General features: G+C 38.9%; 1 protein-coding gene across 1 annotated transcript; it reads right to left on the reverse strand.

Annotated features, from left to right (window-relative positions):
• Positions 1-5648: 5648 nt before the first annotated feature.
• LOC122124475 (disks large-associated protein 1-like) lies at positions 5649-98422 on the reverse strand. The gene is made up of 2 exons (XM_042699196.1): positions 97426-98422; positions 5649-5867 (listed from the first exon to the last, which is right to left on the reverse strand). The coding sequence occupies exons 1-2, from the start codon at positions 98398-98400 to the stop codon at positions 5649-5651; spliced, it is 1194 nt and encodes a 397-aa protein (XP_042555130.1). The 5' UTR covers positions 98401-98422.
• Between the last annotated feature and the right edge of the window lie 45757 nt (positions 98423-144179).

Consider the following 144179-nt stretch of genomic DNA (forward strand, 5'->3'; position numbering starts at 1 on the left):
CAGGAATGCTCAGGGAAACAGATCCAAAATACATTTAATAAAATACAAGGTACTCTACAAAGCAAGATGCATTATACTTATAAAATGACACGTTGAATGGCAACTCCTTTGTACAATGATTTAAAGATAATAAAATAGAATTTTAAAAAGAAAAAACAAAACTGATATGGGAGAGTGAATATGACCTAAGCACTCATATGGATATAAAATAGAATAATTGCATTTATTAAAGTGTTTGAAAAGTAGGGAGAGAAGATAAACAAGAAGAAAAGGGGGTAAATTTGATCAAAGTGTATTTTCTGAATGTGTAGAACTAACAGACAATCATTTAATATACACTAATAATATTATTATATTAATATATAATATAATATAATATTATAATATATTAATATACACTAACAAAACGCTTCAGAATGGTTACATATGGTCCCTCGAAAAAAGTTCACATGAAGAATCACTCTCCTTGCCCAGTTATTTCAAAGATAATAAGCTTTACTATTTAAATACATTCCTGACATGGAAAGTATGCTGTTTTTCAGTGTTCTTGATGCACAGCATCAAGTAACTTATAACCTTACTACTTTCATCTTTTCTGCTTTTTCATATTTCTGTCTCTGAATATTTCATTTTGGAATATAATGTAAACACAGTAATATGTATTTGTTGTCAAAAATTTGGAGTTTTGAGTTTTGCCTTGTATTTTGTTTGGTGTTGCCTAATTTTCCTAGCACTGACCATGTGGTTCTAAAATAGTGTGCAAAATAATGTCATTTTATTGCTGGAATTCTAAAAGAGTGTACGGCCAATATCCATTTTTGTGCACTTTAAAACCTAGTGCATAGTATGTGCACATAGTATGTGCATAGTATGTGCATACCTACAGGTGTGTATGTCTGTGTCTGTGTAAACTTGTTCAAGGTAATCTGGCACTTTAATCAAGTTATTTGGCTTAGCAAAATGTAAGTTTCGTGAGGACTTAGTTTTTTTCTAATTTCAATCCTCTCCACTATTGAAGGTTTCTTTTTATCATCAGGAAAAAAAGGTTAATCTCTTTGTGCTAATTTAATTTGGTCTCAGTGTAAGTTAGCATGTGTACTTTGGCCTAAAATGGAACTTTAAATGTCAATACTATTTTGCAATTAGATGCATTATGTACAAAAAAAAATCGTCTGAGATTCCTCAAGTTTGTTCAGTTTGGACTCAGTTCAGTGCTGGACAATTTACATGTAATGCTCTTGTTTTCCCTATTTTAAAATCAAATGGGAAACATTGTCTTGCAAAAATGTGTCTAAGGTTATTGCCTTACATTAAGAAAAACTGTCATCTGAGTTCAAAAGTTTTCTAAGAGTTAATTCAAAATGTGATTAAAAAATCAATAAGGAGATAAGGAAATGGAAGGGAAGAGAAATATTAGTGAGGAAAGTCTTGGAAAAGGGAATTAAAGGAAGCAAAAATGGTTTCTTTTGGATGAGAAAGGATTTGGGAAGTAAGAATTGTCTTAAATATTTGTTGCAAAATGGAAAAAGGTAGACATTAAGACAAACCCCAGAAAGTTCCAGTAGGTAGCAGATGGTATATCTTAAATTTTTTTTTGTCAGTCCTGGGGCTTAAATTCTGGGCTTGGGTGCTGTCCCTGCGCTCTTCAGCTCAAGGCAAGTGCTCTACCGCTTGAGCCACAGTGCCACTTCCGGTTTTCTAGTGTTTATTGGAGATAAGAGTCTCACGGACTTTCCTGCCTGTGCTGGCTTTGAACCTGGATCCTCAGATCTCAGCCTCCTGAGTAGCTAGGATTACAGGCATGAGCCACTGGTGCCCAGCTGTCTTAAATTTTTATAAGGTAAAGCTTATTATGAAATATTAGTAAAACTGGCATGTAATGAGCTGTGATTTAAATAAGGTCAAGATTAATACATTGATGTAAAATCAGCATCTTATTCTCTGAAAGTAATTGTGCCTTATTAATTTAGTCAAGTTTTAATATTTGTTTTCCAGGTATGCAAGTCACCTTGGATACAGAGCCGACAATGGTTTCAATCTTAAGTTGTATCCTAAAGTGCTATGTTTGTATCCTAAAGTGCTATGTTCAGTTAATCAGTTGCTGTTTGAAAACCTACTGAGTTCGGTCATTTACAGAGTGCAGATTTCACCTGCAGTATTTAGCCTGACCCACAGGAAAATAGCTCTGGCAAATATTTGTTGGTAATTCTTGACAAGGTGCAGGTAAGTTGTTTTTATTATTTCTATTGGTCTCCTTGTTGCTTTAACTGGAAATCAAAAGAGGTTTTGTGACAAAGACTCATTTAATCTGAGGATTGCAGTTCCAGGCCAGCCCAGACAGAAAACTCCCTCTGAGACTCCATCTCTCAACTAACTAGCAAAGAGGCAGGCTGGAAGCATGGTTCAAGAGACTATTATCTCTAACTAAGCAGCCAAATGCTGGAAGTGGTGCTGTGGCTCAAAGTGGTAGAGTGCTAGCCTTGTGCAGAAACGCTCAAGGACAGTGCCCAGGCCTTGAGTTCCAACCCCATGACTGACAAAAGAGATGGGAACTGGGATATCATCCCAGAAATGGCACCTAGACCCCTAGGACCAGGCCAGTTATGACAACAAAGAATCATGGAGAGGAGTAAGACGAGATGATGACTCCTCCAGTTACTTATGCCTGCCCTTTCAAAATTAACCAGAGCCAGGAGATCAAGAAAAATAGTTAATAATCTTGCCTATCTAATGTCCATAGCTGTCTATTTTGTAACTGGACAGGAATTTACATTTTTGCTTTTGTTACCTATTTGTATTTATAGTAAGTCTTAGATTCAGGACAGTTACGCTGGGCAGCCTCTTTGGTGCCATCCATCTCTATATTCCAGACATCTACCAAGGCCTCCTGTAGAGCCCCCAACTAGCCAAGTTATCCATTTTTTTACATTAATTTTTTTATTTTATTGTAAAGATGCTATACAGAGGGGTAACAGTAACGTGAATAAGGCAATGAGTACATTTCTTGTTGAGCATTGTTAACCCCTCCTCCAATTTTTAATTTTCTACCCTAAACCCTTCCTTTTACCACTTGTGTGCTCTCTAATATTTTTTCTTATTGCTCAGCAATAAGATTGCTCAGCAAGATTTTGTTCACATTTCATCTGAAGACCCACATGGGTGTTCACCAAGGAACAGTCATTGCTGCTTTCTCCCCAACCAGATCAGACATCTCAGCCTTCTACCCAGCTAGCAGTAAGTAGACATAGAGAGTCTTCATCCCTTTCATAATGATCAAAAAGGCCCGGAATGTTAGGTGTGTCCTAGTCTCTGTGCGAATCTGCACATTGATTTCCCCCTCCCTGTTTTCCATGCAGGAGGTCTCTGCCCAGTACCTGTGTTATCTAGGTAACTGGCACAGTTGTAGGTCATTACCTCTCCCTTCTCTGAGGTCACATCCTGGATCGCCTCATTGGGACTGAGGGAGGTTCCTAGGCTCTGGGGTCACATCAGCATCCAGTGTAGCCACACCCTCTCCCCTGTTTGTCCCTTCTGCCACTGTGCCTCTCCAACATGCACTCGGGGCGGGGTTAGGAATAATTTACTCTTTCTTGCCTGAAGACCATGTGGTAAACTCTTTCCCGTAACCTAATTAAAATCTAACAACATGTATTTCCATCATTTGTGGAATCAGGCTGAGCACTGGTGGCTGATGCTTATAATCCTACCTACTCAGGAGTTAGTGAACAGAAGTCCAACTTGATCAATGTTCACAAGACTCCCAACTCAGTCAACAGCTGTATGCGATAGTGTGGTCCTGTCATCTCAGCTACAGTAGAAAGTATACTAGGAAGACTGTAGTCCAGGCTGGCCCAGGCAAATCTGAGATCGAATCCCAATAACAACTAGAGCAAACAAGAGCTGGAGGTGTGACTCAAGCATAGAGCATTTGTCTAGCAAGCACAAAGCCCTAAGTTCAAATCCTAGTACTGCCAAAAATAAAAAGTAAAAGTAAAAAAAAAAAGAATCAAAGGCACTTTTTTTTTCTTTTTGTTGGATGTAGGGCTTGAACTCTAGGCCTGGATGCTGTCCCTTATCTCTTCAGCTCAAGGCAAGTGTTCTACCGCTTGAGCTACAGCACCACTTCTGGTTTTCTGGTGATTTATTGGAGATAAGAGTCTTATGGACTTTCCTGCTGGGGCTGGCTTTGAACCTCAATCCTCAGATCTCAGCCTCCTGATTAGCTTGGATAATAGCTGTGTGCCACTGGCGCCCAGCAAATGAGTTTTTTTTTTTTTTTGTTGTTGTTGTTGTTGTTGGTCGTGAGGCTTGAACTTTGGGCCTGGGCTCTGTCCCTGACCTCTTCAGCTCAAGGCAAGTACACTAGCACTTGAGCCAAAGCATCAAAGGTACTTTATAAATAGTAATTGTAATATATAGAATTCCAAATGGAATTCTATCTGTAGATCTACATTCCAAGGCTCTGATTTACTCTCTATAAATAAGATATATATATATTTTTGGGTCCGGTCGTGGGGCCTGAGCTCTGGGCCTGGGCACTGTCCCTCAGCTCTTCAGCTCAAGGCTAGCGCTCTACCACTTGAGCCACAGCGCCACTTCTGGCTTTTTTCTTATGTAGTGCTGAAGAATCGAACCCAGGGCCTCAGGCATGCAAGGCAAGCACTCTACCACTGAGCCACCTTCCCAGCCCCTCTATGAATAATATTTAAGTGAGGCCTTGTTTAAGATAATGAGCTTTGGTCATTTCCTTTGCAATGTTTCTCTGTTCACAAACAGCCCAAATGAAGGTAAATACTGCAAGAATCCTATACATCCATCCCAGGGGACCACACAGAGGCAGGCAGGAACAGGAGGAAAGATTATTACAAGGTTTATTAGAGGAGCCATATTTGCCCTGGAGAGAGAGAGCACATGGTGACTTGCGCTATCTAGGTAGCACAGGGTCTCAGGGTAGGAAGTGAGGTAGATGAGAGTTCCGGTGGGTCTGGGTGGAAAGAGGGAGGGGCCAACTGTATGGCGAGAACTCCAGGGCCGGGAGGAGTTCAGGCCTGGGTGGAGCTGAGGACCAAAGCTGAGCACAATGCTTCCAAGTGCTACTTATAAATTCATTTTGCTAAACAAACAACTCTTCCCACTTTTAATATCTCACCAAGTAATACACCTGGAGCCCTCAGATTTAAACATATAGGTCGAGAACATTCACCTGTCACTCAATTTCCAAACAGGATCACATTCTATAAATGGCTTTAAGATAATCATACTATTATGTTACTCAATTATCCACACATTCCAAGTGTTTCTCAGAGAATATTTCTTCTGCATCTTAACTGGCTAAACAAATGTTCCAAAGTTGGGATACAGGGATCTTCTCATTGACCTGAAATCTCTTTATTTTCAGAAATCATTCTATATTGTTTCAACCTTGCTTCCTGGGATCGAGGGGGTTCAGCTCAGGGTCAGTGCAGAGTCGAACTATGAGCCCTCATCTACACAGGTCCACTTCAATGTCAAAATCAATAAGAGCACTGGAACTCAGATGCTGCTCCATCTGTGGGCTGTGTCCAGCCTAAGTATCTTGAGGAGTCACCTGGTCTGACAATGAATGATAACTCAGGAGCTGCGTAGGAGAAGCATGGTGTTTGGACTACTTACTTGAGTGTGGTGAGCTCTGTGAGGGATGGCTGAGTAGCTTTGAGATAACTTTCTCTTCGTGCAGCCACTTTAGGAGAAGGCTTGGGACTTGTGTCTGAGTCCCCACTGTCTTCATCTCCCATGGCCTTGATGTAGCTACCACTTCGCATCCTTCGGCATGGAATTTCATCATCTTTACCTCGAGGTGTGTATCCTGACCATTCATCTTGAGGAACCTGGTCAGAGAGAAAACAAGTCATTCCTTGTTTGTGAAATCCTACATCTCTCTCCTGGCCTTTTTTGTTCTGTTTTGCTGTTTGTTTTGGCTGTAACTAATAGAGATCATTATCTAAAACTTTAGATGCTAACCTTTCATTGATAGGGCTTAACTGTAATGCGTTTGAAAATATACTGAAGACATGCAAATCCTTGACACAACACATTTATAAAAAGCATCCTAGGCATTAAGGGAAATGAGAATCATTGGCTCTGATTCATTTCCTACTTCTCCATTTTCTCACACTGGTAATAGCTGAGTCAGGCATAGATAGCCATGGGAGAAGAGAGCAGATTTCTTTGAGCTGTTCTCGATCATTATTTAAGATTCAGAATCTTTCTGATTTATCTATACCTTTCCTGATCTTTTTTGTCTCTACTGTCTCAGAGCCAGCCTCTTTGTTTCTGAAGCCAGGGCTCTACTCGATACCAGATGCTTTTGCTGATTAATCCCTTATTCTTTCTGTATTCTCTTTAATATGTATTCAGCATCATAGATATGCTTAAAACATTCTGAAGGTTTCCAATGATGTCTTCCTGAAAGGTGGTGCAGTTTTGTTTATTTTGTGCCAGTCCTGGGGCTTGAACATAAGGCCTTGGAGTTGTCCCTGAGCTTTTGTGCTCAAGGCTAGCACTTGAGCAACAGCTCTACTTCTGGTTTTTGGGTGCTTAACTGGAGATGAGGGTTTCCTAGATTTTCCTGCCAGGGCCTGCTTTTGAACCACAGTCCTCAGATCTCAGCCTCTTGAGTAGCTAGGGTGTGAGCCACCAGTGCCTGGCTGGTTGTAGTTTTAAAATCTGCATGTTTTCTGGCTCCTATATATGTGTACACACACATACATACACATGTGCACACACACACACATACACACGTACAAGCATGCATCCCTTGCACACACTGACAGAAAACACACTTCTGAGAGCAACTCCTCTGTTCAAATTCTGATTGGTCTGCTGACCCAGTGTAGCTATTGATCCAAATCATTTTCCCCGCTCTGGGTCTGCTGGATCCTCCTCTAAGTCCCTAATTATGGGGACAGCACAAGTAGCAGCTATCAGAGCATGGCGTTCCTTCTTTTCACAGTCATGTCTTTCAAGTTGAGCTGGCATTACATCATGCTTTTGAAAGTGCTGACATTCTCATCAATTATGACATTCTTATGATAGTCTCTTCAATTCCCTTTAGATTTTCCTCTCCAGCATGAATTCAACCTTACACCCATATGATCTCACTTTGCTTCTATTTGGTGAAAGGAATGCATAATGACCACCCTGTTCATCTGTCAAGAAGTAACAAGGGCCTATAATGCTTGTAACCCGGCACAGTTTAATTAAAAGAGAGGGAGAAAAGCCTGGTAAGAGGGGCAGGCAGTGACAAGGTTGATTCTTGCCCTTAACATGCCTGGAACAGAGATAAGAAGACAAAGGATGAATAAATTTGGGAATTCACATGCTGGCAAGTTGAAGAGATAGTGCCACAAATGAAATACGAATTAAAGGGAAACAGAAACAGGAGTTAGCAGTAATGGCAATGGAGAGGAATATTCAAGAAGGGATATTGGAGCTGGACAGAAGAGAAAATTATATTTAATATTCTGATACTAATTATTTATTGGGTATCTATTAAGTTCATACAATGTTTTGTGTGTGTGTGTGTGTGTGTGTGTGTGTGTATTTGTGTCCTGGGTCATGAACTAAGGGCTTTTGTACTGTCCCTGAGTTTTTTTAAGCTCAAGACTAGCGTTCAACCACTTGAGCCACAGCTCCACTCCCAGACGTTTTTCTTCTTCTTTTTAAGATACTAAGAGCCTCACGGATTTTCCTGATTGGCTGGCTGGCTGGCTTTGAACCACAATCCTCCGATCTCAGCCTCTTGAATAGCCAGGATTACAGGGGTGAGTCACTGGTGCTGCCTAGTGTTTTATTCTTAGCAATTAAGTATGGTAAGAAATTTACTTATGGGGAATTATTTAATCAATACACAGCAAACATGAGCTTTTTTTGGCATCAATCAGAGAGCTGAAGTAATTTGCCGATCTATATAGTGTATGAATCTGACATGTAAAGAAGAAAATTGTCCACAATGATTCAGATCACATTAGGCAGAAAGTTCTAAATTGCATGAAGTGAGAATAGATGTTCCACTATAAAAATCATTCTCCTTTCCCCCTTAAATTTCTATGTAATTTGCAGGTTTATACTTAGAAGCATCAGAGATGTTACTATCCATGGACTTCAAAGCAGCAGTTTGTTGGTTCTTATTTTGAAAGGTACTTGACAGAACTACAGTATGCACAGGTCTATTTAACTTAACAAATTCTCACATTGTGTTTCTTGTGTGCATGCACTGTTAGAAATGCTTTATAAATACTAACTTGTTGGATCCAAACAACTAACGGGTGGAATATCACCCTTTATAATAATAATTATATATAATGTAATAATAATTGTTATGGTTACCATCATTTTCAAATGAGCAGACTCAGGTTATTGAACTCACCCTAAGTGACAGGCCTGAGGATCAGAGTTTCAATGAGGCAGATCCTGTGCCTTGCCCTGACCATGATTATCAATAACCTACTTCCCGGTGTGTCTTTCTCTCTCTCTGTTTCTGTCTCTCTGATAATAAAGTTTGGATTCAGAGAATCCTACTTACATAGCAAGTGCTTTACCACTTGAACCACACTCTCAGTCCTTTTGCTTTTAGTTAGTTTTCTGTTTTAAGAAAGGGTCTCCCACATTTTCCAAGTCTCTCCTCAAACCATGATCCTTCTGTCTCTGCCTCCTAAGTGACAGGATTGCAGGAGTACACATCACACCTTGTTTGAGAGCCTTTTGTTCTAAGCTATGCTTTGTGAAACCTGAAGAATTGAACAAATATAGTCCTTGACATCTCCATAATACATCACATTAAATATATTTCTAATTTATTAATTGTAGGGTTTTCAAAAATCTATGTATTTATTTTTTTTAGCTCCCAAGCATCAAAATCACCATAGCAACAGGACTTCTTGGAAACTATAAATGTTAATGACAGTTCAGTTTTCGTTTGGTTGGTAAGTGACTCACTGCATAGATATGATTATGTTTAGAACCTCATTATTGGCTTAGCAATTAGATGGTAACAATTAACTTGGTACGGGTAGGGTCTTGGATGATGCATCCAACACTTGCCCTTTCTCAGTGCTGAAGTTTATAATATTGCTCAGGGAATATGTCAGAGACTAATGACGAACTGATTAGCTAATATTACTTACAGGGAAAATGCAGCAAATTTCTGTTTAGGTGCTTTGCAAGGGTGGCTTTTGGCAGGAACTTGAGCTTTTACTAGAAATGTCTATAGCTGTTGCTAAGGGAACCAGCAGAGAAGTATTTAATCTGTATTCCTTTCAATGAAGCATCCTTTTCAAGAGATAGCAGCTAAGACTCCACGCTGACGTGCCTTCCATTGGTGTGGAATATAAGTATCAACATATTACTCAACTATCTAAAGGCAACATTCAATAAGCTTACAGGGAAATCAGTTCTGCGAAAAAGTGCAAGCATACAGACAATCAAGAACTTGGAGAAGTGAAACATCGGTGCTGCATTAGAGAGGCCAGTAAAATTGCTAGATTTGAGACAGTTTCTTTTTTTAAGTATCTTAAAGTTTAAAGCCAAGGTTAGACAATGCTGAAGTGCAAGTTTTTAAGGCAAGCATACCTTTGTAAGGGGCCCAAAGAGTTCAATACTATGCCCTTTGGATCATGAGGGGGCTGATGCTATGGCCACCTAGTCAAAGGTTACAGTGCCTTTCCACTTCAGTTTCACCAAGGAAAATGATTTAGGGAAATCTAAAGAAAAGGTAAACTTGCAGCTTCCTGAGAAAGACTTCATTGCTATTGGTGATGGTGGCTTAAGAAATTGAAGTCTGGTAAGAAAGGAAGCCGGAACAGAAAGAAAAGAGCACAGGTGTTTGTAACACAAGGCTCATGGGATGCAGGTCTGAGCCATTTTAGGAGGTGGCTGACCCAGTCACATGAAAGAAATAGTAACAAGCCAGGTGCAGAGGTGCATGCTTATAATCCTAGCTAGTTGGGAGGTAGGACAATAGCGAGTTTGAAGCTTACCCCAGGCAAAATTAGTAGACACCTTACCTCAAAAAACAAATAAAGGGGCTGGGAAGGTGGCTCAGTGGTAGAGCGCTTGCCTTGCATGCTCGAGGCCCTGGTTTCGATTCCTCAGCACCACATAAGCAAAAAGAAAAAAGCCGGAAGTGGCGCTGTGGCTCCAGTGGTAGAGCGCTAGCCTTGAGCTGAAGAGCTGAGGGACAGTGCCCAGGCCCAGAGTTCAGGCCCCACGACTGGACCCAAAAAAAAAAAAAAAACCAAATAAAAACAAAAGGAGTGGGGTGTGGCTCAAAAGCTAGAGTTCTATCCTGAGTTTTATCTGGAGTACAGAAAAAAAAGAGCAATCTGTGATATCTTAAGTTTTACAGTAGAAGTATTCATGTACTGCTTTGTTGAATGGTTGCATGACAACTTGTTTGTACAACTACTTAAAGATAAAATAAAAAAAACATAAAAAAGATTATTTATTTTGTAATACTTATATCTCAATACTAACAGTCCAACAGACAACTTTAAAAATATTTATTTTTGGTGGTAGTGAGGTTTGAACTCAGGGCCTCACACTTGGTTTCTATCTCTTGAGCTATCCCTCAGTCCTTTTTACTTTAGTTTGTTTTCAGAGAGGGTCTTAGGAAAATGGATCTTCCCGTTTCTGCCTCCCAAGTAGTTGGAATTATAGCTACAAATCCTGCCTCAAGAGCGCTATTTTTGATAAGATGAAGAACAGTAGGCATTATTTATTATAGTCAGTCTCAACCTAAGTCGCAAGGTGTTATTTGGAAGACCAAAAAAACATACCTGTGACCAAAGACCTACAGTCACCCTTTAATTACCTGCAGCCTGCCTGCTTGCTTGCTTGCCTGTCTGCCTACCTACCTTCCTCCCTCCCTCTTTCCCTTCCTTCTTTTATTTTTTCATCTTTCTCTTTCTTTCTGTCTCTTTTGTGTGCTAGTGCTGGTGCTTGAACTCAGGGTCTGGGCTCTGTTCCTTAGCTTTTTCTTGGTACCAGTCCTGGGGATTGAACTCGGGACCTGGGCACTGTCCCTGAGCTTTTCTGATCAAGGCTAGCACTCACCACTTGAGCCACAGCTCCACTTAAAGCTTTTTTGTTAGTTAATTGGAGAGAAGAGAATCATGAGCTTTCCTACCTGAGCTGGTGTCATACTTCTCAAATCTCAGCCTCCTGAGTAACTAGGATTACAGGCGTGAGCTGCAGGTGCCCAGCCTGTCCCTTAGCTTTTTCACACAAGGCTAGTGCTCTACCATATCTGGCTTTTTTCCTGGTTAACTTTTCTTCCCAACTTTTCTTCCCAAGCTGGCTTTAAACTTTCATACTCAGATCTCAGCCTCTTTAGTAGCTAAGATTACAGATGAGAGCCACAGCACTTGGTAAGGTTGTTTCCTTATAGCTGAAGTATTGTTAGACACTGAATGGTGGTTCATTCAAATGAAGACTACATTCCATTTAGTCATAAAACAAGACAAAACAGAACACCTAATGGGGCATGCTTAACAGTCTCTCTCTTGCTTTTTGACAACCCCCCCCCCCCAACCCCTTATTCAGTTTCTTCTGCAAGTACTTTTGATTGTTTATCTGCTAGTAGTGAATAATTCAAACGTTGATATCATTTAGGGAACTTACATTCTAGGAAAGCTGGAAGAGTAGACAAACACGAAATAAACGAAGAAGTTAATTTCAGAAAGTATAAATGCTTTGAGGAAAATACATGAGATGATGGCTCCCTTGGTTTATTCCCCAGAGTTGATGCTCTGAGGAGGGAATGTCTCTGAGGAGATCTGATGACCAAAGCAGCCTGCCCAGGGAAGACCTAGGGGTGGAGCTTCCAGCCAGAAGACTCAGCAAGTGCAAAAGTCTTTAGAGTAAGCTTGGTGTAATCAATGCCTATGAATGAAAATGCCAGTTTGACCAGAGGGCATTGAGCAGAAGGGAAGTTATATAAGGGGAGATTAAGAGATCAGGGCAGGCCTCATCTATTTTGCAAGTTCATGTCAAATTGTATTTCAAACTTGGGCTGGGTAGGTGGCTCAGTGGTCGAGTGCTTGCCTTGCATGCATGAGGCTCTGGGTTCGATTCCTCAGCACCACATAAGCAGGAAAAGCCAGAAGTGGTGCTGTGGCTCAGGTGGTGGAGCACTATCCTTGAGTTGAAGAGCTAAGGGACAGAGCCCAGGCCCAGAGTTCAGGCCCCACAAGTGACAAAAAAAATATTTTCTTTCAAACTTGGACTCAGTTACTTCAAAGTTCCTTCTAACTCTCCATCCTAAGCTTACTGTCTCCGTTATGAAATCTGTAGCATGTGCCATCTACATAAGGAGTCAGTAAACTATAGCTTGCAATCTAAATCTGGACCACTGTCTGGTTTTTATAAATAAAGTTTTATTGATACATATCCATGGTCTTTCATTGTCTATGGCTGGCTTTAACCTACAAGGGCAGAGCTGTGTGGTTGTGATAGAAATGGTCTGGCGTACAGAAAATACCTGCCAGCCTCTGCCTGATGCCCATGCTCATTTTGAGTACTTATCTGCATCACTACTAGTTCTCATCTGTAAGCTTACTGGAGACAGGAAAAGTTGAATTGCTGAAGCACTGGGTTCTACAATTCCACAAGCCAGTTTCACATTCATGCTGGACAACTTAGGTAATGACTGCCTCTTATTCCTGCATAGAACCACCTCCATAGAACCACCTGCATACTAAATGAAGCAATGCCCACAGCTGTGTAGGGTGTGCTTGGTAAAGGTGTGTTTTCTGGCAGTTCCATACTCTTCAGAGCACTTGGCTCCCGTATTGAGCCCACAGATAACTCCTTAATTATGGATCACCATAGCTCTTCACAAAGACTCTGATGACAGCTTTCAGTTTTCTTTGGTAATGTAAGGGTGACAAAACTCAAATATTCTTAAGCAAAAATAGAAATGCCTAGTCCTGTCATGTCTCCCCTCCATGAATGATCCATCTTGTGGACCTTCCTCTTATTCTAGAGCACTGAGGGGAGAACCAGCCCCTTCAGGCCATCTTGGACAAGACCAGTTGTCTGAATTTCCCCAATACCAACCTCTGCTTCACAAAGCAGAAATCCAAGGGGAAAAAGAAACCCCTATGGGAATTATCCTTTTTTTTGGGGGGGGGGGTCCAGTCGTGGGGCCTGACCTCTGGGCCTGGGCGCTGTCCCTCAGCTCTTCAGCTTAAGGCTAGCGCTCTACCACTTGAGCCACAGAGCCCCTTCCAGCTTTTTTTCCTGCTTTATTCTGAACTGCATGGTGGCTCTGTTCTGTTCAGCTCAGAGTCACTGAGCTGGGAAGGGCAGGCTAGCAAAGGTCACAGGCAAGTTTCTCATTGTCTATTTCTAGAGCCTCAGTGGTGTTAGAAACATAATAGGTTTCTGGGTAAATGTGGCACAAAATAAATGAATGAATGAGCTCCTAAACCAGCTTTGCTTCTAATCATCATGTGATCTTGGATAAATCACTTCACTTCTGTGATTTAGTTTTTCCCTCTGTAAAGTGGAATGCTAACATATCTATAATGGATAAAGATAAAATATGAATACAGTTTATAAACACTAAAACACAAAATTGTGAGCTTAAAGGTTGGAAATGCGTTATCTTTTATTTTTAATTTTTTTCCTCCCACAAGCTGGGGTTTGAACTTAGGTTCTTTTTTTTTTTTTTTTTTTTGGGTCCGGTCATGGGGCCTGAATTCTGGGTCTGGGCGCTGTCCCTCAGCTCTTCAGCTCAAGGCTAGCGCTCTACCACTTGAGCCACAGTGTCACTTCCAGTTTTTTTTCTTTTTGCTTATGTGGTGTTGGGGAATCGAACCCAGGGCCTCACGCATGCAAGGCAAGCGCTCTACCACTGAGCCACCTTCCCAGCCCCTGAACTTAGGTTCTTATGTTGGCCAAGCTGGTGCTCCATCAATTCAGCCTCAGTCTTTTTTGCTTCGCTATTTTTCAAATATGGTCTTGCGTTTATGCATCAGTCAGCCTGGACATAAACTATAAAGGTATCTTTTAATGTTTATTATAAAAGAACTCTTCTATTTACATTTCCCATGTAGCTGGGACGATAGAACTAAATGACCACACCCACATTTTATTGATTGAGATGGGGATCCCAAGAGCTTTTTGCCTAGGCTCACTCTGAACCACGATCCTCTCAATTTCCACCTTCTGAAGCTAGGAGCCACTCTATTGAAACTGGATTACCTTTATTTTTGTATGGTACTAGAGTTTTGAACTCAGGGCTTTGCATTTGCTAGACAAACACTTTACCAACTGAGACCTAACTCCAAGCCGTTTTTGTGCTGATAATTTTTTTTGGGGGCGTCTGGTGGTGGGGCCTGAACTCTGGGCCTGAGCGCTGTCCCTCAGCTCTTCAGCTCAAGGCTAGCGCTCTACCACTTGAGCCACAGCGCCACTTCTGGCGCTTATGTGGTGCTTTCTTTTTGCTTATGTGGTGCTTAGGAATCGAACCCAGTGCCTCAGGCATGCAAGGCAAGCGCTCTACCACTGAGCCACCTTCCCAGCCCTGTGCTGGTAATTTTTGAGATAGAATCTTACTTTCTGTTCAGGCATGTGCCTGTACTTCAATACAGTCATATTTGGTTTCCATCATTGCTGGGATGATAGGTACACACTTCCATATTCAGTTTCTTTTATTGACATGGAGTCTCATGGACTTTTCTGCCTGAGGCTAGCCTGGAGCCATGATCCTCCCAATTTCAGCCTTCTACAAAGCTAGTATGACAGGCATGTATCTCTGCACCTAGCTATTGATTAAGAGTCTCACAAACTTTGCCCTGAATCTCCAGCCTCCCTTCTTGGCCTGCTAAGTAGTTAGGATTACAGGCATGATCCATTGGCATTCAAAGAAACCTGGCTACTTTTAAAGCATGGCCTATAATAGATATTAGGGGAGTGAAAAATAGAAGCATTTCAGAAGGCTATAGCATAAGAAATAAATGCATATAGACTACATGACAGTCAACTGGGAAGAACATGACTGTAGGTCCTACATTGACCTACAGGCACATAAAGTTATTTTTATTTATCTGCCTCGTGTGTCCTTTGGAGGTGGATTGGTGCTGCTCTTTTTTTTCCTCTCTTAGGTTTTTCCCAATCTCAGCTGAAAGGGGATCAGTTCTGGGAGGCCTGTGAGCTGTGGCTCAGAGCCAGGGGTCTTTAAAATACTTCCCTTATAGGGAAGCTTGAAAGGTTTCATGATTCAAGGTAATAACTTCTGAAACACTTCGCTAATTATTTTTTAAATCCCTTATCTCCACTTAGTTAATAAAGTTCTTCCCATTTGGAATAAACAAACTAATCCTAGTTTTACCCTTCTGCTTTCTTCTAAGATAAAACACCCCATTGTTTGAACTCTAAAATGTAATTCAAATCTCACAGTTTTTTGGTACCATTAAGATACACTATCAATTAAGTGGGGGTACACCATAGATTACATGGTGCATGTATAGATGCTAAAATGTGAATAATAAAGATCTCAGAATCAATTAAAGACTCTTTAAAAATATGTATGGAAAGCAGGACAAGATGCTGAACAAGGGATGTCCCTTAACATGATAAATACAGAACTTGGTGGCCATCCTCAGTGGCCAATCAGCTTTCATTTGTGCTGCGATTTTGCAAAAACCCTGTATGTTCATCTAATGTTCCATGATGCTTACAGCTGTTCTGAACAACGAGGAGAGTAAATATTATAACATTAGCTTGTCAAATAAAGAAGCTGAGATCCAAAGATGTTAGTAACTAGTGCAGCATAGCACTATACCCAGGCTGGGGTCTACTGTTCACCGTCCTGGAATCCTTTTCTTCTCCATGCCTGCAGATGGCTTTTGGAGAATAATTCTTATTTTCTACAGAGCACATATTTCAGATAAGTAAACAACTTTTTGAGGTTTTTTTCTCCCTAAAGTTTATGCCTAAAAAATAAATGAATCCATGAATACTGGTTCAAATATGAGTTCAAATTAAAATGACAAAAATGACTTTACAAGTAGCTCTAATTCCACCCCTCCCCCTTTGGATGGGACTGCTGGTACCACAATGTGACTAATAGATGCAATCAGACATTCTTTGCCAGTGATGGTCCAATGGCTGAGATGAAGGCGTGTGTGCTTGTGACTCCCCCAGAGTGGATCATCTCAGGATGGAAAGTCGGAATGGTGAGGTTTGGAGAATGAAAATGCGTGAGATTTTGGGAAATCTGAGAGCCACAAAAAGAATGAAGACACTTAGAAAGCCTGGATGGCTGAAATGGTTCCCATGTCTTGAAAATACACAAGGGCAGAGGCCAGTGCCATTCTGCATTGCAGACATGTAGGTGGACAGGGGATGAAGTGGCAGAAGCAGAATTCATCAGGAGCCAGGGAATCGAGAAGTCACTTAGGCATTTAGCTGACTCTTTAGCAAGGAGGGATAGTGATTGGAATGGTATCAGTAACAACTTTATAGTTGCAAGTTGATCTCTGAGCAACATCTCCTTAAGGGCAGGATATTTCAATAGGAGCCAGCATTTCAACAGGTGCTTAAGCATTGGCTGGGGTGGGTGGGTGGCAACCTATTCGGTCCTTTCTGAGCTTGTTGAGGAAGGGTCAATAGCAAGGAAAAAAAAATCTACACTTGTGGAAGGAGAACTGAGGATTTAACACTTAGGGAATTACCTGATAATTCTGGAATACCCTCAAAGGGACGGTAGAAGTGCCTATGTTCCTTACTTTGATCCTTTTCAGCAGTCCCATGAAACAGACACTGCTATTTCTGTTTTACTGCTGTAAAACTGAGACTCACAGAAAGGAGAGATGACTGTCCCAAGGTCATCATAACTCACAAGAGTCTGATCTGTCTGACACCAAAGCTTTTAATAACAACACTCTGTCTCTGATGAATCCCCAATCACTGAGTGGATAAGTAAACTAAAACCGAGAAGGAAAAAGGAAAGAACTGTGGACTGCATGCTTCCATTTAACGGTGCTTAGAAAATAAAAATGTACTATTGAGGCAATCATATAATTATGTTACTGATTTCCTAGCAATCCCCAAAGAGGGCTTCAGATAATAAACGCTTGAAATGTTTACGAACAAAAGAGTGTTTGTTTTAGTCTTTTGGCTCCTTTATCTGCTGTTACTGTTTTAAATAAAGGGATGGCTTGAGGGGAATGGGAAAACTTGAATGACAGAGACACCTTCCAGGATGGCTTTGGGGCCCTTTGGGAAGAGCACCCCGAGTATGGTTTAAGGTTCCTTAGAAGGCTTTGCTGTGAAGTTCAAGTTCCTGTCTACTGCTGTTTGCAGACATGGTGGTCATGTGCTGGCCTTCTAAGCACTTTTAGTGGGCTCTCAGATTCCCTACTCACTCGGCTCCTTTGCATCTTCTTTCCAGCTGGGAGAATTGTTTTTCTGCTCCACACAGCTTTCACCTTGACAAATGCGACTTGGCTTAAGTGTCCCTGTAGCCTTTTTAGCTTGCTCTTCTCATAGCAATCACAGAATAAAGAAAAAGAAAAGGAAAGAAGGCAGGAATAGGAAAATTACACATGACACGATATGCAGATCCCTAGGTATGATTGTCCTTTTCCCAAACAAGAGATCTCCCTGGCAACCGCCCTTCCTTCACTCCCTTAGAAGCCAGAAGCTGGTGTAAAACTTCATTTGTTTCAGATTGTTCCAAATTACCTTTTCAGGACAAGCAGAACTACCTACCTGTAAAATAGGGGTTTTACCTTTTGTTATAGTTCACTCCACATGGTTTTAAAATGCTCTTGAAAGAAAAGAGCTTTGTAAACAGTGATATGAACTGGTGATGTGATCATCAACTGACCCAAATGTGATTATTCTTACCTATGAACATTATACCAATCTGCAGGGGGAACTAGCCCTGCAGAAGTTTCTGAGCGGGGGGGGGGGGGGGGGGGGAATATAACTAAAGCATTTTCTCAAACATTGTCTCTGAACTCAAAGGAATTTACAAGTTTTAAGCGAATCAGGCGAATTTGGAGGATGGATGAAAGAAAAGAGCAAAAATAGCTTTCAAGTACATCAAGCTGAGTCCTGTATTAAATCACAGTTCTGAATTACCTACTGGGTTTGGAGTGTGATCCCATAATTCTCTTCCCTGGGGAAATGCCATTTAGTAGGAGCAGAAAGTCTGTGTGTTATATGTGGGGTAAGGGACTGAGGCCACTAAGAAACATGGCAGAGGGTATACCAAAAGATAGGAGGCTTCCATAGGAAGGCAACGCAGTGCCAGCTAATGTCAAAGATGACACTGTTCATTGGGAAGATGCCTTTATGATCACGTTAAGAAATAGTAGACTGTGTAGGCTAGACACTTGTGGGTTTTGATATCTTGGTTTTACTTCTGGCTCTTATAGTCATGGCCAATGGTTATGCATCGAGGATCCTTTCCTTGCCCACTGGAGGCCCTTGTGTTTGAGAAAGAGGTACAGGAGCTGAACTAAGCCAATTGCACATCCCATTAACCAGGTTATCCACTATCAGTTGGTGATGCTCCAGAGATATGTGCGTTAGCTAAACCTGTTCAATGTTCAATCTGTGAGGATCTTGGGATGGGATGCTATTTTACAAAACCTAACACATAAGTATTATATCGCATAGCACACAAAAAAATTTCACAATGTTACTAACGTCGTTGCAAAGAGGAGAATGTTGGGACTTTGTGGCATTGAACAATGTGCTAAGGAATATAGCTAGTACATGGTAATGGGAATTGAAATGCAGATTTGTCTCACTCAAATTTTTATGCTGTTTTCTATACACTGTGCTTTTGTCAAGAGTTTAAAAACACAGTTGGTGCCAGTAGCTCATGCTTATAATCCTAGCTACTCAGGAGGCTGAGATCTGGAGGATTGTAGTTCCAAGCCAGCCTAGTCAGAAGGGTCTGCAAAACTCCATCTCCAGTTAACCATCTAAAAGGTAGGCTGGAGGTGGTAGACCACCAGCTGAGTGAGCAAGCTGAGAGAAGATAAGATCCTGAGTCCAAACCTCAGGAAAACCAACCAAACAATACAAAATCCTTAGTTACAATAATTTTCCATTACGAATAAAATTGAAGCATTAAGTTACTGAAAGATATAATGCTACAACACTTTGAAGATTATAAGTCAGTATTAGATGCTTAGAAGAACCAAAAAGTTTAAAGTAATGGCCACAGACAGTAGTCTCCACCCAGTGGTTATAGTCAGCTGCAAAATTTGGTGAAATATAATACAACATCTCAAAAGAGTACAAGATAAAAATACAGAGGTTTAGGTAAATGGTCAATCTATTTATCTCCATTGGCTATGTAAGAGATAAGCAAATTTGGAGCCCAGGCTTGGTTTTTGATGCTGTTGTTCCTTTTTTGTGCATGTTGGAGGTGTATCTATCTGATGGCTTAGAGTTGTTAATGGATCCATTGATTATATCTTTATATTCTACTTCATCTCATGTGGTTTGTGGCTAGACTTTCTAGTTCCAAAAACTGAGTTCCCAGAGGCAAACTAGAATGATGTATCTGGTGTTTAGAAACAGAGAAAGAGGTAGAGGATTCTTGCTCTTCCTTCTAAGGTCCACAGAAATGGAACTATCATCCATGGAAACGAATCTGCAACATTGCTTAAAATCTTCACAAATTTCCCAACCCATAATCTGTGCTATACACATCCAAATTATTTGTCCAATTGTATGAGCATGATTCTATTTTGTTTCATTTTTCCCCATTTTTTGTTTAGTTTTTGGAGTCTCATGAATTTTCCTGCTCAAGCTGGCTTTGAATGGTGATCCTCCAGATCTCAGGCTCCTGAAGAGCTAGGATTATAAGTACCACAAATGCCTGGCTGAACCTGTCTCTTTAAAACATAAAGTTGCGATAAAGAAAGAATGAGAAAATAATAGAGCTATTATATGAGTATAAATCTTTTCTCTTAGATCTCAGAGTTTGATCATTTTATTAAAAATAGTATAACAGGCCTGGAAGGAGAATTCATAAGACTCTTAACTCCAATTAACCACCAATAAAGCTGCTGTGGCTCAAGAGGTAGAATGCTAGCCTTGAGCAAAATAGCCTAGGACAGCATCCGGTATGAGGACTGGCATAAAAGAAAGAAAGAAAAAAGATACAGAAAGTTTTAGCAAATCAGTCATCTCAAATATTATCATATTAGTAGTTGATTTGAACGTTATGAATTTTGAAATACATTCCACAAAATAGTTTTCTTTTAGTTCCTCTATTAATTGTAGATGAGGTTACAAAGTATTATGAATTATTGATTTAACTCTTTGGCATCTGCAAGCAAACAAATCAAAGCAAATGGGGATGACTATTTAAGAAGATGTCCATCTTCCACATTTGATTATTGTCATTTAATTATTGCTGCCTCTTGAGGCTCTCTGGATATTCCATTCTCAGTGCCCTCCATAATGCCTGCAAATGTACAATATTCAAATGGCTCACAATAGAATCCCTTCTTCCCTGAGCCCATCCACCCTTCATCTGTAAAACCATAAGATGACATCTAAATCTTGGTATGGAGAAAGAGTAAAACATTGGTATCCTTAGGCACATGAGTGATACAAAATTTCACTTTCACAATCATCATTCAAGGCAGGTGCCTCTTGAGGATCTTAACTTTCAGCTGTGTTTCAACTTACTCTCTGCAAGCAGCAGAAACAGGACTTGTCACGCAGCAGATGCACATGTGAGTAGGATGTACTCAATGGCTATCTGAATCAGTGTTTCTAAGCTAGCTCAAGCCACACTGAAAGGAAAGATCCCAAGTGCAGTGCTCCTTACAGTGTCCCTCATAAGGTTTGCTCTAAATTCAACTTCTTCTATTTGTTACCAGGTTTATTGAACTCATTGTGAGTGCTACATTAGGTACTGGAGATAGAGAGCAACATGAAAACAGAAAGGAATATCTGCCCTGATGGGGAAGGTGGAAGACATTAACCAAGTAAGGAACATGCATGTTGGATGTATATGTGCACTGGAGAAAAAAGGAGTCAGGGAAGGGACAAAGGGAAGGAGACAAAGAGACTATGGAGAAAGGGAAGCTTGCAGGAAATGCAGTGTTAACTGCCCTCATTGGAGGGCACTGGAGGGAAAGGACTACTGAATAAAGATCAGACAGGCTGGGAGAGTGGCTCCCATGTCTGCAGGAAGAGTACTCAAGGCTAGAGGAAGAGCAGATGGTCCCAAGGCCAGGCCTTGTATACCTGGTGACAGGTGGAAGCCATGCAGACAGAATGCACTAAGAAGAGATAGAATTGGAGTGCAGTGATAGTAGAAGGGGCTGAAACTCATTTCAGGTGTACCTTTCAGATAGTTGTAAAGACTATGGTTTTCACTCAGGGTGAGGTGGAAATAAAAAGGTGGTTTTGATTCCAGACAGATACATACTAGTTTAAGAAAATAAGGTTACTGCAGAGCATAGTGACACAGACCTGTAATATTATCAACTTGGGAAGTAGAGGCAGGAAGATCACAAGTTCAAGGACAAGGTAGCAAAATCCTATTTCAAAAACAAAGTAAGAAGTTGGGCGATAGTGGGTCATGTCTCTGTAATCCTAGCTACTCAAGAGATTGAGTCCTGAAGGATGGTAATTCAAAGCCTGGCCAGACAGAAAATCTTCAAGACTCCATCTCCAATTAATCAGCAAAAAACCAGGTTGGAAGCATGGCTCAAGTGATAGAGCACTGATTAGGAACAAATAAGTCAAGTGAGCACTGATTAGACTTTTGAGTTCAAGCCCTGGTATGGGCAATAAACACAAAAAACAAAATGATGTCACAAAAGGATAGAGGCATATCTTAAATGGTATAGATTATTTGCCTAACAATTATGAGGGTGTTAAGTTCAATTTCCACTGTGAAAAAGGAAGAGGAAAAAAGGAGGAGGAGAAAGGAAAGAAGAAAGAAGAGGAAGATGAAAAGCAAGAAGAAGAAAAGGAAGAGGAGGAGTTCTTACATTACTGAATTGAGAATAACTAAATCAAGAGAAGACAGAGGCTCATGCAAGAATCCAGGACTGGAATCAAAGAGGAAGCACCAAGTGGTTGTGGTGGAGGTGGGGAGAGGAGAGTGCTAATAGGTTTCTTAATAATGATACAGACACATAGGTTGGAAGAGAAGATTCCAGGATGATTCCAAGGCTTTGGCCTGGTTAATGGGTGGAATTCCCATTAGCTGAGATGAAGAGGTTCAAGATAGGAGCAGACTGTGGAAAGAGGTTTAAAATTGGAGTTCAGTTGGGCTATACTAAATTTGAGATGCCCGTGGGACATTTAAGCAGAGATGTTGAGTAGGAAGCTGGGCCCCCTCCTCTCTCTCTCTCTCTCTCTCTCTCTCTCTCTCTCTCTCTCTCTCTCTCTCTGGAAGGTCAGGCAATTTGACCTAAAAAGAATCCATTGCTCATGCCTATGGCACTTCAGGCTCTGAGAATGAAGGAGGCCACCTAGAGAATGAATGCTGATAAATGAATTGTAGAAGACCTGTGTCCATCCAGCTTTGTTCCTGTCTTGGGAGAAGAGAACCAAGGTGCAGCCAGTAAAGTCTGTGAGGAGGATCAACAGTGCTTGCTGTCCTGGAGGCCCAGTGAAGAAAAGTTTGATGCAGGAAGAAGTGATGAATTACCTTATTCATTGCTCCTTAGTTGTTTTTTTTTTTTTTGTCAGTTGTGGGGCTTAAACTCTGGGCCTGGGTGCTGTCCCTGAACGTTTTTTCCCCAAGGCTAGCACTCTGTCACTTTGAGCCACAGCTCCACTTCTGGCTTTTTCTGTGGTTAGAGATAAAAATCTCATGGACTCTCCTGCCCAGGCTGGCTTCAAACCTCGGCTTCAAACCTCGACTCTCAGATCTCAGCCTCCTGAGTAGCTAGGACAACAGATGTGAGTCACCAGTGCCAGCACCTCCTTAGTCTTAATTCCATGAGACACAAGACTGGAGAACATTAATTTTACCATTTTACCCTTTCATGATTAGCTGCTTTATATAAATGATTCTGATGTTTGTTTTCTCAGCAAGAAGTGAACTTGCTGAAGAGCCAGGCTTTTGTTTTCTTGCTTTCCTCCCTCTCTCTTTGGAGGTGGCTTTTAAACTGTTTTTGACTGTTTCACACAAAAAAATATCCATTTTACCTTGGCAACCTTCTCTATACATATAGACAAATAAAAGAAGGAAGGAAATACTTAACCTTTTGGCTTGCCAAATGCTCAATCTTCTTGACTATTCTCTTCTTTTGTATTCTATTTAATTGAAAATGTTGTTCCTGACCCATTAAATTGATTTTAGTAAGCACTAATTGGTTGTGACTTGGAGATTGAAAAACACTGCTTTTTAGAGCATCAGGTATAGAACTGGGCTACATTCATTATTAATCAGAAAGACAATGTTATTCATCTTTTCATTCCCCCAAAATACATTCTGGAAAAATTAATACTTAGTACATGATTGTTTAATGGATAGTTTTGAGACCTGAAAGTGAACTTCTTAAACTGAGCTCTTTGAAACTTTTGTTACCTTCACTTTATTGATTGTACTTGTGAAGAAAAACATTCTCTAAAATCCTTTCATCTTTAAATGAAGACACACTTAAGTGATTACATATATATACATATATACATGTATATATGTATACATATACATGTATATATGTATATATATATGTGTGTGTACATATATACATGTATATATGTATATATATGTGTGTGTGTATATATATATATACACACACACACACACACATATACTCTTTCTAAGCAGTCTAGGTTGGCCTCAGACATGAATTCCTCTAGCCTCAGCCTCTTAAATGCTGTAATTCTAGCCATGTTTTATCACATCAGCTCTGGGTGTCTTTCTTGTGTAGTAACAAGTCAGAGAAAGATTTAGTGTTCAGAGATGACCACCCCAATGGATTAAGTTCACCCACTGTGGTGTTATTACACATATATAGCAAGAGGAGGCAGCTTAGTGTTTGAATGCTCTTCAAATCCTCATATATTTACTTTCTGGTGTGAATATACAAATGAACAAACAATATGATTCAGAATCTAGAAAGAAAGAGGCTTTCTGACATCTTAGAAGAATCCTGTTTTTTTAAAATTTTTAATTTGATTCAACATGAAACATCTATCACTTAGGAAGAGAATCCAAAATCTGAAAGTAATAGACTGAAACAGAAACAATGAATAGTAACATGCCTTAGAATGTCAGATGTCCAACCAAAGAAATGACGTGGAATTTAACCTAGACAGTTCCTTTAAGGGATCTTTAACACAAAAACCTGGCACATAGCAATGGATGTTACCTGCATTTAAAGTCTTCTACATAGAAAATAAAATGGGTCCCTCAGGTCTTCAGCTCAAGGTTAGTGCTCTAACACTTGAGACACAGTGCCACTTCCGGTTTTCTGAGTGGTTTAGTGGAGATAAGAGTCTCATGGATGTTCTTGCCTGGGCTGTCTTTGAACCACGATCCTCAGATCTCAGCCTCCTAAGTAGCTAGGATTACAGGTGTGAGCCACCGGTGCCCGACCTGTGCAGTTCTTACCTAGGGGGACTGACACAGGAGGGAAGCAGCTGTATATTTTGGAATCCACCTGCATTCAAGACTGATTTTGCATAGACCAGACATGATTTTGGTCTAGTTAAATGAACAACTTCTAAGGAACATTCTTTTTATTTTTTTTTTGCCAGTTGTGGGACCTGAACTCTGGGCCTGGGCGCTGTCCCTCAGCTCTTCAGCTCAGGGCTAATGCTCTACCATTTGAGCCACACCGCCACTTCTGGCTTTTTCTGCTAATGCGGTGCTGAGGAATTGAACCCAGGGCCTCATGCATGAGCCACCTTCCCAGCGCCTAAGGAACATTCTTACTAAATAAAATAATATACAGAACACATGTACTCTGGTTTGTTAGGGATTTTTTTTTTGGAATTCAGAAAGTTCTATTTGCAAGTAGAAATCATACTGAAACCCCTCATGGGACGTTTTAATTCATGATGGGACAGAAACATAATGGAATTTATAATAAAGAGAAGATGCCTTGAGCTTTGGGTGAAAATATCAGTGAACTTGGGCAGGGGGGAGGGGCTATCCACAGGTTTTTATGAAGGAAAGGATGAATCAGCCAGGCTTCTAAGAACAGAATAGGAAATCAGGATTATTTTAAGGTATTGGCAGATATGACAACTCAGGCTGGAGGTAATGCAGCAACCTTTGGGAACAATCTAATCAGGGAAACATCAGTTTTCCTCATAAGGCCTTTCAACTGATAGGGTAAGGCCCACTCACATTATAACTTTGTGCAAAGTCAATAAATGCAAGAAACACCCAAATTAAGGTGTGATTCACTAGCTAGGTCACGTAGCATAGCCTTGTGTAGCCAACATAGTACTAATTTCTCACAGATGAGAACCCAAATGGAAGTTTCTGGAGCAGAAGGCCATGTTTAGAGGTGGACAGAGCCATTGCTCTGATAGATTTTCAGATCTCCTTAAGTTGTGTGAGCTCATGTACATTTTGAGAGGAGTTGTGATTGGAGCCAAAAACCTGAGTTCATGTCAGGGTCCCTTCTTAGCTGCTCAGGAGGTCCATGAGGGCCACCAGCAAGTGGGCCTGTGCTGTCATTCCTTTGCACCCAGCACCCAGCACCCAGAACAGGGCTTGGCATTCAATTTCCTTAAAAGTTTTCTTTGAGAGCAAGAGACTCACTTGTGGAATTTTCATTTCTAGCTGACAGATGAATAGGAAAACTCATAGTTACCTGAAATGTTGTACCAGATGACAAATATGAATTTTAGAAACCGATCTTTAAGGCATGCTATATGCCTTACCAAGAATTTAGCTGAGTATCAGTAGTGCATGACTATAATTCTAGCTATTCAGGAGGTTGAGATTTGAAGATCTTGGTTGAAAGCCAGACAGGGAAGAAAAGCTCATGAGCCTCCATCTTTGAAACAAACTGCAAAAGCCAGGCTGGAGGCCTTGCTCAAGTGGTAAAGCATTAGCTAGCCATGAGAAACACACACACACACACACACACACACGCACACACACCCCGAAACAAAAGATGAATATATCAGTGAGTTGATAGAGGGAAATTGAGTATCAATATAAGAAAGACGAAAGATGAGTTTGAGACCTGGCATCAATGACAAAGAATTTTATAATTCTATGCTTTCACAAAATAAAGTATTAACATTAAAAAATTAAGATTTCTGAGCAGTGATAGATACTCAGGAGGCTGAGAGCTGAGGACTGTAGTTCAAAGCTAGCTGGGGCAAGAAAGTCTGTGAGGTTCTCATCTACAATTACTCACCAAAAAGTTGGAAGTGGAGCTGTGACTCAAAAGATAGGACATTAGCCTGGAGCAAAAAAGTTCAAGGACAGCACCCTGGTCCTAAGTTCAAGCCTCAGGACTCTCTCTCTCTCTCTCTCTTTCTCTTTCTCTCCTTCCCTCCCTCCCTCCACAGACACACACAGACACACATAGACAAAAAATAAGATTTGCTTTGACAACCTGTACATGCACTTATGACTCTTCATATACTCACTGTAAATAACATTTATCACCTAGTTTTTAGGCTATTTGCATACAAAGGAGTCTCATTTACCATCCTATAAGCAACTTGAAGTAAGGACTATGTTTTCATCTGTAGCGAGCAAATTAATACCTATAATCCTAATTCCAAACAGAGTGTTTTCCTTCCAGGAAAGTGAAACAGGTTCTGTTGGGGATCACAAGTACCAGTGGGCCAGCCAATGGAGAGGGTGAGTATGGTAGAATTACTTCATAAGCATGAATGAAAATAGAACAATGAAACCTCTTAGAATTTTAAGAAGCAATCCAGGCATAGATGGCTCAGGTTTATAATCCTAGCTACTCAGAAGGCTGAGAGCTAATGATCACTGTTCAAAGCCAGCACAGGCAGGAAAGTCTGTATGACTCTCAGCTCCAATTAACCCCAGAAAACTGAAAGTGGTGCTGTAGCTCAAAGTGGTAGAGTGCTAGCCTTGAGCAAAAGAACTAAGAGACAGTGCCTAGGCCCTGAGTTCGAGCTCCAGGACTGGTACACATAACGTGAAAGAAACTAGGCATCAGATGTGGGCAAGTAGGAAGGAATTCAACAGAATGTTCTCTCATGCACAAAGGAGCTGGCAGCCAGTGGCCACATGTGTGTATATGTGGGCACAGAGAGGTGGATGCATGGCCAGCATCAAAAGAGCAGCTATGGCAGTTGGGTGTTTCTGTGAAGATCTTCAGGGAACCAAGACCACATCCCACAGCAGACTCGGCTCTACCAGGTCAAAGGAGCCTGGATCATGGATCACTGGATCACAGCAGGCCCACTCAAGCTGAAAACAGAAACGCTCATCTTACCCTAATTACTCCCAAGCACATTTTATGGGTCGGTAACCCATTACTTAAAGATAATAATGTAAAGAGAGATTAAATAGGATAACAAAATAAAGTGCTTATCAATTAAAAAAAAAAGCGCTTTACAGAAGAGGCTTCCAAGATGGTTTGCAGATGCTCCATGTGCTGTTTCTCTGAGCATTGACATCCTTAGCAGCAGCTTAATGATTGTAGGAGGGTTGCCAATATAGAACCCTAAATATATCGATCAATTCCTCAAGCCCCATTTTCCTTGCCGTATTCACATGATACCTGTGGCAAATTTTCAACTCATTGACAGTGGACAAACTAACATCCAGACTGTAAATCACACCCTTTGTCGCTAAGAGGGGGCAGGAGTGGGGAGAATTCAGGTCCTTTTGGCCATTTTGCAATTCATCCCACTGCAATGAGTTACCTAAGTATTAAACTCTACAAAATGAAAACAAAAAACCAACCAATATCTATGAATACCTGCACACTTTTTCAAACTGTTTTGATCTCTCTGTATGGCTCCACAGAGATGTCGACTATGTTTAGAAGAAAGAATTCTCGCATATCTCAGCCTTCAGGAACTTAGATGTTGTGTCAAATACATTAATAGAGAACACAAATGCCATGGGTCTGTACAACTATGTTGTACATCTTGGTTTTTATCTAGACATGCTGACCTTCCCATGGCTAAATATGACAGGCAGGGGTCAGTGATCCAGGCCTACTCAGGAGGTTGAGCTCTGAGGATTGCAGTTTGACGCCAGCCCAGTCAGAAAGTCCATAGACTTTTATCTCCAATTAACTACCAAAATATGGGAAGTGAAGATGTGGCTCAAGTGGTACAGTGACAGCTTTGAGGGTGGAGAGATAGGGAAGAATGCTCAGGAAATAAGTTCAAGCCCCAGTACTGGCACTAACAAGCAAACAAAACTATAATGAAGGAAGAAGACCTTACTCAAGATAATAAATGATCATCTCTGGGGGTGGAACTAAACAGAACCCTTGCTAATGTCAGGCACACCCAATTATTCCTTCTGTCTTCAAATAGCCTCTGGATTTCAGTCTTCAATACTTTCTCATCCTTTCTCACAGACCCACAGGGCACTTTGTATTGAACGAAAATGGTTTTCCTCTCAGAGACATTGTGAATTACCTACAGAGAGTAACAATGCAGATGCATTTCATTCAAAAAAGGCTGTTTTTTTTTTTAAAAAAAAATCATTTTTCTCCATTTTGTTGATAGGTCAAGCTGATCTGACGGGAGGTGTCTGTGCACTCTGAGCTCCGTGTGCTGGCTTCATGCAATCCACAGCAGTGGAAAATGGGCACTTCACCTCCTACTCAAGTCAGCAATTGCTTGTTTAGAGTGAAAAAAAGATCCTGAATTAATAGAATAAGATCAAATTAAACTTCATGTATGATATCCTATTTGACAAAAAGGAATCCCTTTCCTTTTCCTTGTAGCAGAGTTGGACAAATAGCCAATTTAGGGGACTGGGGTTATAGGTCAGTGGTAAATCCCTTGCCTACCATGTGTGAAGCCCTCTATTTGATTTTCCAGTACTCATTCACACACACACACACACACACACACAAACACGTATACACAGTTGGAACGTCACAGATAACCTTTTTCTTTTGTTTGAGAGAGATAATTCTTTAATATTTCAATTATCTTTAATTAGTTCTACAAAGGAGTTGCCATTCACCAAAGCAGTTTATGAAAACAGGGCATTTTGATCACCCCTTCTAACATTCTCACCCACCCCTCCCAAAACACCCTTTTCCTTAATTATCTTATTTTTAGGTTAATTATTTTGCCTTTTAACAAAGCAGTTTTGTAAAAATTGTATTGTAAAGATATGGTACAAAGGCGTTACAGTTACATGAGCAAGGTAATGAGTCCATTTTCTATTTAGCATTGTTACCCCTTCCTTTGTTTTTCCCCTACTATCCCTTTCCTCCCCACCTCCCCAACTCCGTCTGTGCCCCCCCCCAAGTTGTCAAGTTCGTTTTCAACATAGTGTCTTGTACCTCTTGTTGTTACAATGGGTCATCCTGTATCCTTATTTCAGCATTTTGTTGTTTCCCTTCCCCTCCCCAGATTAGAAAAATGTATATACAAGATGCAGGACACCAGAATCAAATACAGTGACAACAGGGGTTATACCCTGGAGGGAGGAACATACAAAAGAAACAAAAAAAAGCACATAGTACATGATAAGTACGGTTAAAAACAACAGCAAGAAAGATAAAACCTCTTGTGCCCTTATCTTGGGGTTCATTTCGTAACAAAGCAGTCTTTGTGTACAATTCATCTTGATCTGTGGTCATCTCTTCAAAATCCCTGACCCCCTCTTTCTTAAATTAGAAAAAAATGAAGGCAGTCAGATTTCCTGATGTGACTGGCATTATGTGGATCGGAAAGCCATGGTGGGGATGGGAGGGGCAAAAATGGGAGACAGGAGGAGCGAAATTACGTGTCCCCTCTCCAGGTTATGAGGCACAGGAGGTTAAGCCACTATTCTCCCTGTACTTCCACTTGCCTGGCAATTTCTGTTCTTCAGTCCAATCCAAGGCTGCTCCCAGATATAAAATTTGACCTGGTTTCAATTGTACTAAATACATGAGGTGCAGAGGCAGGAACAGCTCACAAGACTTTCTCATGAACAGTTTTCTAAGTAACAACTAACTTTTTCTGCCCAGTTATATTGTGGGCATAATTTTCTTAAAATTTTTTATGAATGGATATACTTATTTCTTTTGTTTTGATTTACTGAGTATCTCTTCTTTTGTTATTGTATTACAGGGTAAGCAAAGGAGACATAAAAGTTTTATGTGGGAGGCATTTGAGGATCATGAAATATTTAAGTCAGCAGTTTCTAAGCACACGTGATAAATAAAAGCACAAGGAAATTGGGACAGCTTGCCCAATTCTCTTGTGGAACATTATCATAGACTCAGCTAGGAGGATTTAATTCAGATAACATGCTACTAACTTTATGAAGATATTTGAATATGTAGGTTAAAAATTCTATTACTACATTAACTTATTAATTACCAATGAAAAATTTACAATCTATATTTCTAAAGAAGTTGATGATACAAAGCAAACACCGACTAAAGGCTGAATATGGAGTAATGATTTCTGCAATTTATCTAGACAATAAATTCATATACATAATTATTTACAAAGCTGATTCATCATAGATTCATTTGTAAAAGCAAACACTGACAGAGTGTATTTTTTTTTTTTTTTTACTATTTTTTCCTTATATGATGGTAAGATAGGTAAATGTGGTCTGCATGAGGTCAGGGTATTTGTTCTGTTAGACCTTGTGTCCCTAGAGCCTGCAAGTGTGCCTAGCACATAGTAAAATGGGCACAAAGCATTTGCTAAGTGGATGAACACTTCCAGCTAATGAAATAGTTCTTAGCTATTGAAGAGAATGAGGGGGACCTAGATATAGTAACATGGAAAGATGGTCAATATACACTATTAAGTAAGAAAGGCTAACGACTGTACAGTATAATGTGATATCACCTTGCTAAAATAGAAGAGTATATATATATATATATATATATATATATATATATATATTTGTGTGTTGGAATATATAGAGAATATGGGGGGAAATGGTAGGTTACCTTTGGAAAGCAGTAATGGGACATGAGGTGGAGGCTCTTGCTTTGAACTCTATATCATCTTCTAGTATTTGGTCTTTTCATACTTAGCATACAACAGTTTTTTGGTGGTATTAGGGTTTAAACTCAGGGCCTCATTTTTTCTCACAAGGCATTTCCCCCCTTGAATAGTGCTCATAGTACTTATTGCTTTAGGTTTTTTGTGTATTGTCCTGCAATTCTCCTGTAATATCATTGGCATAGCTTGTTTGACAGATGAATGACATCATGTCTGGTTTATTAGTTGAGATGGGGTCTCATCAACTTTCTGCTTAAAATGGCCTCCAATCACGATCCTCTCAACCTGTGCCTCTTCAAGTAGCTGGCATTACAAGAATGAAACCTTTGCTTGGCCTGTACTTTCACTAAAAATATAATGTCTGTGGAAAAAAAATGAACCTACGACCACTGTAGAAATGGTTCTTTTATAGTTTGAGGTGTTTTCATTTTTTTAAATGTTGTCTCAATCTAAAGACATAGCCCCAGACAGGCTTTTTGTTGGGAAGGGATGCAAGCTGGGCTATAGAACAAGAAATTGGAATAATGAATCTTAAATGAATCATCATTAGAGAATATATTTTACTTCCCTGTTGCTTCAACTTTAGCTAGAATTTTACACTGAAAGTTAAAAAAATTATATGTAGCTGTATGTAAAACTCCATATGTTCTATGGTAATCAGTACCACTTATTTTCGATGATAAAATAGCTTATTTAAACTTTGAATTTTGCCATCGGGTTTAGACGATTCAGCTGTTTATCCAGCAGCACTCTCCTTAAAAATAGATGAGATGACATTTAAGGGTGCTTAAAAAAATATCTGTTGGAGAAAGAAGCAGAACTCTAATGTCATTGATCATTTCTATTATGTAAGCATGGCTTCATATTCTCATTTCAAACATATCACAAATAAATTTTTTTGGCCAGGTATAATGGATCATGCCTGTAACTCTGTATACAGGGGAAGGAGGTGGATATTGGAAGAATTGATGTTTGAGAGCACCCAGAGCAAAAAGTTTGTGAGATCCATTCTCAGACAATAAAAAGGTGGGTGAAGTGGCACATGCCTGTTATGCCCACTTTGTAAAAGGTAGAAATAGGAGAATCATGAGTTAGGCTACCCCAAGGGAAAATGAGACCTTATTTGAAAAAATAACTAATATAAGAAGAGCTGGAAATATGTCTCAGAATGCCTGCCTAGCAACCATGAAGTCCAGGGTTCAAACCCTAGCAGGAATAGCTTTTTTAGAACCAATCACAATCATTGGAAAGATCACTGGAGATTTACTATTTGGTGATTGTAATTGATTAATGTAATGGAAATAGGGTTGGAAAAACTTTCTGGTAATTACATATGGAGACTTTGCCTTCACTCTTACTTGCATACTTTTCTTCTACCATTCTTTATGAAGTATTTAGCAAGTGTCTGCTCTAGGAAATGCCTTGTAGGTACAAAAAGGAATGTAAAGATGATGTTCTGTCTAGGCCTGTTTAAAAACATTTGTACAAATCTGTCAAATATAAGAAAAAAAGAACATTAATTAAGCCTCAAACCTGTTGTTCATATGATTCTGTAGGGTCCGGGGTAAGGATTAAATAAGTTGAGATGAAAGTCCACTATCACCTCAAATATCAAACTGTGAACTATTGCCAATTAAAACGAAACACATTTGGGTAAATGCCCAAAAGTGGGATTGCCGGGTCATAAGGGAGCTCTATGTGGAGTCTTTTGAGGAACCTCAATACTGCTTTCCAAAGTGAACAAGTTTACACTCCCACCAACAATGCAGTAAGGTTCCCTTCTGTCTGCATCCTCTCCAGTATCTGTTGTTATTAGAGTTCTTGATTATAGCTATTCTAACTGGGGTGAGGTGGTATCTCAATGTTGTTTTGATTTGCATTTCTTTTATGGCTAGGGAGGTTGAACATTTTTTCATGTGTCTATTGGCCATCCTTCTTTCCTCTTCAGAGAAGTTTCTCTTTAAGTCTTTAGCCCATTTATTTATTGGGCAGTTTCTTTGAAGATTTGTTTTGGGGGGCTTTAATTTTTTAAGTTCCAGGTATATTTTAGATATGAGACCCTTGTCTGTACCCAGCAAACCTACTTTTGGGCAATTACCCAAATGATCACAAACAAGACCACACTAAAGCTACCAGCACGACTATGTTTATTGTAGCATTATTTACCATAGCTAAGATATGGAACCAACCCAGATGCCCCTCAGTAGATGAGTGGATCAAGAAAATGTGGTATATATACACAATGGAATTCTATGCCTCCATCAGAAAGAATGACAGTGACCCATTTGTTAGGAAATGGAAAGACTTGGAAAAAATTATATTAAGTGAAGTAAGCCAGGCCCAAAGAAACATAGGTCCCATGGTTTCCCTTATTTGCAATAACTAGTATATGTCTGAGTCAAGCAGAAAAGGTCAGATAAGTTGATGTTAGTGGAATGAGCCCCAAGGTAAGTATTCAAATGTTTTTTTTTCCTTTCATACAATTGTTTCTATCATATATATAAGATGATTTCTATGTTGCTTTGCATGTCCCTCCCCCACAATATAACCCATACTTTCACTGTATTTGATGTTGGTATAATTTGTGGAGGGGAAGGGAAAAAAATGAATTGTTTAACTAGGGATACAGGCGAACCTATTGCAACAATGAGATGTACGAGTCCTTATGACGAAAAACGAATTTAAAAACTTTGGTGGGGGGTGGGGGGAGGATCGGGTGGGAGGAGGGGAGGAGTATGGGAAGGGATGGGAAAGGAAAACAATGAGGAGGCAACAATGCTTGATAAGAAATGTACTTGTTATCTTGCCCATGTAATTGTAACTCCTCTGTATGGTATTCTCACAATAAATGATAATAATAAAAAAAAATGGAAACACAAAAATCAGTGTTGCAATCTTGGTAGCCCTGCTGAAGGCAGATAGTGAGGATCAGGAGGAAATGAAAGCCAAGACATCTAACACTTTCCACCCAGAACAGTGTGCGTAACTCCGCATTGTATGGACTTTATTAAAAAGTACAGCTTAGGAGGAAATTGCTTTTATGGGGTCATATGAAAGAGGAAATCAGATCTAGATACTTCACTGGGCCACAGTTCTATCTTCAGTTTTACAGGGGTTTTCTCTGAGTGCTCACGAAAGGCCGTAGGGTCAGATTCCCTTTCTTCCCTCCTCAGAGTCCTCACAGCACATGAGTGGATTCGCCCACTGAGGAGAAGCTTCACTTCCCCCACTTCTCTTCGAAGACTTGAATATGTGGCTTGTTCCAAATTAGATTTGCCACCTGCTCCTGTCTAAGGTGGCCTGCTGATCTGAGGCCATCACAATGGGCTGCTAGGTTAAGAGGAGAATGCCTTTTCAATCTATTCCTTGGGAATCCACCTGGCAAAGGCAGGCCCTCCATAGGACATATTGTTTCATTATTACTGTTTCCCTTTCCTTAGATTCTACCAATGCTCTTAATGGCCTGGGGACCCCATTGCTAAGAAGGTTTGTGCTTTCTTTTGAGTGGCATGGTCTAGTTCTCAGCACTCTGTGGCATTTTGTAAATGTGATAAATAGTAATGATAAACAGCGATGCAGGTTCTTGGGTGCCTGGGGTTGGCTACAGGCAAACTCAGAAAGAAGAGGAAAAATAAAAGCAATTTCTAACACAACAGCAAGACTTTGCCTCTCATTAGACCCAACTGCTATATGTGAAAAGTTTGGTAATAAAATGACACAGGAATTTTCTGTGGTGGAGCCAAGTATGCAGAATCGGTTTTCAAGATCTGTTTTCTGTCTTCCTTCCAATTCAGGGTGCTATGATGTAACAGGATTTTGGGATCCAAGCATATGCTGTTTTCTTTTTCTTCTGCTTCTTTCATGTTTAAACCTAATTTTGATGAATTATCTCTTTCCTCATTAATTTATAATGTTTATCTATTCTCTATAAACATATATGTACTTGTTAATTTTAACTTTACTTTTTGAGGAAAGATAATATTTAAGCATATTTCCATCTTACAACTCTTTCCTGTATTAATTTTGTGAGCTTTATGACACAGGTATGAATATTTAAGTTTTGACAAACAATGGAGATTATAATTTGTTTTGTTTACTTTTTTGTTTCTTTTTCTTTCTTTTTTGGCAGTACAGGGGTTTGAACTCAGGGTCTTGTGGTTGCCAGGCAGGAACTTTATCACTGATCCATGCCAATGTTTTCTTTTTTCACATTATTGTTCCTTTGATATGTATACAAATACATCCTCCTCCTTTTTATAAATAAAACTTGGAAAAATTCTGAACTGCCTAAACCATTAGACGTAATTAATGATTTCATTTTCATTTTGAGTACTTTCAGGAAAATATCCCAGACTATAAAAGTCATTGACTGGGCTAAGCAAGCATCAAACATCCTTTCGTACTAGCATATGTCTAATGCATAAGGTAATTTGCATTCCAAAGGCGAACATGATATGATTTCTCACTACTTATTTTTTTGTAATAAAAAGATAATGGTTGCATCCATGTATAGACTTTGCAGTGAATATGACAAATTTCTGTTTTCTAAGAAAAATTGTGCATCTGGTGCTACCTTCTCTTTCAATTTCTTGCATCTGGTAGGTTAGATACAAAGATTTATTTGCTTCAGAAGCTGAACAAGGATTCATGAACTTTTATTTTTTTCTACATCTTATGATAACTGTTCTCACAGGATACAATTAACCAATCATTTCCTGTATTATTCATTCATATAAATGGATATGTATTATGAGTCAAAGACTCTGGAGTGAAAGACATAAATGCTTATAGGCTGATCTTCTTCAGGGATCTTTGTGGCTATTGAAAGGAGGGGTGGAAGTACTCAGAGGAAAGAGCAAAAAGCACTCGAGTGTGGATACAGTCAAATATGGAAATGGCTAGAAAATTCACTTGTTGACAATGTTAGTATTCGTATTTAGATAGTTCAAGGAAACTGTAATTGACTTGAGACTTCAATGATAGGCAGGCAGGCTTTACCAGCTAGATAGGGCAAGAGAGGGCTTTCTTTCTAGGAGAAGGGACAGTATGTGGAGCCATAAGTGTATGTGAGAGATACTTACTTGTATACAATATATGGAGAACTCACATGAAACAAATTCACTGCCCACCTTGAGTATGTCAGTGTAAGGTCTAGAAAGGGATTAAATCGAAAGTATCCACACTTGTGTTAATAATAGTCTTGACTTGGAGTAAAGACATGGGAGATCATTTTCAGAATTCCTTTTCTTGATCTATCTTTTTGTATCATGAATGGGTCCTGAGAGCAATAGAATGTGACACCTTTTGTTTCTGGACACATGTTTCTAAGACCCATGCTGGCTGGTCATGGAAATTTCCTAAATAAGTCTTCCTTTTTTTTTTTTTTTAATTTAATTTAATTTTATTTGTGAACATACTGTACAGAGGAGTTACAGTTACATGGGCAGGATAATGCGTACATTTCTTACCAAGCATTGCAGCCTCCTCCTTTGTTTACCCTTCACATCCCTTCCCAGCCTCCCCCCTCCCCCCCAATCCCAATCCTTCTCCTTCCCCCCCTTCCCCCCCCCCCCCCCCCGCACTAACGTTGTAAAGCTCGTTTTGGACATGACAACTTGTACTTCTCATTGTTGCAACAGGTCCACCTGTATCCTTAAACAACTGGTTCTTCCCCATCTCCTCCACAAGTTATACTGACATCAAATATAGTGAAAGCAGGGGTTATACTGTGGGGGAGGGACATACAAAGCAACAAAGAGATAATCTTATAAATGTGTTAGAAACACATGCATGAAAGAAAAAAACATTAAAATACACATCTAAGGGTTCATTTTCCTGACATCACATTATCTGACCTTTTCCGCTTGACTCATACATATACTAGATATTACAAATAAGGGAAACCATGGGACCTACGTTTCTTTGGGCCTGGCTTACTTCAAAATAAGTCTTCCTTTTGAATTAATCCCCATTTTTTGAACAAGACATTCTGCCATCTGCTCAGCCACCCTACTCTGTCCTGTTCTGCCCTCATTTGCTATTCATTGGCTTTCTTCTCCAAAAGAACTCACTTGTACCAAAGCCCCACAAATTGCTTCACCCTTCCATACTACCTTTCCGGATGTCCTCTAAATCAAGCAGTGGGACACCTCCTTCCACATATTCAGGCATGCATTGAACACCTATAGGATCTCTCCACCCCATACTACAGCCTTTGTCCTATCATCTTTTTTATATTAATGCTCAGCTCCTCTTTATCAGCTCATTGAGAGAATCATCTTTCCTGTATCAAAATATCACCAACTATGTTCATTTCCTCTGATGGCTACATAGAGTCACCCCAAGCTGAGTGGCTTAAAGACAACTCACATTTATTCTCCCACAGTTATGGAGGTCAGAAGCCCCAAGTAGATCCAATAAGCTGAAAATGAGCAGGGCTAAGCCTCCTCTGGAGTTTCCGTAGGGAGAATCTACCTCCTTGGCTTTTCTGCTGTCAACCTCTACAATCATCTCTGGTGGGCCCTTCCTTCATCTCTGCTTTTATGGTCACATGACTTTCTTCTGTGCTCAAGCATCCTCATAAGGAAGCACGATTGCATTTAGGGCTCACCCAGATAATCCAGGATAATCTCTGACCTAAGGATACTTAATGTAGTCACATGTACATCTAAGACAAGACTCAGTATCATGAGATTAGATATGGCCACAGTTGGTGACATTATTCTATTCACTACCACCCACTCCATCGCCAGCAATTGAGAAGTCTGTGGCAGGCATTATTTCATGAGATGGACACTACTGTTATTTCCATGTCACTGTTGAGGAAACTGAGGCAGGGAAGGCTAAGTTACCTGTTCAGGACACAGAGAAATCTTAGAGGAATCCAATCTAGTTCCAGCCAACTTAAAAGCTTCTACTTATACAGTTCTGCATTGTCTCTCATACTTTCCAACTATGTACATCTGAGTGTTGGTTTGACTCATGACTCCAAAGACTATAATGGTCAACAAAAATTGTAAAAATTTCCTAGAAGTTTTGTACCTTTCCCTCTCTGTGCTGTACTTGGAAAGAGTTCTTCCACAGACAGCAATACTAGTTATGTGACTGGGTGGCAACAAAGAGGAATTTGCTTCCCCATGAAAGAACACTGGAAGCCCCTATGTAGGCTGACATCAGTCTAAGGATGAGGAACATGAAGGAACAACTGAGCTTGGGTAAAAGTGCAATGGAAAGAGTAATCACAGAAAATGCCCCAGAAAATGATTCCCATTGAAAACGACAACAGAAACAAAACTGAAATGGAAGGCCCAGCTACTTTCACTGTAGAGAATGTAGGAAAGACTGAAAACTCCTGTAGACATAGGCTGCTGTTGGTGAGAGGATAAGAATAAATACTACAGCACAATGAAAAATACTTTGAGGTTAGAAATAGTCCACACTGATGGAGATCAGAAAGCAAATGAACAGTAGCAGATACTTGAAAATTAAGGATTTTTCTATTATTACTATACATTATAGAGAATATTTCCTCTCCTTTGAACTAGGCAAGGGGCCATGTACCAGAGAGAGCTAGAGCTAGCCCCTGGAATCACACAGATCAAGAGGCCCATCCTTAATATCAGTGTCACTTAGGATAACCTGAGCTCACTTCTCTCACTGACAGAAACAGGAAGACGAAGACCAAAGAATCTGGGTGAACTATCTTGGTAGGAACGATAAGATAAAGAATCTCTGCATTCAGTCTCTGTAACCACATAAGATAAAAGATAATAAAGCTTAATAAGGAGTGCAGCTAGGAATTTGTGTGTGGACCATAGTGATGAGTAAGAGACTGGATTCATAACTTCTGGGGACTGACAGGCTAGAACAATCAAACAAGTAAAAGTTTTATAAACAGAGCACAACAAGGAAATGAGGGCTGCTGTGAGAACATATTAGCAAAGGTACCTAACTGCAACTTGGCCAGTCAGAGAGGGCTTTCTGGAGGAAGTGTTATCTTAGTGAGATGGGAAGGTTGAGAAAGGAGGAAAGGAATTTGAGGTGAGTGGATAGAAGACAGAAGAGAAGGCAACTCATGAAAAACCCTTGGGGTCAAGGATCATTGCAACAATGATACCCACAAGACTATACTGGAAATGAACTTTACAACTTTGGGTAGGGGGAGTGAGGGAGGTGGGGGAGGGAAGGGATACTGGGAGAACAACAAAGGAGGGGGTAACAATGCTCGACAAGAAATGTACTCATTGCCTCACTCATGTAACTGTAACCCCTCTGTACAGTATCTTCACAATAAAAAAAAAACAACCTTGGGGAAGAGCATAGGGCATCTATGCTGAACACAATGGCTGAACTGCAGCACAGACAGAGAAAGAGTAAGGAAATAAGGTTGTCCTCAGTTATAGCACGTCCTGCAAGTCATGTTAAGGAGTTTATACTTTTTCTTGAGGATAAAGAAGAACCATTGATTGCTCTCTCTCTGTCTCTCTCTGTCTCTGTCTCTGTCTCTCTCTCTCTCTCTAAGATATGAGTGGTCTTGCTGGGAGCTACTCAGGAGGCTGAGAGCTGAGATCATGGTTTGAAGCCAGCTGGGACAGAAAAGTTTGTGAGACTCTTACCTCTAGTTAATCAGCAAAAAGCAGGAAGTGGAGATGTGGCTCCACCTTTGCACTGAGCAAAAGAGCCAAGTGAAGCCCTGACTTCAAGCCCAGGACTGAACTCCCTCTCCCCACCAAAAAGAGCCATGGTCTTGCCAGACTCAAACTTACTGATCCTCCTCCAGCAGCCTCTCGAATGGGGGGATAGCAGCCTGCTCTACCCCACACAGAAAAACTGAACACATTTTAAGAAGAGTTAATGATCTGTCTGCATTTTAGAGAGATCCTTATGGCTATAGCATGCAGCTTGAACTGGACTAAAAGACAACTAAAGGCAAGAAGATCAGGTAGGAGCTATTTATAGCAATCTAGGAAACAAATGGTAAATATTTACCTGGGAGAATGAAAGGGGAATGGAGAGAAAACAGGAATAAGATGTATGGAATCTGGTGTTTTTTTCTTCTCCTTTATCATTCAATCTGTATGAACGCCATAAAGACATGATATGAGAGGGAGGCAGAGGAAAGTATTAAGACTGTTTCCCACATTTCTGGTTAGTATTAAAAATTAACTAATTAATCGAGCTACTAGGGTTTGTATTTTGGGGCTAGGCAGAGTCTGTACCACTACAGCCACTCACCAAGCCACAATCTCTATGTCTCTGGAATGAAACAAAAGTTAGATAGTGGTACCATTTACAGAAATAGGAAACACAGATAAAAGAAATCCATGCAACTGGATGTGGGGGTACAAGCCTGTAATCCAGCTGCTTGAGAAGCAGGAAGATCTCAAGTTTGAGGCTAGATGGGGCACAGTTAAGACCCTATGGAAGACAAAGGAGGAGGCAACAATGCTCAATAGGAAATGCACTCATTACCTTGCTCATGTAACTCTAACCCCTCTGCATAGCATTTTTACAATAACAAAAAAAACGTACAAAAAAATAAGACCCTTTGTGAAAAACAAACAGTGCAGGGTTATTTGTGATAGGTTTTGAGTAAAGCCTTTACTTTTGTGTCCCAGATCTGCTTGGGTTCCCCAGCCTGTGAGCGTGAATGAGGTCACAATGAGTAATAATATCCAAATTCAGTGATATAATTCAGTCCTCTCTCATCCACGTTCCTCCTCCAGTTAATTCTGATTTTGACCAAGAATGGGCTTCACATAGTCTTGGGAACAAGTCTGTTGGATGCCTGGTGCCAGCTGTCTAGCTGTGGTGCCAAGAGCCTTTTATGATGGTGACCATCTGTACCAATGCTGCCACCTGAGTCACTGCTGTCCTTAGTTGGTAGCTACTCTCTGGTCCTTGCTGTGGTGTGTGTGTGTGTGTGTGTGTGTGTGTGTGTGCGTGCGTGCATGTGTGGAGAAGGTGGTGGTTCTGCTTTCTCTGTATTTTCCCCATTTCTTCATTAACAGTAGTTAATGTATGTATGTGTAAATAACAAATGACTTTCATTTGATGTTGCCAAAAATACTTTAAAGGGCTGATAGATAATTGGCCAATTGCAGAAAAAGATGAAGAGCATGATGCTGACCATATAGCCTTGAACACCTTTGTGGAGTCAATTTTAGGTGTCAACAGTGGATAAGAAACCATGTTTGTATAAGAAGTCTTTTCATTGTATGCATAATAGGAAACAGAAATTCACAACTTGGTGTTTAAAGACTTGTTTTCTAGATTTTTTTTTTGTCCCTGAGAGCTTCAAGATTGATAGAGGGCATCCAGAGGTTCTGGATAACAGGAAAAAATACCAGAATCAAAGAAACAAAAAAAGTAAATGGGCATTGCCAAGGAATGTCTGGAGAGATGAAGTGTGAGAGGAAAAGGGGAAAAGAGTAAAATACAATGAACACCTTACAAATTCACAACAGTGCACCATGCCTGAGCTTTCAGCAGCTGCAGACAGAATAAACACCGTGAAATTGAACATATTTTAAACCTTGAAGTATGAATAGGTACCATATGTCTGTCTTGTTGTTCTTCAGAATTAACTGTGACTGACTAAAATTCCACAATCCTAAATCCTGTACATTTAGTAAATTAGTGATATTTTAAGAGAAATGTTTAAATTATGAGGGTGGGTCATGGATGATCTTTGAATTAAATCATTACTAGTAGAAAAATGTAAAAAAACATGACATGGTGACCAATTCAAAGGAGAGAATAAAAGTTCTTCTTTACTCATAATGTCTAATTGTGATGTTTAAAGACTTTCCTGACACAAAACACCTGAAATCCACAGCTCATTTCCCATACACAAAAACAGAACACAAAGATGAGGCTGAAGGAATAGAGGAAACACTTCCTCTCTCTCCACTCCACAATTTCCCTATTTTGGCTGTTTTTGACTAGACCTTCAGAAATATCTTTTGAGGTCACCTACTTTGAGAGACTAGCGTCTCTGATTTCAGGTGACACAGCTGTGTTCCCAGAATGCCTGGAAACACAAATCTTAATTATATTTTCCATTTAATTATTTTTATAGAACAGATTATGATTTCTTCTTCATCTTGCTAAGCAATTGCTAGTTTCAGGGACTGGTGCTATGATCTGAATAAAATCAAGCTCTCTAGCTTAAACATAGAAAAGCTATGTCATGGAAAGTAAAACCAGCCTTGAAATGGGCTCATTACATCTTGGGTTGTTTTTTGTTTTTTGTTTTTTTATGTTGTTGTTTTTTGAGATACAGTAGCCAAAGTAGTGAAAAAGAGTCTCGGAAAGATCTGTAGCTTCTAATTCCATGAGTTTAGTTCCCAAGGATATTTTCCACATGGATCAAAATCCTTGCAACCATGGTAGATTTTTAAAAAGTAGTAAGAAAAACTCATATTACCAATACGCTATTTTAAAAATACAACTTTGTAAAATAAAACGTACCTAAATTGAAGCTGTAAAATAATCTTAGCAATTGAAAATTACTACCTTTTCTAGAATAACATGTACTTAGAAATGAAGTGATTCAGAAACTAACATGATGTATATAGCCTGCTTTTTTAGAGCACATTTCAACATCAATGTATAGTACATCATGATAAATATCTTCAGCAATCAGTGCTTTAATAATTTTAACATACCCTTGCTGTTTCTAAATATTCTGCTGCTCAACTAAATCCACTCCGTATGAGACATGATAAAAATATTATTATATGGATGCATTGTCTCTAAAAAGCTGTTTCTCCCTCAGCCCCTCTGGTACCATAAACAACCTCATCAAAGGAAAAAAGAGTGCATTGAGGGTACTTGTTACAAATGTTCATCCCAAATTCACAGACACCATGAAATACAAAATTAACTCCAGCATGTTAATAGAAAAATTAGAAACACAGAAACCGAGCACAAATAAAAACTATTTCTTTACCTTTCCACCATCCAGAGTTGCTATATTAGCTTACCTTATTAGCTGATATGCCAAAGAGAATGTCCTTATGGAAAATTAAGTTCATTATTCATCTCAGCTGTGATTTGGTAGAGTGCAGCTGAGAGCACTTAGCTTCTATGATTTGCCGATGCAAAGTGGATGAGTGAGGCACTAAACACAGGACTGGCAGGGTGGAGGGAGAGGCATTGGAGATAGGCTCATAACTCTCGCCTCGCAACTTCACATTTTCATTCATATGAAGATGAAATTAAGTCTTCTCATTACCGAAGTGATTACCTTAGTGCAGATTGTTAAGCCTGTGCGATTGTGCATAGCAGGGCAGTGACAGTTACGCACTCAGTCTCAGCAAAACTGCATTGCTCCCTTTCATCTTGGTGGATTGTTGGGCTATTGATTCACCTTACAACCCATATTCTGTGAAAGGGATGTTCACGGACAGGGAGAGGGAGCGGTACCTGCAATTTGCTAAACACAGATGCCTGATTATCTGGACTTGCAGTGGAAAGAGTTTTGAGTCTTGAAGATAAATGTGCACACACAAACTGGCTAGAACCTTCACATAGCAAATAAACAGAGATTTTGGGGATCCTAAAGTAAAATTACAGTAGTTAGCCATTCTCAGGAAATCAGTATTTAAAAAGGGTGATATTGATAAATACATATTGTATTCATAAACTGCTTTGTTAAATGGCAACTCCTTTGTACAACTCCTTCAAGATGATAAAGAATTTTTAAAAAGAAGAAAATGAACTTGTGTGTGTGCGTATGTGTGTGTGTGTGTGTGTGTGTGCATGCGTGCGTACCAGTACTGAGGTTTGAACTCAGGGCCGAGATGCTGTCCCTTTTTCACTCAAGGCTGACATTCTACCACTTGAGCCATACCTCCGCTCTTGGCTTTTTGGTGGTTAATTGGAGATAAGAGGCTCACAGACTTTCTTGCTTGGCTTACTTCAAACCACGATCCTCAGATCTCAGCCTCCTGAGTAGCTAGGATTAAAGAAGTGAGCTACCAGTGTCCAACAAGTCACATTTCTTTTATTCATTAATTTTCTTTTTTAAAAATTATCTTTAAGTAGTTGTACAAAGAAGTTCCTATTCTGCCAAACAGTATATGAGTACAAAGTGTCTGACAACATTGTCACCCATCTCTCCTAACCCATCCCCCCTTCTCTCACTTTTTTTCTTTAATTGAGATTAGGTGATTACATAAAATTCACACATTTCACAGAATTGTGGAATAGTGATACTTAGAGTTACAAACACATTTTAACCTTCACAAGGCAAATTGTCATCATCATGGTCTATACAGTTTGTGAATTCTATGAGCTTTGACAATACAAGTTATTTTTTCCACATCAGGTGATGTTTGCATTTCTGTCCTTTTGCTTAGTGTGGGCTGTTCCCTCTTATTTTGTTCCTCCTCCTGGCTTCCCTCTGTTGTGTGCATATATCTACCATATATATGGTCAAGAACATGGAGTCATTTAGCAATGATATGACAAAATGGGTGGCTGTCCTTTGTTTCTTGAGTTCTGTTACTTTGCCAAATCTTCTTGTATTTTGGCTTTAGCATCCACATATCAGGGAGATCTTCAGATCTCAGCCTCCTGAGTAGCTAGGATTACAGAAGTGAGCCACCACTGTCCAACAAGCCACATTTCTTTTATTCATTAATTTCTTTAAAAGACTTAAACAAATTTTAAAAATCCTTGGGAAATATTTTTCTGGGGAAGGCAGTACCGGGGTTTAAATTCAGTGCCTTATACAGACACTGTTCCATTGAGCCATGTATAAAGCCTTTGAGAAATAGTTTATCCTTAAAAACATTAACTTTCATAGAGAAACCTTCCAGAAAATAAAGTGTGTGTCTCATCTCTAGATGGAGCAAGGGAACTATTGCATCTGGTTATCCTAGGTGTGTCTTACTTCATAAAGACTTGAATGAGTAGTGTTTATTAAAACCTAGCATTTTCTTTCTTTCCTTCCTTCCTTCCTTTCCTTCCTTTCCCCCCCTTCCTTCTTTTTCTTTTTCTTTTCTGTTACCAGGGTTTGTACTTAGGCCTTCTTACTTGCTCAGCTTTACTATCTGAGCCATGCCTCCAGCCTTGTGCGCTGGTTATTTTGGAGATGGTGTTCAAAGATTTTTCTACCAGACTGGTCTCAAATCACAATCCTCCAGATCTCAGCCTCCTGAACAGTTAGGACTATAGATGAGAGCCGTCAGAGACCAGAAAATAAAAATCGAGCTTTCAAAATGGAAATCTCCAATCACCTCAGCAAGACTAGTTCTAAGTTATCAATAGATGAAGACAAAATGAGTAATGCAATTTTAACTTAGAGCATATTTAAAAATATTTCTTGTTCTTGTTGCTACATAAAATCAAATCTGAAAATTCTCCTTTCCAGAACTAATAAGGATATGGCTGATTTTAATGAGAAATAATTTTTAAAGGCATAATTAAATTAACGATTTGCCTCAAAATGTTTGGTATGGTATATAAGACTTGGAAATTACACTCTTGGGAATATACCAGGAGAAATAAAAATAAATATCTACAGGAAAAATTGGTATACATATTTACAATTCATAGCACCATGATTCACAACAGCCCAAAGTAGAAACAGCCCTATTGTTTGTCAACAATATTACGAGTATTACTTGGCATGAAAAACAAATGAAAGATGGGAGATGTAGTTCACATGGCACAGTGCTTGTTTAGCAAGTGTGAGACCCTGAGTTTAATCCACAGGAACACATGTGCACAAAAAGGAAGAAAGTACTGATGTATGCTATATATTGATCAATGAATCTTGAAAACAGTATGAAAATTACAGTATGCCCATGAGGAAGGACCTCATATTTTATTATTCTATTTATAATATAGTATCCAGAATAGGATGAATGTATAGCAGAAGCAGGTAGAATAGTAGCTGCTTTGATCTTGGGGTAGGAATTACTGAGAAGTCACAGCTAATATGTACAGAGATGCTTTTATCTTATACTGTTGTGATGACTGTACAATCCTGTTAATGTATCAAAACTACTGAATTCTCTGCTTTAAGTGAACTCTACCAGGCATCAGTGGCTCATGCCTGTAATCTTAACTACTTAGGAGGCTGAGAGCTGAGGATCATGGTTTGAAGCCAGCTCAAGTAGAAAAGTATATGAGACTCGGTTCTCCAAGTAATGACCAAAATGCTAGAAGTGGAGCTGTGGCTCAAGTGGTGAAGTGGTAGCCTTAAGGAAAAAAAAAAAAAAAAGCTTAGTGACAGTGTCCAAACCCTGAGTTCAAGCCCTAGGACTGGCATTAAAAACAAACAAAAGGTAAATTTTATGCTTTGACACTGAAATCTCAGTAGTATGATTGGGCTTTTAATTAAGAAAGAATACAGGTGAGTGACAGATGTCTGTACTAACTGTACCAAGAGGACTAAGCCCAGAATGAGATAAGGTTTATAAAAAAAGAAAATTAAAGAACTTTACAAAAACATGTCTTAGAACAAATGGAAGAAAAAAAGGCAAATTCAAGGGTTTGGTCCAGATGGTTTAATGTGAGCAGATGACAATAAAAGAAGAAGAGGAAGAGGAGGAGGCACCACGGGGAGGTGGTAGGGGGAAGGACAAAAATATCAAGTTCTGAAACTTTAATCTTTCTATATTTTAAAAGTCTTTTTTTATTGTCAAGGTGATGTACGGAGGGGTTTCAGTTACATAAGCCAGGTGATGAGTACATTTCTTGTAAACCTTTTTACCCCTTCCCTCATTTGTCTCCTACTTTCCCTCCCCCAACATCCCCAAGTTGTACAGACCATTTCCAACATATTATTTTGTGTATATTGTTGATGCCTTGGTTCCCCCTTGTCCTCTGTCTCACCATTCTGTTGTTCCCCTTCCCCTTTTAATTCAAATAAATGAATATACAATACCAGGGTGCCAAAATCAAACACACTAACAACAGAGGATATACCATTGGGTTGACTCTCTCTGTTTTCGTTGTTTGATTATTTTATGAGACAGGATCTCACTATGAAATGCTTCCAAGTGCTGGTCTTTCAGGCTTGTACCAACACTCACCTCCATGTCTTAGAGTTCATTTTGTCTAGCATCATCTTATATAGTCATATATATATACATATACCTACATACATATATATATACACACACACACACACATATATATATAGAGAGAGAGAGAGAGAGCTATTGAGCTATTCTGCTCATCTGCTCATCCTAGATGTATAGTAATTATTGCAAATAAGGGAAGCCATGGGACCTATGTTTCTTTGGGTCTGTCTTACTTCACTTAATCTATTATCATTATTTTTAACCAAATGACATCTTCACATGGGAAAGAACAGCAGAAGCAAGGTGGAGAGACATTTGAACTATAGGAAACTCTATGTAGATAATATGCAAATTAGTAATCTCTTCCTGAAACTCCCATATGAACTTCAAGTATTAGATAGCTTCTTTCTTCCTCTTCTTCCTCCTCCTCCTCTTCTTCTTCCTTCTCCCCCTCCTTCCCCCCTCCTCCTCCTCTTCTTCCTTCTTATCTTCTTCCTTCTTTTCCCCCTCTTTTTTCTTCCTCCTCCTCCTTCTTTGGTGCTAGTCCTGGGGCTTGAATTCAGAGCTTCTTTTGCTTAAGGCTAGCACTCTACCAATTGAGGCACAGAGCTACTTCCAGCATTTTTTTTGTGATTAATTAGAGATAAGAGTCTCACATGTTTCTGCCCCAGCTGGTTTTGAACCATGATCCTCAGATCTCAACCTCCCGAGTAGCTAGGATTACAGGCATGAACCACTGGTGCCTGGTGACAGCTTTATTTGGACTTCCAAACTATACATACATAGCAATTTCAAGCTCAAACTCTTTTTGCTTTTACCTTTACTCTCAGAGTAAATATTCTAAGTTGCTTCAGAGTTCCCTATTTCTGTGAATGGAGCCACCATCTTTCAGTCAGAGACAACTAACCCATGGGCACTATTTTCCTTCCACATCCCCAACTTCTGAAGATCTGGAATTTCTCATCTATATCCACTTGCCTCAATGCCCCTGTTTTATCATCTTGAGTCAGGTTACCATTTTCTCTTATCAGAAAAACTACATTTGTCTTTGCATAAGTGTTCCTTTCTCATTGCTCTCTTTTCACACCATATAAACAGATGTTTCCAAAATTAAATTAAAAAAAAATAAACAGATGTTTCCAGAAGGCAAAGTAAATATCCGCTTACCCCACTCTTTCCACACACAGAGAGGATTATAAAAGTTTAAATTTTAAATAGGACATGCAGGATCTTCAATGACAGATTCCTACTTTCATTTATAGCCTCGTTTCCTGCAATTGGCCATTCTAGATTCAATTCTGATCTTTCTAGTATTTCCTTTGTATATACTGTCCTGCTGCTTGAGACATGAGTCCCTGAACTCATCAAACGTATGCTGGTTTTTATTTGCACCTCATCATAGTCTTTTTCTCTAAGGGGATGCATTGTTGAACGTTATGTCAATATGCTCTTACATAGTCTTTATAGGTACTGAGCAAAGTGGGCATGTCGGAGGGCTTTCGTTATGAGCAGAAAGTTCCCAAAGCATATCACCAATACACTCTTGGCATCTTTGAAGAAGACTTTCTTGGGTTGACTCTCTCTGTTTTTGTTATTATTTAATTATTTATGAGACAAGGTCTCACTATGAAATGTTTTATTGTTTCTCACCCTCTCAAGCACTGGTCTTTCAGGCTTGCACCAACACACACCTGGCTTGGGCTGAGTATTTTGGTTGCCTTCTCTGTTGGTCATCTTTCTGACAAGACAACTAAGAGACTGTGCTGTTGATAGTAAATACGTTGGACTGAGGAACCCAGTAGTCTGATTTTAGGTGTCAGAGATTGCTACAAAATACCAGATGCCCATTTATTAGTATCCAAAGTGCCTTAGTCCTGGGAAGTGGTGCTGTGGCTCAAACAGTAGAGCGCTCGCCTTGAGCTGAAGAGCGCAGGGACATCGCCCAAGCCCAGAGTTCAAGCCCCACAACCAACCACAAAAAACAGAAACAAAAACAAATTCAAAGTGCCTTAGTCCTGAAGGAAAGTGAATTCAGGTACAATTTCTGTGAGGGACAGTTGAAAAGGGACAGTTCTATAAGTTATAATGATTTCAGGTCTTCTATAGGGTCAGTGCTGTTTCCAAGACCTTTACTTTTTAATGAAGTTTCAGAATTTTATTGTACAGTTTATATGGAAATACATTAACCGAAACAGCCAATAGAGTCTTAAGGACAATCAGTTCTTGAAGTACAATGACTAAATGTGGCATTGACTCAAGAAAGAAAAATCCTTTAGTTAGTCTTAGTGGTCTTATACAAAGGAAAATAGGTATATTTCTATGTATGTGACTTTGCAGTTGCAAATTAAATTGTTTTTTAAAAGAAAAAAAAAAGAAAGAGGGACAGTTCTGATTGCAGACTTTACCTTGAAGGAAAACCAAAGAAAAGCTTCTACATACTTCAGGAGCTCTTACCATGGTGGCAAATTTGCTTCTATTTATGTGATTGATTTGAGTAATTTTTTTTTTTTTTGGTCGGTCATGGGGCTTGAACTCTGGGCCTGGGCGCTGTCCCTCAGCTCTTCAGCTCAAGGCAAGCGCTCTACCACTTGAGCCACAGCACCACTTCCGGTTTTCTGGTGGTTTATTGGAGATAGGAGTCTCACGGTCTCTCCTGCCCGGGCTGGCTTTGAACCACGATCCTCAGATCTCAGCCTCCTGAGTAGCTAGGATTACAGGCGTGAGCCACCAGCGCCCGGCAATCTCATCATTGGTCACTAGAGATCAAGGAACAGAAGCTACGACTGTTTCTCTTCCCTCTCCTCTCCTCTCCTCTCCTCTCCTCTCCTCTCTTCTCCTCTCCTCTCCTCTCTTCTCCTCTCCCTCCTCTCCCTCCTCTCCCTTCCCCACCCCTTCCCTTCCTCCCTCCCTCCCTCCCTCCCCCCCTTCTTTGGTGTTGGTCCTGGGGTTTGATCTCAGGGCCTGGGTGTTGTCCCTGAGCTTTTTTGTTCAGGCTGGCACTCTACTACTTGAACCACAGTTCCACTTCTGGCTTTTTTGGTAATTAAAGATAAGAATGCTACAAACTTTCTTGCTGAGGCTGGCTTCAAATTATTATCCTTAGATCTCAGCCTCCTGAATTGCTAGGATTACAAGCGTGAGCCACCAACACGTGGCTGGCTGTGACTTCTCTTAATCATCACTGAATCCTCTGTCTCCTCACAGGGAGTAAACATATTTAGTATATAATTTTTTTTTGAGTGAATGAAGAGCATACTAAGACCATACCATCTAATAATTAATTTAAAGCCTGTGTTCTCCATCAGGCTTCAGTAATAGTGTTCTTTTTGTTCCTGGTGTGCTTTATTATTTTTACTTTTTATTGTTATATTAGTTATACAGGGAGGATTTCATTGTTATACTTCCACATGTTTACAATACATTCCAAACACACTCACCTTTCCTGTCCTTCCTATCCTCCTTTCTCAAAACAATTTCAACAGGTTTCATTATTCTATTTTCATACTTGCAAACAATTTATTTTGACTGCTTTTATCCTTCTTGTTCTTTCAATCCCCTTCTTGCTAGTACCCACCACCCAACAGAATCTGTTTCTCCTTCCCTACCCCCTCATCTTGTTCTTGTTCATATATCTAGCCCTTTGATATCTTTCTCTGGTCAACTTCACTATGATGTCACTACATCATAAAGATCCACTATTGGTCAGACACACACGTGCTTAGAAAGTTAGTATATAAGATACTGGTTTAAAGTAATCCAAGATTCATTGGATTGATAATTTAATTTTCCCAATAAAGGTATTTTTCTTTTTAAAGGGATCACCTAAATATTTCAGCTTGTGTTTTTGTGCCCAGAGACATTCTCACTCGATGGGCTTTTTCTTAGAAGGCAGAATTTAGAATTGCTTAAGAATTTTAAAGATTGGTAAAAGAAACGCTGGCAGCTAACGCATGGAGATGGTCAAGACTTTGAAACCTTAAGAAAGATGCTATATAGATGCACCAGTGTGAAGGGCTTGACTGTATAACTTGGCACATCCCTGGAGCAGGGTGTTCAATGGGAGGTCTTTGCATGACAAAAGAAGCAGCCCACATTTACTAAGAAGTGTGCTAACCAGACTGTATATGTATATTTACTTTTAAGGATAAACATGGTTTATTCACTGTAAACATACACACCGAACCTCCTTAACCAAATGATCTTCATAACAAAAAAATAAACAGGAAGAGAATATTTGTTTCTTAATGGTAGTGGGAATTTTCCCATGCCTTTTGGAATCCATTACAAAGAAAATGGAAAGAAATACCCATAAATTACATTTTCATTGAAACCAACAGAAAAAAAATCCCCAAACAACTTTAGAGTCAGGCAGAAAGCCGAAGACTAAAGTCATAATAATGTGTTAAGTGAACAGGGGTCAGGGTTACCTAGATATAGCTGAACCTAGATATAGCTGAACTCAGTAGCCACCATTGCAGAGGCTTCGGGCTAAGAGGTAAAAGCTGGAAAGACCTCTGGGGTTGATGTAGCTGAAGAAAGGTGAAAATATTTGAAAGTGCCCTGTGTAATTCATGTCCCATATGTCAGGTAATCTGTGAAGTAACCCATAAAGTAACTAAGGAGGGACAGAAATCACCAGGTTAGATGTATGATTTGAAGTAAGTTTAGATATGATTATCAGATATATGATTACATAGCTTTTTCATATTATAAGTAAATAACAAATAACTTCATATTTTAACTAACTTCATATTATAAATAACTAATAATTTAATATAGTAATATCAAAGAAGTTCTTTTTTTCCAGGGCTGAGGACTGAACCTAGGGCCTTGCACATGCTGGGCGGGCGCCCTTCCACGGGGCTAAACCCCTAGCCCCTAAAGAAGTTCTTACTAGAAAACTATTGCCTATCACGCCCCCCCCCCCCCCACCACAAGAGTCCTCTGCCAATTCTCTAGAAAATACAACTTATGCAAGTAAGAGTAACAAAAAGGTAAGATGTTGCTGATATTATTAGAAATAAGGAAAAGAGTTGTTAAAATTTTCTCCTACATAACAACAACCCTCCTCAAAATGTTGTCACAAAGATTCAATGTATAACCTGAAATCTGACTACAGCCATTAAGGAAGATCACACAGTAGAAGAGTTCTGGTTTTTTTCCTTTTAATAATTTTATTGTTACTACTAATGTGTTGTACAGAGAGGCTACCATAAGTCAGGTAATGAGTATATTTCTGTTTGCACAATGTCACCTTCTCCTTTGCTTCTCTCCAGTTTTGCCCTCTCATCCCTGCCCATAAGTTACATAGGTCATTTCCCACAGAGCGTATAGAATAGTCTGATTGCATTTGTTCACCCTAGAAGGAGTTCTTTGCAAGAAAAAGAAGAAGAAAGAAAGACAAGGGGACACTTCTAGGAGATTGCTGAAGGATATGGATCAAGAGTTGGCAGAATTGAAAGAAAGTGAAGTAAAGTAGAAAAACAAACAATATTAGGGAGAAAATATATTAAAGATTACCAAAGGAGATCCAACATCCTCATAACAGTAAAACCTTTGTAAAAAAGCTAACAAAGGCAACAAAAGAATGGAATAATTATATTAAAATGTATTTCAGAAAGTAAGTAAAAGAAACAAAAGAACCTTCTATGTACTTAATTTATTTAAAAGATAGGTATTGTATAAGTGAATAGGCATTCAGAATGGTTAACCCAAAAGTATCCCAGAAAAGGTTTAAAAAGAATGCTTCAAGCACTCAGGAAAGGGGACATTGGTTGAATGAATGCAAATGAAGGTGATGCTAACTTATCCCTGAACATATTTAATTTCTATGCATAGTGCAATAGCATCTATTAGATACCAGCAAAAGAAGGCAAAAGGTGAAGGATGTTCTGCATTAGTCCTACCCTTCTGCAGGTTTTGTGACACCTTTGATGTAAGCATTTGGGTAGTAATTCTCAAGCGCACACATGAATGCAGTAGAAAAACCATGACAGAAACCTAGTTCAAAATATTTCAGAGGATGTTTACTGTCATATTCCTGAATTTAAAAGAGAATATCTTGCCAGGGACTGGTGGCCCATATTTATAATCTTCAAGAGGCTGAAATGCAGAAAATCAAGGATTGAGACCAACCCAGGCAGAAAAGTTGCCAAGACTCCCTCTCCAAAATAAACAGCAAAAAGCCAGGCTGGAGGCATGGATAAAGTGGTAGTAAGCTGAATGAGAGCATGAGGCCCTGAGTTCAAGATCTGGTATTGATACTGAGGAGAGAGAGGAGTGAGAAAAGAGTAGAAAGAAGAAAGAGAAGAGAGGGTAGAGAGAGAGAGTATCTAAGCGATAGAACAAATTGCTACTGGCTAGGGATAGATTTTAACAATATTATAAATAGCTTTTTCTTATTTTTAATGTTATATTTTTTGTTAAATCGTGAGTTACTTGAAAATTTGAAATAACTTTTTCTGCGTATATTTGGATAGTGATGTTTTTTCTTAGTGTGTTAATTATGAATCCTTTTCAATATTAAATCTTCCTTTCATTACTAAATAAAAGCCATTAGGCCATGTTATTTTTACATAATTTGTAATTATTTAATTTTATTGCTAAGTTTATAAAGAATTTGTGCATTAGTTTCATGGAAGAAACCACATGAAAACTTTAATTCTTTGTATTTTCCTTGTCTCATGTAAGACTACGAAATCCCAATATGAACTAGACATTATTTTTTGTAATCTCTAAAAGAATTTTTTCTGTTTTAATTAATTCATTTTTATTATTGTTAAGTAGTTCTATAAAGTCCAAAACAATTTTTGTGGGTCAGAGACATTTTGTTCCTTGAAAGTTTCATAAGACTTAACTCTGCCAGGAGGCAGAAGTAGAGGACCTTGAGTTCTAGGCCAGCCTGGGCTAACTAAAAGACTCTGTGGCAACAACCAAAAACCAACCAAACCACCAAAACAACAACTATCATCACTGAACTTGGTCAGGTCTTTCTCTTTTTTCTTCAAAATAAGTTTTAAACTAATACATTCATTTCTTAAGTTGATATGGATATGTTTGAGGTTTCTGTTGAGTTTTGAACAATTATTTTTCTAGAAAAGTATGTGTGTGTGTGTGTGTGTGTGTGTGTGTGTGTGTGTGTGTGTGTGTGGTCCCTAGGACTTGAACTCAGGGGCTTAGCACTGTCTCTGAGGGTTTTTTTTTTTTTTTTCATTTGGTGCTTAATTGGAGATAAGATTTTCAAAAACCTTCCTGCCCAGGCTGGCTTAGAACTGCGATCCTCAGATCTCAGCATTCTGAGTAGCTAGTATTACAGGTGTGAGCTACCAGTGCCTAATCAATATATGTTTCTCCAGTTCATTTCTATTCTTTTCACGTTATAGATTTATTTTCTACTGTACATATCTATAGCCCCCCTTTTTTCTATAGCCCCTTTAAAATAATATTTACTTCATTCTTTATTTTTCTCCCATGTTGGTGAGTTAATAAACTCACCAGAGGTTTTCCCGTATTATTAGTCTTTTCAAAAACAAGCATTAGGGGCTGTGAAGGTGGCTCAGTGGTAGAGTGCTTGCCTTGCATGCACGAGGCCCTGGGTTCGATTCCTCAACACCACATAAGCAAAAAGAAAGAAGTGTGGCTCATGTGGTAGAGCGCTAGCCTTCCTTGAGCTGAAGAGCTGAGGGACAGCACCCAGGCTCAGAGTTCAGGCCCCACAACCGACAAAAAAAAAGAAGAAGCATTGATACAAAATTTGTAACTATAATGATCTTGGATTGATTTCTGTTATCTTCGTGATGTCATCATGTATTTTACAAAATTTCCTCACTCCATATATTAACTTTATTAATCCCTCTCCAACAATAATACCTACAACAGAAAGGCAGTTTTAACAAATCAGAGAAATGTGGAGTAGATAGAAGATTCTAGATAGATAGACGGTGGAATGCCTTTTCCTACGTGGTACATGAATCTATAGGGGTGTGCATACACCTTCCTTTTGGATTGTATTCTGCACATCTTTTAGAATCATCTTCAATGATGACTTATTAGACAAAATGATGAGATTTACAATATAATACATCTTGGGAAGATAGTGACTGAATTTTTAAGTTCAATATTCTCCAATATGGACAGTAAATACATCCTTTCTAGCAGTCTAAATTGTACTTTTAGGTGGGTGAATTAGAACAACTTCTTTCTCAAGATTCAGTGGCCATTTGATCAAAATTCATACTTATAAATAACTAAGCACAGGATAACTACTACTATAAATACCAAGTTTTAATAATAAACAACTAACCTCAGAATAGCTTGTACTGTAAGTGGCACTCCCCAGATATGGGTATTGCTCAACTGTACCACAGTAAGTAGCGGGCCTGGGCTGGAAAGATGTTCTCACATCTGCATGGTAACACTTAAAAAAGATAAAAAATAATATTTCCATCATATGAAGCCACCCAAGTGTTCAGCACAGGCTAGGGAAACATGTCCATGTGATTTGATGTGACAAAATCTAAATATGAGGCAAGGCTGCTGGACATGCTAGCATGCTGTTGTGCATCCAAAGGTTTCTCTGAACACTGGCGTTTTGCAGGTGGTTGAAATAGTGATCACACAGCTGTCCTGTGAGCTCTGAGGATCTGCTCTCCTTAGAGGCATAATTTGGCAGTGGAGATACTGAAAGTACTGCATGGCATTAAAGCAGTTCTTGAATTGTTGATGCAAGTTGGTCCACAGAACATGGAACAGTGAGACTTTTTTGGGTTTTAGTGTGGTTTTAGTTAACCATTCATCAGATTGTCAGTGGGAAGGGTAATGGCACATATTTTACACTGTTCTATAGTGAAGTAAGGGGGAGGCAGTTTTGGACTCCCATTAGAGAGGAATCTTCCAAAAGATTGTCAATGGTGGAAGAGCCATAGATGAAAATCCAGACAATTTTTTATCAAGTTCATTTGCCACTGTGTAGAAAGCTTTGACGTGATATGACCATTGGTCAAGCTACAATAATTCTAGATTTTTTTTTCTGGAATTAAAAATTGGACACTTACTAAGAGATTCTGAAGGGAGAAATATTTAGGTTGGCTACTAAGTGAGAGGAAAAGATAAGTTGATGTTAGGCGATATGAACCCCAAGATGAGAACTCAAATGTTTTTTCTTTCTTATGATTGTTTCTAACATATTTATAAGATGATTTCTTCGTTGCTTTGTATGTCCCTCCCCCACAGTATAACCCCTGTCATCACTGTATTTGATTTTGGTATAATCTGTGGAGGGGAAGGAAAAAAAACAAATTGTTTAAATAGGGATACAGGTGGACCCATTGCAACAATGAGATGTACAAGACGTTATGTCGAAAAACAAACTTTACAACTTTGGAGGGGAGAGGATGGAGATGGGGGGAAGCTGGGAGGGCAGGGATGGTAACGGGAAACAAAGGAGGAGGCAACAATGCTTGATAAGAAATGTGCTATTACCTTGCTCATGTAATTGTAACCCCTCTATACGGTATTTTCACAATTTAAAAAAACATTATTTTTTTTAAAAAGAAAAAGAAATGTGAAAATATCAGAAAAAGAGCAAACAAACCCATAAACAATTGGAGAAAGAAAATTGAAACAGAAACTAACATTCTGAGCCCAGGGCTAAAAAGACAGTGAGACATTATTAGACAATTGTCAGTCAAAATAAGGTTGGATGCAGGCCACTGAAGAAATGGCCCCATTTTTTTTTTTTTTTTTTGTTAATTAGATGAGAGAATTGTGATTGCTAAAATTAAGCCGAGATTGAGGAAGTCTAGTTTAGTGAGGTCAACAAAAATAGTCGGTTGGAAATTTAGCCATTTGAATCTGAAGAAATCTATGCCTGTTAAATTGTTTATAACACAAAGAAGAAGATGGATTTCTGCATAATGTTGTACATTCTAAGACATCATCAATAGAGTAAAAGTGTGCATGCTGAATTACACAACAGCCCAGACATTTGTGTTGTCACCAATCTGAAAAGAGTAGAAAGAGCAAACTATGTCTCTGCTTAACAAGTAGGCAAAATTGGAATATTTAAATTATTTTAATATACTGAGATTTACTTGCATTCTTCCTTCAGATTGAAGGATGGTATACAATATTTGGGATTAATAGTAAGAAAACAAGTTTTAGCCTTTTACTGTAAAAGATATTTATGACAAAAAGATATTTATGGCAATCCTCATGACAAGGAAAAAAACTGTAAAAGAAATATCAGATATCAAATGATTGAGAAATGGATATTTGTCAAAATTTATTTTTATATTGTAGTAGATATTAATATTTTGTGTTTCAAAAGTTATACATATTTTAATAATAACTTTTTTAAAAAAACAATAAACTTTTGTATAAAATGATTTGTGTGTGTGTGTGTGTGTGTGTGTGTGTGTGTGTGTGTGCTTTCCTGGGTTGAACTCAGGGCCTGAGCACCGTCCTTGAGCTTTTTTTGCTCAAGGCTGGTGCTCTATCACTTGACCCACAGCTCCACTTACTGAGCTTTGTTGCTCAAAGCTAGTGTTATACCACTTGAGCCACAGCTTCCCTTCCAGATTTTTGGTGGTTAATTGGAGGTAAGAGTCTCAAGTACTTTTTTGACCTAGCTGGTTTCAAACTTCAATCCTCAAAGCTCAGCCTCAGAGAAGCAAAGATTACAGGTATGATCTACTTGCTCTTGGCTAAAATGATTTTTATCTTATCATTTAAGGGAAATTACTGTAACAACTTAATAGCTACATTTTAGTTGTCAAGTCTGTTGGTAGAAATTTCATTCCTTGTCTGATATACAACTCTGGTAGTTGTCCAGCTTGAGCTTCCTACTTCTTGAAACCTTCTCTCTGCTGCTATACTCTTTCGGTTTTCTCCTTTCTTTTCTTTTCTTTTTAATTATATTTTTATTCTCTTTAAGTAGTTGTAAAAAGTGGTTTCCTCCTTTCTTTTTGACTCTGCAGTTACTCTTCTTTATTTCTTGTTGGTGCAGCTCAGGAAATTGGCCTGTGCTGCCTTCTCTTCTGACTTTACGCCTGCCTCTTGTGATTTTACTCTTAAACTTTCTCCAACTCCTAGGTTCTAACTTTCTTTTATTATTATTTAAAATTTTTTATTGTAAAGGTGATGTACAGAGGGGTTACAGTTACATAAGTCACATAATGAGTACATTTCTTTTTGAACAGTGTCATCCCCTCCCTTGTTTACTCCCAGTTTTTCCCCTCCTGACCTCCTTCCCCTACAAGTTAGAGTTCATTTCCAACATAGTGTCCAGTGAGTATCACTGCTGAATTAGTTCATTCTTTCTCCCACCATTTCTGTGTTTCCCCTTCCCCTCCCCCAAACAGATAAACTTACATACAAGACAAAAAGCACAGAAGTAAAAAAAAAGGGGGGGGGGATAAAAACCCCACATAAAAGCAAAATCACAAAAAAAAACCCTCATTTTCATTTCTTGGAGTTCATTTGAATAAACATCATTTATATGATCATATGCACACAGCTATTGAGCCATTGTGATCCTATCCTGAGAATATTCTCCTTTAGTCTCACTGTGTGAATGTTTAGACTTCCATTTATTATGACCATGTGTGTTTTTTGTCTTTTACCATCCATTGTGCTTACTTGTAGATTTTTAGGCACATTCTAATGACTACAAATGAGGGAAAACATGCAACCTAGGTTTGTTTGGGTCTGGCTTACTTCACTTAATATAATTTTTTCTAGTCTTTCCATTTCCTTATGAATGGGGCAATATCATTCTTTCTGATTGAAGCATTGAATTCCATTGTGTATATAATACCACATTTTCTTGATCCCTTTGCCCACTGAGGGGCATCGGGGTTTATTCCATATCTGGTCTATGGTAAACAGTGCTGTAGTGAACATGGTTTTGCTGAAGCTTTAGTGTGGTCTTGTTTGTGGTCAATTGGATAAATGCCCAGGAGTAGAATTGCTGGGTTATAGGGAAACTCTATGTTCAAATAGATTTCTTCAGTCCTGGTATCTTCAGGAACTCCAGCAATTTTCTCATCTCTCCTTTTCTCCTCTCTCACATTCAATTCTTGATAAGCTTGGCATTTTTAGATATCTTCTCTTGCCAGAATAACCTTTAATTATCACTATTTTTAAAATTAATTATCACTATTTTTATTTGCTTCTACACTAGCCTGCACTTTTCTGTCTGGTTTACTGTGATAACTTTCTCAAAATGTTTGAGTTAAGTGAACACTTGCCTATGGGACATCTTCAATTGGATGTTCTACAGCCACTTCAGAGCCAGTATATCTAGAATGAGACCATCTTTTCTATCCAAACTTGACCTTTTGTCCATACTATTTATCTGATTTGAGGTACTAGTGGACCCCCAGGTCTTCAGACCATAAGTTGATTATCATTTCTATGTTTTTCCTTCCTGATACCTCAGAGATCCAACCTTCAACTCTAGGCAGTTCTGTATTTTAAAGGATTTTCCTATTTGAAAACCCTTACCACTAGTACAAGACTATGATCCTGTCTTCTCAGGAAGCAAATATTGGAAAGATGTTGGTATGAGGCCAGCCCAGACAAAAAGCTCCTACCCCAACAAATAAGCCAGGGGCAATGGTGTATGCCTGTGGATCTCAGCTATAAAGGAAACATAAGTAGAGGGCCATGGTCTGAAAATAAGTAAGGTGACCCATTGCAACAATGAGCTGTACAAGTCGTTATGTCGAAAAACGAACCTTACAACTTTGGTGGGGAGTGGGGGGAGGACCGGGTAAGGGGGGGGGGAGTATGGGAAGGGATGAGAAGGGAAAAGAAAGAGGAGGCAACAATGCTTGATAAGAAATGTACTCGTTATCTTGCCCATGTAATTGTAACTCCTCTGTACGGTATTCTCACAATAAAAAAAAAATTTTAAAAAGGGCTAGAAGTTGTGGCTCAAGTGGTAGAGTGCTTGCTTAGCAAATATGGCCAACAAAATCCCCCCACAAATATTACAACTGGGACCCCTTCTGCCTTAGTTTAATAAGAACTCTTTGGGGCAAGAGTTCTGCCTGTTTTTAATAGAGTGCTTCAGGTATACTTAGTATTCACAAGTGTCTGTATTAAAATTTATAACATATAAAGGAGGCATAATATGTCAAATACTTTATGGAAAATGAGAAAAATACATGCCCACATGTACATGTATACAGGATATATGTGCACAGGATGCAGTCTGCTATGATAAACCAGGGTAGGTTGAGAATGTAAGCTTACCACCTGAGCAGCCTAGCTTAGTCTAGCCACTTCTCTCTTCGATTGTGGGAGCTGGAGTTTGCTGCTGCCACCAGCAACCAGGTAGAGGATCATGTGCATATCTTAGTCTGGGAAGAGTCAGACCCAGTCTATGGAGCTCATGTCACATTCACACCAGTTGAAAAGTGATAAGCCAGTCAATAGTAAACCAGAGACTGTCTGTACTTCAACTTCAACTGGTAGATATGAAAGATTTCAACTAATATGAAGAAGGAGGATTTATTATAGTGTGAAGAGGCAGATTAAAAACTTAAAAAAGAAGCCACAACGCATAACTCATAAAGAAGGGTATAGATCTAACAATCACAATGCAGTTTAGAGTATTCTTCTGCTCTAAAAATCTCCATGTAGGCTTACTTATCTCATAGGAGACACGTGCCATCCAGATGACACCACATTAGCTCTTCAACCTGAAAAAGAAAAGCTATGGATTGTTTACACTTCAAGGAGACAGACCAACAAAATGCATGCGCTTTAGAGGGTTTTCTTTTTTCTTTTTCTTTTTGTCAGTCATGGGGCTTGAACTCTGGGCCTGGGCGCTGTCCCTCAGCTCTTCAGCTCAAGGCTAGCGCTCTACCACTTGAGTGACAGCGACACTTCCGGTTTTCTGGTGGTTTATTGGGGATAAAAGTTTCACGGACTTTCTTGCCCGGGCTGGCTTTGAACCGCAGTCCTCAGATCTGAGCCTCCTGAGTAGCTAGGATTACAGGCTTGAGCCACCGGTGCCCAGCCTTCAGAGGGTTTTCATGCACGGAGGTCATAGGTGCACTTTAGATAGGAAGAGACTTTAGAGCAGGTGGCAATATTGAATACAATCTGAAAAGTTAATCAAAAGTAAAAGCGGAATGGCATTTAATAATGTCTGGCTGCAGTGTATATAAAAAAGTACATATTCTGTATGTGCTTTCACTTGAAGTTCAAACCTGGGGTTTGAACCAGGTCTCTCAACTTGCTAGACAGATGCAATACCACAGAGCTATGCCTCCAGCCCTGATTCTTGCTCTGACTTCCTGGGTCTGATCCACTTATGTCAGGCTTTCTGGTAGCTAGGATATCAAATTTCCACTACCATACCTAGCTCTCCTCTTAGAAGGCATTTTGCAAACATATTTTTGCCTGGGCTGGCCTTGAACTGTGATCCCAATAATTTCAGCCTCCCAAGTAGCTAGGATTACAAGTGAGAGCTACCAGAGCCAAGCTTGGATGATGATTTTATGCATTTTTCATAGCAAGACTTTAAGACTCACTTCAGACTTCTGACCTCCAGAACTGTAATATGATAAATTTGTGGTGCTGTACAATGGACTATTATTCAAGAATGAAATCTTGAACTTTGCAGCAAAATGGATGAAAGTGGAAGACATTATGTGAAGTGAGATAAACTAGACCAGAAAGACAAGTACTGTACTACCACTTTTTCCAGGTACTGGTGGCTCATGTCTGTAATACTACTCAACAGGCTGAGATCTGAAGATCATGGTTCAAAGTCATCCAGCCATGAAAGCCCATGAGAATCTTATCTCCAGTTAACTACCAACAAACGGTAAATGGAACTGTGACTCAAAATGGAAGAATACTATCTTTGAGCATAAAAGCTCAGGGACAGAACTCAGGCCCTGACTTTAAGCCCTAGGATCAGTTACACATACATAACACACAAAGACTAATAAAGAAAAAGAAAGACAAATACCACAAGGTCTCCCTTATATGTGGAAGCTCAGAAAAGTGGACCTAAATGCAGAAGCGTGCTTACTGGAAGTATGGAATGATAGACTGAGTGAGGATGGTGCCACAGAGAGGTTGCACCTGAGCAGTGCATGTGGTTGTGTTGAAATTTCAGAATGAATACCATTAGGATATGAAATTAATTCATGATAATAAAAATGAAATACTGAAATTAATTTGTAGGGTTTGTGTGTGTGTGTGTGTGTGTGAGTGTGTGTTACACACAATAGTTCTGGAGCTTGAACCCAAGGCCCAGATGTGGTCCCTGTGGGTTTTTTTGTTTTGTTTTGTTTTTTCTCACAGCTATTTCTCTACCATTTGAGCCACAGATCTATTTCCAGTTTCTGGTGATTAACTGGAGATAAGTGCCATAAGGACTTTCCTGCGCAGGATGGTTTTGAATTGTGATGCTCACATCTCATCCTCCTAGTAGTTAGGATTAGTCATGAGCCACCAGTGTCTGGCTTAAATTTGTGTGTGTGTGTGTGTGTGTTTTGTTAGTTGTGGGGCTTGAACTCTGGGCTTCGGCACTATCCTCAGCTCTTCAGCTCAAGGAGGGGCGCTCTGCCGCTTGAGCCACAGCGCCACTGCCAGTTTTCTAGTAGTTTATTGGAGATAAGAGTCTCACAGACTTTCCTGCCTGGGCTGGCTTTGAATGGTGATCCTCAGATCTCAGCCTCCTGAGTAGCTAGGATTACAGGCGTGAGCCACTGGCACCTGGCAAATTTGTATTGTTTTAAACCACTAAAGTTTGTGGTGATTTGCTATAAATGCTGGAGAAAAACAATGTGGATACTGAAGGATTTCATTTGCTCAGTAGCCTGACTAAATGGAATGGTGTCTCTTACAATAAGGTGTGTCATGGCTCCTACATCTAGTCTCGTTTCCATTCACTCAGTTACCTCCAGCTTTTCAGGCTCACCAATGAGAGTGTTTATGACACTATCAGTTAATAATTGCTTCCCATCCATTGCTTTATGACTTTTATATGCATTAACTCATCAAATGTTTTCAGCATCCCCAAGTAATAAGAACCTTTGATATATGTCCATATTACAGAGAAGAGGAACAAAGGAAAGCAAGGCTAAATGACTCACCCAGTATTACAAAATTAGTAAAATGCAGGATTTGAATACAGCTTTCTGGCACTAAAGCTCTGGCTTCTCCCCATCATGGCCTTGGAACTGCACAGCTGCTCTTGATTTAGGTAGTCTCCACACTAAAGTGTGATTCATTCTGAACCTCTTATTTATTTCTGTGTTATACAGAATTTGGGGTCCCAGAAGTTCTGCTCTTTCTGCTCCCAGAAGTTACCCATTGCAACTGCAATTCAGATTATTAACCAGGGACTAATCAGGCAGGTTAACTTGGATTAATCTGTGCAGAATTAAAAACAAACATAATCACATAAGCCCTTAAAGTAATAGCTTGCTATCATGCATTTTTTGCTAACATAAAATCAAGTGAAAAATGATAACAAGAGGTTTCTTTGACTGAAGATTGTGGCAGAAGAAACCAGAGAGAGATTCCAACCATGGTGAAGATACAATGTGCCAATTGTTGGCATGCAGAAGAAGGGAGGCACATTGGTTGTATAACTGCCAAGACCTACAATTTGTCATCACCTGATTGCTTTGGGAAGCATAATCTTCTTCAGAGCCTCTACATAACAGCTCAGCCTAGCTGATAACTGGCTTCTAGCATTGTAAGGCCTGGGCAGGAAGCAGCTGTGCCATGCTGTATGTGGAGGCTGGGCCCACAGAGGTGTCTACCTTATTGGTCTCCTCACCAGCTGGTTTCCTGGAGGCCTCAGAGCTGGGCTGGTTCCTGAAACAACAGCTGTTATACTGGGTAGTCAGTTTCCTTTTCTCTTTGTCCCTTCCTTCCTCCCAGGTCTTCCCTGTATCCTGCTTCTCATCCATCCATCCATCCATCCATCCATCCATCCATCCATCCATCCATCCATCCATCCACCCACCCACCCAGAACCCACATACAGGTGGTATTCGCTATGTCAGGCATGGAGAATACAGATTGAACTGGTAAGGGGTTAAAAAAGAATGAGAAAATGCGGAGGAAAAATTTTCTTAATATGTTTCCGTTGAAATGCCATCAAAACTTCAGAGACAAAACATTCCAGATGGGGGAGTGTTCTCATCTTCTCTGTCCTTTCCTAAACTCCAGGTTTGAATTTGTTTCTTTTAAATCTCCCTGTACTTTTTTTTCAGATAACTTTGTCATTCTCTTCCTCCTCTTCTTCGTGCCCATCCTGGCTCCTCCTTCTCTTTCTCCCTCATCTCTGTGTTCTCCTTCTCCTTCTCCTCCTCCCTCCTCCTTTTTCTTTCTACTCTCTCTCTCAATTTCCTCCACCACCTTCTCTTCCTCTTCCTTCATCACCTCTTTCTCTTCCTCCTTTTGTGGTGCTGGTATTTAAACTCATGTTCTTGAGATTGTTAGGTAAGAACTCTGCCATACATTGAAGCCCTTTTTCACTTTGGTTCATTCTTCAGATAGGATTTCATGCTTTTGCCTGGGGTCAGCCATAGACTGAGAGACTCCTAACTGCTTCTCAAGTGGCTGGGTTTATAGGCCTGAACTGCCATGCCTGACCCACGTGCTTCTTCTCATGTTGCTTTGTATTATGTTTATCAATTTGTGGTGCTTTATAGACTAAAGTAGTTGAGTGTTTCACACATGTTTGAATTCTCCTCTCCTGACTTCAACCCTTAGGAGTATCTGCAACAAAGAACTTATTTCAGGTAATATTCAGCTACAATAACAATTGTTTAAGAACTGCATATTCTCAAATTATGTCAAAGTTATAACCCAAATGCATTTTCTAATGAGCCACCATCATAAGAAAGACAGTAATTTGCAATTTTATATTGTAAAGGAAAAAAACCTATCAATTTTTTAAAAATAAGTTTTATATTGTGAAAATACCATAGAGAGGGGTTACAATTACATGAGCGAGATAATGAGTACATTTCTTATCAACATTGTTGCCTCCTCCTTTGTTTTCCCCCTACCATCTGTTCCCTCACATCTCCACAACTACCCCTCCCACCCTTCCACCGCCCCCACCCCAAAGCTGTAAAGGTTGTTTTTTGACATAGCATCTTGTGCATCTCATTGTTGCAATGGGTCCACCTGTATCACTATTTAAGCATTTTGTTTTTTCCCTTCCCCTCCACAAATTATACCAACATCAAATACAGTGAAAATGGGTTATACCGTAGGGGAGGGACATACAAAATAACAAAGAAATCATACATATGTTACAAACAATAGCAAGCAAGAAAAAAACCACTTGTGTCCTTATCTTGGGGTTCATTTCACCTAACATCATCTTATCTGACCTTTTCTGCTTGTCTCAGACATATACTAGTTATTGCAAATAAGGGAAACCATTGGACCTATGTTTCTTTGGGCCTGGCTTACTTCATTTAATATAATTTTTTCCAAGTCTTTCCATTTCCTAACAAATAGGGCAATACCTTTCTTTCTGATGGAGGCATAGAATTCCATTGTGTATATATACCACATTTTCTTGATCCATTCATCTACTGAGGGGCATCTGGGTTGGTTCCATATTTTAGCTATGGTAAATAATGCTGCAATAAACACAGTTGTGCTGGTAGCTTTGGTATGGTCTTGTTTGTGATCATTTGGGTAAATGCCCAAAAGTGGGATTGCTGGGTCATAGGGAAGCTCTATGTGGAGTCTTTTGAGGAAGCTTCAGACTACTTTCCAAAGTGGTTGAACAAGTTTACACTCCCACCAATAATGCAGTAGGGTTTCCTTCTGGCCACATCCCCTCCAGCATCTGTTGTTATTAGAGTTCTTGATTATAGCCATTCTAACTGGGGTGAGGTGGTATCTCAATGTTGTTTTGATTTGCATTTCTTTTATGGCTAGAGAAGCTGAGCATTTCTTCATGTGTCTATTGTCCATTCTTTTTTCCTCTTCAGAGAAGTTTCTCTGTAACTCTTTAGCCCACTTATTTATCGGGCAGTTTTTTCTTTGAGGATTTGTTGTTGGGAGATTTAATTTTTTGAGTTCCAGGTATATTTTACATATTAGAACCTTGTCTATTGTATGGCTAGTGAAGATCTCCCAATCCGTAGGCTTTCTATTGATCTTGCTAGCTATGTCCTTTGCCATGCAGAAGCTCTGTAACTTCATGCAATCCCATTCTTTTATTTGTTGTGTTTCTGGGTCTCTATTCAGAAAATTTATGCCTGTGCCAAGGAGGCCTAGGGTTTCTCCTATTCCTTCCTGTAATGTTTTCAGGTTGTCTGCTTTGACTTCGAGGTCTTTGATCTATTTGGAGTTAATTCTGGTGCAGGGTGATATATAAGGATAAACCTATCAATTTTAAAGTGTAATAATTTACACTTATTAGTGGCTCTTTATTTCTCTTAGGGACGTGATAAAAGCTAAAAGTTATTCCTCCAAGAAAACAAACATAAATGCCCCTTGTAAAATTTTTTATATAATTTCAGGACTTCATTGATTCCATCTCTTCACTCTCTACAGGTTCATAATTCCACCTTAGGAATTAGATTGAATTAATTAGATAACTATGCTATACCCATTTGCATTTGACTTTCTCCTCAAATCACCCATGCTGGCGGATGCTGTTGGAAGTCATTTGCAACCAGATATGGTGGCTCAAACCGGTAATTCTGGCTACTAAGTCAGGAGGATCATGATTTAAGGCCAGTCTGGGCAAAAAATTAATGTATGAGGTGAGGTGGAGACCTCAGCAGCACCCGTCATCACAGCTGCAAGTGAAATAGGATTGTGGGCCAGGCTAACTCAGGCAAAACTCAAGACCCTAGCTAAAATATAACCAGAGTGTAAAAGGTTGGAGGTATGGCTAGCAAGCATGGAGGTCTATGGAAATCTTTGGAGGTCTAGCAAGCATAAGGCACTGAGTTCAAATCTCAAAATAAAAAAATAATTAGGTAAACAGGAGTCACCTGAATGTGTGTGCAGTCACCTGTGGTATTTCTCTGCAGCTCCTGAATGAAGAAGAAACCTGTGATGCTGCAGTCCTGGCCAATGCTCTTTCCTGAATGGCTGCCATGGGCGGCTCTGCCTTCCAAGCCTCCCTATTTTTCCAGTGCTGCCAGTGGCTAGCCAGTGGCTCCACAGACTGAGATAATATTTTCCTTCAAGATGCTCAAACTTGGTTACAAGGAGCAACTTCAGAAAATATGACTGTAAGTTTAGCGAGCAAACAAATGAGGCCAGTTGACAGGCTGTCTTTTTTCTTTTTAATAGTTTCAGCTTCTCTAAAACAGAAGATGACTTTCCAAAATGTATCATGTATTACTGTATGAGATTACTACCAATGATCTACATGGACAACTATATTCATGATTCAGAACAGGATGCTTACGTCTCCCATGGATGCCTGGAGTCAATAACATTAAGTTTTTAGCTGACAATGGAAAGGAAGAAGGGCTCAAAGTAGGGTGGTGTCTGGTTAATCCATAATAAAGACTCCAAGAGACTTTGTAGAAAGTTCTTTCCCTTTGGTTAACGGCAGAAGCATGTGAAGTAGGTGGCAGTTCCTCAGATAACACACACCCTGTACCAGATGAAGAGGAGAGAGGGTCCCATAAAAGCCCCCACGACATATATTATAGTGCTCTGAGACTCCTGAACCCCTTCACACCCAGATGAAACTCTTAAGAGGTGCCAGAACATGGTACTTCATAAATAAAAGTAGAGGAGAGAATGTTTGTAATAAAGGAGAGAATAGCAGTCAAGGAGTAAGACAAAGAGCTTTCCCTGCAGAAAACAGAGAATATGAATAGAAACATATGTAATATACTGCTGGGCCTGAGAACAGTGATTCAGACACAAAATGCAGAGCGGCTGGCTAGCAGCCACATGACAGATGAGAAGGCCAAAGAGGACAACATCCCACCTATAAAAATGGCCAGTGCTTAATGAGCAACTGGGATGTGTTGGGGTGAGTTGGGGCCAAATCCCAGGCTAGTACTCATGTTTCTTCAGAGAAGCTGGCTATACTTCTGATAACTAGAGGTTGAGCTCAATTGTAGGCTATGCCTTCCAAGTCCAAAAATGCAAACTTGGAAACGTTTCAAACATCTGAACTTTTTGGAGCAGCAACATGATGTCCTAAGTGGAAAATTCTGCATCTGAAGTCCTGTGATAGGCTGCAGTCAGTGCACTAAAATAAAGTGTGTAGTAGTAACTTCAAGGCAGTGTTGGGGGTGAACACCTGTAATCCCAGCTGCTCAGGAGGCATAGTTAAGAAGTTGAAGTCTGAGGCTATCCTGGGAAAAAATTATCACAAGGTATTATCAAAAAGCAAAAGGATTGCTGAAGTGGCAGAGGGCTTCCTAGCTAGTGTGAGGCTCTACATTCAATCCCAAGTAACACAAACACACATACACACATATATACACACATACATACAACTTTTAGAGTATGTGTATAAGTGCATAGGAAACATAAATGAATTTTGTATTCAGTGTTGGGTTCAATAACGAGAAATCTCATTACACACACACACACACACACACACACACACACACACACACACACACACGCACGCACAAACACACACACCTGTCCCAACACAAAATTCACTTAGGATTTATATATACCTATACAAATAGTCTAAAGGGAGTGTGTACATCTGTGTGCATACAAATGTTCTGACCATAAAAAAATCTGAAACAATTTTAGTCCCAATTTGGATAAAGACATTGAACTTGTACACTAGATAACTAGCGTCTCAAAACCACTCCTCAAGGTAAGTTGAAAAAAAGACATTACAGGCGATGTATTGACTGTTCCACAGTGAATGGAAGAACAGGCATTCCTACTATCTCCCTGACGCCATGTGACTACAGAGAACTACTGGCCATTTGGAACACTTCCAACCCCTACAATATAAAAACTTGACAATATCTTTTTATATGAAGCCTCAAGTCTACTAGGAATCAAAGTACAGACAGAAAAGCTAGAGCAATGTTGTCCAATAGGACTTTCTGGGACAATGAAAATCTTGTCAATCTCTTTATGTCCAGCTACATGTGTCTACTATGACCAGGGAAGTCAAATTTAATTGTTTTCTAGCTTGACTTCTTTGAAGTTTAAATAACCACATGTGATATCCAAGTTACAATATAACAGAGGCACTTACACACATTATCCACAAGAGCCAAGCTATGGAAACAGCCCAGATGCCCTACAACTGATGAACTGGTCAAGAAAATATGGTATACTACATAATAGAGTATTATTTGGGTAGGAAAAAAATGAAAATGTGTTCTTTACAGGAAAATGGATGGAACTGGAGAGCATTATGCAAGTGAAGTAAGCCAGGTTCAGAAGGACTAAAGGCATATGAATTATCTCATATGTGGAAACTAGACCTAAACAATAAACATATACATAACAAACCTCATCTATACATATATAGAGACCACATCTTGTAATCATGGAACTGTCAGACAGGGAAAGGGAGAGAGGAAGAGGAAAAGAGACTTAAATGATAATATTGAAATACATTATATCTGTGCATCAAAATGGCATAAAGAAGCTCAATGAAAAGTTGAATAACAGAAAAGCTGGGAAGGGGAGAAAGAGAATAATTAAGAAGGTAAATCTGATTAGCCTAATAGATGCATGCATGAAATACCAGAGTACACCATTTCTGAACAAACACACATGCCTAAAACAATAAATAACAGAAGGTGAAGGAGAGTAAGTACAGTTGTAACACTCTACATACATGTATGAAAATAGAACAATGAATGTTGTTGAAATTGTTTTAAGAAGATGGAAGGAAAGAAGGAGAGGACAGTATTAGAGGGGGTGAATCTGATCAGGGTACATAAGCAATTATGATGGGTATGTCAACATGAAGCCACCCAATGCAACTAATAGATAGATCTCTTTAAAAAAATGTAACACACATAGTCACTGTATTAGACAGAATGGAACTAGATCTCTGATTTAAAAGAAGGCCTAGAGGTTATTTGCCCTCATGAGTGAAATGTGCCTGGTGGGTTCATCTGGTTTTGTTTGTTGTTTGGTGCCTGTACTAGGGCTTGGACTCAAAGTTTCACATTTTTTTGTTTTTGTTTTTGTTTTTGAGTCTCACATTCTTGCTTGGCATTTTCACTCAAGGCTGATCTCTACCAGTTGAGTCACACCTCTACTTTCTTTTTTTTTTTTCCTGGCTAACTAGAGATAACACACATAAAGTCTCACAGACTTTCCTACCTGGGTTGGCTTTGAAATGTGATCCTTAGATCTCAGCATCCTGAGTAGCTAAGATTATGGGTTATGAGCCAATAAAACAGCTGTCTGTTTTATTTTGTTGTTTTGTTTGTTTTTGTTGTTGTTGGTCACGGGTCTTAAACTCTGGGCGTGGGCACTACCCCTTAGCTCTTCAGCTCAAGGCCAGCGCTCTACCATTTGAGTCATAGCGCCACTTCTAGCTTTTTCTGCTTATGTGGTGCTGAGGAATCAAACCCAGGGCCTCATGCATGCAAGGGAAGCGCTCTACCACTGAGACACCTCCCCAGCCCTTGTTCGTCTGTTTTTTACTAACAAGCAGTTCTGTACTTGGGATCTGCTGTCTTTATTAGAGAACTCTCTCTCATCTCAAAGCTACATCAGCAAATGTTAGGATCTGGGGATAGTTAGGTTTGGGTGTAATAATAAATCCATTCACGATTCCCCAGTTTCCAACCTGCCATCTCTGCTTTCTCTTCATGGCTGTGAACTTCTAGTTGGACCCCTAGCTCTATCTGTATTTTCTAAGTGCACTGTGCAGCCATGGTCACTTACAGAATTCACACTGAGTACATACTGCTGTCTGTGGCTGATGAGCAAAAGATGCTCCAGAATCAGAGCATGCTCTTCCTCACCCACAGAGCTGTGCTCTCAGCCTTCACTTCCCCTTCCGGGCTTGCTCAGCCTTTCGGCCTTTGGGGACCAACATCCTGTCTGTGGGCTCAGGAATATGCAGCCTCCATAGCTCTCTGTGGAGCTCATTCGTGTTCTCTTCTTACCTTCACACAATTGATTGTTCATAGAAATGCTGCCCAGAGATTCACTTTCTTGGGCTTGGCTTCCAGGAAAGAGCCTATCTTCACACTTTGGGAAATTTGGGTATTTTATTTTATTTTCTCTTTAAGTAGCTGTACAAAGTTTCATCATATCAGTTTATGAGTACAATGCATCTTGATCAATATCATCACTGCTTTCATTATTCGTGGCTCCCAACCCCACCCATCCCTTCAGTTTTTCCAGTTCCATGTTCACCTATGTATATTAACTACTATGCCTGCATTGACCTACCTTTCCTCTCTCCATTCATCTGCCCTCCCTCCCTTTGAAAACAAAACAACAAATCTACATATCATATTTTCAACTGGAGTAATAAATTTAGTCCTTCACTTATTTATCCTCACGAATGGAGAGGCAGTCATCCATCTGTTCTTTTCCTTTCCTCAAAGAGGTCTATCCTCTATCTACTTTTACTTCACCAGAGCTTGGTTTGGGCTAATGAGTTGCTAAGTAAATCTTGGCTTAATTGAAGACTTGTTCACAATAGCTTTATTATTAAGCTTTTAAATTAAAAATAATGCCAAAGCTATGTATTATGATGGTCAGATTCACTGTCAGTAGGAGCTAAGAAATACAAAGCTGCATTCTATTCACTCATTAATCTAATAACACCTTCAAAAACATGTAAATGTGATTAAATTGGCATGGTTTAATTTTAGTGGATTCTTTCATTTCTTTGTTCCTTACAAGTCCCCGTTAAGTGAATAATTAACATTTAATTCTTAGTCATGGAGATAACTTTATAAAATATTGAACTGCAGGAAAGTGAATGCACTAAGACTCTATCCATCATTTTAAATTAGCTTCATCTGGGCTGAAACAAAGAGGTAAGAGTATTAAATAAAGGGCTTCTGAAACACTGAATTATGTGCAATGTGATACATGCACCTGAGGAAAAACTGATAAGCAGATAAGAAATAGAGCAACAAGGATTACAACAACTTCAAGTTCACAACTGAGTATGAACTCCAATACCCTGAGGGATTTCAAAAGTCTGACCACTCCATAGCATTATAACAATATCCTTATAATATAGATTTAAACTCTGTCGACATTCCCTACTATTAATACACTGGATGTCTGTAGCACTTCTAAAAGCTGGCACACATAGCTATTTCAACAGTGGATATAACACAACTTGCTAATTTAGTACTTTTATGGGTAATCTTTAGCAAAATGTGTCTTTTCCATCAGAACTGGTGTAGTAATTTAACATATAGTGGAATTGATGAAATTCTTGAATACCTAATTAATATGCTGGGAGATATGGAGCCCATAAACCAGAATTCTGGTTCACAATATTCCTGAAAGATAACTACCAGGTCTTCGAGATAATGGTTTATAAAGGAATTGAGTTTGTAGATTCCTAGTTTATTTCCTTATCATTTCTTTGACATGATTCTCTTTCCCGCTGTCCTGAGTATGGAACCCAGAGCTGCATATATGCTAGGCAGTACTAGGCAGCACTGACCACTTGAACTATACTCATAGCTCTTATGTTTTAATTTTGGTCTTGAGATAAGGTTTTATTAACTTTGACCAGGCTGGTCTTGAACTTGAGATCCTCATGCCTTGGACTTCTTTGTAGCTGAGACCTACAAGCACAGAACACATACCTGGCTTGAAATAACTTTTTCAGAAGCAAACATTACCAAAATACACCTAGCATAGCATAATAAATATACAGACAGGGTTTAACTGGAAGAAAGAAACTAAGGTTATTAATAATATTGTAACTATAATCAAGTGAGCAGTTTTATGGGATCAGTACTTTCCCTTCTTTCTGAGACAAACAAACAATTAGAGCTTTGAGTATGGCTCTTTCATAGGTTGAGGCATAATTTTCTATTTAAATGAAATAACTTTTATTGTAACTTAACATTTATATATCTGAATTTATAAATGAATCTCATATATTCTTTGTTTTCAAACATAGCCACTTTCCAAATTAGATTTAGGTTTACACCTATTCATAAGTAGAAACAACTTAAAAAATCCAGCTGGGCACTGGTGGCTCAAGCCCATAATCAGGAGGCTGAGATCTGAGGATTGTGGTTTAAAGCTAGCCCAGGCAGGATGCTCTGTGAGACGCTTATCGCCAATAAACTACCCCAAAAAAGCTGGAAGTGGCACTGTGGCTTAAGTGGTAGAGCACTAGTCTTGAGCACAAGAGGTTCAAGGACAGCACTCAGGCCCTGAGTTCAAGCCCCAGGACCAGCAAAAAAAAGTTCATAATCATTTTTTCTTGTTGTTAGAATAAATTCTAATGAAGAATACATTCCTTTAGGAAAAAACAAAGGAAATACTTATAAATCAGTAGTGGCTTCACAATCTGGTGGAAAACAAATAGATTTGGGGATCAGACATTCCAGGGTATAAATCTCAGTTCTTCCACTTAGTATATTTCTTTCTCTATAACCAGGGAAGGAAGAGATATACTGGAAACTTCAGAAATAGTTGCCTTGTGTGCATGTTAACATAGGCCTGTAGGGTTCCTCCATTAAGTTGTAGGTCTTTATTTTCTTCCTTCCCCTCCCCCCTTTCTCACCCTCCTTCACCTCCACCTCCCCGTGCTCCTCCTCCTCCTCCTCCCACAGTATGGGATGGAAACGGCAAGATGTTCATAATAGAATGAACTGATTAAGAATTGAAGGGCCTGTGTGATCTTAAGACAAGTCAATTCCTCTGCTGGGTTCATGGCTAAGAGAAAAAGTATGAAGGTGACATAAGAATTTGTTAGTGAAAGAGAAGGAGACAAAGTATTGACTAAACAAAGCAGAGAGGGTTGGGTAGTACTAGCTACAGGATTGGGATCATGGTTTGAGGTCAGCCTAGGCAAAGGGAGACCCTATCTCAACAAATAAAAAGCTGGGCATGATGTCATTGGCAGTCATAAAAGCCACTCAAGCAAGAAAACCTTAACACAAATAGAAAACAATTAGTAAATTGGCAGAAGTAAGCTTTTTATTTATCAACATTTATTTGGAATGTAAATGAGTTAAATTCTCCAATTAAAAGACATAAAATGAGCCAGGCACTGGTGGCTTATTCTTGTAATCCTGGCTACTCAGGAGGCTGAGATCTGAGGATTTCTGTTCAAAGCCAGCCAGAGCAGGTAAGTCCTTGTGATTTTTGTTTGTTTTTCATTTGACTCCTTTTCTTTCTTTCTTTTGTTTGATAATTTTTATTGTAAAAGTTAAGTACAAAGGGGTTACAATTACACAAATCAGATATTCAGTACATTATCTCCAATAAATTAACAAAAAATCAGAAGTAGAGCTATGGCTCAAGTGGTAGAGTACTAGCCTTTAGCAAAAAAGAAGCTCAGGAACAGTGCCCAGGCCCTGAATTCAAACACCAAGACAGCACCAAAAAATAAAAAAGATAAAGAATGAGTTGGGCTCTAGTGGCTTACACCTATATTCCTAGCTACTCAGAGGGTGAGATCTGAGGATTGCAGTTCAAATTCAGGCTGGCAAGGACACACGAATAATTGCTCAACACCTAGGGCTATAAAAAAAGTAAATCAAAACAACACTGAGATTCCACCTTAAGCCAGTTAGAATGTCCATTATTAAGAAAACTAATAGAATCCAGAGGAAGATGGTGGAGGAGAAGCTGGAGGCTAAACAGGCTCTCACATAGAAAGCAGTTTAGTGTTCCAGTGAACAGTCCTAGGCTAGGGAATCACACCAAGTGTGCCATCACAGTACAGAGAGTTTGGCCAGAGAGGAAAAGTCCAGGCAGCCTGGTCAAGGAGACAGATCTGAGCACTAGCCGGTGTCTGTGGTGGTGGTGGTGGCAGCTGCTACCGTGGCCACCATATCAACAGAGAGAGCCCAGGACAAAGGCACCAGATGTGGTGTGTGAGTGGATTCTACTCACCATTAGCAAGAACTGACAAGGAGCAGAAATCTTCATCCTGCTGATTGCAGACCAGGGATTGCCCAGAAACCAAGAGGCTTGCGTGAGTACCCTCAAGACATCCTCACCCCTTCTCACAGAACATTGGTGGGGGGGAAGTAGCCCCCTCCCATCACCAGAGAAGAAGTCCATCTTTGATACTGACAAAGGCCCAACAGAGCAGCTAGCTCCAACTCAGGCCTTGGAAGAAAACAATAGGAGCCATTCCACAGGTCACAGGAACCTGACCTGACCTGATGGGTTCAGCTCCACGGAGGGGAAAGTGACCCTTCCCAGGCAGAGGATGCTCCACCTCCAAGGAATGTCTTTCTTCACTGGGTAAACAGAGCCAGAGGCTGTCCCTCCCCACTACTTAGGTAGCATGCCCAGAAGCAAGAGGGATAAAAGACAAACAACTGAAACTCAGTAAACATAAATCCAGAGAATGGCTCCAGGCTGGGCTCTGTGAGTGTCTCAGGAGCTAGCTCCTCAGGGAAAAGCTACTAATTGCTGATAGGCCTCTACGCTACCTAGAACCTAGCCTCATCACAGCAACTCCAAGCTAGAAGAAACAGCCATCTCCCTCTTTTGTGATACTCAACGCAGATCTCCCTTCCACTAAACTAGCCTGGGAGGAAAACTTTTCTGCCTGCTCAAAAAACTGACTTAAGAAACCAATCAATCCACAGGAAAACCAAACACCACAAACAAACCAGAGACTCCACCAAGAGACTGGTTACGGACACAAGATCTCCCCACTCGCAATCCCCCCCAAATCAAATAACTCATTTTTATACCTAATTTGTTTTAAATTAAAAAAAATTTGTTTTCTATTTTTTCTTTCATCATTTTTACTTTAGAGGTGTGGTGTGTGTGTGTGTGTGTGTGTTTGTTTTTTTGCTTTATTATTATTATTTTTTTAAATCTCTTTTAAACTTTTGGTCCATGTGTGCGTGCGTGCGCATGTGCGCACACGTGTGAGGGTGTGGCTTAAATGCTGTTCTACTTATCCCCAAATATATACCTGTTGTTGATTATTAAATCTTATTCTTCATTGTTTACATAATTAATTCAGAAATTGATTATTCAATTCACAAACTGTTAGGCTTACCTTCTTTATTAGTAGTATTATTTCTTTATACCTATATAATTTTTAAGTATTCCATTTTTAAAATTTTTACTTCTTTTTCTTTTTCCTATTTATTTCTCTCCTCTCATCCTATCCTTTTCTTCTATCAGTATTATTTCTTTATACTTAAATAATTTTCAAGGGTTTCATTTTTTTAATTTAAATTTTTGTTTTTTCATTTTTTTCTTGTTTCTTTCTCTCTCTCTTTTCATTCTGTTCTATACATTTCCTCTCAGAGATGAGGACTTGGTTAAATTCATTCTTTCCTTTTACCACTCCACATCCTTCTAATCCTATTTTCCCCCCACAATTCTCCCTAAACCTATTAATTTCTGGTCTGCTGAATCCAGCTTTGATGTCCTTAGCCCATTAATTCATAGTTGTTTGATGTTGAATACATTGTATCTGTTGAACTAGATTGTAACTGCAGCCATTTTGACAGTGAAACTACAGACTCTGGTTGATGCTTGCCTAAAAAACTGTTCTGGCATGAAATTGGCGTTACTTTCATACCAAATGGGCAGAACAAGCCAGAGAAACACAAGACAAATGGCAAGTTCAGCTATCTCAAATCCCACTCATGATAATCAGGTGACAGGACATTTTATGAATAATCCGGAGGAGAGTTCCCAAAAAGCTCTACAAACACTACTGGTAAACATGGTGAAGTAAAAGATTGAAAGCCAGCAAAGGACTCAGTGAGAGTATGATAGGGAGTGAGACAAAGCTAAGCAAAGATTAATACAGGAACTTCATGAGCGTGATGAGGCTAAGCAAAAGTCAATACAGGAATCTCGTGAGTGTGAGGAAGCTAATCAAAGATTAATACAGGAATTGTGTGAGCAGGCTGAGAATAGTTAAAGAGAAAGACAGGAATTGTGTGAGCATGAAGAAGCTAAGCAAAGAGTAATACAGAAATTGCGTGAGCAGGATGAGAATAGACAAAGAGGCATTCATGGAATCCATAAACAGACAGCTAAAGGAATCCAGAAAGACCACAAAGGGAATGCTGAATGGACTCCTCAGAAGGAAAAGGAATCCAATGAAACCATAACAAATCAACTAAGTGATTTGAGAATAAACATTGAACACCAAATTAAGGAAGAAAAGAAGTCCAAACAAGATCTAAAACAAAGATCCAACAAAGAATTTGAAGCCATCAAAGCCGACCAATTAGAAGGAAAGGAAATAAAAAATGAAGTAGAAAGTCTTGACAGTAGGTTAGACCATGCAGAAGATCGAATCTCTTGGATTGAGGACAGCTTACATATTATAGAGAAAGAACATACAAGTATCCAAGACAAATCAAGAAATATGATAGATCTATTCAACATTTAGAAGACACCATCAGAAGGCCTAATCTGAGGATAATGGGTATAGAGGAGCACCTACAGACAGAAGTTAATGGTCTAGGAAATTTATTTAACAGGATCCAAGCAGAGAAATTCCCAAACATACAAAAAGACAGGCCAATTCAGATACAAGAAGCTTTCAGAACCCCAAATAGACCAGACCAGAACAAGACATCCCACCATCACATTATAATCCACACAGGATCAATTCAGACCAAGGAAAGGACCCTTAAAGTTGTCAAGGAGAAAAGATCAATCACCTATAAAGGGAAACCAATTAGAATCACCTCGGATTTCTCAGTAGAGACAATTAAAGCAAGAAGAGCTTGGAATGATATATGCCATGCCCTAAAGACAAACAACTATCAACCAAGAATACTGTACCCAGCTAAACTCTCCTTCATAATGGAAGGCCAAATAAAAACCTTCCATATCAAAGAAAAACTCAAACAATATATCTCCACCAAACCAGCCCTACAAAATATTCTTAAAGATGTCCTACACATAGAAAACCAATAAAAGTGCAATAAAAGCCAACAAACCTCACACAATTAGATGGGCAAGATAATGAGTACATTTCTTTTTTTTTTCTTTTTTTTGGGGGGTCTGGTCGTGGGGCCTGAATGCTGGGCCTGGGCATTGTCCCTCAGCTCTTCAGCTCAAGGCTAGTGCTCTACCACTTGAGCCAAGCACCACTTCTGGCTTTTTTCTTTTTTCTTATTTGGTGTTGGGGAATCGAACCCAGGGACTCAGGCATGCAAGGCAAACACTCTACCACTGAGCCACCTTCCCAGTCCAATGAGTACATTTCTTATCAAGCATTGTAGCCTCCTCCTTTCTACGAAGGCATCATAACCCTAATTCCAAAACCCGACAGCGACTCATAAAAGAAAGAGAAGTATAGACCCATTTCTTTGATGAACATCAATGTAAAACTTCTCAACAAAATTTTGCCAGTTCATCCAAAATATCATACACTATGATCAAACAGGATTCATTTCAAGGATGCAAAGCTGGTTCAATAATTAATATAATTTATCACATCAACAAGAGCAAGGATAAGAACCACATGGTTATCTTAATAGATGTAGAAAAAGCATTTGACAAGATCCAATACCCCTTTCTGGTGAAGGCTCTGGAAAAACTAGGAATCCATGGAACATTCCTCAATACAATAAAGGCTGTATGTGACAAAACCTACAGTCAGCATTATACTTAATGGTGAAAAACAAAAGCCATTTCCTCTAAAATCAGGAATGAGACAAAGATGTCCAGTCTCTCTACTTCTCTTCAATTTAGTATTAGAATACCTAGCTACAGCAATAAGACAAGATGCAAACATAAAGGGCATTCAAATAGGGAGAGCTGAAGTAAAACTCCCTCTTTGCAGATGACATGATGTTGTATTTAAAGAATACCATGGACTCCACTCCCAAATTCCTTGAGCTGATTTGAAACTTTGGCAAAGTAGCAGATATAAAATTAGCCCTCAAAAATCAATGGCTTTTCTGTATGCCAACAATAAGAAGAGTGCGGCTGAAATCAGGAAAGCAACTCCCTTTGTAATAGCCCACCTAATCTTTGATAAAGGAGCTAAAAAAATAGAATGGAAGAAAGACAGCCCTTTCGGTAATGGTGTTGGCAAAATTGGTTAAATACCTGTAGAAAACTAAAGCTGGATCCTTATGATATGTAAGGATCAACTTTAAATGGATCAAAGAGCTCGAAGTCAAAGCAGACACCCTGAAAACATTACAGGAAGGAACAGGAGAAACCCTAGGCCACCTTGGCACAGGCTGAAGTTTTCTGAATGGAGACCCAGAAACACAACAAATCAAAGAAAGGTTGGACAAATGGTATTGCATGAAGTTGCAGAGCTTCTGCATGGCAAAGGACATAGCTAGCAAGATCAATAGAAAGCCCACGGATTGGGAGAAAATCTTCACTAGCCATACAATGGATAAGGGTTTCATATGTAAAATATGCCTGGAACTCAAAAAATTAAATCTCCCAACAACAAATCCTCAAAGAAACAACTGCCCGATAAATAAGTGGGCTAAAGAGTTGCAGAGAAACTTCTCTGAAGAGGAAAGAAGAATGGACAATAGACACATGAAGAAATGCTCAGCCTCTCTAGCCATAAAGGAAATGCAAATCAAAACAACACTGAGATACCACCTCATCCCAGTTAGAATGGCTATAATCAAGAATTCTAATAACAACAGATGCTGGAGGGGATGTGGCCAGAAGGGAACCCTACTGCATTATTGGTGGGAGTGTAAACTTGTTCAACCACTTTGTAAAGTAGTATGGAGATTCTTCAAAAGACTCCCCATAGAGCTCCCCTGTGACCCAGCAATCTTACTTTTGGGCATTTACCCGAATGATCACAAACAAGACCATACTAAAGCTACCAGCACATCTATGTTTATTGCAGCATTATTTACCATAGCTAAGATATAGAACCAATCCAGATGCCTCTCAGTAGATTAATGGATCAAGAAAAGGTGGATATATATGTGCATATATATATATATACATATATGTATATATATGTATATATATATATATATGAATTCTATGCCTCCATCAGAAACAATGACATTGCCCCATTTATTAGGAAATTGAAAGACTTGGAAAAAATTGTATTAAATGAAGTAAGCTAGGCGCAAAGAATCATAGGTCCTATGGTTTCCCTTATTTACAATAACTAGTATATGTCTGGGACAAAAGCTATGTACATATGACCAGGTAAGATGATGTTAACTGAAAAGAACCCCAAGATAAGGACACAAGTGGATTTTTCTTTCTTGCTATTGTTTCTAACCTATTTATAATATACCACATGACTTTTTTGTTTCTTTATATGTTCCTCCCCCATGGTATAACCCCTGTTTTCACTGTATTTGATGTTGGTGCCCTGCATCTTATATATACACATCTTTAACTTGGGGAGGGAAGGGAAAAAACAAAATGCTTAAATAGGGATGCAGGTTGATCCATTGTAACAATGAGATGTACAAAACACTATGTTAAAAAATGAACTTTAGAGATGTACAAGTCGTTATGTCGAAAAACGAGCTTTACAACTTTGGCAGGGAGTGGGGGGAGGGGGGTGGGAGGGGAGATGGGAAGAGATGGGAAGGAGGAAAAAAGAAAAACAAAGAAAAATGAACTTTACAATTTAGGCAGGGAGGGGGTTTGGGGGAGGGGGAGTGTAGTAGTTGAGGTAGGATGAAAGGGACGGTAGTGGAAAAACAATAGAAGACATAATAATGCTTGATAGGCAATGTACTCACTCAGTACCTTGCTCATGTAACTGTAACTCCTTTGTATAGTATTTTTACAATAAAAATGTATTTAACAAAAGAAAAGTAATAACAACAGATGCTGGTGGGATGTGGCCAAAGGGGAATGCTGCTACACTGTTGGTGGGAGTACGAACTTGTCCAGCCACTCTGGAAAGCAGTATGGAGGTTCCTCAAAAGACTAAACATAGAGCTCCCCCAAGATTCAGCAATCCCACTCCTGGGCATTTACCCAAATGACCACCAACAAGACCATACTAAAGCTACCATCACAACCATGTTCATTGTAGCATTATTCACCATAGCTCAGATATGGAACCAACCCTGATGCCCCTCAGTAGATGAATGCATCAAGAAGATGTGGTATATATACACAATGGAGTTCTATGCTTCCATAAGAAAGAATGATATTGCTCCATTTGTAAGGAAATGGAAAGACTTCTAAAAAATTATATTAAGTGAAGTAAGCTAGACCAAAAGAAAAGTAGGTTGCATGTTTTCCCTCATTTGTAAGAACTAGAATATGGCTGTGATATTCTTAATAAGAAATCTCAATAACCAACTGCTTAGTGCCCAGGACCGTATATAATGGAATGTATCTACATGAATTCCAATATATGGAAACAAGAGGTTGTTTTTAGACCCCCATATAGTTTTTTCTTTTCTTTTTTCATTTCTCTCAGGTTTCTGTACCTTGTATCTTGCATATAAGATTATTCAGTATGTGGAAGGGAAAGGGATGAACCGAAGTAACATTGATACTCACTTGAGACTATGTTGAAATGTGAACATTACCACCTGGCGGGGGGATAGCGAAGGGTATATGGGAGATAATGAGGGATGGGATAACAATGATTAAAACAAAATGTACTCATTACCTTACTTATGTAATTGTAATCCCCCTGCTTATCACCTTTTCAATAAAAATAAAATATAATTTAAAAAGTGGGTGAGGCAGTAAAGTCTGTGAGACTCCTATCTCCAGTTAACCACCAAGAAGCCCAAAGTAGAGCTACATGTAGCTCAACTGGTAGAGTTCTAGCCTTGAGCGAAAGTGCTCAGGGACAGCTCCCAGGCCCTGAGTTCAAAGTCTCAGGACCTGGACACGTGTACACACCCATGTGCATGTGCACACCCACCCATCACATAGATAGAAAATGATGAGTAGAGAAAAATAACAAGATCCAATTTTGTGCTGTCCAAAAAGAACTCATTTTACCAGGGAGGACACAGTTAGACTGAAAGTGAATGAGTGAAAAACATGCATCATACAAATGAAAACTAAAAGAGAGTAACTATCTTACATATACTTTAAATAAAAAAAAAATCTGTGGAAAGAAAAAAAGGTCATTATATATTAATTAGGTGATTCAGCAATAGGACATGGCAATAAATTTGCATGAACCACAGCATGTAAGTATAGAAAACAAATAATAGATGGAGAGAGAGGAAAAGAGAGGAGGGAAGTGGAAGGAAATGGGAGAGAAAAATAGGAGTGAGAGAAAAGAGAGAAGGAGGGAGAATAAAAATGCAATGTAATGATAGCAAGGGACTTGAACCTACAACAATGGAAAGATCCTCCAGGCAGAAAATTAACAGAAAAACAGCAGATATAAAGTATATTCTAGACCAAACAGACCTAACAGACATTTATAGAACATTAAATCCAGCAATTTTGGAATATATATTCTTCATTAACCATGAAAATTCTTTAGAATGGGTCATAGGTTAGACTATGATGTAACTCTTAATTGTTAAAACATGAGGTTAAAATCATGCCAAATATCTTTTCTGATCAGAATGATTTAAACTAGAAATCAGTAACAGGAGGTACTATGGAAACTTTACTAATACATGTAAGTTATATAACATGTTCCTGAATAATAGAGCAAAAGAAAAGAAAAATTAATTTTTTCATAAGTAAATAAAAACAGAAACATAACATCCCAAACCTATGGGTCACAGTCCAAAGCAGCTCTAATTTTTAGCAATAAATACATTTTAAAAAGAGGGAAGACCTCCAATAAATAAACTAATGTTCCATCTCAAGAAACCAGAAGAATATAAAAAAAATTCAATTCAAAATGAAGGAAAGGAAAGAATATAGAACAAAATAGGAATAAATGAAATGGAAGCTAGAAGAACAAAATACAAGATCAACAAATGATAATATTGTTTTTCTTTTTCTTCTTCTTTTTGAAATATAAGTCTTTCAGATTTTTCTGACTGGGGGCATTAAACTATGATTCTCAATCTAGGCCTCCTGAGTAGTCAGTATTACAGGCATGAACCATCAGCACCTGGATGTTTTTCTTTAAAAAAAGAAATCTGTAAACCCTTGGCTGGAAAAAGAGAAAGCATTCAAATAAATAAGAGATGAAAAGACATTATAGAATCATAAAGCATCCTAAGTCTTTTTATAACTAATGATATGTGAAAAAATTGCATGACCTAGGGCAAAGGGATAAATTCCTGGACTCGTGCAACGTACTACGATTGAGTTATGTAGAAACAGGAAATCAGAACTGAGCAATAACAAGTAAATATAATTAGCAATAAAAAAATCTCTAATCAACAAAAAGGCCAAGACCTGAAGTCTTTACTGCTGAATTCTATCCAATAGGCACAGAAAAACTGACACAACTATTCCAAAAAGTTGAAGAGGGGGAAACTGCCAAACTCATTCTAGCAGGCCAGCACAGTCCTGATATCAAAGGCAGACAAGGGCACAATTTAAATAAAGAAAATTTCCAGCCAATACCTCTGAAGAACAAAGATGAAAAAACACTCAACAAAATTGGAACAAACTAAATCAACAGCGTATGAATGTCCACCATGGCAAGTTGGATTCACCTTAGGCACACAAGGATGACTGGATGTATGCAAATCCACAATGTGATCTATTATATCTGCAGAAGGAAGAACAGTACCACGCCATCATTTCATCAGATGCAGAGAAACCACTGGATACAACTCAACATCCCAGAATAAAAACTCTCAATAAAGGAGATAGAGAAAGAACTCATATTCACAAAATAGACTGTATAACAAACCATAGCCATTATACTGAACAGGGTAAAATTTAAGTTTTTTCTCTAAGATCTAGAATAAGACAGGATGCCTATTTTTCACATTTCTACTCAACATGAAACTAATTGTTTCTAGACAAGAGAAAGAAATAAAGACATCTAGACTTGGAAGGAAGAACTTAAATTGTTTCTCTTTGAAGATAATGTATACTTTACACAGAAGACCCTAAGAACTACAACAACAAAACAAAACAAAACCCAACCAAAAAAGCCTATTAGGATCTAATAAATAAATTCAGTAAAGTTTCAGGATATAAAATCAATGTACAAACATCAGTCATATTTCTAGTCAACAGTGAAGTACCTAAAAATGAATCAAGAAAACCTATCAAAATACCAGTGATAGTCATCACATAAATAGATAAGACAAAAATTTTTTTTTTAGTTTTCCAAGTAGTGTCTTGGCTTATGCACAGATTGACCTTGGGTCTTGTTTTTCCTGTCTTCATCTCTCAAATAACTGGTATTATAGGCAGATACTATCACACTCACTTTGTTTGAGATATGGGCTCATTAACTTTTGCCTGGTCTGACCTCAAACCATCTCCCCCTGGGAGATGGGTAGATTTTATAATGGGGACAAAATAGGAAGTATGTTGCAAGCTGTGTAAAACTTGTATATAAGGCTGTAATAGAGAGGGGAGATTTGATTTGAAGCCTCCAACTCTTGCATCAATGTGAGTTGCTCAGTTTTTAGATTGGTTGACACTTTTTCCTTTTTTTAAAGAAATAATTCAATGGGTGCTGGTAGCTCACTCCTGTAATCCTAACTACTCAAAGGCAGAGATCTGGGGATCCTAGTTTGAATCCAGATTGGGCAAGAAAGTCTGTGAGATTTTATTTTATATTCAATAAACTACTCAGAAAAAGCTGGAAGTGGTGCTGTGGCTCATGAGGTACAGTGCTAGCTTTGAGCACAAAGAGGCTTAAGGAGAGCGCCCAGGCCCTGAATTCAAGCCCTAAGACTAGCACAAAAGAAAACAAAACAACAACCACCACCAAAAAAACCCACAAATAACTCGATGGGTTAAAAACAATGAAAAGCACTGGGATTGGTGATGTTTTGAACTCTTCTAGATACTCCTTTCTTTTGACTTTGTGTGTTTTCTGGGAACTTATAAAGAAAGGCATACCAAAATACACTCTAGAAATTCAGTCCTAGAGGGGCACAAGCTACTGCCAAATTAGATTCAGGGATTAGAGTGGAATAAGCAGGGTCTTGGGCAAGAATACAGAGCGCCATGATAACTGGTCTCTGCTTGCTGTATGATGGAAGGAATGCTAACAGCACTCTATGATGGCTGAGCTGAAGGAGGAGAGTTCATCTCCCCAGACCTCAGTTTCCTCATCTGTAAATGAATGGTTTAGACTAGCCTGCCAGGGAAAATTATGCAACAAACTAGCCCCTAAGGGATATTAAAGAAGAAGAAGCTGGGCACAGTGCAGGGGAAAACATTACAAAACATTTGCTTTCCGTTTGTTAAGGACAGCTCAAGAGATGGGTCATATCTCAGGTTTGTTTTAGTAAGTTCAGTGACGTAAAATAGGAAGGTCTTGTTCCAGGTTTCTGAATCCAAAACTTTGGAGGTTTGGTGAAAGATGCTGATGGGTGGAATGCAAGAGACTAGAGAAAAGGCAGGCCAGTGATCAATCAACTGATCCAGTGATCTCTGTGATCAAGAGTAGACTGGAAAGAGAAGTAGGAGAAAAACTTCAAGCTGTCCATTATGGAACAGCTACAAGAATGGGTTGTCTAGATTTACAAATAGACTCTAATAATAATCATTTTTTAAAATTATTATTCAAATAGTAATTGGCTTCAGGAATTTTAAAAAAATAATATGAAAGTCAAAGTATTTGTTTTTGAGGTATCAGAGTTCACCTGAACATTTTTGATGGTTTAGTTCATGAGATCATCTGGCATGAAATGAAGGGTTTCATTTTCCATGCAGTGATTGCGTAAGTCATACATGGCAAAGCGACCTACACAATCATTTTCGGCCTATGGATCTGATTTTTTTTCATAAACCACATCTTATGCACCTTTCACAGAGAGCTCTTGTTTCTGGTAGATGTGTTTCACCTCCATTGTAAAAGCCTTAGAGAGAAGGCAGCAAGCAGGAAAACCAGCTATTTATAGGCATTTTTTTTGACTAAAAATGTCTGCTCAGCATGCCATGGAATACTTCCAAGAGGTGGGAGAACAGGAAACGATCTAAAATCAGCGCGAGTTCTGGAGGAGTGTGACGGGGGACGATTTCTACATGGGAGTCATTTGCAGAAAGCTCAGGTTTCATTTGCAAACAAATGACAGTTACTTTCCCTGATACTCTGAGTTAGTGAAGCCCACTAAACTTCTATTAGTTAAGGAGGGGGTGGGAGGGGAGAGAGAGAGAGAGAGAGACAGAGAGAGAGAGAGAGAGAGAGAGAGAGACAGAGACAGAGACAGAGACAGAGAGAGACAGAGACAGAGACAGAGAGAGACAGAGACAGAGAGACAGAGACAGAGAGAGAAAAGCAACCAGTGCTGACTGCTTTAAGGATTCCAAATAGCTGACATCCTTGTAGGTACTTTAAAGGGGGAAACAATCCTGTAGGAACTCTCCTCTCCATACCTATTTCCTGATGAACGAGTTGCCAGCCAGATGGCTGCTCCTAGAACAAGTGGGAGAACATGTGGTCTTTATGTGAACTGCAGGTCCTGGTGATCTAACAGGATCCTGCTGGGCCCACAGAAAATCCTTACCATCATCCTTTCCCATTTTCATAACTAAAAATGGCAAGGCCATTTGCTCAAGCTTTTTGAAATAGACAATGGTATGAAATGTAGCTCATTCTTCCTGCCAATTTTCATTTTTATTTATTTCTTTATTTTTCATTGTTTTGCTGGCAGTGGGAAGCAGGTGGAATAGAGAGTCTTAAGACAACCAAAAGCCAGATGGTTGATGGAGGAAGCCTGGGAGAGAGAGGTACTGAAAGGGATCATTTGCTCATTTGAATTCCTATAGCCTTCCCAGGATGATGGCTCTAGCTTCAGCAAGTGGAAAAGATTGAGTGAGGGATGTTGAGCAGGAGTAACGAAGAGAGAGATGGTCCAGGACCCATCCTCCTCTTCCACTGATGCTATTAGAGCTCATATCTGTCCAATTGCCATAAAGGAAAATACTCCTCAGAGAGCCAGGTTAGCCAGTAGGGGACATGAAACTCACAGACAAGTCCCACAGCTATTGCTGTGGATGAAATCTGTCCTTCTGATTTACCAAAGCTACCTGGAATAAGGCAGCATGGAGTGGGCAGATTTAAGGGATAAAAACAAAAGCAAGGATTGTGTGATCAAACTAAAGCTCAAAGAGGCTAGAAGGATTGTGTGTTTACAGAGCTCTGAGGAACGCTATGAAACCCTAATGAGCTGAGAAGGATTATCCAAAGATTGACCCTTTGTGGTCCTTTCACCTGTAAACAAAAGCGTTCTATGTTCTATATGCACATGGTGGGGGTGGGGTAGGAGGATGGTTAGCCCTCTTACATGCTGATCGAGACCGGCAGTCACCCTAACATTGAGAGATGCTTACCTTTCCTTCAGGCTCAAATACACTCAGCCTAACCTTGCTATTATAAAAATCAGATCAGGGCTGGAACTATGGCTTAGTGGTAGCGTGCTTGCCTAGCATGTATGAAGCTCTGGTTTCGATTCCTCATTACCACATAAACAGAAAAAGCTACAAGTGGTGCTATGGCTCAAGTGGTAGAGTGCTAGCTTTGAGCAAAAGAAGCTCAGAGACAGTGCCCAGGCCCTGAGTTTGAGTCATAAGACTGGCAAACAAATTAGATCAAACAAAATACAAAGGAAAAAGTAGTATGGTATATGGATCACATGGGGGAAAACCCAGTAAAAGCTGAGGGCATATGACTTCAAAACAATTTCAGTCTACATTTTAAAGTTCTTTCTCAAATTTGAAAGTAATCTATTTCCTCTAACTTCTGAAGCAAATACAGTCATATTGTCATACCCATTTTACAGACATAGAAATGAAGCGTTTAGAAGAGGGGCTCCAAATTGTGTAGGAAGCCAGAGAGATACATGAAAGCTGGGAAAGGTCAACCGGAGCCTATGTACCTATCAGATAGGCTCTACTGCCCCCTACAGTAAAATAAAGCTCACAGTTCTCTACAACTGGCTTAGTTAATGTGGTTCTGGGATTAATTTCCACCAGAATCACACCAGATCTATGGAATTAGAAACTCTTAGGTTGATGTAGAATTTTCCCTGTATAGAAACCATCAAGCTGGTTCTTCTGCATGTAAAATTAAGGGAACTTTATTTTAAATAGGCTGTGACAGAATAATAATGAATGATAAGTGACTTCAGATATATGATTTTGTACAGGTGCATACAGGCGTTGTCATAGTCATATGTATCCATACAAAGGACATTTTGTCACTTTTCATTTTCAACTTTAGAGACAGACATTCTTCAGGTCTTAATTTGGAATGCAGTGACAAAGATCGGCCTGTAATGTAATGTATTTGATTTCCCTGTCCCAATACATTTCTCCTACATGCTAATACTTATACGTGTATGTTTATGTATATGGTACAAATGTATGTCATACCACCTATACACATGTATCATTTTGAAAATATACTAATAGCTATGCTAATTTTTATCTGAGGAAAATGAAAAGAGACTCTGCTAGAGAGTAGAAGATGCTGGAGAGATGTATGTTATCTTCAAAATTTAGATCTAGGGCTCTAAGTGTGGCACCTAATACTTATTATACTCACATATTTAAATGTAGCTCATTCAGTTCTGTGTGTCCTCTTTTGGAACATAATTTACTCATGAAAAACTTAGGATACAGGAAGGACTTTTTTTGTAATAGATGAAATATAACAATTTCTCCCTCCTTTCCTTCCTTCCTTCCTTCCTTCCTTCCTTCTTTCTTTCCTTCTTTCCTTCCTTCCTTCTTTCCTTCCTTCCTTCCTTCCTTCCTTCCTTCCTTCCTTCCTTCCTTCCTTCCTTCCTTCCTTCCTTCTCTCTCTCTTTCTTTTTCTTTCTTGTATCTTCTCTTTATTTTTTCTCTCCCTCCCTTCCTCCCTTTCTCTCTTCCTTCCAAGTAAAAAAATACTATCATGATTCTTGTGACCACATAATTACAAATTGTGGGTAATATTTAGTTAAAAACTGTTTTCATCTATTACGAGTCTTTGCGCCTATAAGCTTGCTTTCAGCCTAACTTGCATTGATTACTTTGTTTTGCTTTTTGTCTGTTTATGCCTCAGTCCCACTGCCACAGAAGAAAATAGCATGTCTGGTAAGCTAGTCTTTATGAAGAGCCTTAGGTTTTCTTTCTTATTTTTTTTATTGTGAAAATACTGTACAGAGGAGCCTTAAGTTTTTGCAGGCTGAGTATGATAGTAGGAATGGAATAGCTCTGATAGTTGGGCGGTGAGTCTACTTATTTGGAGACTGATCTTGACAAGATGTTTCCTTAGGGTTTACTTTTCTAATTTTAAAAAGAAGAAATTGAACAAAGTTATTTCAAAAGTATACAATGATTATTAACTGAAATGTAAGTCAGTAGAAAAACATGATGTACACACTGTGGGAAGAAGATGGGAATGGGAAAATGCACAAGGCAGTTTTCCAGTGAGAAGGTTCTATTATTCTTAAAATGTCATTTTGGAAGAAAAAGAAAAACTTTGCCTTTATGTATACACCTTAAGATTTTAGAGCCATAGAGGGTTAAGTCAGGAAACAGACAATCCTATGAACATAAACTGTAGTTTAAAGAGAAGAGGGAGTAGAAGGCATTTTCTTTCATGGTTATTGGATGCCTCATTATATGAAAGAGACTAAAAATTTCTTTTTTCTTCACTCTAAGGAAGCAAGACATCCCCAGCTAGTCTACTAATGACCCAAGATAAAGTTCAGTGTAATCACTGGAAAGGCAAGGTAATGTATTTTTGGGAAGGCTTGAGAAAAATCTGTTTCCCCACTTCAAAGTTATTCATTTTTCATGGTTTTTGTGGTCTGGTACATTTAGAATGGATCTGATTTCATCCATCAGAGATCAAAGACAGCAAAGGTATAAATGTGTGTGTTAGAAGCTCGGTATAGGCATACTTGTGCAGATATGACCTGTATACACATGGGCCTGGACACAGGCCTACAGCATACTGGAACTCCAATCCACATTGCTGTGTTTCATAGATGATTTTTCCATGTTGCTAGCCTGATTTCCAGGGGAATTTTCCTAATTCTGTGAGAACAGTGGGTAGGAATTCCAATGGACCCAGAGCAATGGCCTAATACATATGAAATGAAATACCAACTTATCTAGAAAATTCAATTTGCAAATGTACCTACAGGTCTCTTTGATCTAAAAATTGAAACAACACATGAAATATTGGCCAACTAAAAAAGAGTTTTTTGTGATAGTCCTGTATTTTTTCACATTTAAAGGGTGAGAGAGGTCTTGCTCTGGTTAGGTGAGTGTTCTCAAAGATACAGAGGAATCAAAATAGTGGAAATAACAAATAGTCAAGATCAAAGGAGTAAATGATATGTCTTTCCTTACACTACATTCCCACCATTACCTCTGTTGATTAACGATAATGAAATAATTCTTCATATTACTTTTTAGTTAGAAGCAGAGATGACTGTTGGAGAATCAATTGGCTTGGAGATTATTCTAAGTAAAAAGCATTCATTGAAAAAAATTAATGTACCTCCCCACTGTGGTTTCAGGCTAAGATTTTAGACACTTAAATATGCATTTACTAAAACCAGGTAAAATACTCTCTCTGTGTTAGAATGTCTTTCAAATGGCAGTTACTAAGCTACCAATGGGGTGTGAGGTAAGGATCAGAAAAAATGTGCTTTGAGAAGCAAAATAAATGAGCCATAGACATGAAGTAAGGGGAAAGTGTGGGTTCAAATTTTCAGATGAGTAATACAAATCATAGTGAGGTGACATAACTCTTCATGGATTTTATTAATAGTAACCTAGTTTTACCTGAAAAGGCAGATTTCTTTTTTACTCTCCCAATCTTCCCTGGAAACTGGCAGAAAATATCTTACTGTTATGAGATACTATAGTTTGTACCAAATGAAATTTTAGATTTCAGAATTTAAACCTATACACATGGCAGTTTTTATGGTGATTGAATCGTGCATCAGTGAACTCTAAGATCATAAACTCCAGCAACAAATTCTCTTTTAAAAAGAAAAAACTAATAAGAAGCTGAATCAAGTAAAAGATGTATTCCATTGAACTTAAATTCATGACAAATGATAAGAGAACCTAAAATTAAAATGGTCAAAAATAATCTTACTATAAATCAAAGCTTGTCAATATTGCATACATAGGTGTATACTTGCAAAATATATATCAAATACTGATTCTCTGTGTGTATATATATGTATACATATGTGTGTATACACACACACACACACACACACACACACACACAAACAGGCCTTACTTGAGGTAATGGAGAACTTGAAACAAGGGACCAATGTGTTCTACCCTTCACAAATCACTTTCAGCTCTTGTCAAACCATAATCTCAAATAGAAATTATGGATGAATTTATAGAATAGAAGCATCAATAACCTTGACTTACCGGCAAGTTGTACCTACCAGTACATCTTTCTCTAAGGAGAATGAAGAAGAGGAAATAAAGTTTACTAGCCACCAAGAGGTTCAAGGCTGTTTCTTTTACCTTATGCTAACCATAATTACATCCTCAATTAGAAAGTAGACGTTTCATGCAGAAACCTCCAGCTGTGCTAACCCAGTGCTTTTGGTGCTGCTGAAAATTACTTTGGTACAATAAATTGCTGATCAAAAAAAAGTTTTATTTTTTTTAAAATAACTTCCAAAAGGACTTTGAACCTTCTCTTTATCACTGCTGAGCCTTTTGGACTTCAGCCTTATCACAGTGCTTTCCCAACTGACTTTTTCCCCCTTGCTATTAATTGGATATAGGTAACTGTAAGAATGATAGGGAATTGGAGAAAAAGACAGAGATAGAATTATAAGAATCTATAGCTCATCACCCAGTCCACAGTCAAAGCTAGCATCAGACAAGAGTAACCTAATTTTTCTACCAATGAAGGCACATCTCCACTAAGATCAGTGAAAAGTAAATAGGAAGAAGACTATGCTAACCAAATAGAAAATATAGCCAAGACTTTTGCACTTATTTGCTGAATTATTAAAACAATATCAATTAAGAAATAAAATCCTCAGTATGCTTCATAGCATTTTAGAGAAAGGCAGCAAGAAATATTACAACAACAAAAGCCATAAACAGAATTAACACTTTCATAAATTTCATTTCAAGTTATTTAAATATAAGTAATACAAGTTAAGTTGTTCTAAGACTAGAGAAGGAAACAACCCATCCAGAGAAAGAAAACTCCTACTAGGCAAAGAAGAAAATAGTTTTGAAACAGATTTGAAAAATAACTGTATCTACATTAAAAAAGGAAAAAACAACTCTCAAAAGCAATCCTGTACTCATATTTGCTATGAATGCTTCTTGAATGGTCTTCTATGGATTTTTATTTAAGCAACAGATAAAATGAAACAAACCAAAAATCCCCCAAAACTCAAAGGATCAGAAAGTACTCAGGATCATTATGTAGGAAAATGATTGCTCACATATCATCCACCAGCTATATAATGTCATTTAACATAGCACCCGGGATCATGCCAATTTATTTTATGAAGCCTTTGTGCAGACAGATTTATAGGTACCTGACACTCCCACCTGTTTTCATATGATCTGTACATATATTGGTTTATCAGCTCTTATGTCTCATTAGGCATTATTTAGACAAGAAAGAAAATAACAAAATAATAAAAGTACCTTTCTCACCCTCTTCCATGAAAAACACAACCCACTGGACAACACAAGCCAACCACACATACACACACACACACACACTTATCAAATACAAAGTAATAAAAGAGTTATACCCAAACCTGGTCAGTCCTTCCATTTCTTGAAACCTGCACGCAAACTGAAGAAACCCACTCAGCCTTAAAAAGGTCGATCATTTTGCTGTCCTAAAATTTCATATCTGAGAGTGCTATCTTTCTCAGTTCCTGTCTTACTCTCTCTCTCTCTCTCTCTCTCTCTCTCTCTCTTGCTTCCTCTCTCTGCGTGTGTCTCTCTCTACTTCTCACGGAGAGCGTTTGCTTTCCCTTTTCCTGTATCTGCTGCTGGATGAATGCAAAATGCACGATTTGAAGTGATTTTTTTCCTTTGAGGTTAACAGTTGGAAATCTAAAATCTTGCTCTCCTGAATGGCTTTGTATGCCACTCAATACACACCACGTTTATAAAAAGAGGCATAATCAGAACCGAGAATTCTGCTTCTTAAATGCAAAAACAAAACAACACCCCTCCCCTGCAGTCTATTTTATTTACTGAACTATTAGCACTTACCCTGAGATGTGCCATAAATGCTTTATTCCAAATGTATAAAAGCCAACCACATCTCAACTGAGAATTAAACAGTTTTAGTGTCTTCAAATCCATGCTCCTGCTCCCAGCCTTAATACAGACAGTCACTGGCAGCAGTACAATAGTGCTAAACAGCAGACATCTGATTCTTGACATTTAAAAATAACAATATTGGGGGAAAAGGGAGTCTTTTTAAAAAAATTAACTGAAACAGCTTGTGAGTGAGCACATATCATTAATTGACTATGCTGACAGGTACAATGCTTGCAAGCTAAGAATTTATTTCTAAGCCAATGACAGGCACAGGTTAGATACCTATAAACTTCTTAATTTTTTGAACACAATCTTGACAATTCTATAATCAAATGAATTCTTGAATTCTAATAGATAATTCTACAAAGACAGGCCCAGGAATTTGCTAGTATTTTGATTTTATTATTGATGAATATTAATTTAATTTAATCTTTGTTCAGTCATAAGTAAGATGAGGGACATGATCACTTACTTCATTGCTAGGGTAAGTTCATATCTATGCCCTACTAATGCATGCACATAGTCCAGGTCAAAGGCACGTGTACATTTGCTACATTAAAATAAGATGTATTTATTCCTATATCTCAAGCATATTATAGAATTAGACAGATTTAGAGCCAACGGTTACCTTTTCTACTTACTCTCTATGCATCACCAGACAGAAAATTTTAATCATTTTGTGTCTTGGTTTTGTCTATAAAACCAAATAGTGCTCACTTCACAAAGTTGTTTTGAGCACTAATTGGGATTATAGCCAGTTCTTAGTACAGAATATGCTACTTCCTCCTCTGCTTTGTTGTGTGTGGGGAGATTATAGATTGGGCAGGGTTAATGGAAAGAATTCAGACTTCCAAGGCAGATGAACCAGTATGGAGCCACCATGTTGCTACTTCCTAGCTGTGTGTCCTTGGGCAGCTTACTTAACCTAATTTGCTAAATCGAAGGTTTTTCAACTGTGAAATACCTCCAGAGTTTTAAAGTGCAAATTAGATAGCACTTAAAAAGCAACTGCTTTTAGTAAGTAGTGAACACCTCTGAAATGAGAGTCTCAGGCCTTCCACCTCTGGAAAATTGTTCTAATTAGTATTCTGACATATGTAACTTAGTTGTTTAAAAATGTGGACAGAGAGAATAAGGAGGGGCTAGGAAGGTGGTTCAGTGGTAGAGTGCTTGGCTTGCATGCATGAGGCTCTGGGTTTGATTCCTCAGCACCACAAAAGTAGAAAAAGCCAGAAGTGGTGCTGAGCTGAGGGACATTGCCCAAGCCCAGAGTTTAGGTCCCACGACAGACAAAAGAAAAAAAATCAATAAAAATTGTGGACAGAGTTTATAGTTTTCTGACAGATAAAGGAGGTCCTAAAGATGGAAGGGAAACTCTGGACCATGTTATTAGTTATTGGTAGGTCCTTATTTCTACTCACATGCTTGTATAACAGTGCTTTGTCTTCTAATTAAATCTCACGGTGCTGATTGAAACACATTTGTAAAGACAGCTTTATATTAGTTAGTAATTAAGGGAATATTACTGAAAACAACAAAAACAAAAACCTCCCATATTTCTCTAGGTTTAATTCTAGGAATGAACTCATTCCTAAATTGTAAATGAAATTTACCTTATGGGAACCAACTGAAGCTAGCTAAGCTTATTTCCAGAGAACTTTCACTGGATGGCAGATTCTTTCCATTTCCTAGAAGCAAGAATAAAACTGGAATCTGGGTCTCAGGAGGGATTTCCTGATGAATATACAGTTCTTCTTTCTCTTTTAATTTTTTTTTGAATCTTTATCTGGGTGGTGTATACCTGTAATCTTAGCTACTCAGGAAGATGAGATCTGACAATTGCCATTCAAAGCCAGCCAGGGCAGGAACAATCTGTGAGACTCTTAATGCCAATTAACCACGAAAAGCCAGAAGTGGAGCTGTGGCTCAAGTAGTAGAGCTCTAGCCTTGAGCAAAAGAGTTTAGGGACAGCACCCAGCCCTGAGTTCAAGCCTAATTAACAACACAAAAAATTCTCTTTTGAAGTAGTTGCTCAAAGTGTCAACAAGTCAACATGTTCCTTTCTTCATATGAACTCTTCAACTTCAGCACATAGGACTGAAAGAACACATAGTTCTCCATTTTGTAATACTATTATTATTACTTTTATTTTTACTAATATGCCATCCCTTATTTTGAAATACAGAATTATTATTTTTTAGCTTGAAAGCCTTGCATAGAATCCAATAAATGTCAATATTTTTAAAATAAAGTATAACTTGGAGTTTATATTTAAAAGATTAAATTACCATGGCTAGGAGTTAACTATTGCTCAATGTAGGATAAAAATAATATTGTTGATCAATCCTTCAATAAGTTCAAGATTGAATGCAAAGATATTTTGGGTATCAGAGGCATGATAGCTATCATTTTGAGAGGGAAAGGAAGCAATATTGAACTGGGGAAAGCATGTGTATGTTCCATTGTACTTGGTGTTTTATTTCTGTAGTTGAGTGATAAATAAATTATTGTGTTTTTGTTTCTTTGCCCATGGGAAGGCTGTGTCCCTTGCTGCTCTATCTCAATAAACAGTCCTTGTCTATGGAAAATTGAGTCCAGCCTGTTTTTTTCCCTTCTCTTCCAATTTCCTAACCTTCCACAGGAACTGCTGACCACATAATTGTGTCTTTTTTTTTGAAAACTATCTACATTCTGGTGGCTTCTTCTGAACTTTGGACCTGGACTCTGGCACTGTCCTTGTCCTTGACTGTCAAAAGAACCAGATTTGTCACAGAGTTCAAAGAGGGTAACAAGAAGAACTCAGTGGAAAAAAATATCTCCTTGCATTTCTTCTTGACATGGGAATGAAAGTGATTATACATTTTTTAAAGTCTAGAAAAAGATGTTTTTCCAAAGTCAGTAGCAAAGAACACGAGAAAGAGAAAGAGAGAGAGAGAGAGAGAGACAAAGAGAGAGAGAAAAAGGTGCTCCAAAAAGAAACAATCCAAGGATCATTCTTGTATTTTAGGGAAAAACTGCAATACTGGAGGGAGGAGGTAAGGAAGAAAAAGAAACCCACTTCTCTGATATTTTTATCCAGGTGGAAGGATAAACCTAAGGGGACCATGGAAGGGGAAGAGCAGCCTGCCTGGAGCCTGTCCCTGTGTGGGATTTATATGCTGACACTAATTGTATTTTATTGCACTGATGCTTCCCCCTTATCCTCCTCTGCTGGGTTGTCCTGGGCCTCTGCAGCTGTGCCTGTCAGATCCCCCAAACTGCTCTCTCTCCACCTCCTCAGGGCATCATCCTGCTGTGCTGTGCACTGGGACTGGGTAGTTACTGTTGGCGATTGTCGTAGTGAAAATGTACATTTATCTCCCCCCCCCCTGCCATTAATAGCTTCAGCTGAATTTTACAACTAAAATAACCCTGAACAGACGCAGTTAAATGCTTTTCAAAATTGAGATCTTTGTTTACTTTTGGAAAAGAAAAGGTGGGTTTATTTTAAATTCGATGTACACTCCCCATCTTGTCTCCTCCCCATCCCTGATCTCTTAGACAAAAGAGGAACACAAGACTTGAATAACTCTTGCCTTTGTGTAGGAGTATTTTGGAAAGCACTATATCTAGTCTCTGGCTGAAGCTGGTAGCAATTGCTTCCTGACAGGAGCACTCAGCCACTGAAATGGTAAAGGATATATATGCTCAGATACATACAGACACCAAGGAATAAACCGAGGACTACAACCCAGGAGAGAGATGACTACACAACCAAGCCAGGAACAACGTCAAAGCACCCATTACACAACAAAAATGGTACCTGCAGGTACTGGCAAGAGCGTTCTTGCTGACAGGACTCAGACTTCACCATGGCTTGGTCCATATTCACTGAGGCTTTCTGATAAACCTCCCGGGCTCTGCTCACGGTGAGCGTGGAGGACCACGCGCTCTTCTTCAGGAGTGGGGCATCCAGGTTGACCGGCAGGTTGGCACACGTGGAGCACTTGACATCATTGTTACTCCGGGAGGCCTTCACCGCCTGCTCGCTGATGGTGTTGTAGGCCTCCATGAAGTATTGTGAGGCCGAGCGATCGGGGCACCTGCCCATGGTCATCACGCCCGAGGGTGTGTGGTAGATGCACATATCGCCGTCGAGGTTGTCATCAGAGCTCCACCAGCTTGGAGAGGTCGGGGAGGTGTTGGAGGCATTGGATCGCGCCTTGGGTTCTGAACGCCGCTCCTTGCTTTTGCTGCGCTTGCCGTATCTCACAGTCTGCGTCTCATCCGGGCTGGCCTTGCCCCCATTGACACTGCCCTTGGACGGCCCCTCCAGGGAGTGGGACTTGGTGAAAAGCTTCTGGACCGAATGGACCAGGTGGCGGATGCGGCCAGGGCTGTCGCTGCGGTGCTCCACGGCCGTACGCTTGTACTGCAGGGTGTGGTAGCCATCCCGGTTGAGGGGCAGCTGCCTCTCGAACTGGTCCAGCAGGTTGGCGGGGATGCGATTCGCCTTGGTGGCCAGAGTGCGGGGCACCAGGGCGCACTCGTCCTTCAGCTCCTGCTGGGACGTGTAGTGTCTACGTGGGAAGGTGCTGCTAGCCAGGGGGTCGCTGAAGGGACCCACACACTCGGCCTGGAAGGAGTTTCGCTGGGTGTAGTAAGGGTGGTCGGCAGGGTGGTGGTCCACCGGGCTCAGCAGGTAGGGCTTGCGATCCGAGCGATGGGACAGCGAGTCACAAGCAGACTCACAGGTGATCCCGTGGTGATGGCTACGGCTGCCCGATAAGCCTTTCATCGCTGCCCGGAAGCATCCACCGGGGGCATGGGCACCCCCTTATCAAGTTCCAGACCCGATCTGGGCAAAGACCTGAGGGAAGAAGAACAAGAGCAAGGAAACAGTAAGGACTTCGCTGTCCATTTTGTGTCGCTGTCTTTGAGGATCCTGTCTGCTATGCTGTTGGTTTTCTAGTGGAAGCGCTTATGGGCATCTTTACAACCAGTTTCAATGAATGCACTGTTGGAGATACTTTCTCACAAAGTTCATTCCCCAGCTGAAAGTTGGAGATTCTAGGGGGTAAAAGCTAGTAAACTGGGAGAGAAAAAACTATCCGATGCTCACTTGTCATTTTTTGTTTTCTTTTCTTTCTTTTCGTACTGGGTAGTCTAAGCTGGCCTCAAAGTAGATACTATTTCCATCACTCCAATAACTGAATGTACCTTTGCCTTGCTTTTCTGGCTTTATTTTCGAATGGTATGTTAATCATAGACAGAATACATTCAGTGCTTTGGGGAAGCCTTTGCTGCCGGCCCTGGCAGAGAGGATTAGCTTCCTTTTTATTTTCATGGCATCTAATTCACACCTTGCTCAGCATTATTTGCATCTGTCTCCCTAAAGTTCCTTGTGGCCTGGCTTACCTCTTGAACACTTCTGACTTCTCTCCCTATCTAGCACAAGCCAGTCTTTTAAACACATAGAAGTACTCCCTAATTTGAAATTTAAGGAACCTCCATGCTACTTTCCAAAGTGGTTGAACAAGTTTACACTCCCACCAACAATGCAATAGGGTTCAAAAAATACGAGTTAAAAAAGAAAAACCCTCAAAAAAGCCCAAAGAAGCTAATCACGCCTCAAAATTTTAAGAGAGATCTTTTTATATTCTGTCACAAGCATTCTGTTTGGAATTCTGCAGAAACAATACAACATACAAAAATATCTCCCTAGGTAATCAGAATTGAAATCAGAGTTAAAACAAGTAAGGTATGGCAAATAAATCTAAGATGTACTTTTTTTTTTTTTTTGTATTTTGAGGGTCAAGAATGTCCTCTAAGCAGATTAAATGAAAAAAAAGTTTAAAGTGGCTACTCTGGGTATCATGTCATCTCTTCTTCCTGGTTATTAAGATTTGGATCTCCAAAGGCCAAGTGTTGAAGGTTGTGGTGCTACAGAGAGATGGTAGATGGGGCCTATAGGGAAACAGTGAAGTCACTGGGACCCAGCCCTTCTTCTCCTTTTGCTCTATTCACTTCCTGTTTTTTCCTGAGATGAGATTTCTTCTACCACAAGCATGTGTCCATCATGGACCGAAAACAATAGGACCAAATTACAGCCAAAATTAATCCTTTCCTTGATCATCTTGCTTTTCTCAAGTATTTTGTTACAGCCAGAGAAAGCTAACACACTGGCTTAAGATTTCTGGTTAAATTGTTGTAAGCCATAGAAAATGGACAAAAGAAAGGCCTCTTTAAAGTTCTTGAGGGTGTGATGAAACTCCTGGCCTCATTTTTAGCTTAGCCTAGGGAGATAACTGCAGGGAGTGGGAACTCATGGTGAGTTTATTCTGAGCTTTTGAGTCTTCCTCACGCTTTGGTAATGAGGCTACAGTTTCAACAGCTCTGAGTATTTTCTTTTGATTCCAACACAGTGTGTTCGGTAGGAGCTGGACAAGGTCCTACTGAGAGCCTGATTTTTTTTTTTTTGAGGCTTCCTATAATACAATAATTGTAATATTGAATTGTTCTGAAAAGCCAATTTACAAACATCATTTAGGATATTGAAAGAAAGAGAGATAAATGGCTAAATGGATATACAATTGATATGTTTATTGCAGCATTATTTACTATAGCTAAGATATGGAACCAACCCAGAAGTCCCTCAGTAGATGAATGGATCAAGAAAATGTGGTATATATACACAATGGAATTCTATGCCTCCATCAGAAAGAATATCATTGCCCCATTTGTTAGGAAATGGAAAGGCTTGGAAAAAATTATATTAAGTGAAGTAAACCAGGCCCAAAGAAACATAGGTCCCATGGTTTCCTTTATTTGCAATATCTAGTGTATGTCTGAGTCAAGCAGAAAAGGTCAGATAAGGTGATGTTAAGGAAATGAACCCTAAGATATGTATTAAAATGTTTTTTTTCTTTCATGCAATTGTTTCTAACATATTTATAAGATTATTTCTTTATTGCTTTGTATGTCCCTCCCCCACAGTATAACCCCTGCTTTCACTGTTTTTGATGTCAGTATAAGTTGTGGAGGGGAAGGGGAAAAACAAATCGTTTAAATAGGGATACAGGTGGACCCAATGCAACAATGAGATGTACAAGTCGTTATGTCAAAAACAAACTTTACAACTTTGGTGTGGGGGCGGGGCGGGGAGGATTGGGTGGAAGGGCGGGAGGAGGATGAGAAGGAATGAGAAGGGGAAACAAAGGAGGAGGCTACAATGCTTGATAAGAAATGTACTCATTATCTTGCCCATGTAATTGTAACCCCTCTGTACAGTATTTTCACAATAAAAAAATAAATAAAATAGAATACCCATGTTTGGCCTCATGAATAGAGGGGGAGGGGCTTTTAAGAGGCCAGGATTTGCCTTTTTATTTTTTTGTCTTTTTCACGTTTGTTTTTTTTTACTGTGAAAATACCGTATACAGGGGTTACAATTAGATGATCAAGGTAATGAGTACATTTCTTTCTTTCTTTCTTTTTTTTGTTGGTAGTGGGGCCTGAACTCTGGGCCTGGGCGCTGTCCCTCAGCTCTTCAGCTCAAGACTAACCCTCTACCACTTGAGCCACAGCACCACTTCTGGCTTTTTCTGTTTATGTGGTGCTGAAGAATCGAAGCTAGGGCCTCACGCATGCAAGGTAAGCACTCTACCATTGAGCCACCTTCCCAGCCCTATTTCTTTTTTTTTCTTTTTTTGTTGATTTCTTTTTTATTTTCATCCTTATATCTTTTATTTTTCTGCCATGTGACTTCTTTTATTTTTTATTGTGAAAATACCATACAGAGCGGTTACGATTACATGGGCAAGATAATGAGTACATTTCTTATCAAGCATTGTTGCCTCCTCCTTTGTTTCCCCGTACTATCCCCTCCCATCTCCTATCCCCCCGCCACCCGCGCCAAAGTTGTAAAGTTCGTTTTTCGACATAATGTCTTGTACATCTCATTGTTGTAATGGGTCCGTCTGTATCCCTATTTAAACAATTTGTTTTTTCCCTTACCCTCCACAAATTATACCAACATCAAATACAGTGAAAACAGGGGTTATAACATGGGGGAGGGACATACAAATCAACAAAGAAATATCTTATAAATATGGACAAGGGTCTCATATCTAAAATATACCTGGAACTCAAAAAATTAAATCCTCCAACGACAAATCCTCAAAGAAACAACTGCCAATAAATAAAGACTAAAGACTTACAGAGAAACTTCTCTGAAGAGGAAAGAAGAACAGCCAATAGACACATGAAGAAATGCTCAACCTCCTTAGCCATAAAAGAAATGCAAATCAAAACAACATTGAGATACCACCTCACCCCAGTTAGAATGGCTACACTCAAGAATTCTAATAACAACAGATGCTGGAGGAGATGTGGACAGAAGGGAATCTTACTGCATTGTTGGTGGGAGTGTAAACTTGTTCAACCACTTTGGAAAGTAGTATGGAGGTTCCTCAAAAGACTCCACATAGAGCTCCCCTATGCCCCAGCAATCCCACTTTTGGGCATTTACCTGAAAAGTCACAAACAAAACCATACTAAAGCTACCAGCACAACTATGTTTATTACAGCATTATTTACCATAGCTAAGATATGGAACCAACCCAGATGCTCCTCAGTAGATGAATGGATCAAGAAAATGTGGTATATATACACAATGGAATTCTATGCCTCCATCAGAAAGAATGACATTGCCCCATTTGTTAGGAAATGAGCACATTTCTTATCAAGCATTGTTGCCTCATCCTTTGTTTCCCCTTCCTATCCCTTCCCATCTTTTCTATGCTATGTACTATATTTGTAGCTCATGATGGGGTTGATAATCTCTTCTCATGTCTTGTGGTACTTGTTTCTTCCTTGTTTCTCTCACGTTTTGGATGAATAGTTCAAGACAGCTGATGGAAGATTTTAACTGTGGTAGTTGTTTGCAATTTGTTAGATTACTAAATTATGAGGGAGGGACTCTTCTTGTCTCCTGATCAGTATCTAGTAAAGTGTCATCTCATCTGTTGGTGGAAACAACAAAATGTGTATCAGTGATGTAATGTAATTAGGGGCAATTTCCCACCCTGATCCATTCTGTGCTTAAAGCAGCATCTTCCCAGTGAATCTATAACTATGTGGCTATCATAACCAAGGGTCAGAACCAAGGAAGGATGCTTGAGACTTGTAGGATTTCACAGGCATACTAGAGGACAGTAGTTTTCAGAATAAGGGAGGAGGTACACAGGTGCATGCATTTGTTACCCACTGATTTCTGATTTTCCACAACCCTAGACAGCATCAAATTCTTTTTTTTAATTTTAATTTTTATTGTGAAAATACTGTACAGAGGGGTTACAATTACATGGGCAAGATAATGAGTACATTTCTTATCAAGCATTGTAGCCTCCTCCTTTGTTCCCCTTCCCATCCCTTCCCATCCTCCCTCCCCCCCCCCCCCCCCCGCCCCCCATCCAATCCTCCCCAGCATCGAATTCTTTAGATTTTTTACCCGCCTGGAAATTCAACTCTGAAGAAATGTTGTTTTTGTTTGTCCAATTACTAAAGGATGCCTAGACAGCAGATGATATAGATCCTCTATGGATGAGGAGAAAGAGTTGGTTATTAAAAGGGACAGAAAGGATCTTGGGATTCATGATACTTCTGAATCAGGAAAAGCTTATGAAAAGATTCCTCACTGAAGAGATGCTAGTAAAAAAGGAAAACTTGAGGCGGTTTTCTGTAAAGTTATGGTAATACTAAGACTTGGAGTTATGAGGGTTAAATATAGGTCTTCAGCAAAACTGTGGGACAAATGAATGGAGAAGCATAAGAAAAAGCTTGTCTCCATAAGTCAGGTCCCATTGAGGACTTTTTTCCTCTCAAATAAAAGTAAATAAACAAAACCAATAATTATAGTCAGCAGATCCATATTCATATAAGGATTATTATTATACATTCTTCTGAAGTAGCTGTGTCTTGGAGAGATAGTTTGTACTGAATAAAATATGAAATCAGCATAAGCTAAACACATGAATTCCACATATTTACTCTAAAATGTGCAAGGATATTCTAGTATTTAATAATTGTCTTTCTGCCAGCGGCCTTTTACGTGAGGTGATATTACCTGAGATTAAGCAGAGTAAATGAAGTCATTTTAAGGCCATTAATGATGAATTAAGGTAAATGATGTAACTAATAATAATATTTACTCAAATGTAAATGTGGTATCTTCAGTATGGTGGCAAACATTTTATTTTCTTGGAGGGTAACAGATTGCATCAAGGTAAAATAAGCTAATTTGGGGGGGGAGGAGTGTAGTTGTGGAGATGGGAGTGAAGGGCTAGTAGGGGAAAAACAAAGGAGAGCCAAGAATGCTTGATAAGAATGTACTCATTACCTTGCTCATGCAACTGTAACCTCTCCTCTGTACAGTATTCTAACAATAAAAATGTATTCAAATAAATTAATAAATAAGCTAATTTGCTTTCTTTGCTTGATATTTGAAAAGGGATAGAGAAATTTTGATTCTTTTTCTCAATGATGTGGGTATATAATAGAATAATAGCAAAAAACCATAAATGTTTATAAATGTTAAATTTATCTGTTTGGTCAGACTGAAATGAATGACTTCATGGCCTTGCCTTCTCTAGAAAGGATTTTTCTCATATTATCTTCTGCCTTCTTGTAATTTTTAAGGGAAAAGAGATCAGTTTGTGATATAAAAATACAGCAGCAATTTGGCTTCTTCCTGATAAGCAGGGGAAATATCCTCTTGCCATTGACAATGGCTAGAAAATTGTTGCTAGGACCTCCCATGAAGGTCTTGATCCTTTTTTCCCTCTCATTCTTCATTTTCTTCTCACCTTACTCTTAATTTCCCTGACTGGCACATTTCTTTCTGTTACTTCTGGGTTTTCTCTCCTGAGTAACTAAAGCTTGTAAGGGCATCCATGAGTATCACAGGCTCTCATCTGCAGTGTGACCCATGCCATCAGTACAAAGCATTAACTGAACCTCTCTCAGGGCAAAAGCCTACAGCTTGCTCCTGCAAGGATGGCTAAGTGTATACAACAAATCATACTGGTATGTTCAGAAAGACATGACCTAGCTTAGGAAAAAAGTGCAGTAATGATTTTCCTTATTTTATGCTTTCTTGAAGGAGGAAGCCGCTAGGCCCTGAATTAGATTTCAATTGGATGTAACAATTTCTCAAAATAGAAATAGAAATTGCCCTTTTTGCCTTGCTTTCTTAGCAAAGATGTAGAATGTGGTCAACATGCCTTCATAACGGTTTCCATGACTACGGTGATTACCTCTCTCTCTCTCTCTTTCTTGCTCCCTCCCCGCCCCCCTTCTCTCTCTTGTTCACTATGACTTCAGTATTATTCTTTGTTGTTCTAGGTTCAATTTCCCTACCAGGTCATATGTCCTGATGCTTGGTTTAGAGAATTTGTTGAGTATATTGGTGACCCTGAGCTGAGCTTACAGTGGGTGATGCATGCTATATTTTACAGAATCTCCACACCTGGAGCAGGAGATTGCTGAACCAAGATGACTAATGCAAAAATGATGAAACACTGTAAAGGAAATGCTCAGTGTAGGTAATTTATTAGACCCAAGGAAACAAACAGTGCACACATTAGAAGATGCTGACATGGGAAAATAGCTTTGTCAAGTTAGCAAGTCCTTATTTCATTTTGATTTCTGTGCATGTCTTTATTTAGAGTTGCTGTTCTTGATTTTTCTTTTACATGTAGAGAGAAGAACCAGCTGAAAGCCCTTCCCTGTCTAATTTAGTGAGGACTGGTTGGTAAGCAATCACATTTTGCTTTGGAAAGAATAACATGGTAGCCATTGTTCATTAGAACAGAGAGCTTTGTGTTCTGGTTGGGGAAGACAGTGAAAAGAAGAAATCTCCATGAATCTTTTCCAGGTCAATTCATCTTTTAGGCTTCCTTCCATCTACCTGTGACCTGACAATAAGTTGAGGCATCACACTCAACTGAAAAGAATACAGAATTTTTATACCAAAAACTTCAATGTAAACTAGGTGCCAGTGGCTCATGCTTATAATCCCAGCTGGTCAAGAGGTAGAGATAGGAAGAACTGCCGTTTGAGGCCAATCCAGGAAAAAAGCTGGCAAGATTCCATTTCAACCAATAGCTGGATGTGTTGACACCCATTGACATGAGAGACTGAGATCCAGAGTATAATGATTTCAAGCCATCCTGGGCATAAAAAGTTCACAAGACACTATCTCAAGAAAAAGCTGGGTGTGATGTCATGTATTGGTCATCACACCAAAGGAGGAAAGCATAAATAGGAGGATCATGGCCCAGGCTAGACCTAACAAAAAGTCAGGCCCTATCTCAAACATAACCAAAGCAAAAAGGGATGGAGGTATGATTCAAGTAATACATTGCCTGCTTAGCAAGTTCAAAGCCATTAGTTAAACCTCAATACCACCAAAAATTAAAATAAAAAAACACCCCAACCTCCCAAACAGTGCCATATAGTCCCTGAATAATGGCTATTTTCCCCAGAGTTCCTAGATGTTATGAGGTGACTAATTCCTTTTCAGATTTTTAAAAAATTATCTTTAAGTAGTTGTACTAAGGGCTTTCTAACTCAACTCATCAATTTATGAGTATAATGCATCTTGATAAATGTCTAGGTGACTAATTCTGACTAATAGAATATACTTGTAATTCTGGAAAAGCAAAGAGCATACTATCTTGATCCTTGACTCCAATACAGATCTGAGAGCTGTGTGAACAGTGATTTTATGACTTGAAAAGGAAGTTACTGTTTGGGGCATTGAGAAATATAAAGGTACTGGCCTTTTTGGAGTGTCACATCCTGGAACAGGTACTTGTGACTTTGGTTAATATGAGAGGAAACAGGCTTTGACTTAATCTTACACCACTGTCATATTGTTTTCTGCTATTTTGTTTTCCCGACACTTGTATCTGTACCTATTGCTAAGAAAGATGGATAGCCAGGGTCCAATCCTGGCACCCTGTAGTAAGCCACACTGGGATACAGAACTAGTTCTTTCAGGAGGCAGGACTCCATTGGAACAGTTTAAACAAGGTAGTGGCAAGATCATATGTTTACTAAGGATTTCCGCACATGTCTCTGGAGGATAGATTCAGGGTAGGCAGGAGCAGGAAGGTCTGAAAACAGCAATTACTTCTTGCTGACTCAGTTCATAAGAGAAGACCACAAACAGGAGGAAGGCAGAACATCCTAATGGAGGCCAGCAATGCCCTGGTCAGTGAGTCAATGCCCCTCATTCAGGCCCTCCTGGGAGGGAGGTGTCTAAAAACACAGGTATGGTTTTTACCACAGTCTGAACATACACATGGTACTTTGCCTAGAGAGTACAAAATAGTCTGCAATGAAGATGCAATCTCCTCACCTGTACTTACAAAAAACCCAATTCTATGGAGATGGAAAGTGATCAACTATGAAAGTGCACAAATGGGGTGAGGATTTAATTCTGAGAACTAAGGAATGGTTTTCATTGATGTATTACTAGAAAGTGAAGCCAGGTACATTTCAGGTTGAATATAGACAGAAAACAGAACAAAGGTGAAAGTATGAGTTAATATTGCCCAAAAGGCCACTTTCTGGATCTTTTCTGGTCTTCAGAATCAGAGTGGCAATGGAAAATTGAATGCCATTTTCATTCCCTCTTCTGGGTTTCCCTACTCAGAGATGTTTATATGTTGTTACTATGGGTTGAATGTGTCCCTCAAGGGTTTACCTGTGGGGATCTTGGTCCTCAGGATGATGATATGGAGAGGTGAAGGGAAATGGAAGAGGTAGGGCCTGCTAGGAGGTTGCTAGACTGGCCCCTCCCTCTCCTGTCTGTCCATGTGGTCTGGCCCTTTCACAAGCATTCCTGCCATTTTGGTGCTATCAGTACTAGGAAATGTAGATAAACTCCACCCTTATGTGCCTTAGATTTTCATCCTCTCAAACCATGAGCTAAATAAACCTTTTCTTTCTAAATATCCCACCTTAGGTATTTCCTTCTAGTAAAAAAAAATGGACTAGCACAGTTGGCATACTTAAAAACCCAACAATACTAGTAGAGCACCTTTGACAAAGCCAAGTCTGAAATACACCAATTACATTATTCAAAGCATAATGCTAAGCCATTTTTATAGATGCACAATGTATTTCAGCTTTTTATTAACACTAATTGCTCTCCTAATCACCTGCAGTTTGATTTTATTTGTGAATACCTCCTTCAATCAGCCTGTTCCTACAAATAAATGCCCTCAGATTTCCTTCTAAAAAGATATGGTATTGCAACAAAACAAACAACAGCTCAAAGCTTCTCCAATTTGGTCACAGTAGGTAGCACAATTACAATCACCATTGTCTCGGTACAAAGCTTTAAAAAGGTCTTTTTGTAACAACTTTTGAAAATAAAATGGTGGCTAATGGTTCCTTGAGAAGTGGCTAAGAGGTCATCATCACTATTGGTATAGACTTATTGCTGCTTGAGCAATGTCACAGGAATTTGGAAATGTCATAGGACTTAGAAAAGGATTTTTATATGGAGAACATCAAAGTAGCACATTGTAGACGATCTAACATTGTTTTGGATTGATATATGTTATTGTCTTAACCCTGGGGGATCTTGAAGGTGGGGTGTTCCCTGTGGAATATAGAACATGGTCACCTTGATCAGTCATGGTCCTTCCAGATGCACTGTGGATAGGGGGACACTTTATCTTTTGGAAAGACAATGAATATCACCAGAATTTCACAGAGAAGGGCTAACCCTATTGGTATCTACCTGAAACAATAGAGAAAAACTTGCAAGCCATGCATTAATCTAGTAGAAACAAGAAAAAATGGTAAAAACAAAGCTGTTTATTGAGATATAAAGTAGCCATGAGACAAGACGGAAAAATCCAGAAAATAATATCAAAACAATGCAATAATGAAACTTGGGAAGAAGCAGTGAAGATAGCATCTGATGAAAACGGAGTTATTTTTTATTTTTTGGCTTGTCTCTCTTAATGAATTGATGAGTCCTGTGAATGTGTTCTGGTGTATTCTACACACACACACACACACACACACACACACACACACACACACACACACACACACACACACACACACACACACACACACACACACACAGCTGGATCAAACTTCCTTGTTAAAATGCAGTTGCTTTTCCTATCATGTTAGCAATGCCAGTGCTAAGGCCTGTAGTGAGGTAGTTTTGTGGTAGTTATTCAGCTGACACCTGCTTTTGGGAGTTTTCTTATACCCACAGTATCTTCTGAGAACATTCTGGCTGAGACTGTTAAAGGCAGTTACCACATTTTCTGAGTGGATTGAGCAAGATTCATAAACCAAATGCAGAGTTATACACGAAGAACCTTTACTGACCTCCTCTGATGCTAACTCTGGGAGACTTAAATGGAAATATCCCTGGGTCCTGATGAGCCCATGCGAGGTCAAGTGGAAGTATCTACACTAGCACCGCAGCAAGTCAGAGCCACTTGCTTTTGAAATTACAGGCAGCAGGGACCAAAGGCCCAGCAGAGAGATTATTAAAATAGAAGAGGAATGAACCCAGAATTCATGCAGCTTCAGGGAAAGAAACAGAGACAATATGTCCAATAATCTTCCAAGTCTAGTTAGGACAGCTTCCTCACCCAGAATGGCTGAGATCTTGTCATAATTTTGTGACTGATTCATAGTAGGTCCACAAAAGCCTGAAGTCAAGGAGATCCTTCTTTGTCTAAGTGATTACAAGCTTACTAGAACCACCACCAATGTTGTCTGTGTCCAAATGGGGCCAAATGTGAGTTTCAGCAGTAGACTTTGGCTAAGAGGTCTTCCAAGGGCTTTAGGACAGCTTAAGTGTTCATTGGCTCTGACAAATCATGTACAGTCATTCAGATTGTACATTGACTGTCTCTGAAGTCTCCTCAGTGCTCACCTCTGGGAGAGGCTGTCAGTACCAGAGGAGGCAAGGAGAAGGGCAAAGTATGTAAGAAGCCATTTTCAGCATCATTTTTGTTGTTGTTGGTTGTGAGGCTTGAATTCAGGGCCTAAGCACTGTCCTTGAGCCTCTTGGTGTTCAAGGCTAGCGTTCTACCACGTGAGAAATTTTAATATTGTACTCTCACCTTTCTATCATCCACATTTTCTCATTCCCATAATCCCTCTGTCCCTGCTGTCTGCTAGCTCCCCCTGTAGCTCCTTCTGTTTGCTGGTTACTCCACTCACTTTTCCATCTTCTTTAGTCCTGTCAGCTGAGGACACACGGAGGGTCCAGCTTTCTTCTGTTAGCACCCTCAGCTTCTTGCCCTATGATGTTCGTGCCTCACCCTCTCTGGAAAACATAAACCAGACTGATGCTACTGTCTTTTTAATCCTTTAACTTAGAGGCTACAGAGTGTGATTGGTGCCATGACAAATTCCCAGTGTCCACTCTCACCTCTATTCCCAAAAGTGATTAGGAAAAATGGTATGGCTCTTCCAATTCTATCTTAGCTGTTCTCAGCTCTTGAATCCATTCATTATTTCCTCATCTGTGAAGAACTGGTAGGAAAGGAATGGCAAGAAATATTACGTTCATGAACCCATGATGATCCCTGTGCCTTTAGTAATCAGCATCTAGTAAACATTTCTGAGCACCAGTTACATACCAGGTATATGTACCACTGTAAATAAAATACATAAGCTTATATTCAAATGCCAAACAGTGCTATATGGTAGGGGCTATACTGGTTCCCCTTTACTCATAGAATTTTTTTTCAAGGCCTACAAATGCCTGAAATTTTAGTACTAAAATTTGTGCATGATATGTTCTGTCCTATGTATACATATCCATATATAAATTTAAAACTTATGAATTATAGACAACAAGTGATGAACACAATAAATTATTATTGATATTAGCAAATTTGGCATATGGTGTTTTTCTTCCCTTATTAGCTCAAGAACGTTTACCTTTTCACATAAAGGAATTAATTCATAGTGTTCTCGTTGATACGAAAGAATTGTTAATGTCACTATTCATGTATTAAAATGCATAAATTAAGAGTTACTGAAACACATGTACTATGGTCTCTTGAAGGTTAATCTGATCATTTCAATGGCTACCAAGTGACTGACGTAGAGCATACAACATAGTGTGGATATACTGGAAGAAGAATAGTTTACATCTTGGATGGGGCAGAGCAGAGATACCAAGAGAATTAATCTGCTTAGACAGCAAGCCATTTAAAAATTGTTAATTATTTTGCCAATTTTCCACTTAGTATTTTCAGGCCACGATTGGCTGAAAGTAACTAAAACTGGGAAAAATGAAACTGTGGGTAAGGGTGACTATAGATTTCTCTGGATTAGGAAACTGATTTTTTTTAAAGAAATTCAATGATTCATCTGAGATGATGTAATTAGTAAATTGTGAATGCGGCACACTCTTAATTACGATACCAAAATGACTGTTCTTGTCTCCTCTAATACCCCTTCACACAGTCTTCCATAAGGTTGACAGTATGATTTATGTGATCAGATTCTTTAATTCTTTCCAAACTCTATGCTCTATGATATATTCTACAACTTTCAATCTAATCCAAACCAAGGAGTTTTGTGGTATGGCATCTATCCTCCCACCAGCCTTGTCTGTCTCATTACTTCTCTTACTCTACCACTGCTCGACTCCACCTCCACCCAGATGCCCTATTCTCCAATGCTTCTGTGTTTTCACGCTTCTAAAATACTACCATTCTCTAAGTAAATTCTTACCCTTTCTTCAGAAGTAAGTATAAATAGAGCCTCCTCTTAAAATATTCCCTGGCTGAAAGATGGAAATGATAGGTCTTATCTAATCTACAATCTAGTTGAAAAAAAATCATACGAATGCAAACTGAATAATAGAAGCCTGAATCGAATCAGGCACTAGATCGTGTCATACATGTTGCATACGTAATATATCAAGCCACAAGCGTTAGGGGGAAAAAGTCTAGAAGAGGCAAACGCTGAGGAGGACTAATATATCTCAATGTAGCAAGTTTAGATAGATCCTAGAAGCACACTTATCCATGATGAGGTTTTTACGTTAGCCCGTGATCCCTTCTCTGTATTTTGCTCAGATCAAAACAATTCATCTTTTCTCTGGACTTTTCACTACTTCCATTTCTATCTGCTGTGACTGTGTGCTGTGCTTGTGGGTGTGAGCCAGTTTATACAAGAGTGTCTGACAGTTCCTTTCACTGTCTAGTCCCAGATATTAAAAAAAAGAATTGCCCTTTGAAAGGGAGCTACACTAAGTAGATAGCTACACTTGCCATATATTTAATGTTGGAATGTCATCTACCTCAGCAAAGGGTGACTTGTGAATGGCATGCCATGGAGGAAATTCCTCATAGGTCTTAATATTAGCAAAACAATATGCTTATACATCTGTGTTTAATTATAATTTATTTAAATTGTGATACTGAAGAATGAAGTCAGAGCTTTGTGTTTGCCACACAGGTTCCCTACCACTAGAGCCACACCTCCAGTTATGCCTTTTTATCCTCCAGAACACATTCCCCCAGCTTGAATACCAGAAAGGTTATTGAGAATTTATGGTAAAATATTAATGGTTTTATTACTTATCTACTTTTTATCTACTTTATTACTTATCTACTTTTATTCTAGTTTCATTATATATTCCTTAGTGCTTCACCTTATCCTTTTCCCTGGTATACATCATACACTTATGGATGTGTATGTGTATGTTTATATAAATGATTGTGTGAAGCACTCATCTATTTATGGAAATAAATTGTAGCCAAGTTGGCAAATCTCTCCTGATAACTCTGGATTGTGGAATATGTAAATATTTTGTTAATATTTGTCTTTCTGTCTCTGGATGCCACTGATTGACTGTTAGCAGTGGTTACAGTCAATGGTTCTTAAAGTTGAGTGTGCATCAGAGTCAGCTGGAGAGTCTATTAAGACTCAGATTGAAAGATCCACCCTCCCAACATCTAGGGTGGTTTCCAAGAATTTGCAACTAAAGAATTCCCTGGGACATGGGGGAGCTCTATGTAGAGTCTTTTGAGGAACATCCATACTGCTTTCCAAAGTGGTTGAACAAGTTTACACTCTCACCAACAATGCAGTAGGGTTCCCTTCTGTCCACATCCGCTCCAGCATCTGTTGTTGTTAGAGTTCTTGCTTATAGCCATTCTAACTAGGGTGAGATAGAATCTCAATGTTGTCAAAGTATAACCCCCCATTTTCACTGTATTTAATGTTGGGGCCCTGTGTCTTGTATATATCTTTCTCTAATTTGGGGAGGGGAAGGGAAAAAACAAAATGCTTAAATAGGGATACAGGTTAACTCATTGTAACAATGAGATGTACAAGACACTATGTTGAAAACGAACTTTACAATTTTGCCCATCAGTATCTTTTCAAAAGAGCTCCAGTGGACTAGCACAACAGGAGCTTCTCCAACAAGAGAAGCTAAAGTCTTTTGGGCTTTGACAAAGTATCTACTGCTAAGGCAATTTTTTTTAAAACCCAGGGGTAGGAGAATCACAAGTTTTGAGTTCTGTATTGTAAAATGAGATCTTGTTTCAAAACACAGGAAAGAGAGGGAGGGAGAACATTACTATTTTTTATTTGATAAAATGAAAAGAACACATTTAATTTTGTTATGCCTTTTTAGAGGTTTTAAAAATTAATCAATATTGTTATTACTCTCGTTTTTTTTTCCCGTGCTGGGGATCTAATTTAGCACTCAGGCATAGCACTGTACCAGCTCACTAGTATCATTTAGTTATTATATATTTTTTTATTTAAAAATTTTATTTGCAATAACTAGTACATGTCTGAGACAAGCAGAAATGGTCAGATAATTGATGTTAGGCAAAATGAACCCCAAGATAAGGACTCAAATGGTTTTTCTTTCTTGCTATTGTTTCTAACATATATATAAGATGATTTCTTTGTTGCTTTGTATGTCCCACCCCTACAGTATAACCCCTGTTTTCACTGTATTTGATGTTGGTATAATTTGTGGAGGGAAAGGGAAAAAACAAATTGTTTAAATAGGGATACAGGTGGACCCATTGCAACAATGAGATGTACAAGACAGTTGTGTTGAAAAACGAACTTTACAACTTTGGTGGGGGGTGGGGGGTGGGAGTGGGGGTGGGGATGGGAGGGCAGGGATGGTAAGGGGAAACAAAGGAGGAGGCAACAATGCTTATAAGAAGTGTACTCATTACCTTGCTCATGTAATTGTAAACCTTTTGTATGGTATTTTCACAATAAAAAAACATTAATTAAAAAATTTATTGTAAACTCTCACTTTCCTCCCCCGCAAGCTGTATAGTTCCTTTCTAACATAGTATCTAGTGCGTTTCATGACTGAATTGTTTCACCCTTTGTCCCACCATTTATGTGCTTCCCCTTCTCCTGCTCAAATCAGATAAACTTATGTTCAAGACAAAGTGTACAGAAATCAAAACCAGCGATAGAAGGGAATAAATCAAAGGAAAGAAGAAGAGAAAAATAAAGAACCAGAAACAGTATAATAAAAATCCTCTTCCATTTCTTGGAGTTCGTTTCAATAAGCATCATTTTATATGATCTTATGCACATAGTTATTGAGCCCTTGTGATCCTCTCCTAAGAATATCCTCCTTTATTCTCACTGTGTGAATGCTTAGTTTGCTGTTTAATTAAGCATTTTGATCATACATACTTTGAGCAGAAGTATAATAATTCAATATATGTATACTGTTAGGTCCACCTGGGAAAAATGGCCCCTTCCCTTTGTTCTCTCTCCTCTGAATGGGCAGGTGGCCCTCCTAGAAGTCCCTGTCAAGCATCTATGACCCAGGTAATTGGCACACCTGGGGCCAGTGAAAGGTCCCCCAGGCTCTGAGATTACTTCCTCATCTTATGAGACCACTTTTTCATCCCTCCCCACTGTCCCCGTCATTCCTCCTTTGGACAGTGAGAGGTTCCCCAGCTCTGAGGTCACATCCACATCTGCTGCAGCCACACCTCCTTCTTGCTCTCCCCTCCTCTTTCTCTCTGCCATAGGTTCTCTCTCTGCAGACTTCCATCTGATGCAGGCTCTGCACACCCACATCTGGTGCAGGCTGATGGTTTGGCTCTCACAAATAAAGTTTTCTGCCTGAACAATCACATGGAGGTCTCCTTTCTCCAACTCCTACATGTGCAATGTGAAATGATCAGTTGGCATATTCAACATTTCTATTTCCTCATCATTACAGAATGTTTGGAAGATCCAAGTTCCTCTCTTCGAGTATTCTTAAATAAGCAGTAAGTTATCATTTCATCTTCTTCTGGTACAGGAAGAGTTATTCACATTAAACATTAATAAGGATTTCATAGACTGATCATAGACTACTCCTTGGGAGTGTATAATATTAGGTAGGGATAGATGGTGCTGAAATTCTGCTCTTAATTCAGAAACTTATTACAAGCAAAAGATGTCAGCCTGTGAATGTTGCTAAGCCTAAGACACAGTTCTTTATGTCTTATTCTCTTCACCTCCAAGGCCTGCACATCTTAAATTTTTAACCTTGGTTTAAAGTTAGGCAATAACTTCTCGCCAAAAGTTAGTAACAGTATTGGCATTCATGTAGTCCTTTTTTTTTTTCTTTAAGAAATTTTTATTGCATACTTAGTAAGTGACAGATACAATTTTAGAGACCAGGGATCCCTTACTGACTACAACTCAAAAATCCTTACTTTCATGAAAATCACGTTTTTAATGTTAGGAGGCAAATGATAAATACACATGCATACTGTGGTAATAAGTTCTTCCTAGAGTTTGGTGGGTAGAGACATATTAAATCTTTCTGTAAGCAGTTTTTAAAAGAACTATTTGCTGAATTGGAAGCATTGATAATTTTTAAAATTACTGGAGAAAGCTTACAAAAATAAAGAAGGCTAGCAAAATTTAAACCTAGTAGTTCTTTTCAGTAAATATTAGGAAAATAGATATTTCTGTGTGGCATACCTTATCCCAAGCCTTTTATACGTGTAACACCACTGAGTTATTGTAAAAGCTCTGCAAAGTAGATGCTCTTATTAATTTTATTTCCCTGGGGAGGACACTGAGGAGCAGAGAAGTTTAATGCTTCACCAGTATTTAATCCAGAAAGGAGATCGCAGAGTTCACATTACATACCACCACACTAGACAACCAACATGCTGTTGGGATACCCAGGTCAGAGTGTATCACTACATAAATTGTGTTTGGCATGAACTCCAAGTGCTGAGGGAGGTGATGTTGGGTGATATAGTAGAGCCCGAGGCTTTGGTATTACTTCTGTGCTGTCAAGGAATGAGTTTTAACTTAAATAGACTCCACAAGCTCAATAAAAAGTCACTGGAGAGAAATCATGTATTACATTAAAGGGAACCATGGTTATTCAATATTTTAATTATCTACTAACAATAACTGGAATAACAAAGATATGTATTCCAGGGCCAAACATGTTGTGGGAATATATGCCACTCCACTTTGGGAAAGGCCATTTAAAGTAAAAACTGCTAGACATTGAATTGGGCCATTCACACAAAATATTTTTCTGTCTACACCTCTGAGTTCAACCCACAGCTTTCAATTTTCACATGGCCACGTCTCACCACCTGCTTACACTGGCACAGGGGAAAATCTTCATAGTGCTAGCAGGCCTCCTTGTCTATAGTGTAAGTAAAGAGCTGCAAGTCATATGAAACAGAAAGGGGGATGACCCCATAGCGATTAGGTGGTAGCCAATAATTAGCCTGTACCATGGCTTCACATAGCAGCCATTGTACTTTTCCTCTGGTCACCAAACACCATTGCTTCCTCTATCCATAACCTGTGTGAAGATAAAACTCCATTTAAATAGGGTTATAAGTTTCACCTCCTAGACAAATGAATAGTCAGCAGATCTTGGCATGCGCCATCAGGACCAGCCCTAATGTCTGCTGCAAGATAACAATCAAGCGCAGAAGTCAGATAAGGAGAGGCAACAGGGATATTAAGAGGATGTTGCTTGCAGGAAAATATTGAATTCAGAATTGATGAAACATTTTGGATGTTTAGGAACTAGGATTCAAAATTTGGAATTCTTTATACTAGGTGCCCAGGTTCAGTGGGATTTTAGAAAATAGCCTTACAGTTGTCTCAAGCTTCAGTCTAGTTTCATTCCACTGTCACTCACTAACCGGAAATAGGGCTTCTACTCTGTCTATGCCACTTTCTGCTCAGGTTTAGGAAAATCCAGGTCTATCAATTGCAAGAGATGGCTTGCTGAGACACTTGGCATATAGCCATAGCTACATCACTTGTTTTAAACCATTGTTCTTTGTCCTTCAGATAAAGGAATCCTTTTAGAATTGTTTAGCATAAACTCTCTATCTAGAGTTACTTTTATGACCCTGAAAATTTCTCTGAGTCATTGCACATATGCAAATCACCAAGTCAATTCTAAATAAACTGAAAATTAACAAACAAAAAACAAAAACACTCAACGAGGAGTTGCTGGCTCAGGCTTGTAATCCTAGCTACTCCAGGAGGCTGAGATATGAGAATTGTGTTTTGAGGCCAGCCCAGTCAGAAAAACTAGTAAGATTCTTATCTCCAATAACCCACTATAAGGCTGGCAGTGGACCCTTGAGCACAGGGATAGCACCTAGGCCCTAAAGTTCAGGCCAGGACCAGCAACAAGAAAGAAAGAAGGAAAGAAAGAAAAGGAGAGAGAAAGGGGGATGAAGGGAGATAGGGAGGGAAGAGAGAAAAAGGAAGGAAAGGAGAAAGAGAGGAAGAAAGAAGGAAAGAAAGAAAAGAAAGAAAGAAGGAAGGAAAGAAAGGATAAAAGAAAGAAGAGAAGAGAAGGGGAAAGGAGGGAAGGAGACAGAGAGAGAGGGAAGGAAAGAAGGGAGGAAAAAAGAAAGGAAGGAAGGAAGGAAGGAAGAAATGAAGGAAGGAAGGAAGGAAGAAGCAACCCAAATGAGGAAATATAAATTGTAGAGAAAAATGTTTTTCCAGTCTGGATTATTGTGGTTTATTTTGGAAATGAAATGTAGCAGACTTTTCTATGAAAGCTGGTTTAAAAAAAATCATCCTTCAAATCTCAACCCCTAAGTAACTAGGATTACAGGCATGAGCCACAGGTATCTGGTAAAATATGCTTTTATATATTCTATAAACTTTGCAATAAAAAGCTTGAGAATCCAAGGGCAAACAGTCCTAGATTGAGATTGAACACTGACATGGCCACATCTACTTCTGTACATCCATGCTCATTGGAGAACTGGAATAGGAGACAGAGCGGGAAACTGGTATAGACAACTCAGTGTGTTTTTTTTTCCCCTGGGTATTGCTGGAAGACTAAGTAACTTATGTTGGTTCTACTGGTACCTGTTACTCTTTATCAAATCCAGGGTAGCCCTTCTCGGGAACCCTCATTAGCTCTACTTTCTGTGTGCTGATTCCTGTACATGGGAACACCAGGTCTTTGATAATATCCTTGTAGCACCTTATAAGTATTTACCTCACTGGAAAGTAGTTACTTGCTCATTATTCCATGTTTCCTGTAAATGAGAATGGCTTGAAGGATTTGTTTGCTGCTTAACAAAAGTGATGCCAGGCCCAAGAGTGAGTGCTCAATGAATAAAGGGAGGAAGAAAGATTTATCTCCCTCTTGGCTCACTTGTGTGTCTCGTAAACAAACTGGAGTGGATATTCCAAGATTTGTAAGAGAAGGGGATTATGCCTTTGGAAGAACTGGATGTAGGAGGCTCTTCATGCATCCTCTTCTTCCCTCCTCTCTTGTATGGATGCAGGAGGCTCCTTATATGACTTCGTGAGATGAGATATGTGAACTTGAGCTAACAGCATCCTGTTGCTGACACCCTGCTTTGGTGTGTAGATACTGTTAGCAACAAAAGCAGGGGAGGAGAAAGACATTCAACAATAGTATGAAAGCCCCATGCCTTCCTTCTCCTCTCCCCCTCATCCTTTGCACTACTCTAGGGTGATCTTTCCAGCATCCAATTTGATTAGCTCTCTTCTTTGTATAACATGGTATCAGATTAAAAGCCAAGACCCTTGCCTGGCCTACACAACTTTGCAGAAGCTTTACTATCTCCAGCCTCCTCTTTCCCTCAAACATGAGGCTGCATGCTTCAAATGGTTGGGAGTTTCTCTTACCCACACTGCCCTTTTGTCATTTATGACTCTGTGGTTGGTGCTCATTTCTTTTGCTTGGTGAATGCCCTTCCCTTCCTATACAAAACCCAAAGCTCTTCAGCCCTACCTCTCTTGTTTGCCTTTCATCCTCTGCTCTGATAACTAATAAGATTCAGCCATTGTTTTCTGCCCCATCTAGCTTCCTTGTGGTTTTCCCTTTCTACTGTGAAGTGACTCAGGCTATATTCAGAGCTAATAGTTTTTTTTTTTTTTTAACTTTATCACTAGTTTACTGTTTATTAATAATGAATTTTATAATGTAAAACTATAAAAACAGAAACTCAGGAACAAACTTTGGCATTGATTGCCTGGAGATAGAGACTTCTGTCTTGCTGTCTGATAGGAACTTAGCCTTTGGCTGTTTTAGGAAGTTAGTTATCTCAATATATATTTTCTTTTATTTCATTACCTTTGAGTAGTTGTACAAAAAAGTTACTATTTAACAAGGTAGTGTATGAGTGTAACACATCTGAATCAGTGTTGCCCCTTTCAATTTTCTCACCCATTCCTCCCTATCTATCCCTTCTCTCAGTTTTCTTAATTTTTAAGATACACATTGAAATCTTGACTTCATTCTCTTCTCTTCTTCTCTACATTTGTCTACCCCTCTCCCCTTAACCCTACTTCAGCTCTTTCAAGTACCCATTGCCTGGTGTTTATACTTGCTTACTACCCAATATATTTATTTGCTTTTGAAGATTTTTTATTTTCTTTTCTTGTTAAGATGATATACAGGGGGGTTACAGTTACATCAGTAAGGTGATAAGTACGTTTTTTGTCGAGCATTGTTACCCCCTCCTTTGATTTGTTCCTACTATACCTTCCCTCCCCCACCTCTTCAACTCCTCCCCTGCCAAAGTTGTAAAGTTCATTTACCACATAGTGTTTTGTGAGTATCATTGCTGCAGTGGGTCATCCTGCATCCTTGTTTCAGCATTTTGTTATTCCCTTTCCTCTCCCCAAATTAGATAAATGTATATACAAGATGCAGGGCACCAGAATCAAATATAGTGACAACAGGGATATGCCATAGGAGGAAGAACATAAAAAAGAAACAAAAATATCACATAGCACATTAAAAAACAACAACAAACAAACGAAGACCTCTTGTGTCCATATCTTGAGATTCATTTCGCTTAGACTTACATGTTTATAAGCTAATTCTAGTTTCCACTTATGAGGAAAAACATGTCTCTCTGGGTCTGACTTCATTTAACATAATTTGTTCCAGGTCTTTCTCTTCTTTACAAAGGATATAATATGGGCTGGGAAGGTAGCTCAGTAGTAGAGTGCTTGCCCTGCATGCCTGAGGCCCTGGATTTGATTCCTCAGCACCACATAAGCAGAATAAAGCTGGAAGTGGTGCTGTGGCTCAAGTGGTAGAGCGCTAGCTTTGAGGTGAAGAGCTGAGGGACAGTGCCCAGGCCTAGAGTTCAGGCCCCATGACTGACAACAACAAAAGGATATAATATCATTCTTTCTAATGGCTGTGTAAAATTCCATTGTGTGTATATACCATATTTTCTTGATTCATTTGTCCATTGAGGGGCATCTGGGCTGACTCCATACTTTGGCTATGGTAAACAGTGCTGCAATGAACCTAGTTTTAATAGAGGCTTTACTGTATCCTATTTTGTAATATTTGCCCTATGTTTATCTTTGATAAGGGAGAAAGAACTGGACACTATCTATCTGTCTGTCTGTCTGTTTGTCTGTCTGTCTGTGTATCTATCCATCTATAGTGATGGGGAAGAATTGTCTGGCATCTGACCCATAGCCTCCCAGAACCTTGTGTGAGGAAATATTTTTTTTTGTATCCTTTGCTATTCTCACTGCTGGGATTTCTGTTCAATATAGAACTACTCCCTTCATTTCCTTTTCTACAAAAATAAAAGTGGGTTCTTTGGCTTGCAAATAAGAATAAGCACTAAGAAGAAAGCAGCTCATAGAGAGTAAGAATTAAATTAAATTTTAGCTATAGATTAAATCCAGTATAGTATACTAGGATTTAATTCTCAAGTAATAATGAAATTTCAAATAAGTCTAATAAGAGCACCTCAATCACTGAAGTGGCCATCAGAAGCCCGAGATGTCCCTCGTGCACTGATATGTGCATGCCTGTGTGTGTGTGGGGGGGGTGGGTGTGTGCTACATAATTTTCATTAATTTATTTGCTTATCCTCCTGCCTAGTCTAGGTCTTAGAGAATAGAATGAAGTTCATCTTTGTATTCCCAGTTTCCAGCTCAGTAGCTGCCTTACAGTGAAGAACCTGTATATCAGCTCCAAATTCATGGTGAGAAAGCTGTTTCCATTTGAAATATTTTTCAATTCTTCTAGCTTAGTCAAAGCAGAAAAATCATTGCTCATAAATGGTCTGTTTTGAATATATCCTCATAATTTTGAAAAGGTTGTAGTTGCTACCTGGAGTAAATAACTTGTTTTGCTTTTCTGTTCTTATTTTCATTGTTAGCTTTCATCTTAAATGGCAAAGTAATTGGAAGTGATACTAACTTACATTAAAAATATTGTAAAGGTGATGTACAAAGGGGTTAGTTACATAAGGCAGGTAATGAGTACATTTCCTTTTGAACGGTGTTACTTCCTCCCTCATTCTCTTCTAGTTTTTCCCCTCTCAACTTCCTTTTCCCCCAAGTTGTCATCTTCAACATAGTGTCTAATAGGTTTTGTTGCTGAATTGGTACATCCTTTGACCTAGCATTTCTGTACTTCCCCTTCTCCTCCCAAATCAGATAACCTTACATACAAGACAGAGGGTACAGAAATAAAAATCAGTGAGAGAAGGGAATAAACCAATAGACACATGAAGAAATGCTCAACCTCCCTAGCTATAAAAGAAATGCAAATCAAAACAACATTGAGATACCACCTCACCCCAGTTAGAATGGCTATAATCAAGAACTCTAATAACAACAGATACTGGAGGGGATGTGGACAGAAGGGAACCCTACTGCTTTGTTGGTGGGAGTGTAAACTTGTTCAACCACTTTGGAAAGTAGTATGGAGGTTCCTCAAAAGACTCCACATAGAGCTCCCCTATGACCCAGCAATCCCACTTTTGGGCATTTATCCAAATCATCACAAACAAGACCATAATAAAGATATCAGCACAACTATGTTTATTGCAACATTATTTACTATAGCTAAGATATGGAACTAACCCAGATGCCCCTCTGTAGATGAATGGATCAAGAAAATGTGGCATATATACATAATGGAATTCTGTGCCTCCATCAGAAAGAATGACATTGCCCCATTTGTTAGGAAATGGAAAGAGTTGGAAAAAATTGTTTTAAGTGAAGTAAGCCAGGCCCAAAGAAACATAGGTCCAATGGTTTCCCTTATTTGCAATAACTAGCATGTTTATGAGACAAGCAGAAATGGTCAGATAAGTTTATGTTAGGCAAAATGAACCCCAAGATAAGGACTTCTTTCTTGCTGTTATTTCTAACATATTTATAAGATGATTTTTTTGGTTGCTTTGTATGTCCCTCTCCCATGGTATAACCCCTGTTTTCACTGTATTTGATGTTGGTATAATTTGTGGGGGGAAGGGAAAAAATTGTTTAAATAAGGGTACAGGTGGACCCATTGCAACAACAAGATGTACAAGATGTTATGTCAAAAAACAAACTTTACACCTTTGACGTGGGGGAGATGGGATGGGATGGTAAGGGGAAACAAAGGAGGAGGCAACAATGCTTCATAAGAAATATACTCATTTATGGGAAGGGATGGGAAGGGGAAACAATGAGGAGGCAAAAATGCTTGATAAGAAATGTACTCATTATCTTACCCATGTTATTGTAACTCCTCTGTACAGTATTCTCACAATAAAAAAAAGAAATGTACTCATTACCTTGCTCATGTAATTGTAACCCCTCTGTATGATATTTTCAAAATAAAAAAAAACTTTTTTAAAAGAGAAGGGAATAAACCAAAGAAAAAAAGGAAAGAAGAGAAAAGAATTTCAAGCAGCACACACACATACAAAACCATCTAGCTTCCGTTTCTTGGAGTGTATTTGTAATAATTAAAATGTACCTATAAATCTACAAGTAAGTCCAATGTATAGTGAAAGACAAATAATTACATCTGGGTATGATTAACTAAACAGCAGTCTAAATGTTCATACAGTGAAAACAAAGGAGGATATTCTTAGGAAAGGATCACAAGGGCTCAATAGCTATGTGCCTAGGATCATATAAAATGATGCTAACTTGCTTTTTAAACAATAAATGTACTTTAATTATACAGAGGTTATTTGTCAAAAATATTGAGTAAGAAAATCATAAAAATTTACACCAATACAAGTAGAAAAGGCAAAAATCATGGGAAACATTGACACAGAGCAGGTGCTCTGTCAATGTTTTAGCTGAATAAAATGAGGAAGACTACACAGGACATTAAGGATCAATTCAATTCCCACTTGGCATTTTTGACTCAAGACTGGTGCTCTACCATTTGAGATACAGCTCCACTTGTGGGGTTTTTTTTGGTGGTTAATTGGAGATAAGAGTCTCACAGACTTTCCTGCCTGGTTTAGCTGCAAACTTCCATTCTCAGAATTCAGCCTTCTGAGTAGCTAAGTTTACAGGCTTGAGCCATAAGCACCTGCCTATGTATTTTTTTCTAAAAGAATTAAATAAAGGAACTTTGTTCCTTCATGATAAAATTAATAGGTAAGTATACATTGTGTGTTTTAAATTAAAATTAAATGTTTAAGGGAAGTATTTTGTGAATAGGTGATTACTAGTATAAACAAATCAAACAGTTCAGGGGGGAATTGTCAGCATGTGTCTAAACACATTAGAATACTTGACACATGACAAAAAGATCCATGTTCCATTGTGACTGCATATATTGAATTGTTTTTCACTTTTCTGGATTCACTACACACTTCACTATTAGAACTAGATGGGAGGAGAGAACTCATTGTTCAGGGCAAGGAGTACACAGAGGGATGTAGAGGAAACAGTGATCAAAAATGAACATCTGGACTTTCACCATGGTATGCAGGATTCACTGAAACTTACAAAATTAACCAGGTAACAGACAGCTTGAAGACTGAGACCAGAGGAGTGCTGACTCATTAAGAAATTCAGAGAATAAAAACTCTCATTGGAAGACCAGAAGAGTTTAAAGGGACCAACACAAGAGACCAGAGTTTCTGATCCACTTTTGAAGAATTAACTTTTTTTGATCAGTAATTACTGTGTCTATATACAAGGTATGATGCAATGTTTTGATCTATGTATGTGCTCTAGAAAGATGTGAATATATCTATTATCTTACCATTCTGTCATGGATTTATATTGTTTTTATATTTAAAAAACTGATCTTCAAGCTGGGCACTGGTGGCTTACCCCTGTAATCCTAGCTACTAAGGAGGCTGAGATGTGAGGATCATGGCTCAAAGCCAGCCGGGGCAGGAAAGTCCTTGAGACTCTTATCTCCAATAAACCACCAGAAAACCAGAAGTGGCACTGTGGCTCAATGCTTGCCTTGAGCTGAAGAGCTCAGGGACAGCACCCAGGCCCAGAGTTCAAGCCCCACAACCGACAAAAATTAAAAAACAACAACAACAAACACCCCACAAAATAGATGTACAAAGAGTTTCAATCCAACATGTCAGTTTATTAGTACAATGCTATTGATTTATTTTAATTAAAAAGGACAGTAAAAATACAGTTTACTTCCTTATCTAGATTTAAATATATACAATATATTTGCTTCTATTGAGTTTATGATATTTAAGTCTATGATATTCCATGCTATGTGATGCTGTGTTATCCCACTCTACTATGTCCTATTTTAAACAAAAATGTTGGCCACAAACATTAAATTCTTCCTTGCCCCTTGAGTTTAGATTAGTGTACAAATAATGACCACTGTGGCTAGAAAGTCTCACCTATGTGCTACTATTATTGAAACCTGGTGTGGCAATTGAAATGCTCAGGTCTGGGCAGTATTATTTATTTTATTATAAAATTATTTATTTGATATCTATTATCAAATTATCTTATTTGAATTTGCACTTGAAAAAACAACAAGTCAAGAATGGAAGCCTCATATTTAGGCATAAGTTGAACTATCATTGTGAGAGTCTGAGATTGATTTTGAGGATGAGTGACTTCAAGAGCTGGAGAAGGAAAGAAGGAGATGACTTTGGAGCTGATATAGAAGTGCAGAAAGAACTAAAGGGCAGTAAGAGCCAGGCAGGTCAGACACAAGTGCATTCATTTTGTGGATGATCAAAGTTGGAAGCTCAGGGGATCTGCTGGTCAGGCCACCTCTCAGCAAATACTGATGGCCAGAATCTATGGACAAGCTATGAGGAGGAGTCCTCACTCGGGATGCTGATGAAGTCTCCTATCATAGTAGAAGACTATTCAGTTTGATCAAATCCTTTCTAAGAGACAACCCTACACAGAAGGCCTGTCATCTCCACAGCATCAAGTTGATCTGGAATTGCCTGGTCAATAGCTAAATGTAATTTTAGTTTAAACAGTAAAATAGTCTGCTACTCCACATATGATTTGAAACTATAAATTTTAAACTTGTACTACCTATATTGAAAGAATTTTTAGTATATGAAAGCATCATGCAATTCCTGCTGGCATTTTTAAAAAACACATTTTCAGTGCCAATGTTCTAGGCATTGTACGGAACACAGAATCAGACATAATTCTCGGTTCACTTGGCTCATGGGCAAAATGAGATGAGCACAATACACAAAGAGACAGTGTCATGGAAAAGAGGGATTTACCTGCGATGGTGAATATGATATATTTAGGAAATAGAAATAAATACCCTCGTGATGTACTGTTTAGAGGTAATTGCTATACGGAGATAAAACTACACACCCTTGTCATTGATTCCACATTTCAAAAGCAGTATATAAATATAGATTTTTTTTTTTGGGTCCGGTCGCGGGCCTGAACTCTGGGCCTGGGTGCTGTCCCTCAGCTCTTCAGTTCAAGGCTAGTGCTCTACCACTTGAGCCACAGCGCCACTTCTGGCTTTTTTTTTTTCTGCTTATGTAGTGCTGAGGAATGGAACCCAGGGCCTCATGCATGCAAGGCAAGCGCTCTACCACTGAGCCACCTTCCCAGCCTCTAAATATATATTATTTTTAACCTCCTAACTTTGGTTGGCTATGATTCAGGATTCTCAGCAGGTTTCTTGAAACATTGCAGGTTTCTGGTCTTCATTTTTGAAAACTCAGGGTTTGGCCCAGTCATCTGTAGTACCAAAATGTTCCATTGGCTTGTGATGTGTAGCTCAGGTTAGAAGTCATGGCATAGAGGCTTTTAGTTGCTATGTATGTATGTATGAATGTATGTATGTATGTGTGTATGTATGTTTGTATGTATCTATCTATCTATCTATATTTTTTTTTACAAGTTCTCTGTGTTCTTGTTTGGCATTTCTAAGAGAAGAGAAGTAAGCAATTTAGGTTAACTTACATATATATTAGTGTATATAATATATGCAATATATATATGTTTAAGTAAGAAAATATCCTTAGACATAATGTAGGGTCTAACACCAAACTTTAAGTTAATCAGAATGCACTTTTAATAAGCTACATGAAAATAATTAATTTACAAAATTCTGTTTGAAGCATCATGCTAGGAATAGCATACTTGTGAAACTTCTGGTATAAACGCTAACACAATTATTCATATAAATATACAAACACCATTTACATAGCTCAGGTTTTAAAATGCTCAAACCACAGTAACAGTAAACCTCATTTATCTTGTTCTTCACAGTTCTGGAGGCAAGGTAGAGTTTATATGGAGGAAAGCCTAACCCAACTTTACTGATAACTGGCATCAGTAGAGACAAAGCATACTACATAAAATCATGGTGCTTGTCAGTTGCTTGTGGCTCATGCCTGTAATCCTAGCTACTCAGGAGGCTGAGATTATAATTCAAAGCCATCCCTGGGAAGAAAAGTCCTTAAGACTCTTATCTCCAATTAACTATTATAAAAGCTGGAAGTGAAGGTATGGATCAAGTGGTAAAGTATCAGACTTAAGCAAAACAGCTAGCTCAAACTCCCAATAGTGTCACACAAACACACACACACACACACACACACACACACACATACAGAATAATGATATGGAAGGGCATACCCTGGAAAATCTAAGTGACAATGATAATTCCATACTTAAAGTCAGGGGGCATGAATTGTCATATTTAGCCTTTTACTATAGAGGACAAAAGATGGCAAAGGTAGTTCCTGCCCCCAATAGATGAAAACAATGGAAGATCTTCCCCAAGTGAGATTCTTATATACAGGCAAGAAAGACATGATAGAGTCATGTCTATAGGTTTTTACTGTGTAAATTTTCTTATTGAAGACAATATGATGGCAACAATAGGAGATTGGATAGCAGCTAAGATTTTAGTTCCTGCCTAGTAATCGAGTTAACTTTCCCTTTTTAACATGCGGTATGTGATCCCATTAATGCCATTGGTGACAGTATGTAGGGACTGACAACTGATGAACAAGCAGCTACAGTATTCTCAGGATTGTACTAAAAGGGACTGAATATCTAATACTAACACACTCTTGTCATTGATGTAGCATTTTGAAAACAGTGGATAAATAAAAATAGTAGGAACTTATTTTGACTATTAAGAATCTTCATTTTGATTTTAAAATAGAGATGATAATTACTTTTAATTCACTGAAATAATAGTCAAATTAAAGAAAAACTTAGAAAATTAAGATGTTAAAGGTCTCTCACTGTTTCTTTCAGTGAGTAATGTTAATAGTGAACAGATGGTAAACTCCTCAAACAGTAGAGACCATATATATGCTCAATTTTGGGGGGATTCTTCAGTGTATTAAACAAAGAAGATGTTTAGACACAGAAGATGAGAAGACATTTTCATGTAATTCCATCTTTCTATTTACCTAGACTACAAAAATGTATTAGTTTTAAATATCATACACAGACATTTTCTCTTAACTAGATATCAAATTATAGTATGTTCAACCTTTATTTTTCTAGAAAAAAATCCATTTTCCTTTCCACGTTTTAAAACCAATTTAATTTCAGGGCTCATACAGATAAAATTGCAGCTTTCTTTCTCCCTTCCTTTCCCTTCCCTTCCTTCCCTTCCCTTCCCTTCCCTTCCCTTCCCTTCCCTTTCCTTCCCCTCCCTCCATGCCTCCCTCTGTCCCTCCGTCCGTCCGTCCCTCCCTCTTTCCTTCTTTCTTTCCTTTCTCTCTTTCTCTTTGTTTTTTTCTCTCTTTCTTCCTTCCTTTCTTCCTTTCTTTCTCTCTTTCTTTTGTTGAGACAGGTTTTCACTGAGTAACCTAGGCTGGTTTGCATCTGCCTCACATGTGCTAGAATTCCAGGGCTGTGTCCCAATGCCTGGCTTTCTTTCTTCTTTTCTGTTAATTCTGATGGATTCAACAAGAAGTTCCTGGGATTGTGCTTTTCAATGGCATAGGAACAGAAAGTAATCATCAGTTTTTTTTTTAATGATTAAAACTTTTACAAGTGAATACATTATAAAAATGAATGAATGTTGTCAGCCATCTAGTATTCCTAGTTAATTCTGGGGAATAATTAAGATCTCTTTTCAATAGCACATGCATTATCACATCATTATTCAAATACTAACGATGTTAAAGAAACAACTTGCAGTAGTTACCTAATTATACTGGGGGACAGATTCTCCCCCTGCACCTCTAATTTCAAAGAAGTGGAGATAAAATACCATTACTGGCAAATTCTAGGTTAGTATTATCCATGGCAGAATGACGGGAACTTGTAGAGAGAAATTTAGTGATTAAAGACCAAGTGAGCAAAGTGGTTTTTTGGATTTTTTTTTAAAGTACCAACATGTTCAACCATTAAAACCTACCTCTTTCTGTACATGGAATTCAGATTGGATAACCATTTAGATAGAATGAAACACAAACATTTGAATCAGTGGCCTCATGTGGACAAAGTTTTAAAATCTTCTTTGTGGACTGTTCGAATAACTAAACCTAAAAATGGGCTGCTTGGAATAAGGGCAGCATCAGTGACTAGTGCCATCTGCTAGTGGCTGCTTTTGCAGCTCCAAAGGGTGTTGATTATGGAGCTGTATTTGTAACAAGCTTCAATGGAGTGACTCACCTCCTCTCCTGGATAGAATAAAGGGCTGAAAAGGGATACCTCATGTTCTAAATATATGAAAATGTTGAAGAAAATTAGAATAGAAATTGTTCTGATGACATCAATAGTGTCTAAAAAAAAAGGAACTCCAACAGAGAAGACTGGGTAGAGGTGGGCTGAGATTCTACAAAATCAACAAGAAGCAATGCTTGCTAGTTATTAGTTCTAATCTCAGTGTTGACCCCATGCATTGCTTGAGAATAAGACATTTAAACATTCTGGAGTTTCTCCAGCTGTGAGCTTAGAAATCCTTAGATGAATATAAATAGAGTTGGGTAGCAAATGCTGATCAGGTAAACCTATGTTCTTCTAGACATTCTACAAGTTTACTCAGCACCTACTTTGTGCCACATATGGGACACTGTAGTTCTTTAGGGTGAAAGGTGAATCTTACATATATTTGATTATTTATAGTAGAGTCACTTGCTTATCAGCAAGTTCCTAATCAAAATTTGTTGAATGATTTCACACACACACACACACACACACACACACACACACACACACAAACACTCCACATACATATAATATCTCAGACAAATTCTAAAAGTGAAAGGTATAAAGATAGTAACCGTGTAAAGATACTTGACTGAGTCCTTATTAAAAGCTTGTTTTTTCTCTCCCCTCCCCATAAATAGGACTTCATGTTACATGTTTCATTTTAATAAGAGAGGTAGATTCCATAAACCTTGTCAGAAGATGTGTTAGAACATTTAAAATAACCTTTCTTTGAATGTAGCTCATAATGAGTAGACATGCGGAATGTGATAGCAAACTGAATTACTCCACAAGCAATTATACAATATTCAGTTCTAAAGAATGTCAGTCCAAGTCCCTTTCCTAATGAGTTGATTGACGGCTCCTCCTGTGAGTTATTTAGCAGGAACTGAAATAAAGACTTGATTCCCTTCCTTGAACCACAGAGCTTACCTCTGTTTTTCTAAGCTGATCATGTGTACTGATCTGCTGCAGGTTGTGTATGTACCAGAGACAGAAACCTTACTTAAGGTCAAATGAACATATTACGATAAAAAGGCAACAGTAGTTGTTTTTAAGCAGGCCTCTGGATCTGTAGCATGAATAACACTTGGGACCTTGTTAGGATGCAAATTCTCAGATCCCCAACCTTTTGAATCAGAAACTGTCAGTGCTTCACTCTGATAAGTACTAGTATTTGGAAACCACTTATGTATTTTTTAATGCCCCAATTAACAACCCAACGTTTATTTCCCCTGGGATCATTTATGCTTTGGCAATAAGATTGTTACTGATCATCTGTTTTGTCTGGATATCTAAACTTTATGAAACTCAAACTCGAATGCTATTATTTAATAGGTTGTAGTCCATTAGGTTGGACAACTTCAGTTCACCTCTACAACTGTTGCTTGATAAATTGAGGGGATGGGCTGGGGGGGGGGGCGGACCATGAAAGGAGTGACATTGACCAAAAGGTATTGTACTCACAAACTGACATGTTGAATTGAAAATCCTTTGTACAACTAAAGCTAATAAATAAAATTAAAACAAACAAGCAAAAAAACCTCAACTGTTGCTTGAGCAACATATAAAGCCACCACACATTATGCATGTGCAGTAGAGGGAATGTGGCTGAATAAGTAGTTCTTTCCTTCTCAGTCTAGGGTCTCACAAACTAGTTGGGGAGGCAGAGCCTCCCACAAGGCCGGGTGTAGGAGGCTTATTCATTCGAGCACATAAAGTAAGTATACAGCATGACATCTGTGCTCTAGAGAAATGCAAAGACTCAGACAGAAAGGCACTGTGCTACAGGAAGCGGAGTGCCTGGGAGCGTTCCGACCCCTGAGAGTCTAGCAAAGGCTGGGTCTGTGAGGGTGGCCAAGTCTCCCCACTTTGTCTCTGTGTCTTTGCTTCTAAAATATTCTGAGATGGGATTAGACTGGCAATTCATTAAGGTCTTTTCCTGAATTTGAAGGGCTGAAGATCAGGCAGAACTCAACTAAAGGATTTGTGCCTTTTGTTTCAATTAGACTAGCCATTTCTTTATATGTCAGAAACCCCATTTAAGCATTTGCTTGAAAAAAAGACAAAGGTTTCTGCAGGTGAAAGAAAACAAACCTGGAACTAGATGACCACAGGGTTGTTCCAGCTGTGGAACGACAATTTTTGCTTCTTCATAAAGTTCTGGAAAGGCTAATTAACAGACAAGCTATTTGGAAGCATTTGCAGGCAGTTTATGGGACCATCAGGTAAAGTGGTCAATATTTCTATTAACCACAGTTACAATTTATTGCTAAACATGAACTATAAGATTTCTGAATCTTCCATATGAAACAGATATTTACCTTTTTGATTTCTTATTCTGATTTTTATATATTTATTTATTATCTTTAAGTAGTTGTACAAAGGGATTTCACTTTCCTGTCTCTCTTAATCCTAGCAATCCCCTCACTTTTCCTAGTTCCAGCTATTATATATATATAATATATATATATTATATAATATCAGGACTGCATTTGACTACCTTTCCTTTCTTCATTTGTCTATCTATTCTGATTTAAAAATACAGAAAATAGTTACATTTTATTAGCCTGGATGGCAATATAAATGCCTTAGGACTTACATAAAATTTTTGAAATAGGTCAAGTCTGAACTGAAAGAAGAAAAATATTTTATAGTTCAAATTCTCGTTAGTATTCCTCCTTAAACCAAATTAGTTCTTTGGTTAGCTTCCTGTGACTGAAATTAATCCACTACTCTTAATCTACAACCACATGTCTCACTTGCTTAAAAATATTAAATAAGGATAATTTTTCTTCGAAGAGAAATTTAAAGAATAGAAGTCAATGGGAACCCATCACTAACTTGAGCTGAAAAACCATTTTATTTTACTTTTATATTAAGTTAGCAACTGAGTTTTAATTAAAAGCCCTTTTAATCACTATTGTGGCTTCCTCTCCCCACAGTCCCATAGGTAATCTACTTGTTTTATTTTATTTTTTGTGTTAAAACACATTACATCTATTATCTTAAGGATTGTCAAGTATACAACCCATTATTAACTACAGCCATCATGGTACACAATAGATTAGAACTTATTCATCCTGTCAAACTGAAGCTTAACTCTTTGTCACTAATATCTTCATTCCTCTCTCCCACTGCCTTGTAACCAGTATTGAACACTCTGCTAATGGAGAGCCCAACAGTTTTAAAACCCACACACATCAGTGAGATTATGCAATATGTCTCTGTGCCTGGGTTATTTCATTTAGCATAATGCTCTCCAGGTTCAGCTATGTTGTCACAAGAGACAGAATAAAGGCTGAATATCATTCCATTGTGTTTACATATGTTTCCCATTTCTTTTCTATGTATCCATAGATGGATGGACTATTAGGTTGACTCAGTATCTTTGCTTTTGATTAGTTTGGAAAATTCTATTGTGTGCTGCAAAAAGCACAAAGCTGCAGATTTCTTATCTCTTCAATATTCTGATTCCTTGTCATTTGGATATATATTGAAAAATAGGCTGGGTGCTGGTGCTCATGCCTGTAATCTAACTACTGAGGAAGCTGAGATCTGAGGATCACAGTTTGAAACCAGCCTGGGTAAGAAAAGTCCTGTGAGACTCTTATCTCCAATTAACCCCCAGAAAACTGGAAGTGGAGCTGTGGCACAAAGTGACAGAGCACTAGGCTTGAGCACAAAAGCTCAGGGATGGTGCTCAGGCTCTGAGTTCAAGCCCCATGACTAATGAAAAGAAAAGGAAGGAAGGAAGAAAGAAAATTAGGATTAATGGATATATGGTAATTCTATTTGAAGAAACTTTTTTAAAATAATATTTTCTATAATGACCATTGATTTACATAAAGGGTTTTCTTTTCTCCAGGTTTTGGCACTTTTGCCTTTTTCTTTTTTTAATAGCCATTCTTTCAGTTGTGAACTAATAACTCATTGTATCTTTAATTTGTATTTCTATGATGATTAATAAGGTTGAATGTTTTTTCCACATACCTGTTGGCCATTTATGGATTTTCTTCTGAGAAAAGTCTATACAGTTGTTTTGCTCATTTTCTAATCAAGTTATTACTAGATTTTTTTAAAAATTGTAATCACTGTATTATAGGCTGATCTTAAGAAACTTGTCTGTGAGCTGGGCGTTGGTGGCTCATGCCTGTAATCCTAGCTACTCAGAAGGCTGAGATCTGAGGATTATGGTTCAAAGCCAGCCTGGGCAAGAAAGTCATTGAGACTCTTATCTTCGATTACCCACCAGAAAATGGGAAGTGGTGCTATGGCTCAAGTGGTAGAGTGCTAGCCTTGAGCTAAAGAGCTCAGGGACAGTGCCCAGGCCCAGAGTTCAAGCCCCACAACCAACCAAAAAAAAAAAAAAAAGAAGAAGAAGAAGAAGAAGAAAAGAAAAGAAAAGAAAAGAAACTTGGCTGTAACAAGAAAAAGAGAAGAGAAAACATGCAAGGAAGACCACACTGCTTGAGCTATAGCTAAAGTCCTTTTGCAATGAATCTCATGGAAATTTAAAGTTATAAGTGACCAGGACATAAACAAGATGGTAAGAGTTTAGGAACTGAGTAGCCCAGTTATGACTTAAGGTAATTGAGACAACTAAAATACAATAATATTGAAACTGATAATGGCCACTGAAGAAGGCGTTGCAGAACTGAATTCAGTCACAATGTGTGATTCAATTACTCAATCCAGGAAATTTCTTTTGTAAACTTGGAGAGTTTCAAACTCAACTAAAGTTTTTTTTTTTTTTTTTAAATTAAGGATCAGGAAGAGGAAAAACGATAAAACAAGGAAAATAGCACTGTTGTTATTTGCACTAATAATGAGATCTTAGTTATCTTTGGATGTAAAGTTGGCATGTTTTTTTTTTCTTGTTGTTGGGAGCATGTTGTCTCTAAAAGCAGTTTATTGCCTTGAGGAAAGAATAGACTCCAGTCTGAGACTTTGAATGAGAATCAGCCATAAAACCAGAGAATTCTCTGCTGTATACTGTAGTAAGATGTCCAAAGTAGTGATGAATAGTTTAGAAATGCCTGCTACACTAAATCTTCGTCATCCTTTCTCAAGTAAGAAAGCTAAAATTCCCCAGAGATATGGATAGACTTGTTTTCTGACACGTGAGGGCTTCATTTGCTCTGTCCATGACCAGCTAGGATGACCCTGCTGGAACCCAGCTAGTGCTAAAAAGCCCAAGGGCAAGGAACTGCTTCAGAGACACCCACCATCACAATTGCACATGCCAAGTCTATTTGCTTGCCCGTGCCTTCCCAGAGAACAGAGCAGCATATGGACGGTTTGGGCTCCCTGCCATCTGTCAGCAGTGGGCAGGACAGTGCGTGCAATCCCAATATGTGCCAGTGCTCAGGAGATAACGATTCCCACAGCAAAGAGCCTGCTGGCCTCAGATAAGAACAGCTTTCAATTGGGAATGGAAAACCATCAGGCACATGCACTCTTCTCAGATCCACCCAAAGCACTCATGGGCACAAGCCATATGGCTTGAAGGAGAAAAAAAATCCTCACCAATTGTCAAGTGTGTGTGGACTATGGACATCCCCTCATAGACTGTATGATATTATCACCATCCTCATCATCTTAAACAACTACAGCAGCATTTATTGAACTGCTGCCCATTAATCTTTCCATTTTACTCCCAAGAACAACCATAGGATAATGTCCTTTTCTTTGAGACTGAGACTCTTACATCACTCTTTATCTCTACTTGTATTCCAACCAGTCAGTTTAAAAATGTCAGTCACCCTTATTTTTCATTATAAAACCGAATTCTGAATTTCACACCCCCTCAAATGTTACCCTTTCTTAGAACTTGGACTGATATCTACCAAGGGCCAAACACAATACTATGAAACATATTAACATGACTAGGTTAGCATAATGGTTTGTTTGCAAAGCTTGTCCAAACTAATCACTATATACTCTGAAACGCCTGAGTTATTCCTCCAGAGAATCTTCTAGCAGGGCAGTTATCAAGCAAGATACCCTGAAAATTCAAGATGTGTTTCAGGTGCCCTGCTAAAGTTCTTTTTATATCCCAACTGATCAACTCACTTGAAGAGTTCTTCATAGTAGATACTTTAAATTGCCCCCTCTTTTACAAATTGGAAAACACTATGGTCCAAAGAAGAAAAGTAACTCGCTCTAACTAATGCAGTAAGAAAGTCTTGGGGGGCCAGGAAGCATCAGGCTGCAGGGCTTCCTACCTTATCTGGGGACTGATAGGTATAGAATGAGCTGTGTAGAAAGCAGTGGGAGCCTGTGGGGAGATGATCACCAGGTACATGGAGAAGAGGGTGGGAAGGGTAGGAAGAGTGCAGAGGATGCATGGGCATGTTCCATTCCATATGCATGCCACAATATTTCCTGGAGATCCACGGCAGAATCCATGCCAGCAGGCAAGGATTTGCATTTGCTGCTGGGAAACACGGGTCAGCAGCATATGCTCTTGCACCATGGCAGAAGAGGACGGACTAGAGGTCAGACCAAGAATTGTACAAGGACAGCTCATGGGAATTGGTGGCTCATGCCTGTAACCATAGCTACTCAGGAGGCTGAGACTGCAGTTTGAAGCCAGCTCTCATGAGACTTTTATTTCCAATTAACCAGCAAAAGGCAGGAAGTGGAGCTTAGGCCCAAATGAGAGAGCATCAGCTTTGAGTGAAAAGCTAAAAGACAGTGTCCAGGTCCTGAATTCAAGCCCTAGTACTGACACAAAAAATAGTTCCAGGAGCCTCATATCCATTCTCCTCAGTCAGTTTTACACTAATATTTGTAAATATTCATGGTCTCACTAGACATATACATGGCAGATATCCAGGGGCTGTTGTATTTAACTATCTTCTACTAGGTAAATTACATGAAGAGAGGACTGGTTTGGACAACTATTGAGCATCTGTTGATTGATTTTTGGCTGTAGTTTCATACACATAAGCCATGTGGTATATACTCTGCTAGAGCAATATAACCACACTACACTTGCTTATACTGTGAATATTGTACATATGAGAAAAGTTAGTATCCAGGGAAAAGAAAAAAAAAACCTTAGGCAACAAAGTCAAAACAGGCTTTCCTTCATAGACTAGGGATGTGGGAGAGGGATGTTGGTAAAGATTGTGGAAGGAAGAGAAAGAAAAGTAGTCCAGGTTTCAGCTGGTACCTTATACTCCCTCTCATATTACAACATCATCATCATCTTCATCATCATTAGGATTAAAGAGAAAGGAAATGCTTTTTACCAGCTCCCTCATGTTTGACACGAATGAGCAAGTACTGATATTAACATTCTGAAGGATGAACACGGCTGGCACATTTGCTTTTCTTTGGTTCTTTGCAATCATCTCTGTATTCAAGATGAGCCGTGAGTACCTGTTATTACCATGCTCATGGACTAGGTGTGTGCTTGTTGTTTTGTTCTAATGTTGTGCCTGTTGCCATGCAAACGAAGCACTCCAGACTAAGATTTCAACTACATTGTCAGAGCACAGAAGAAATCAACACAAAGAATCATTCTAGTTTTGAATGAATATATACTGAATAAGTCATTTAACCTCTCTGTGCCTCTATTTCTTCTGTGAACTAAAGATGCTCTGTTTGATGTTTTCCAGGTCTGTTCAGCATCTCACATCTCAGTTAGGGGGAAAGATGCTCTCTTAATCAGCCACCTAACAACCAAAGGTGAAAGTATGTATTAGGATAAAATTCAGGAAAAGAAGTCATAGAAGGAGGAGCTAGAGGTCTCTAGTAAGGTCATTAAATATATTTCTGAAACTCTCTCTGCAAAATCTCTGCTGAAAGAATGATTTGTACATGTCACATAGGTGGCTCCAGAGATTGGCTTTATAAATAGAGACACTTTCCTGAGGTTTGGGGGGTATAGTAGAAGGAAGGATGAAGGGAACCAAGAAGTTGCCTATGACAATAGACCAGAGGTATTAGTGACAAGGCCTTGAACAAGGGTGGCAGGTGGCAAAGACCTGAACAAAAGGGGCAGATGGAATACAACTTGCAAAGCTCAACTGGGAAGAGAGGCAAAGCTCCTGAAGAAGCAGCAAGCATTAGTGATGGATAGACAGCTGAGGAACCTGTATGCAGAGCAAACAACCACTGTCTCTAGATGGGCTTCTCAAGGGATACACACAGTCTATATGCAGTGTTGGACAAAAAGAATTTAGGTCATTTTGTGACATGTGTGTTCCAATGAGGATTTTGCCAAAACAACATTAGTGTATACTGGTAAGAATCCTGAATGTAGGTAAAGTTGGTCAACAAGAAAAACCGGTGAAGTACCTTAGACCTTCTTAGTTCCATAGATTCTTTGGGTAGTTTTAATCTCTGTTCTTGGGAAACATTTGAAATGTACAACTCTCAAGTTCTGAGTTTTGATTGAATGGATCCTGTGGGCAAATCAATACCATTTGTTTACAATTGAAGGAATTTGATCGTATCCACTCCATCTTCTGTTTCAAAAATTTTATGTGCAGGATTAGCATTCCTTTCATTCACCACAAAAGCACAAAGTCTAGTACAGAGCAGACAGATTCCTGGTGAGTTTAACTAGAAGACAGGGCTGGAAATTATGCTGAGGTTAGATTGTGAATGAGTTTTTAAATGGAATTTATTAGATTGAGAACAATGAACTGCTGATGAGTTTCATACAAGGTTAGGTATCATTGCCATAAAACACTAATAGAAGAAAGATGCATTGACTTAAGGGAGAATTCTTGAGTTTGTAACCAAATGGCAACTTGCTGACCTGTGTAATAAACCAAGTGATAAGAATGTAACAGCTTCAAGTGATCATATGTTATGCATATACATGCATTACATGCTATCTATGCCAAGTATGGTACTCAGCAAAATGTTTCACTTTATATTATTATTTCCATTAATCTTTTCAGCAATTTCACAATAGTATTACTAGCATTTTATGGAAGTGAAAACAGAGGCTTTAAAAATTTAGAGCACTTGCCTTCATAAATGGCAAAGCTAGTGTTGAAGAAAGATCTATTGTTGACTCTAAACCTGTGCTCTTAGCCAATAAGGTAAGCAGGTGATAGGGATTAAGAGATGTGAGTACAGGTGGTCCCACGAAACAAATGTGTCCACATAGAGACAGCTCCCTGGAAGGTCAAGAGTCATCTCCTTGATCGAGTTTTAGTAGATGTCTTTAGGTTGCCATGCTTACTTTTTTTCATGACTTTCCTGATGCACCTCAATTCAGGTTACCATTGACCTTTCTGGAATCAGAGTAGATTATCTGCTTCAGGATTCTGACCTTCCTTCTGTTGCTACCAAGCATATCCACTTTTTGCCGTATATCTTGTTCCGTGTATATTTAGTGTTGTCTGTTAACAGATTTCTCCCTCCTGATTCATCTCTCATATCTACAAGGGAAGTCTGCTTGCATTGCATCTAGTTGTCACACATTGCATTGGACTTGGACAGTTAGGGTCCTAGTTTATCTACATTTTATTCTACCGTGCCCAAGGATCCATGCCAAGTTATCAACAAAACAACGTCTATTCTTGTCAAGAAAAAAATCTTGTTAAACAGACAGAAACCATCTAGTACTTAGAAAACTCCCTCCCAATTCTTGTCAAGCACATCCCCTTTTTAATAGTATCACTAAATGGTGAATGATAGTTATTGATTTATATATGGAGTTTCATGTCAGTTTTCTACACTCCTCAGGAAAAAATGAAATGTTCAACACTGATACATGCTAGGAAGAATTATTAGATAATGCTTGCCTTTCCAGCAACAGTCCTGACCATCAAAATCCAACTTGATTGTTTACAAAACAGCCCTTCTGTTCCATTTATAATCTTTTCATGGTCAAAGGGATCATTTAACTTCCCAATATGCTTATGTAAATTGGATGAAGTACAGAGCATGAAGAACAGAACATGTGCTAGGAAATTTGTTTATAAACCTGTCATAGATCTGATGAAATAAAATTAAATCAAGAACTCCAATAATGGGTTTCTTGTCATATCTACCTAGGTGATTGTGGGCCAGATGATTTAATATCCTCAGCCACAGTTTCTCCAACTACAAGATAGGAAGACAACATCCTAGCATTGTAAAAATTTACTATTTGAGAGAAGAAAGTATGTGTGTGTGTGTGTGTGTGTGTGTGTGTGTGTGTGTGTAACTGAACAGACGTGTAGTTTTGACACTGATAAGAAAGCATGGTAGAGAGGGAATATTATAAAACAAAGAAACAAACAAGTAAATGAATAGGGAGAGAATGAATGAATGAATGAACCCTCAAAAGATTAGGTGGAGAGGCTGGCCCAAACAGGGTGTTCGTCAAACCTCACTGTTAGCTGTAATACCACATGTAAATGTCAGAAACTGAGGTAAATCTTCAGTGGGGTCATGAGTGAGTGATTGAAAGAGGCATGGACGCAACTGCCTTTTTAGCTAGTTTCTGGAGCTCAAAGTCCCTGTTCTTTGCTTAGCATGAAACAGTTTCAATGAAACCATTACTTGGAAGAAATTGCAATTATATCAGCTTTGGACTTGATAAGATGTCTGGGGGAGACTAGGAGGACATGACCAACACATAGTAGGATATGCAGGGCTGTACTTCTACTGAGAGGGTTAGAGTTGGAGAATTAAAAGGAAAGCAGGAGGGCTCCTGCAAGACATGAGAAAAGGCTGATATTTAAAGCAAAAGACAGAAAGTCATCCATAGGACAGGGCACCAGGAAGGCGGCACTTCACAATGAAGTCATTGGTTAACAGCTATAAATGGCGCAGAGAGAAAACGCAAGAGCAAGACTGTACAAGTATATCTAATAAGTGGAAGACAAGTAGGAGATTATTGAGTTTCTTTGTCTCACCAGTTTCTTTGGAATGCAGAAGGTTCAGAACACATCAATTGGATGAATAAAGAATATATTAGAAGAACATAAATAAGGAAAATTAGTTTGGGCTTTCTTTTTCTGGATCTTGGCAGAGATGCATGTTTCATGCCCTGAACTAGGCTAGGCAGAAAGGATATGAGGTCACTTCCCTGGGAAGGAATTCATCAGGAAAGAGTGCTGTCCTAGGAAAGGGCCTCAAACACAGGGGTGGGACACAGTCTACTTGGGTTTGTACATGGTTCAAATTAAACACTTATTCATTGCCATTTTCAGCTCTAAGAATAAAGGGGAAATAAGTCAACAGTCTCTGGGGTCAATTCCCCAGAGTAACTATAGTATCTTCCACTAAAGTATCTACAATTTGTTTCTGCTACTTTTAATCTTGGACATATTTGAATATCATGATGAAGAAATTCATTACTATTATTTTTAATACCTGCATATGACTTAACTTAGGAGTTTATCAAAGTTAAACTAGTCTCATATGTTTATATTATTTTAATTGTAATAGTTTTTTTTTGTTTGTTTATTTTGTTGCCACTGCTGGGGCTTAAATTCAGGCCCTCATTGCTATCTCTGAACTGTTTTTGCTCAAACTAGCCCTCTACCACTGGAGTCACAGCTCCACTTTTGGCTTCTTTGGTTGCTAATTGGAGATAAGATTCTCACAAGCTTTCCTGCTCTGGTTGATGTTGAATCAAGGTCCTTCTATCTCAGCCTCATAAGTAGCTAAGATTACAGGCATGAACCACAACTTCCTAGCTGTTTATGGCTTTTGAAGTCATATCTCAGTTACCATATCATATATGGCTATTTCCATTGGGTAAATAGATAAGTATAGAGTTATTTCTGTACAAAGAGATGCTAATAGCTAAACTTTAATAAAACTGTTAAATTTCTTTTCAGAAAATGATTTTTGTACTCACTAGCAGTACAAGCGATTGAATTCTTGCCTAATCTTATCAATCCTTAATATAATCAAGTCTCCAGGTTTTTCTTGTCCTAGTTTGGGGAAATATGTATCTTATTTTATTTAAAATATATTACTTTAACTTTAATTTTTTTTGGTGGGGGGAGTCTGGTCGTGGGCCTAGGCCGTCCGAACTCTGGGCCAGGGCACTGTCCCTCAGCTCTTCAGCTCAATGCTAGCGCTCTACCACTTGAGCCACAGCTCTACTTCCGGCTTTTTTTTCCTGCTTATGTGGTGCTGAGGAATAGAACCCAGGGCCTCGTGCATGCAAGGCAAACGCTCTACCACTGAGCCACCTTCTCAGCCCTTTAATTTTAATTTTTATTTCATTAAGAATGAGATATAGTAATTTTTAATTCTTTATTGAATGCTTAATACTCTTTCTTTTTGTTTAAATTTTAATCATGCTTATACTGGATTAAATTATTTTGACTCACAAGAAGTCACTGGACTTATAGGAGTTCATTGTTTTGTGAGTCATATATTATAAAAATTTCCTAATTCATCCCTTAATTGTTTGGTTTTATGTAGTCACAAAATTTGTTTTACATTGTGTTTACAAAATTTTTTCTACTCTTGATTTTTAAAAAATCACACACACACACACACACACACACACATATTAAAGATACCACATATAATTTTTGTTATCTGAAAATGTTTTTATAGTTGAGATCCATTTTTTATATACCTAGATCCCTTACATTCTTATGTATTAAAAATAGGAATTTTTGTGTTTTAATTTTAACTTTTCCTCCTCTAGACTAATCCTCTATCGACCACTGAGCCACAGCATTGCTTCTGGCTTTCTTTTCTTTCTTTTTTTCCTTTTTTTCTTTTTTGATGATTAATTGAAGTTAAGATTCTCATGGACTTTCCTGCCCAGGCTGGCTTTGAACCATAATCCTCAGATCTCAGCCTTCTGGGTTACTAGAATTACAGGCGTGATCCACTGGTGCCCGGTTTACCGCATTTTTTCTTATTGACAGTTTGTCTTTAGCAATGGGAATTATAAAATTACATGAAGACATGACAGCCTACGGCAGGATCATGACCATCCCTTATTGGGGATCGGAGTGAGGTGTAGTCTACATCCAGCAAGCATATTTAGTAAATATGCTCAGCTCAAACCTCGTGGAGGAAACATGAATCTCTGACCAGATCTGAGAATTGAGCTGCATGTACAGAACAAAACCCACATTTCCTCTACCTGCTCTTGAAAAGCACCAGGGATGCCTGGAAAAACATGAGCAGTTTTCTAAGTGTTGCTATTGTAGAAAGAGTGGATCTGGCAAACAGTAGAAAGAAGCCAATTGCTGTGTGCTGTTAGAACAATGGTCATAAAGGAATGGAATTTGAGTTTATCATCTTACAAAGACATATTGGGCAGCCTGGTAAATCAAAGGGACATACACAAAGCTTTTAGGTGGAGATTTCAGTAAACAAAAACAGTTCCACCCTTTCTTCCCAGGTGCAATGTCCTTGGCTCCAGGGAATTCCTCAGTGATAAAACTCTGTACTTTCCTGAAACTTTCTGGGTTTTCTTTTTTTGAGGGGGAGGGGTCTGGTCGTGAGGCCTGAACTCTGGGCCTGGGTGCTGTCCCTCAGCTCTTCAGCTCAAGGCTAGTGCTCTATCACTACCACTTGAGCCACAGCGCCACTTCCGGCTTTTTTCTTTTTGCTTATGTGGTGCTGAGGAATCGAACCCAGGGCCTCAGGCATGCAAGGCAAGTGCTCTACCACTGAGCCACCTTCCCAGCCCCAACTTTCTGGGTTTTCTATATATGTCTCTCTCATAAAGCCAGTAATATTTCCAAAATAACTCTACAATCAATGTCATTAGGATGAACAAATCTCAAATTTGAAGAAAGTAAAAAAAATAAGCTCGCAAATTCCTCAGAGGTGACCTGGTTCATCCTCCTCTTTCTGATCTAACCACACACAAAGTTGCCTAGCCTTTACCCTTACAATGTTGCTGAGGAAACACATTTGACCTCTGGATACAGCCTAATCATTCTAACATAGTGCTAATTATTACACAGTATTTCTAAGAAGTGCAAATTGGAAGTTTGCCATGTCTACTCTTAAATTTTACTTCTGCCCCAGAGTGTGAGAATAAAGATACTTCGTTTTTATGTTTGGTTTGCTTGTTTGGGTTTTGTTTTGTTTTCATATTTTGGTGCTTAGGATTGAATCCAGAGCTTCACATATGCTAAATATGTGTCCCATTGCTGAGCTACTCCTCTAGCCTGACTACGTTTTTGGTTATACTGTATTATGATGTCAAAAATCTATGTTGAGTTGTAGATATACGTAATCTCTAAGTATACGTAATCTCTAAGTATACGTAATCTCTAAGTGGTGGTTTAGTAGTGTTACTTTGAAGAGGTCTTTCTAAAAAATTTCTATTAGTATTCATAGGATTGTTTTTAAAAATTTTTAAATCTCAACTCACATGTCAACTGTAAGTGTATACAGTTTATTCTGTATTCCTTCTACCATGCTTTCTGACAATAGTCCATTTACTCCAAGAAATGCCCACTTGGCCAGGTGCCAGTGGCTCATGGCTATCATATTAACTCTTCAGGAGGATGCGATTTGAGGATCACAGTTTGAAGTCAGCCCAAGAGGCTGCAAGAGTTTTATCTCCAACCAACTAGCAAAAAGTTGGAAGTGGATGTATAGCTGAATTGGTAGGGCCTGAGATTTGAGCGAAAAAGCCAAATGGTAGGTCAAGGCCCTGACTTCAAATCCCACCACTGACATTTAAAAAAAAGAAAAGAAAGGAAGGAATCTCATGTATTGCTAAGACATGAAAACACTGGTTTGTACTCCCCAGCAGTCACTTTCAGGCTTAGTCTGAGGATGACCTAATTCTTCCCGCCGTAATTCTGGCTAGCCATGACAGCATCATTATCTAAAATTTCAGCCTGATTTTTCAAGGCCCACGTGGAAGTATTTTGAAAATAACTTCTTTTGATAGAAAAAGGTTAGAGAAAATTACACTAGTATTGCTGAGTATTGATCTAACAGGGCTATGTTTAGAGAATTTCATACTTCAGGCCACCCAGATGTAAGTAAACCATGGCTGTTTTTAAGAGTTTCTGGGGCAGTCAGAAGTGGAAAATTGATAAAGTGCTCATTGCTCTCATATATTCATTGTATTCAGAAAAAAGTCCTAAACAACCTGAGTGACATTTGAACACCGTAATTTGGACTATCCGCAGGCTAAAGCCTCAA

This window comes from Dipodomys spectabilis, unplaced genomic scaffold (assembly GCF_019054845.1).
Source record: "Dipodomys spectabilis isolate Male_0828 unplaced genomic scaffold, ASM1905484v1 ptg000235l, whole genome shotgun sequence".
Taxonomy (NCBI): Eukaryota; Metazoa; Chordata; class Mammalia; order Rodentia; family Heteromyidae; genus Dipodomys; species Dipodomys spectabilis.

What these genes read in the sequence shown, in the direction of transcription:
- LOC122124475 (XM_042699196.1), bottom strand. Translation starts at nt 98,400, where the DNA reads ATGAAAGGCTTATCGGGCAGCCGTAGCCATCACCACGGGATCACCTGT. An exon ending in GCTCTTGCCAGTACCTGCAG is followed by an intron (nt 5,868 to 97,425) that starts GTACCATTTTTG and finishes CTCTCTGACCAG; the next exon opens with GTTCCTCAAGATGAATGGTC.